Below are 143,250 nucleotides of genomic sequence, written 5' to 3' on the forward strand. Positions count from 1 at the left end.
ATGAAGAGTGGATAACCAAGGTGATGGACTATGCTGAAATGGCAAAGATGACCGTGAAGATCAGATACCAAGATGATTAAAAAAATCAGTAAAGAGTGTAAAATTTTTTTAGAATATCTCAAAGACCACCACTGCAGATATCTTAAAATGTTAGCAAGATTGTTATAACACTTATAATGTAACAGAATTTAAGTTTTAAAAAGGATATAAAATGAATTTGAAAAATGTAATTAGATGCAATAGAAAGAACAGACAAAAATTGGAAACCGGGGGGAGGGGGGGAGTCTGGGGATTCAAGTGATCTCAGGTGTGTAAAAATTGAAAATGATCCAAATGTATAAGAACATTGTTTTTAAAAAATGAAAATAAATTTTTAAAAGAAAAAAAGAAAAATGGATTCCACATTCCTTTTCAACCAGGCCTTGGCCTGACTTGATCTACATCCTATACCCTTTTTAAAAATGCTGGCTCTTTGTGGGGGTTTTTATTGGGTTGTTGGTTTTGTTTTGATTTTATGTATTTGATATTTTAGGAGGTGAACCGCCCTGAGACCTTCGGGTATAGGGCGGTATAGGGCACCAAAGCAAGCAGGATACTACTACCAGAGCACTTCCATGTCTTCTTTAATTCAACATAATTCTCCATAAAAACATACTGAAGTTAGGGTAACAAGAATCTTGAGCAGAAATAGGGAGAATGCATTGCACAGAGCTGCGGGAATCAAATCAAGCACATCAGCACGATCAGATTTCTTTCTTTTCTCTTTTTAAAAAAAGAATGATTAAAAAAAAATGCGAGATGAAAGAGGGCAAGGGAAGAAACAAAGCAGCGAAGTTGCTTCAAACTACCAGCCGGGATCCAGGGATGTATTTGCTGTCCACCAAAACATTTGCTTCTCCACAGTTGCTCATGCGCCTCTTGCACTGGTAGCAGCGGCGATACCTCGCGCACTGGTCGAGCAGCATGAGCTTGTCGCCAGCGCTGTAATGGAAAGGGGAGAGAGTTTAGCAAAAGCAACGGGCTCCCCGAACGAGAAACGCCAGCCAGCCCCTTGTCCTCAAACCCTGCTGCACCTCATCAGAAATAAAAAAAATTCCTTCCGGTAGCACCTTAGAGACCAACTAAGTCTGTCATTGGTATGAGCTTTTGTGTGCATGCACACTTCTTCAGATACGCTGAAACAAAGTCACCAGACCCTTATATTCTGTTTCAGTGTATCTGAAGAAGTGTGCATGAAAGCTCATACCAATGACAAACTTAGTTGGTCTCTACTGGAAGGAATTCTTTTTATTTTGTTTCGACTACGGCAGACCAACGCGGCTACCTACCTGTAACTCATCAGAAATGTTTCCTGTTTATAGAAGGGGTTTGCCAATGGGGGCACCTACAGAGACCTCCCACCCTGAAATGATGCCTGAAAGCCAAACGAGGAGGTTGCACTGTGTGCTTGGTTTGTGGTGTGTGAACCCCGCAGCAGTTGCTCTGGTTTGCACATGTGGTGCAAAGGTGGGTGTTCCCCAATTCTGAGCAAGGACAGAGAATCTGCAGCTCTCAAGATGCTGTTGGACTGCATCCCTCTTCCTGCATCACACGGAGTTGGACTATATGATCCCTGCGCTTCCTTCCAACTCTATGATTCTACGATCGCTGTGAACTGTCTGTGTTGTCTGGGGCTACTGGGAATTACAGACCAAGCACATCTGGAGGGCCACAGGTTCCCCATCCCTAGTTTACATAATGGAGACTCGTCCGTCACGTGATCACTTGTTCTAAGTATGCATTCCAGGTTTCGTCATCAGCACCTGCACCTCATCAATTTCAGCATGAAACTGTCCTCCCATCATATACCTTGAGAGGTGCTGATATTCACCATAGACCAGTGATGGCCAAACTTGGCCCTCCAGCTGTTTGGGGACTACAATTCCTATCATCCCCGACCACTGGTCCTGTTAGCTAGGGATAATGGGAGCTGTAGTCCCAAAACAGCTGGAGGGGCAAGTTTGGCCATCACTGGCATAGACCATCGTAAGCTAAATGAGCCAACACCTGTCTCAGTATAAGGCGGCTCAGAATAGCAATGATGCTCTGCTACGATTTTTCTCCAGGGTGGCTAAACTGTGGACTCCAACTCCCAGCAGCATGGTCAGGAATGATGGGAGCTGCAGTCCCAACAACATCTGGAGTGCCACAGGCTAGCCACCCATTTTACGTACAGTGGTACCTCTACTTACGAATTTAATGCGTTCCGAACGCACATTTGTAAGTCGGAAAAAATTGTAAGTCGAATCCCATAGGAATGCATTGGGAGAAAAAAATCGTAAGTAGAAGCAACCCTATCTAAAAATTCATAAGTAGAAAAAATCCTATCTAAACTGCATCCAAGATGGCGGACAGAGCGCCATTCGTAAGTAGAAACATTCGTAAGTAGAGTTATTCGTAAGTAGAGGTACCACTGTATTGTAAACTACCATTCTGAAGACTCTTCTGAACCACGTTGGAACATAAATAACAACAATTTTTATTGCGTGTGTTTATCTTCGTCAGAGGATGCTCACAAGCAAGGCATCAACTTTCCCCCAACTTCTGGGAATGTCAGGGATACGTTGCCTGTGACTTCAAATTGGTTAGTGCTGTGCCAATTTTTTGTTTGTTCCAATCTTAAGCAAAAAAACCGCACCCTTTCAAATATCTTTCCATTTTGCAAAATTAATGGTGGTGGTGGTGGTAACAACAACAACAACAACAACAACAACAACAACAACAATAATCTGGGGTGCCCCAGCCACTCTGAATGGCCACAGAAGTCTCCAGGGCTGGGGTGGACCTTCTGGAAGTAAAAATGGGATGTTATGCCACCAGCTGGGAATTAGCATGCACTGCTGACACAACATAGTCATAACATTGACAGGTGATGAATAAAAATCATGTGGGTCAAGACAGCACTTCAGGAAGGCAACAGGCAATTTTAATAATGCATTTTTAACCTTTTAATGTATTGTTAACCTTCTGTTGGAAGCCGCCCAGAGTGGCTGGGGAAACCTAGCCAGATGGGCGGAGTAGAAATAGTAAATTATGTTGTTGTTGTTGTTGTTGTTGTTGTTGTTGTTGTTGTTGTTGTTGTTATCAGCTGCAAGTGATGCCACGAGACTTTACAGCAAGGTTGCATGCCCCCATTTCAAACACAGAGCTGATGTTTTCTAGAACATCATCTCCCCTCGATGGGACTCGATACGTATATTTGCAACTGGGAAAGATGAATGTGAAGGGGAATAATTTTGCCTGGGCCCTAATAATGTCTAATCACAGCTGACATCCTTCCACATCCTCCTACAGCAGGCCAAGACACACGAACAGATTTTCAGTTACAGCAGTGGTGCCTACGCATTCTTCCACCAAGGCTTCCACCACTGTCCTCCTATCCCCATGGAAAGCAATTTTGATGGGCAGGGGCAAGGAGAGTTGCTGTGCCATCACCCAGGATTCCCAGCCCTGTGTGATGCAATGGGACTGTCTTTTCTTGGATGAAACTGAGCCTGGTCATTTTGGGAGGATGACCAATGCCAGGAAGAGAGAGCCTAGCACCAGGGGGATGCTGGGACTCAGCTACTCCCCATTCTGCGCCCACAGAGTGCCATGACGCCACTGCCATTCGGATGGCAGCTTAGCGGCAGCACCCTGGCCCAGCCAAGAGAGAGGCAAGGAAGGGGCTGGCGAGTTTGGTTGGCTGTCAGCTGAACTTTACCGTCTAAAGATCTGCTCTTCGTAATCCCGCTGCCTCTTCAGTCCAGCACTCTTCTTCCAGTCCTCCTGCACAGCTAAGTTCATCTGGAAGATCTTCTCTAGCCGCTCTCCTTTTTCAGCCATCAACCTAGAAAAGGCAGCCCCGGGGGGGGGGGAGAGTCAGATCCTGGCTCCTTTCAGATCATTGCTCTGTCGTGCCCCCCCCCACTAGAATAAATAGTGCATAACCAGAAAACTGTCCATGCACATTTGCAATGGGTTGCAATAAGAGCACACACAGGCTTCCCCCCAAAAAAACAAACAATATAGCTCAATATTATCTAGATTCTAGACCATTGTTCTTCAGCTATGGGTCCCCAGATATTGTTGGACTGCAATTTCCATCATCCTCAGCAAGATTCAGCTGAGGAGCAAGACTGGAAGGAGCAAGACTGGGCGGCATTGCAAAGGAATGTCGATTTGGCAGTGGACTTGAGACCTGATCCAGTCCACCCAAATCAAATAAGGCAAGTACAATTAGGAATCTGAGTTTGCAGGATTCCTCCCCCATCCCTAAGCAAAGTACCATATTTTTTGCTCATAAGACACACTTTTTTCCTCCTAAAAAGTAAGAGGAAATGTCTATGTGTCTTATGGAGTGAATGTGCGGTCGAACGCTGGCTCCCTTTCTGGCCCACCCCCCTTGCCCAGGCCTCCATTGTTGAATGTTCTGCAGACGGAGGCTGTTTGTTTCCCCAGCAACATGTGACTGGCTGATTGGATTATCTGTCTGGAAACTGTAGAAACGGCTCCCTTTCCTTTCCTAAAGAAGCTGCAGAACTGTGAGTTGAACCCCATAAAAATAGGATTTTTTCCCTTTGCAAAGGAAGCTCAACAACTTTGAGCTGATCCTCAAAAAAAGGGGGCTTTCCCCCTTTTGCAAAAGAAGCTGCACAACTGTGAGCTGATCCCCCCCCCAAAATGGGGCTTTCCCCCTTTCCTCCTCTAAAAACTAGGTGCATCTTATGGAGTGAAAAATACGGTGCATGGTACCCAAGGCTAGCCAAGTTATTGCATCGCCCAATGCAGAAAATTCCACAAGAACATTAACTGGGGAGCAAAAATGATGATGATGATGATATATACGGTATATTTTTAAGCAACTTGTTGACCTTTCAGGAAACCCAGAAGTCTGCTGCCTGAAGCAGTCACCCTCTCACCGCCTAATTACAATAACTTTGCAGCTAAGAAATAATGCCTGAGTTTGCATCCCCCCCCCCGCAGCCCACTTCCTTCCCAACCGCTTTTCCTTTTGTGCCGTGTCCTTTAGACTTTAAGCCCGAGGGTAGAAACTTTCTTATTACTGATTCCTGGGAGCCTTTTGGGGCAGGATAAAAATGCTCTGGAAAATCATTACAACAGTAAGACTGGCCCAATTCTGCATATCTCGGTTTAAGTACGCCTCGATTTGAGTACTTTCAGTTTAAGTACTCCACGGACCGCCTGGAACGGATTAATCCACTTTCCATTACTTTCAATGGGAAAGTTCGCTTCATGTTAAGTACGCTTCAGGTTAAGTACAGACTTCCGGAACCAATTGTGTACTTAAACCAAGGTACCACTGTACTGGAAAAACCGTAGCACAACCATTTTCTGTTCTTACTGTTCCTTCGCTCTCTGAAGCATCTCTGCTGCTCTCCTCTGATCAATCAGCTCTCTGAGGATGGCCGCCCGCTTCCGTTCTGCAGCTGCCTGCAGCTGGTATTTGGAATATTCCTGGCAGCGCTTCTTTCCTTCTCCCATTTTCTCGTTAGTCATGTCGTTCTTCCCAAAGATGACCCCAGCCGAATCAGGCTCGTACTCCGGCAACGGAGCTGGCCTCATCTTTATCTGGGTACAAATTCAGGAGGGTGAAAAATGAGCCTTACTCCTTCCTCTTACACAGGCACCCCCAAATTGTGGCCCTCCAGATGTTTTGGCCTACAACTCCCATGATCCCTAGCTAACAGGACCAGTGGTCAGGGAAGATGGGAATTGTAGCCCAAAACATCTGGAGGCCCGAAGTTTGGGGGGTGCCTGCTCTTACGCCTGCTTCTTTCGTAAGGAAGCAAAACAGGTCTAGGGAAACTATGGAGCCATGTAAACCACGTGTGAAGACAGAACGTGTGGATAAGGCAAACCAAGCCTTATGAGGAACGGTTGAGAGAGGGCGGGATGTTTAGCCTGGCAAAGAGGAGACTGAGAGGAGATATGACAGCCATCTTCAAATATCTCAAGGGCTGTCACATGGAAGGTGGATGGAGCAAGCTTGTTTTCTCCTGCTCTGGAGGGTAGGACCCAAACCAATGACTTCAAGCTCCAAGGAAGGAGATTTCGACTAAACACAGGAACCTTCTGAGAGCAAGAGCTGTTCAACAGTGGAACGGTCTCTCTCGGGAGGTTGTGGACTCTGCTTCGTTGGAGGTTTCTAAGGAGGGGTTGGATGGTCATCCGTCATGGATGCTTTAGTTCAGATTCCTGCATTGTAGGACTAGATTGAGAGTCCCATGGACTGCAAGAAGATCAAACCTATCCATTCTTAAGAAAATCAGCCCTGAGTGCTCCCTGGAAGGACAGATCGTGAAGCTGAGGCTCCAATACTTTGGCCACCTCATGAGAAGAGAAGAATCCTTGGAAAAGACCCTGATGTTGGGAAAGATTGAGGGCACTAGGAGAAGGGGACGACAGAGGACAAGATGGTTGGACAGTGTTCTCGAAGCTACGAACATGAGTTTGACCAAACGGCGGGAGGCAGTGCAAGACAGGAGTGCCTGGCGTGCTATGGTCCATGGGGTCACGAAGAGTCGGACACGACTAAACGACTAAACAACAACAACAATATATGGAACTTCCTGGACATGTCTGGGATTTAACCGGCAAAAGTGTCGCCCATGGGGAATTTTGGAAAATCGGCAAAATGTCCAGGTAGTTAGTTGCCCATGGGGTCCCTTCCAACTCTACAATTATCTGATTCTAAAACAGGCCTCTGCTATGGGTATTTTGCTTTGTTTTGCTTTTAAATTTCTTCTGCTGTTATTCTGCGTGCTGTTTTTAAATGCTTATATTATCTCGTGTACACGGTCTTGACAAATATACGTGGAAGGTGAAATAATAAATACCGTAAATAAATAATTTGCTATTTGTATGCATAATACAGAATAAAAGGGGAGATAAAAGACTGTCTATGTATGCATGATCAAGTACTATACCAAAAGGACTGGAGTAAATTTATACGATATTTGAAAGATTACTGTAAGAAATTAACATCACTACGGTAGCAGGGTTGTCCGAAGACTTGTAATGAGAAATTTTCTACCTTTCTATATTTATTTAAATTTTGAGCCATTTTGTAATGAGTGTAATTAGAATTGGAAAACGTACGGAAATGCAATGATATAAAGGTGAATTTTGATAGCCATGGGGCGGGAGGGAAGGAAGTTGATAGGCTCTAAAGAGCCTGGGCAGTAAAGTGGATAAAGATGATGTGAATGTATATAACTAAATGGAACAGGGTGTCTGTCCTTGCCACTTACAAACACAGTAAAACAGATCCGTGCATCCAATTTATGTCCGAGTTTAGACAAGCTGCATGACGTGTGAAATGGCCCTTTGAATGAATGAAATTCTGCGCAAATTACAAAATATAGGAGGGGGGCCTAGGAGGAATTTTTAAACTATGAGCCAGATTTAATTGAAAGGTTTAGGTGTTTTTTTCCCCTGTTTGTTTTTTGTTGACAAATAATGTACCTGAAATCTTGCTAATAAAAGTTTTCAGGCAACGAAGCATTGTTAAATTCAACACCTCAAAGGCTGTGGGCAGTATCCAGCCAAACAGTTCCTCCGGCACAAGGAGTTTAGCTGCGCGATGGAGATTCCCCCATTAGATTCTCTCCCTGTGCAATCCTTGTGTGTCCCCCTAAATCTTTTCTGGGTACCTCCCACCCCCAACCCTACGGAGCAGATTCACAAGACGGCTTTAAAAGATGATTAGACAAATTCGTGGGAGGATAAGGCTATCAATAGCTTCTGAATTCCAGTTCCTGGGAATTGCAGGTGGGAAACATAGAATCATAGAGATGGAAAGTACCCTGAGGGTCATCTAGTCCAACCCCCTGCAATTCAGGAATCTTTTTAGCCCAGGCATCCCCAAACTGCGGCCCTCCAGATGTTTTGGCCTACAACTCCCATGATCCCTAGCTAACAGGACCAGTGGTCAGGGAAGATGGGAATTGTAGTCCAAAACATCTGGAGGCCCGAAGTTTGGGGGGTGCCTGCTCTTACGCCTGCTTCTTTCGTAAGGAAGCAAAACAGGTCTAGGGAAACTACGGAGCCATGTAAACCACGTGTGAAGACAGAACGTGTGGATAAGGCAAACCAAGCCTTATGAGGAACGGTTGAGAGAGGGCGGGATGTTTAGCCTGGCAAAGAGGAGACTGAGAGGAGATATGACAGCCATCTTCAAATATCTCAAGGGCTGTCACATGGAAGGTGGATGGAGCAAGCTTGTTTTCTCCTGCTCTGGAGGGTAGGACCCAAACCAATGACTTCAAGCTCCAAGGAAGGAGATTGGGGATGCCTGTTTTAGCCCAACATGGGGCTCGAACCGGCAACCTTGAGATTAGAGAAGCCAAGCATCCTTTTCATAATGCTTTTTTGAAAGGAGGCAATCAGTCAGCTCCTCTATGTAGCTCCACAGCTTAAAATTCACCCTGATTTTATAATAATAATAATAATAATAATAATAATAATAATAATAATAATAATAATAATAGGGCTTTGGTTCATTCTATGAGGCTGCAGCACCATATCCACTTATCTTGGAGTAAGACCCACTGAACTCAACAAGATTCCCTTCTGAATAAACACACCTGGGGGGGGGGGGTTGAACTGTTAACTTGCATCCCTCATTTTTACCTGGGTGTCCAGTGCTCTCTTATAACACTTTGTTTCTTCCATCTTGTCCTTCAGGTATCTTGCTCTTTGGGCAGCTAACCTAGAAAGAGAAAGAGGAACATGTGTAGCATTCAGCCAACCACATCTCAGTAGGCTTTATTTTTTATTCCCTCTTTAAAAACATACCAACCACCATCATATTTTCTTTTTCGTTAACATACAAAACATACATAATCTATTCACTCTTCTATCCAGTCTCCTTTCACAAATACAATAGCTGACTTCCTCCTACCTCTATTACAGCGGTCTCATTTCTTTTAATTTCCTTATTTTTGTACTGTGTTCTAACATACTGTCAACCTTTCCTTTATATAATACAGTGGTCCCTCGACTTAGGAATTTAATCCGTTCCGAATGCACATTCGTAGGTCGAAAAGTCTGTAAGTCAAAAAAAGTGGTTTCCCATCGGAATGAAATGGAAAAATTCGTAAGTCGAGTAAACCGCATCTAAAATTCGTAAGTCGAGAAAACGCCATCTAAACTGCAACGGTTTTCCTTTCGGATGTCGAAAAAACGTAAGCGTGCGGCCATTTTTTTCATAACTCGAAATTTCATAAGTCGAGTACTTCATAAGTCGAGGGACTACTGTATAGTTATTTTATTTTTTTCCTTTTCCATTTTGTGAAAATTAATCTAGGCACATCCAAGTGTTACTTTGGGAACCATATTTACCCAGATAATTTTTAAAACAATCTGTGTTGTTTTTATATATTTTAGCCAATTTGCATGGGGTTATATACCACCGGTATATCATCTTCATGAAACATTTCAGTAGGATTTACTCCTGTCCAGTGGTTGACAATGTAGGAATTATTTCAGGCCACTTTACAACAGGGTTGCCAATTTTTGATTTACAGTATTTACTTATTTTTTTTTAAAAAAATCTGATACTTGGTCAGGGTCCAAAGTCCAAAGGCTCTGAAGTTTACCTGAAGTTTACAGAGGCGCTGTTCTGACAACTTGCTCAAAGCCATAATAGTCCACTGAATATTATCCCACTCCTGACATCGTTAGTCTTCTCTTCTTCGTTTATTAAAATATTTAGTTCAAATATATGCCCATTAGCTTTTAAAACATGAAAAAGGCGCTGTGGGTTAAACCACAGAACCTAGGGCTTGCTGATCAGAAGGTCGGCGGTTCGAATCCCTGCGACGGGGTGAGCTCCCGTTGCTCGGTCCCAGCTCCTGCCAACCTAGCAGTTCGAAAGCACGTCAAAGTGCAAGTAGATGAATAGGTACCGCTCCAGTGGGAAGGTAAACGGCATTTCCGTGTGCTGCTCTGGTTCGCCAGAAGCGGCTTAGTCATGCTGGCCACATGACCTGAAAGCCAGGGCCGGCCCTACGGCCAGGCTGGGTGACACAGGGCACCAGGGTGCCTGCCGACCCGGGGGACGCCGCGGAGCTGCGCCCGCCCGCTGGGAAACGGGGCAGGGTGGGGGCGCTGGAGGGATCCGTCGCACCACGCCGCCAGGGTGCCAAATATACTTAAGACGGCCCTGCTGGAAGCTGTACACCGGCTCCCTCGGCCAATAACGTGAGATGAGCGCCGCAACCCCAAAGTCAGTCACGACTGGACCTAATGGTCAGGGGTCCCTTTACCTTTACCTATAAAAGTAGAAACTATACCCAACAGCAATTTGGAAAGGAGGGAGAGGAAACAAATTGCAGTCTTGCCCTGGAAAGCCATTCAGAGTTCTGAATGACTTGATTATACACCTTGATTATAGCCAGCACATTATGTTTAAACAATTTTGTTCCTATTCCGATTTAGGAAGACAATTCTTTTGGCCCTTTTTTTGGAAAATGTGAAATCTCCCTGCAGCTTTTAAAGCAGCCCATAAAGCAGATATGAAAATACCTGATGTCACCTGCAGCTCACCAACCTAGTTCCTTCCAGAGGTTTCGGACTACAACTCCCGGCAGCCTGTTACTGCGGCCAATGCTCAGGTATGGCAGGCATTGTAGTCTGCCAACATATGCAGGGCACCAGGTTAGGGCAGGCTGCTTCACACCTCACAGTGGAAAACACCTTGAGAAAGGAACGTCTACAGCAGTGTTTTCTTGGTGTCCGGCTGTCCTTGGACTACAACTCGCATCATCACCAGTTAGCAGGACCAGCGGTCAGGGATGATGGGAATTGCAGTCCAAAAACAGCTGGGTGGAATCCACACACTTATGAAAAAACGCTGTGAAAATGCTTTTTAAAAAAAAAAGTTTTGAAAAATACATAGAATTTCGCTTAGCTCACTGTCGCCAAATAGTGTCACATTTGTATATTGCACTTTACAACGCATTTGAAACGTTTCATTTGCAGCTGTGTAGCTGAGTCCCTGGAGACCCAAGTTTGAGAAACTCTGGCCTACAGGGACAACTCGTCCCAGAAGACTTACTCTTCTGCCATCTGCACTTGCTCCAGGCGGTCAATGAGGTCCTGATCCTGCTTCAGCTTCAACTCTCTGGCCATCTTGTCATCCACTTGCTTCCCCAGCTGTTGTGCGTACACCTCTTGCTTTTGATGAAAGGTGGCACTGGTTGGCCTCTTCTCAAAGATGTACGATTTCTGTTCAGGAGAGAGGCGCCCGTCGGTTGAGAAGACCTCACCCAATCTTGTGCATTGAGGGAATTCCCAACCATCACAGAAACACGGGAAACTGCCTTATACTGAGCCAGGCCATCAGGTCCTTGTAGCTCAGCATTGTCAACACTGACTGGCAGCAACTCTCCAGTCCCACTAGAGTAGACTAGACTAGTCCCACTGGAGATGCCGAGGGCTGAACCCAGGCCCTTCTGCATGCAAAGCATATGCTCTTGCTTCTAGTCACGGCCTGAAATGTCACTTCCCCCATGACAAAATCGCATCTGTTAAAAACCCCAAAGAGATGAGAGCCAGCGCAGTACAGCAGTTAGAGCAGGCATCCCTAAACTTCAGCCCTCCAGATGTTTTGGACTACAATTCCCATCTTCCCCAAACACTGGTCCTGTTAGCTAGGGATCATGGGAGTTGTAGGCCAAAACATCTGGAGGGCCGCAGTTTGGGGTGCCTGAGTTAGAGGTTAAACCAGGACCTGAGAGACAGGGTTCAAATCCCCAGTACACCACTTTGCACCACTGGGTGGCTTTGGGACAGTCACCACCTTCTGGCCTTGCCTACCTCACAGGGTTGGTGTGAAGAGAGCAAGGACCAAGTGTGCCACCTTGAGCTCCTCGGAGGAAAGCTGGGCTATTGATGTAATAAATAAATCAATGTCATTAGTGGCAATCCCAGAGTAAAGTCCTGGTGGGGGGGGGGAGGAACCCTTCTGCTATTGCTAAGGTTGAGGGACTGGCCAGATTCTGAACACTACAGTGGTACCTTGGTTCTCAAACGCCTTGGTTCTCAAACGCCAAAAACCCGGAAGTGTTCCGGTTTTCAAGCGTTTTTTGGAAGCCGAACGTCCAATACAGCTATCGGCTATTGTTTCTGGGGCACCTACACCAATCAGAAGCTGCGTCTTGGTTTTTGAACATTTCGGAAGTCAAACGGACTTCCGGAATGGATTAAGTTTGGCACTTTTGTTTTTGCTATTTATTTTGCGTTTTTGTTTTTAAGGCTTTTTCGGTTAATTTGTTTTTGTGACTGTATGGAACCCAGTTCAGCAACTGACTGAAGAGGAAAGAAGAAAAGTTTGGATTTTATATCCCGCTTTATCACTACCCGAAGGAGTCTCAAAGCAGCTAACATTCTCCTTTCCCTTCCTCCCCCACAACAAACACTCGGTGAGGTGAGTGAGGCTGAGAGACTTCAAAGAAGTGTGACTAGCCCAAGGTCACCCAGAAGCTGCATGTGGAGGAACGGAGACGCGAACCCGGTCCCCCAGATTACAAGTCTACCGCTCTTAAACACTATACCACACTAGCTGATTGACTGATTGACTGTGTGGCTGTGGAAATGGATAAAAGCCCCCCATCCAAACAATGACTCTCATCAGCGCAGGTAAGAAAAAATTTTTTTTTTATTTTTATCATCTACAGTACTGTCTTATTTATTTCATAGTACAGTACATTATTGCATTCATTTTATGGATCAATGGTCTCATTAGATAGTAAAATTCATATTAAATTGCTATTTTGGGGGTTGTTTTCAAAAGTCTAGAATGGATCAATCTGTTTTGCATGCCTTTCTATGGGAAAGCGCGCCTTGGTTTTTGGAACGCTTTGGTTTTGGAACGCACGTCCGGAACGGATTAAGTTTGAGAACCAAGGTACCACTGTATTACGAATGTATTCATGGATTGTTTTCATTTATATTATCGCACTCTGCCCCGGTATTGCCCTGGTATTCGGAGAAAACAAATAAGTACTGAACTATGGTGCTGGAGGAGACTCTTGAGAGTCCCGTGGACTGCAAGAAGATCAAACCTATCCATTCTTAAGGAAATCAGCCCTGAGTGCTCACTGGAAGGACAGATCCTGAAGCTGAGGCTCCAATACTTTGGCCACCTCATGAGAAGAGAAGAATCCTTGGAAAAGACCCTGATGTTGGGAAAGATTGAGGGCACTAGGAGAAGGGGACGACAGAGGACGAGATGGTTGGACAGTGTTCTCGAAGCTACGAACATGAGTTTGACCAAACTGCGGGAGGCAGTGCAAGACAGGAGTGCCTGGCGTGCTCTGGTCCATGGGGTCACGAAGAGTCGGACACGACTAAACGACTAAACAACAACAACATTTCAGAGCACCTCCCTGTCTTGAGTGGGAAAAGATGAACCCACTTTGACCAGAGATGCCAGGGAAGTTAGACTATCGCAGAGGGCATGAACTCACGTAGCTGTCCAAAGCTTTATCGTTCTTGTGGTTCCTGGTGGCTTCGGCAACCCCGAGGTTAAAAGCCGCAACTTTCTGGTTCTCTTCTCGATTTGTCATCGCTCGCATCTGTGGTGGAGGAGATTTTCCAGAGATGCATTCAAAGTGAAAAAAGAGCAGGGGCAGAATAAAAGGGGGTGAGAAACCAACAGCTTGCAATAATGCATCGCCATCAACATGCAATGCAATCTCTCCCTCTCAGCATCCTTATAGATGCCTTTGAGGCAAAGGGTGGCAGAGCAGGGGGATTATTTATTTATTCGTTGTTATTTTTATTTATTAAGTTTGTTAGTCGCTTTTCCTTCCCCAAGGCAACCCAAAGCGACTTACAAACAACCATGTTCTCTAGAAAGGCAATGCAACGCAACACTTTCTCTTACCCTCTCAGTCTAATTCTTCCCCTAGATATATTAGCTTTGCACCTGCAAGGAGACTTTAACCCAGGAGATGTTCTCGAACAAGCAACCTCTACACACCGGTAGCAGTGAACATAAGATGCTGCCTTGTTCAGAGACCAGGAACAAACAAATTTGTCGGTTTCTCATTTCCCCAATGTTAAATTCATTTCTCCACATTTCCTCAACAACGGGCAACTTTTAATTTTCATGAAAATTCATCAGCATCTTAGAGGGGTCCTCTCCGACAGCAAACAGGTGTGCTTGCAGTTTTGACAAATATGCACATTTCTGCAAGCCATTCTCCCTAATACAATGCATTTTCATATGCTACTGTCACTAATTTTTGCATTTTCATGCCTGATTTCCTCTTAATACAGGCATTTCTGCACGTTTGAAACCATCCTCAGCAGAGCAAGTACAGTGGTACCTCGCTAGACGAATGCCCTGCTAGACGAATTTTTCGCTAGACGAATGGGTTTTGCGATCGGAGGTTGCCTCGCAAGACGAATTCATTTTGTGAAAAATTCGTATAGTGAATCGCGGTTTCCCATAGGAATGCATTGAAATTCAATTAATGCGTTCCTATGGGGGGGGGAATTTCAATGCATTCCTATGGGATTCTCAAGACAAATTTTTCGCAAAACGAATTGACTCACAGAACGAATTAAATTCGTCTTGCGAGGCACCACTGTATCCCTTTTCTTGTTCAAAAGATCTGCCCCCCCTTTTTAATTAGAAGAAGAAGAAAAGGATGTTGCTTTTATTTTTGTGCCACCTTACCAGCTGCCTCTGAAAGGCTTCATGATCCTTTAGGGCCTGATACTGTGCCAACATCCTGTCTTCTTCCTTCTCTTTCTTCCTCTTGTCTTCACCCGTGTAAAAAGGCATGCTCCTCTGAGCACGCTGCATGCACAAGTAGCACATTTCCTGGGAATGCATATAGTACAAGGCACAGAGGCATTATTGATTTGAAGGCTTGATTTGGCCACATTTAGCTTGTCGACTCCAATGTTCAGAAAGTACCAGACCATAATTTGGCATGATGAGAATAAGCCGCAGCAAGCCTTGGGCTCTCACTCTCTCCTTTCCCTCCTCCTCCTCCAGTGTGGCTGTGGAAGAGGAGTTTAGAAGCTTTTGCTTCCGGTTTCCATTAACCGCAGTTTAGTGTGTTGATTAAACCAGCAAACTGTGGTCACCTTTAACTATGAGTCCTTTTAAACAATGAAAGCAGGAAGATCATTTACCTATTCTCTGAAGGGGCTAAATATCCTTAAACCTGTGGTTTTCAACCAGTATGCCATGGAACTCTGGGGTGCCTTGAATGAGGGTCAGGGTTGCCACGGGCAACACTGGCCTCTGTCCCTCTTTCCTTCCCTCTCTTCCTCTGATGCCGTCTTGTGTCTCTGCCTCCCAAAGGCTTGCACAACTGTTTGTTGCAGCAGCAGACCTGGCTACAAGCTCTCCTCTGGAGATGGACAGGGGGTGCTTCCCAGGCCCCTGGGGGGCAGTGCAAAGAGGCACCTCTCTTTGGGGTTGGGAGGCAGCTCAGAGACCAAGGGCAGTAGCTGTGGCTGCCCAGAGGACTCCTAAGGAGAGGGGAGAAGAGAGGAGGCTGAGGGACCACTCCACAACAGAGGGTGTCCAAAAAGGGGTGAGGGGCTGCCGGCTCTGCAGGCAAGGAGTGACAAAACTGGGTTCCTGAACCCCACAGGGGTGCCACAGAAAGAATGTCATTAGTCAAGGGAGCCATGGACCCAAAAAGTATGAAAACCTCTGCTTTAAAAACCTAATGCTCCTCTGTTTGCCTCTGACTTGAGTTCGTCAGAAATGTAGGCAGAAAGAGAGTTTCAAAAATTAAAATTTATAAATGCCAGTGGCTTTCAGTAGATCCAACCTGACCTGGCACAACTACACCTTGTCCATTATGGAGAGAAGGGTGTCTCTGGTGGCAGATTTGAGGGTAACGTTAGAGGGCCTGCAAATGCTCAATTATTATATTTTCATCAGAGTAAACCACACAAATAATAAAACAGAAAGGGTTGTGGAGGAGTGTTGTTGGGCTGTTTCTAGCACTGGAACAGCTATAGGGAAAACTTTACAGCCTGAGGGCCGCGCTTTCTTTCTGGGCAGACTTCTAGGGGCTACAAGAGGTCTTCAGAGACAACCCCAGGTTTAACACATTGCAGTAGTCCAGTCCAGTCGTTCTTGCAGCAAAAAGGAAATGCCACAACAAGTGCATACCACAAGAAATGCAGTAGTGTCTGAGTTGCCCAAAGATGCACACAATCGTATTCAAAATATGCACCCTGGGGCGGTGGTTTTGGAAATGCAGGGCTGGAACACCTCTCAGCCACAACCTTGCTAAATCCACACTTCCCCAGTAGGTACAAAAGCGCCAAGGTGGGCTCTTTGGCCTTGCGCATGCTTTGTACGCAACCGTGCGCATCACCCCTCATGCCCCCACCAAAGCACCACCAGAGATGTTAGGAACTAGGACAAAACAGGATTGCATCCCCGACATCCCGCCCTCCCAAATCTATCTAGGAAAAACAAGCATAAATTTTGCTCCAGGCAATTTTGCACAGGCAAAAGCTATTGTATGTTCAGCATTTAAACACAGATCTGCTCCTTGCTTGTGTAAAAAGGCTCTTTTCAGGTAGATTCAATGACTAGAGCATGCCCAGAAAGGCAAAAGAAATGGCATATGTAAGAAATGTGCATTACAGGGTCCTCGGACTGCAGGCATGGCTAATCTGTGGACCTCCATATGTTGCAGGGCTATAATTCCTATGCCAGTGTGTATATATAAGCAATGGGACAATATGGATCACAGGCTGCCGGCTGCCAACTTCCATCCCCTACCAAAAGCCATGCCTATTTGGCCCTGCACAGATATAGATGAAAAAGGAGGAAAAGCTACGTATTATACCTGGCCTGCCCTACCATGATCTTGACAAACGGGGGATGGAGTCCGGGGTCTGAGGGCAGGAATTTTGGCGGGGCTGGCTTCTTGCTCTGTCTTCGGGGCTTCGTGAATGGGCGTTGTTGTCGGTCCTTGCCTGGAGAACACAAAAACATGGCCAGCAGGAGTTTTATGCATGCCAAACACAGGACTGTGTCTCTGGAGAAGACGAGAGTGTCTGTCCTGTCTCCCGCCTTGACAGTGGGGTCGGAAGTTGGACGAACTTAACTTGAATGTGGCTCAATCCCAAGCAAACTCGGGGGCATTGAGTAAGGATTTTGGCTCCCATTGTGCTAACACGCTGCCCTCACTATCCTTAGAGGGATCTGCTCATTTTAGGAGCTTTGGACTGTGCCAGACGGAGGGGGGGGGGCTCCCTTTAAGTCCCAACAGGATTATAATCACCCGTTCCATTATACATACAGTGGTACCTTGGGTTGCAGACGCTTCAGGTTACAGACGCTTCAGATTACAGACTCCGCTAACCCAGAAATAGTACCTCAGGTTAAGAACTTTTCTTCAAGATGAGAACAGAAATCGTACGGCGGCGGCAGCAGCAGCGGGAGGCCCCATTAGCTAAAGTGGTACCTCAGGTTAAGAACAGTTTCAGGTTAAGAACGGACTTCCAGAATGAATTAAGTTCTTAACCTGAGGTACCACTGTAATGGCAGTACCCCCGAGTGGGGTGAGCTGTTGAGGTGGAACTTAAGGTCACCTCTGGAAGGGGAATATTGCATAGCCAAGAATCATGGGAATGTGAGCGTGGGGAATAGCATCCGCAAATGGACTTTTGCACGGGTCCAAGACTGTGCCACTTGTGAACCGATCAGTTGTGCTAGATATCAGGACAAGTGGAACAGCACAGCAGTTAGGCTCCCTAACAACACATGGATCAAATGTACCCCTAACAGACCCACAGGTGCAAGCATCATCTATCTTGACCTGCCAATCCCACAATTCCAGGGGAGCTGCAAAGTCTCGAGGGAGAAGCCTCAGGTTCACCTGAAGCAAGTGTCATGGGTTTGTTTGTTTTTAGGGCATATTCTGAAGCAAGGAACTTGTTTGCCACCTTTGATATGCCCAGCCTGAGTTCTCAAAGGTCCTGAGAGCATTCTTAGGACTTGCTGGGATTCTGCAAGGATTGGATACCAGAAATGAGGGGGAAAGCAAAACCCCTTTACAACACATTAACCAAAAATGGTTACCGGGTTGAAAATGGACTATAGAAATGAAGAAGAAGAAAAAGCCTTTGAAGAGCGAAGAAGAAGAAGAAGAAGAAGAAGAAGAAGAAGAAGAAGAAGAAGAAGAAGAAGAAGAAGAAGAAGAAGAAGAAGAAGAAGAGGAGGAGGAGGAGGAGGAGGAGGAGGAGGAGGAGGAGGAGGAGGAGGAGGAGGAGGAGTTTGGATTTGATACCCCGCTTTATCACTACCCGAAGGAGTCTCAAAGCGGCTAACATTCTCCTTTCCCTTCCTCTCCCACAACAAACACTCTGTGAGGTGAGTGGGGCTGAGAGACTTCAAAGAAGTGTGACTAGCCCAAGGTCACCCAGCAGCTGCATGTGGAGGAATCATAGAATCATAGAATCATAGAGTTGGAAGAGACCACAAGGGCCATCCAGTCCAACCCCCTGCCAAGCAGGAAACACCATCAAAGCAGGAGTGGAGACACGAACCGGGTTCCCCAGATTACGAGTCTACCCCTCTTAACCACTACACCACACTGACATCCCTAGCTGAACCATCAGCGTTGGCACTGCCCAGTCCCTTCAAGAGCAGTCTATGCCTGGGACCTCCTTCCCCTGAAGAGAAGGGTAGGATCACAACAGCAGGCGTGCTAAACACCATTATCTAAATAAACAGAATGCAAAGCGGGCAAGTTGAAATTCTATCGGCCTCCTCATCTTTGGTGCCATCTGTTGTGTGCAACATTATAATCAGCTTCCCTTGCGAAGAAGATGCCTCTATGTTAACCCACAAATAATGGAAGAGGTCTCTGGTTTATCTCCTCCAATTTCCCTCGGCCCTGAACAAAGGATCTCTTCCAGTTAAGGACAAAAGTTCTCCTACATCTTTAATTGCTGGCTAATCCATTTTTCAGTGGCTTCGGAGAGCAACTGTTGGCCTCTCACACAATGCCTCAGACGAGCCCTTAAAACATTTTAAAAGCCTTTCAGCGCAAAGGACTTTGACCTTGTCGAAACCAAAACAGTGTCTTGTCATCAAGAGGAAGGATAGAATTTGTCCCCGGTGGAGAAAGAAGATCCTGAGTCTCTTCCAATTATACTATGTTGTTCAGCTGCACAATAGCTGCTGCAGAGAGCATATGGGGAGGGAAGAGCAAAGTCAGGAGAAAACCAGAGCAGACTATGGTTGCATTGAGAGGGTGAACTGCACCCCACAGAACATCTTGCACAATATGGAAGGTTTTTGTGACTTGGTGAGGAGATGCAAACTCCTCGTCTGAATCAACAATAGCAGTAGACTGAATCCCTGTGGGCCAAACTAGATAGGAGTGCAAATGGGGCTCCAACCCTGCATTTCTGTATTTTGGAGACTGCTGCGGGGAGGGAAGCACTTGTAGGCTGAAATCACTGGGCAGGAGGCAGCTGCTTAACCCTTTCTGCATCTCTCAATTCTCTCCTGCAAATGAAACCCTGGCAGCTAAACAAAAAGCAACCAAGGTGCAGAATCATAAACGGTCCCAGCAATATAAATGGGGCGGATTTGCAGGGGAGAACCAGTGGGCGTTGCAGGGTTTAAGAACCCGTTCCAGTTCAAACTTTGCCACCAAATCCCAGTTCTGGAGGCAGATTGCTTTGAGCCAACTTTCTGACTCGATTGTATATTAAAATTGCTAGAGATTCCATGGACTCCACTGCCACTCTTCTTTTAAAAAAGTATTGCAACATGCATGGCAGGGAGAGGGAGAGGGCAAGGGCAAAACATTTGAAGACACTGTCCATCTGAGCTGGGCCACTATCTCAGACAGAAAACCAACCAAACACCTCTTGACCCTGAAGATTATCTTATTTAAAGTGCACAGGAAAATGAAGAGATGGGACAATTCCAGCCAAACATTCAGGCCACCCTGAATGTTGAAATCTTACAGCAGGCTTTCCCTACCTGCTCTCCAGGTATTTTTGGCTACAACTCCCATCAGTGCCAGTCAGGATGGCCATGGGTCCCTGGAGATGGAGCTGCAGTTCAACAACATCTGGAGGGCACACAGTTGTGGCAGTTGTGATACAGGCAGGGATTCCATCAATGGGGTTTCCGAAAAGAATTACACATCACTTGGGAAGACAGGCGAATGAATGCCAGTGTGCCGGAAGAAGCAAAGATCCCCAGTGTTGAAGTAATGGCTCTTCAACATCAACTTTGTTGGTCTGGTCATGTTGTGCCTGATGATCATCTTCCAAAGCAACTACTCTACTCCGAACTTAACAATGGAAAGCATAATGCTGGTGGTCAACAAAAGAGGTTCAAAGACTCTCTCAAGGCAAATCTTTAAAAATGTAGTATAAACACCGACAACTGGGAAACACTGGCCTGCAAGCGCTCCAATTGGAGAACAGCCTTTACCAAAGGGTGTCATGGGCTTTGAAGATGCTTGAACTCAGGATGAAAGGGAGAAACGCGCTAAGAGGAAGGCACACTTGGCAAACCCTCACCATGATCAACTCCAGCCCAGAAACCTATGTCCCCACTGTGGAAGGACGTGTGGATCCAGAACTGGCCTCCACAGTCACCTACGGATGTACTGTTAAAGCTGTATTTATGGAAGACAATCTTACTTGGCTACGTAAAGGTAAAGGTAAAGGGACCCCTGACCATTAGGTCCAGTCGTGACCGACTCTGGGGTTGCGCACTCATCTCGCATTATTGGCCGAGGGAGCCGGCGTATAGCTTCCAGGTCATGTGGCCAGCATGACAAAGCCGCTTCTGGCAAACCAGAGCAGCACATGGAAACGCCGTTTACCTTCCCGCTGTAGCAGTTCCTATTTATCTACTTGCATTTTGACGTGCTTTCGAAGTGCTAGGTTGGCAGGAGCTTGGACCAAGCAACGGGAGCTCACCCCGTCACAGGGATTTGAACCGCCGACCTTCTGATCAGCAAGCCCTAGGCCCAGTGGTTTAACCACAGCGCCACCTGGGTCCCTTACTTGGCTACGAGTGATCGCCAAAGAAGAAAGAAGACAGGCAGGGAAGAGCAAGTGCAAGAACTGACAACCTGGACCCATATGGCCAATATGTCCTAGTTGTTTTCCCCAAAGCCTTGCTCTCTAAAGCCTGGGGCACTAGAGAGATGCAACCAATCAGAGCAAGCCAAAGGGGTAGATTGACAAGTGGTCTGAGTCCATCCTAGGCAGCTTCTTATCTTCACAGGACCAGAGAGTATGAAACCTCCCTGCTGCCTTCAGAATCAAGATCTTACCTTTGCGGAGGCAGCTTGGGCTTCAAGTTCTTCTCGTACTCTTCGGTCAAACAGACCCCTGAGACTTTGGCCGGAGAAATCAGCTGGCGAGACAGAAGGCGCTTGGGCGAGAGATTTTCTACAGGAAGGAGAGAAGCAGAAGGTTGCGTATGAATTCTGCAGAGTGAACGGAAGCAGCTTGTGAAAAATTAGCTGTGAAAAGTGCACATTGGGGGGGGGGAGAGAAGAGATTAAGGGAATGCTCCATTCTATCGCATTCATGTGAAAACCCTGCTCAACCATGGATGAAAAATGCAAACATGCACACACATAGGACAAGCATCGTGTGCAGTTTTACTTTCCCCGCAAATGTCCCGTTTAAAAACCAACCAAGTTCTGTAAGCTCTTCGGTTTATCTTGCTTACTGGTGAATAAAATTTGAAAAAGGGGGGGAAACCTAAGGGGAAAATATTTTCTCTCTTGACAAGGGAGGAGATTCGGTTGCAGAACGACGTTTGTTGGAGCATCTGACAACAAGGGGAGGCAGGGGGACGTAGACACATCTTTGCCCTTCTGTAGTGACTGCCGCTGTAAAGTATTTTTGAAAGCTGCCTCAAAAACTTTGGTTAGTAGGCTGGGTATAAATATTCCTGGAGAAATAGATAAATAGAGGGGAATGGCGTCGTCTCCCCGCAGCCCTGCAAGATGTCAAAATTTCCAGAGCTTTCCCATCTCTGCTTGAGGTCATGTCTGAGATATGCTACCCAGCCTGTTTCCAGGACAATTTTGGACATGTCCTGGTGTGGTGCAGGAGGACAGCTGCTGTAAAGACATATCCTTGCTACCCAGGAAATAAATGAAAATAAAACGGCTTACGAAAGCGAAAGCTCTTGCCCAACCTTTTTTGCTGTTTTCTTTCTCTGCCTGCCCCTTTTCCTTCCTGGTCTTCTCACCTTCTTCGGGGATGGTTCCCATCTCAACCTTACGGTGGCTGTGAGGGTGTAGACAGGGGGAACCAATCAAAACAAATGGCTTTGGGTGCCCTCTTCCACACACCCAAAAGGGGAATTGTGGGGAATTTATCATGGACTTGTAGAGCTGGAAGGGGCCCAAGAGACCTTCTAGTCCAAACCCCTGCAAAATAGGAACAGTAACGAAAGACTCCCCAGCAGGTGGCTATTCAAGATCTGCTTAAAGGAGAGTCCACCACCTCTGGGTGAGATTTAAGGTGGTGGCACCCACCAGAGGGCCCTTTGCCAAGGGCTACCTCAAACCTGGAAGCATCCCTGATACAAAGAGATGGGCTAAGGCTGAAGGGGACAGAGTTAAAAGGTTCTCAAGCAACAGGTCTGGGGCCCTCACCTGAGACTCTGGAGAGCTGCTGCCAGCCAGAGCAGACAATATTGAGCTAGATGGTCCAATAGTTTAGCAATGTGGAACTAAGCAAGCGGTAGGGTAGCAGACTTAGTAACACAGAAGGAAGATGCAGATTGGAATAATGGAATTGTAGAGTGGAAAGGGACCCCCAGCGGTCATCTAGTCCAACCCCCTTCAATGCAGGAATCTCAAGTGCCCCGTCCAATTTGAAACCATACCAGACCCTGCTTAGCTTTGCAAATGTGCTAGCAGATTGTCCTGTTCTAACCATTCATCCTATGTTATAAATCGTTCTAGTCGCTACCTCCCTTGCATTCATGTACCTGTGGTTTATTTTGTTTTAGTTCCTATTCTATGTCTGCATCTGTTCGGCATTCGTCAAATCTGCTCTAATTGAAAAGTAAAATGATACAGCCCAAGGCAGCCGGAGGGGCTTGCAATCATTATTCACCCTACAATTATTCAACTGCAATTCTCAGAAAACTGGTATTCAGAGGAATAACGTTTCTGGTGGCAGAGGCAGAACACAGCTATCATCGCTTGCAGCAACTCTTCCCCAGAAGCCAGATCATCTAGTAGTCTGGCGGCGGCGGCAGCAGCAGCAGCAGAATTTTGAACTACTTGCAATTTCCATCCCATCTCAAAAAGATCAAAACTGTTTCACAGTCACCTTAGGAGAGAGACAGGTGAAATCTACGTGCGGATCAGGTGAGTCTACCCACCTTGGAAACAAAACCACGTTACCGGTGCATGAATGTGGAAGGGTGGTTTCTTTGGCTGACAACACCGAGTCCCCTGTGCCCGGCCTCTATAACGAAAAAAAGGGGGGGGTAATTTTATTATTATTATTTCCTAAGATTTATACACTGCTTGACTGTAAAAGAAAAACAAGGAAACTCAAAGAGAATAAAACAAAACGATTGTCAGTAAAAGAGCAGAAAGCAACTTTTAAAAACCTTTTTGAAAATTAAATCGGCAAAACTAAAAACAGGTTAGAACGCACATCAACATTCGGCTCATCTGGGTAGCCTTGTCTAAACAAAAATGTTTTTAGTGGGTGCTGGAAAACAGGCAGGGAGTTCTGACGTCTAGGTGCTGCTACACTAAAAGATTGGTTTCTTACAAATGTGGAACAGGTATTGTGTGGTACCTGTAGCAGGGCCAGTTCCGCAGATCAAAGCACTCAGGTGAGCACATTTGGGGCAAGATGATCTTGCAAGTAAACTGGTCCCAAGTTGTTAAGGGCTTTGTATACTAATAGCAACACCTTGAATTTGGCTTGGTGGCAAATTGGCAACCAGTGTAGACCTCTGAGCACAGGTGTCCTATGCTGGCAAGGCCTCGTTCCTATCAGCAATTATGCTGCAGCATCCTACCCTGTCTGTAGCTTCTGGATCAAGTGGAAGGGAAGCCCCACATAGAGCACATTGCAGCCACTGAGTCTTGAAGGAACCATGAGCAGCACATCTTTAAACTATGGAACCTGATCCTACAGAAGGTGGTGATGGCCACCGAATTGGACAGCTTTCGAGGAGGATTAGACAAATTTATGGAGGGGGGGTTATCAATGGCTTCTAGCCCTGATGGCTGAGCTGTGCTTCCACAGTCGGAGGCAGCAATGCTTCTGAATACCAGCTGCTGGAAACTATAGGAAGGCAGAGGGCTCTGGTGCTCGAATCCTGCCTGCAGATTACCCAGGGGATTACCCAGTTGGCCACTGTGAGAACTGGATGCTGGACTAGATGGGCCATTGGCCTGATCCACCAGGCTCTCTTAGGAGGAACGGGTGACTCGTCTCACTTTCAGGCCGAGGGAGCTGGTGTTTGTCCACAGACAGTTTTCTGGGTCATGTGGCCAGCATGACTAAACCGCTTCTGGCGCAACAGAACACCACGACGGAAACCAGAGTGCACAGAAACACCGTTCACCTTCCTGCGGCAGCAGTACCTATTTATCTGTTTGCACTGGTGTGCTTTCGAACTGCTAGGTTGGCAGGAGTTGGGACAGAGCAATGGGAGCTCAATCCGTTGTGGGGTTTCAAACCGCCGACCTTCCGATCGGCAAGCCCAAGAGGCTCAGTGGTTTAGACCACAGCACTACTTTCGCCCCCTTGCATTATCAGCACCACACTCTAAACAATGAAACTGCCTCAAATGCAATAATTATTTATTATTACGAAAAGGTGAAATATGAGACCGGAACGACGTCCAGGCCCAGAAGGAAACGATGACCAACGTACGTTTGTAAGCGCCTTCAGGAGATTCCCACTCCCATCCATGGCGCGAAGGAAGTCTTTGTAAAACTTCATTTTCACCCTGTTGTCCCGGATCACCAGGACACCAATCCCTTTGAAGGTGAACTCAACCGTCTGCTTGGTGGCGATGGACCGCGAGAAAGACAGCAGTGTCTCTCGGACACATCCTTCCACGGTCTCCCTGTTGAAAGGGCCCTCCAGGGATAACACTATGAAATTTAGCGGAACAATTGGGATATCACCTAGAGGAGGGCAGCAGGAAAAGAATCAGTGAAAAGAGAAATCATCTGAACAGGAAGCAAGATTATGTCCATCCTAAGGGCCATTTGCCAGTGGTGGGCGGGGTGACAGGCAAAAGTAGGCGGAGCAACAAATGTAAATGTTACCTTTGTACAAGAGGCTAGTTTTTTATATATACTTCTCTATCCTCTGTTCAGACAAGCGAGAGGCACTCTACCCAGGAAGAGACACTCAAAGTGTGAAACAAGGGCCAGTGAGGAGACTGTGGGGCCTGGGGATAGTTCTGAGGGCCAAACAGAAAGGCCTGAAGGACTACAGTTGAACCCCCAATTCTGCAATGCATCATATGAGTAAAATGTTAGAACACTAATAGCTTGTTCACACATTTCTCTCAGTCAAAATCTTTTTTTCTCCCTCATCTTGGCCCATTGGTGGAGAAGAGAGATGTGGCCCCCAAGCCTCTCCACCTGGCCCGTTTGATTCATAGACCAGGCTCCCTTCACAGGCCACACCTCTCACTGGCCTTGCCCCGAACCTTCCTGAAGTACCTTTCCCTTGCTGGAATGTGTCCCTGAACCGCAATGGCGGTGCCTCTTCCTTACCTGAAACATAAAGCCCAATATTTTTGCAGCCTACTGTACAAAGGTAAGAGTCATACCTCTTACCATCTCCACTTTTGCCCCTGGCACCAATCACCACTGGTATATGCTGACCCTTCACTCTACTCTCCCCATCCCATATCAAAAATCTAATTGTAAAACTGCTCTGGGTACTGTGCTCACCTGTGTTGGTGATGGCACTAGTGCTAGCCAATAGGTGCTCACCACAACCAGCTTTTCCCTGGCTCAGACCATTAACTATGAAATACAACTGCCCTGTGTTCCGAGGGCAAAAACTAGTTTCTGCTTCCCATTCTTTCCACAACTCTGCTGGCATCCTCAGCGCTGCTGCATTTTCGCTCCATAATATTATGTGTTATGTTGGTTGCACACCTCAAAATGTACACTGCACACATGGGCATGGAGGAAAGCACACACCGCAACCCCATTTCTTACCGGGAGTGTGTATTTTGGTAAACTTCAGCCCATGGATCTGCGCAAGTTTCTCAGACAGAAGGAACACAGGCCGCTGTATGAGGATGTATTTGTTATTTCCGACTTCAAGCTTCTGTCTCAAGAAGGAGAATGTCCCCAACCCTGGTATTAAGACACCCTGAAAAAAGAAGGCACAGCTGAACTACTGTAATGGTTTAGAACATGAGCTATGAACTGGACGTCCCCAGTTCAAATCTTAGATTGGATCAAACATTAGGCAAGCCATACCCCACACCCACAAATTTGGAAGAAGACCTTATCTGATTGGGAGACCTGCTTAGCATTCAGAAGGTTATTGGTTCAATCCTGGGCATTTCTAGGTAGGGCTGGCAACTTCGAGAGTAGTTGCGAGACAGTGTAGATAGCGCTGAGAACTAGATGGGTTCACCTTATAGGATTGTTGGAAGGGCTCTGGACATGAAAGCCCAATTTGCACCATCAAATCACAATATGCATGGGCTTTGTACACCTGACTGCAACCCTTCTGCTCCTCCACTTGCAAGAGTATTAACCATAACTTCCCATTAGGTGAGAACCAGGAAACTATGGTTAGCGGCTTCCAAACAAGCCAGGATATGAAGCCATGTTTTCGAGTGCGTTTCTGAACCCAACAAGATTGAAAGCCATTTGTTCAGTTCTGGCACCTCTCAGATGGCCGCCATTGCTCTTCTAAGAGAATGAGGGAGGTACTCTTTGTGACTTCCCACGCCTCTTTTCCCAGAAAATAGCACTGCCTCCAACAGGGATTCACCTTCTGTGAGCATGTTCACACCAAACATCAGCAAAAAAGGAGAATTTATCTGCACGCACTCTGCCTGCTTTGACCAGAATGCAGAAATGCACAAATCATTCAAAACAAGCATTTAAGCAAAAGAACAAACAGGAAGTCCCACCTTATTCATGGAAAGTTGCTTTTCAACGAATTCCGAAACAGTGCCCCAAATACCGAGGATATCTGAAATGCAAAGAAATACAGAGTTATCCTGCGTCTTGTTGTTGTTTTAATCATTTTTATTGGGTGTTTCTTCCCTCTTATAACAATATCTGCAATCATCACATTACATTCAAATTTCGATTTCCCCCTTCCCTACTGACTTCCCTCAACTTCCACCCCTGGTTTATTACATCTCATATTACAATCTGCTATTTGTATATACTTCCATATTGTCATACTATTATAGTTCTTGCTGTTTATAAATAAAATTGCAAATGTTTATTTAAATCCTGCCAATGACTCTTAAGTTTTTTTGTTGTTTCTGCAAGTATGATGTAAAGGGTTCCCATTTTTTTTCAAAGTCACTATTATCTTTTTCATGTAATCTGTTGTCTGGGCACCACAGTTCAAGAAGGAAACTGACAAGCTGGAACGTGTCCAGAGGAGGGCAACCAAAATGGTCAAAGGCCTGGAAACGATGCCTTATGAGGAACGGCTTAGGGAGCTGGGTATGTTTAGCTTGGAGAAGAGAAGGTTAAGGGGTGATATGATAGCCATGTTCAAATATATAAAAGGATGTCATATAGAGGAGGGAGAAAGATTGTTTTCTGCTGCTCCAGAGAAGCGGACACGGAGCAATGGATTCAAACTACAAGAAAGAAGATTCCACCTAAACATTAGGAAGAACTTCCTGACAGTAAGAGCTGTTCGGCAGTGGAATTTGCTACCAAGGAGTGTGGTGGAGTCTCCTCCTTTGGAGGTCTTTAAGCAGAGGCTTGACAGCCACCTGTCAGGGATGTTTTGATGGTGTTTCCTGCTTGGCAGGGGGTTGGACTGGATGGCCCTTGTAGTCTCTTCCAACTCTATGATTCTATGATTCAATGATTCTATGGTCTGTTAACTTTGCCAACTCTGCATAGTTCATCAGTTTCTTTTGCCATTGTTCCTTTGATGATATTTCTCCAGTCTTCCAGTTCTGTGCTATCAAAATTCTTGCTGCTGTCATCGCATACATAAACAATGTTCATTTTTCTTTCAGTAATTGTCCCAAAATTCCTATCATCAAAGCTTCTGGTTGTTGTTGTTGTTGTTGTTTGTAAAGGTCATTTTAAACATTTTTTTCAATTCATTATATATCATTTCCCAAAAGATTTGGACATTCCTACACTCTTACCACATATGATAAAAGGTACCTTCCCCTATCCTGCGTCGTGTTAATGCCCTTGTCCCATAAAGGGAAAGCAAAGGAAGGAAGAAACCACAGGCTATTAGGCATTTGCATCTGGAATAGCCAACGTGGTGCCCACGGGTGTCAAACACAAGGCCCGGGGGCCTAATCCGGCCCGCCAGACCTCGTCATGTGGCCCGCGTAGCCGCCGCCAATAGCCACTGACAGTAGTTCTGGAGCCTGCGATTGGCCGAGGATAAAAACCGGGGGCGGGGCTGCAGGCGGAGGCCGGGGCGCTGGAGCCGCGCTGACGGCCTTGGCCAGCGAATTTCAATTTCGAATGAGGCTGAGGGAGGCGGTGGCACAGCGGCCAGACGGGGAAGTGAGATGCAGGAGGAGGAGGAGGAAGCCCGTTGAGGAGGTAGGAAAGCCCTACAGGCGCCGCCGGCAAAGTTTGTGCCAGGACGGAGCAGCGCTGGATTTTTTTTTTTGCGGGCTTTGCTGTTGTCTCCGAGAGCGAGTGAGGTGGCACTGGGGAGCTGCCGCCCGCCGCTTCCCTTCCTCTCCTCGGCTGCATCCGGGAGGTGGGCGAGCGAGCGGGCGAAAGGGACGCGGAGTGAGCCTGAGGGGGAAATAGGTGAAGCGAAACAGCCGCTCTCTTGATGGAGCTGGGTTTCTCTTCCCTCTTCCCCCGTTTTCTCCTCATAGACACTCGGGAGGGTGCCTGGCTTTTGCTCTGCCCCCCACCCCCGAGCTGCCCTTTGGCTTCTCAGTTCCAGCGGAGCTGCTCCCGGGGGGCGGCCGGGAGGGAGGCGGCGATGACGGCACGGGTTCCTGCTCTTCCCGCTCTGCCGCCGCCTCCTCTCAGCCCCTCATGATGTAGGGCTCCAGATGGAGTTGCCTCGCGGTTTGAGTAGGTGGGAGGGGAAATTTTTTTTGGGGGGGGGGAGGTTTTCAAGCCTCCTCTGCCTGCAGTCCCGGTAGGGAGAGGCGGCGGCGAAGACAACAACAGTGCGGGTGGGGGGAAGAGCAGCTCTGAGGCGAAGATGCACGTCCGCTGGGGCTGCCGCCGCCTTCCTCCTTGGGAAATCCGCTGCCCTCCCTCAGCACGAGGGGAAGGGACTCTGGCACTGAGGAGGGAGGATGGAAAAGCAAAGCAGGGAGTTGGCGCTGCACCGCATGTTCCTGCCCCTCTCCAAAGCATGGGGTGGGTTGTAGCGTGTGGCTTCCTGCCTAGCGGGGTTTGGGTGTGCGCAGGGCGGGAGAGGGAAGCCCTCTTTCCATCTGCAGGTTTTTAATCCCAGCAGTGGCTTTCTCCTTCCTGCCGAAGGTTTAGTTGAGCCCCCCCCCCCTGGAAGCCGTCGATCCCCACCTTTTGTTCAAATTTCCCTCGTTTACATCCCCTCCCACACACGTGCCACGACGCAGGAATGTGATCTGCGTGGGGGCGGGAATGAGCTTACATTATTACAAAAAACAGTAATAATTGAATGCAGTGACAATAATTTATGATAATAAAGAGTGGACACATAGTCCTACAGACATAACCGGCCCTTTGAGGGTGACCAAACTGCTGATGCGGCCCCCGATGAATTTGAGTTTGACACCCCTGCCTCAAGGGATGTTTGGCCTATAAGTCCCATCACTCCTTACTGTAGTGGCTCCTCACTTTTCCAGACAGTGAGAAGCCATTTCCACTTCCCTTTTCCAACTAATATTAGACTGATATGTCAGCAATAGAACAGAACACTGTGTTACCTCAACAACTCTCTTGCCTTGAATGGAGTCAGCAATTTTGCAGTGGAATACTTTACATGCAGTGCTGCAAAAGGCCCTTACTGAGATTTTGCAAACCATGTTATAGGCAACTGAATTCAGGGCACTACATCAATGTCGAGGGCCCACTCCCTATATGTCATTTCAGTCGGGGTAAATGTATAGAAGGCAGTCAGAGATTTTATTTTCTTGGACTCCATGATCACTGCAGATGGTGACAACAGTCATGAAATTAAAAGACGCCTGATTCTTGGGAGAAAAGCAATGACAAAGCTAGACAGCATCTTAAAAAGCAGAGACATCACCTTGCCGACAAAGGTCCGTATAGTTAAAAAGCTATGGTTTCCCCAGTAATGATGTATGGAAGTGAGAAGGCCATAAAGAAGGCTGATCGCCGAAGAATTTATGCTTTTGAATTATGTTGCTGGAGGAGACTCTTGAGAGTCCCTTGGACTGCAAGAAGATCAAACCTATCCATTCTTAAGGAAATCAGCCCTGAGTGCTCACTGGAAGGACAGATCCTGAAGCTGAGGCTCCAATACCTTGGCCACCTAATGAGAAGAGAAGACTCCCTGGAAAAGACCTTGATGTTGGGAAAGATGGAGGGCACAAGAAGAAGGGGATGACAGAGGATGAGATGGTTGGACAGTGTTCTTGAAGCTACAAACATGAGTGTGACCAAACTGCGGGAGGCAGTGGAAGACACGAGTGCCTGGCGTGCTCTGGTCCATGGGGTCACGAAGAGTCGGACATGACTAAACGACTAAACAAGAAAATGTATAGGGGAACAGTACAAAGCTGTCGGATGACACCTGGAAACCAATGTGGGCCAAGGGATGGGGCCAGACCCACACATAAACATGCCTGCTCAATACATACACAAGCTGCACACACACCATTCATTTAAAGCGCATTAATTCCCCCCAAGGAATCCTGAGAACTGTAGTTTGTTAAGGTTTGTTTAGCATGCAAAAGGTCTCAGGTTCAATCCCCAGCATCTCCACCTAGCACTGGGCGAGTTCCCTTCCTTGAAACCCTGGTGAGCTGCTGCGAGTCAGTGCATGCAATACTGAGCTAGATGGGCCAGTGGTCTAACTCAGCATAAAGCAGCTTCCTGTCTTCCTAGCTAAGTTCAATTATTATGGGGAAACGGATGTTGTGAAGCGGGGGGGGGGGAGGCGGGTAATATAAGGACATAGCATTAAATGGAGTCAAACAATTGGTCCCTCTAGCTTAGTACTGTTTACAGGGTAGACTCTGGCTGGCAGCCATTCTGCAGGGTTTCAGGCAGGAGACATTTCCAGCCCCCGGGGATTGAATCTGGAGATTGAATCTGGTAGACCTGTAAAGGGGTAAAAGAGTATTGGGAAATACGTAATCCATAATGAATTGAAAAAAATGTTTAAAGGTACTCCCCCCCCCCCAAAAAAAACAGAGTCCTTTTTGTTGGGGATAATCTGATGGAAATTCCCAGATGTCAAGAAAGGTTACTTATGTATGCTACAACTGTGCCCCGCATTTTGTTAACCCAAAAATGGAAAATGAGCGAGGTCCCAACTAAAGAATGGCAACTTAAACTGATGGAATATGCGCAGCTAAACATAAAAGAACAAGAACAACATGCATTTAGAGAAGATTGGAAAATGTCTTTTGAATATATGGGGGGGAAATTGTGTACACTTGAAAACACTGGCAGCATTAAGATAAGTTCGACATAAATTTTGATGGATGCAATGATGGAATACTGAATGGTTCAGTTTATATAAAATATGTAGGGATACTTTGGCCACCTCATGAGAAGAGAAGAATCCTTGGAAAAGACCCTGATGTTGGGAAAGATTGAGGGCACAAGGAGAAGGGGACGACAGAGGACAAGATGGTTGGACAGTGTTCTCGAAGCTACGAACATGAGTTTGACCAAACTGCGGGAGGCAGTGCAAGACAGGAGTGCCTGGCGTGCTATGGTCCATGGGGTCACGAAGAGTCGGACACGACTAAACAACAACAACAACATGTATGGTATGCAAAATGAACCATGGATATAGATGTTTTAAGGATATTTAAATGAGTATTCAAAATTGTAAAAGAGAAAATGTGTGTGTGTCTATACACACACACACACACACACATTCATTCATAAAAGCAATTTGCACTGTGCAGCATATTAGCCTTGTGGTTCATTCTGAAGGCTGAACTGTGAAAACCCAGTGGAGAAACAGCTTACCTTCTGTAGTGAGCTTGGGAAGTGTAAGGAAGACGTTCCTCCCGCCCTCCAAGATCGTGGCATGGATGGTGTCCAGCATTTTCGAATCCTCTTTCCCACCTTTCTGCCTTTACCAAAGGAGGAGAGAGAGAGAGAGAGAAAGACCAAGCAGAAAGCCAGGTAGACTGGGCTGGTTTTTGGAGGTTTTCCTTGGGTGTGGGGGCGGCGGCCGTCACATAGCTCCTTCTCACTCCCTTTTATGCGCCTCTAGCCTTCAAAGCGCTGCCCATTTTCCCTCCTCTCCCGCTTTCCACCTCCGCATCAGTGCAGAAGCAAACCGATTTCTTGAGAGCGCGGAGGCGATGGCAGAAAAGGGGAAATTCGCCTGGGCGCACTGCGGCGCCTCCACAATGCAAGATGGAGGGGGCGGGGCCATGAATGGGAGGGGCGGGGCCGTCGCTAGGACGCGGGTTCCGCTCCCGGTTGCTAAGGGAGACGTCACAATAAAGGCTCTCCGCCCCGGGCGAGAGCAGCAAATTAGACACCAGGTCCTTGCAAGCTATGATGGTGCAACAAAATTACTGGTTGTTTTAGTACGGCACTATCTATTTTATTTTATTTTACTTTATATTATAAAACTCACACACCGCTTGATGGTTTTTAAAAAGGAAAAAAAACACTCATAGTGGTTTACAGAAATATAAAAATTAAATGGAGAAAAATTCACGACCATGCTTTTAAAACATGCAAAAGTTAAACTAAAAGTTAAACTGATTAAAATTTCCTCAACTTTCTAAGCACCTGGGTAGGCAAGAATGTTTTTAGCAGGTGCTGAAAAGAGTACACAGGAGGTGCTTGGCTTGATCTCAATAGGCAGAGTTCCAAAGACTTCTTGGAATTACATTTTCCAGATGTTGCAGTAGGATAACTTTTGTGTAGATTTAAAAACAATAAGTATTAGATGCTCACATAGACTAAAATTGGTTCGCAATGTAATCTCATGTCTATTATATTAGCCTTTTTGGCTTGCTCAGTGCCACTGGTTTCTTCTTTCCAGCCATATCCATGTACTATGAATGGTGTGTATTTGTATTTTAAGTACATTTTTAATAGATTGGATCAGTTGTTAAGGTTTAATATTTATATGAAAATAATGCTCAAAGCAGCTGACAAATATTTTGATTTTACAAATGAAATGCATGTTTAAAATGAAAGCAAAAAGAATCCATTGTTGCCAAGTTCATTCCAGAGTAACAGACTTGGCAGTTCTTACTGAATTAACCTCTGCTGGTGCAAGGTATGGATGCTTTTGAGTAACAGTGTATTGCATCTATGGAAAAAACTTTGTTATTAATCTGTATTCCTCAAATGTCCATAATGCTACATCAGTATAAATAGGGTCACTTTAAAAATAAAACATGCTTGACTATCTTTATTCACTCGTTTATGTTTCCTCTATGAAGTTGGAATGTCTGAAGTGGTAATAACGCGATATTTGTTTCTTTTTAAAAACACTTTATGGAAAATATTTGTTTTTCCTAGCAGTGTACATACTGGAGAAGGTAAAGAGAAAAACGCAAAATGAACCAGACCACTGCATTGCTTTAGAAAGGCAAGAGAAACAAATTACGCCCAGTTTGAAATCCTACATCAGAAATCACATCCTAACATTATAAATAATATAAACCTGCCTTACGGCTGATGGTTATTTAATAATGAAATATAGAAAAGGCATCAACAGCAATTTCTTCAGAAAATGAAGTATTGGACCCTGGGTTAAAATCACTGACAACTGGGAAACACTGGCCTGCGAGCGCTCCAGTTGGAGAACAGCCTTTAACAAAGGTGTCATGGGCTTTGAAGACACTCAAACTCAGGATGCAAGGGAGAAACGTGCTAAGAGGAAGGCACGCTTGGCAAATCCACACCGTGATCAACTCCCACTCGGAAACCAATGTCCCCACTGTGGAAGTGTGGAATTCTGGACGTGTCACTTACGGACTCATTGTTAAAACCGTGTTTATGGAAGACAATCTTACTCGGCTATGAGTGATCACCAAAGAATAAGAAAGAAGAAGTAATATTAAAATTAATTCATTTTACTCAGTCCCTTTTGGCTAAACCATCATGAGAGCAAAAATAAGTCTTCTTCTTAAAGCAACACCCTATGACTGAAAGCATGGATTTGAGAGATGCGTTAAATATTTGATACAAACACATATGTAAAGCCTGGAGGCAGTTGGAACTCCCAAGTAACACTCGACATCTAAAAAAACATTTTAGGCAGACTTATCCAGAGTAAAAAAAAATATAGATGGAAATGTGTGCAAAACAAGCTAGGGAGGATGGCTGAAAAGTCAGACTGGAACAGAAACAATGCAAGAATGCAAGGTCCATGAATGAGAAAGTACCACTTGAAAAACGATGAGACAGATCATTCTGCCTGTTGTAGCAATCATACTGTGCTGTGCTAGATGCTGCATGATTTTTAACTGTATTTATATTGCTTCTTTTATTTCTTATATAATGTATTTTAAATACACCCTGTGGAAGATACACAAGAAATGAAAGCGGCAGCAGCACATTGGATTAAAAATCAATACGGATCTTCAATGTGCCACCTGTCTTCTTCAACCACAAATCTGCAGACACTCCGTGGACTACTGGAATGAAGCTCATGGATCAGAGTTTGGCAACCCACTGGGTGACAGGTTCAGCAGGATCTGCAATGGCAACTCCTTGCAACAGCTGTTTCAGCAACCCTCCTTAAACAGGAAATTGTACCACTGACAGATCCTCTTCTCACCAGACAACCTTGAAAAAAAAAGAACCAAGATAGGTCACCAGTAGCTATGTGACCGGTTTCTCAGACAACTGTGTTTGGATGAACTCTGGGCATAGAGAAGTTATTAGTTGTAGACTCCAACAGGCAAATACATACAGACCAAGATGTTACACAGAAAGAAATTAAGTACAGAGTTCAGACACAGGCAGGGGGTTGGACTGGATGGCCCTTGTGGTCTCTTCCAACTCTATGATTCTACAATACACCAGGAGCTAATCAGATCTACTGGATAGCTCAGCTGGCTGAGCAAGGTTGCAGATTCAATCCCCATATTGGACCACTGTATATTTGGGTTGGATTAGATTATCCTCAGGGACCCTTCCAACCCTATGATTGTATGAATTTGTGAACTGTTCTATCTGAACTAAGAAAGAATTGCACAGGAAACTGTTAACAGCGTGTTTTCAAAGAGGCACAGGCGTCAGACCAAATTTTATTTGCAATTTGATGCGCACAACAGTGCCCGAGCCTAAAGCGTTAAAGAACCACCAAACAAGGACCTATTTGCTCGTTAACACGATGGAAAGAGTTTTCCGTACAATTCATAATGAGGAGCTCCTTTTGTGGTTCCACATTTTTAACTTTAAAAAAAGAAAAACGGCAATGACTTCTTTTTAGAGCTTTAATTTGTAACAAATGCCCCATAAATATTACAAAAGCTGCCCTCCCCCAATTATGCTCAGACTTTTAATTGACCCATCCAGATTTATTTTGCAGGCTCCATCTTTTGCATCTTTTAAGTTGTGACCAGTTGCCAAAGCACGCATTTGCAAGAACTTGGCTCCAGATTATGTTTTCCAAAACAAAGGATTCTGAGTTAATCTTCTTTGGAAATTCTCGTACCTAGGAGAAGAAAAAAGATAAGCACAAATAAAGTCACATAAAAACCACATTCTAGCTAATTTGCTGAGCATTATGCAATCCTTCTCCTTTGCATGCAAAGGGAAGATCACCAGGATTTTCACTGAGTCCTCTCCTCTCCAACACCTCTGGCTCTTTAACAGTTATGCTGGGTGCAATGCAATTCATTCAGGAATCCTAATTTGCATTTATCAAAAATAATTTCTAAAACATTGTGTCTGCTTTTTGTTAAATTCCTGGTCTTGCTTCTCTGGAAGCATATCACCTACTGCTATACGAAAAAGGTAACTCTTACAGTTAGAGATAATGTTACTACCGCACCATTAATTCAGTCCTACCAAGACCTTGTGTTGGTAAAGGCAGTCCTCCCCCTGCAATCTCCTTACCATTTCAAAACTACATTTGCAGGAATAAAAGCTTCTGACGGGTTGGGTGTCATTTGGGCCTGGGTGACAGCGAAGGACGAAGCGAAGTTATAAAAATTGTCTAGCATCTTTTGAGTGAACTGTAATACACAACAACAAAAGCAGTTATTTTTTTAAAAAAAGGATGTACATAATCATTTCAGTCAACCCTAGCTAGGTCCTCTATTTTGGCATTTAAACAATCATTTACAGATACAATCCCAATGAAAACGTATTACTATATTATGAGGAGGGCATCTCGTTACTGTACAAGAGTGATCTGCTCATTTGACTCATGCTGCCTCAGCAAAGGCTTCAGGACAATAGACCTGCTTCTGCACATGCCAGCAGGGAAACAAATGTAACCAGTTGCAAAAGCCAGGGAGGGGAGAGAGCGCTTTGTGTTAATAGCTTGTTCCTCCCTGAGAGAAGTTTTATGGAATATTTTATCACTGCAAGTTGTTTTTAGGTTTGCAAGCCACTTTGAGTGACACGAGTTGGGATGTTTCCTACAATATTTAATATTTTGTCACCTGCTGGGAACATCCGTTTCACCAAGCTTTATAATGGAATTAATTTGATTGAGTGTTGGCCGTTGCTTCTGTGTTTTATTCTGTTCATTTAACTGTATACAGTCACAATGTTTTTCATGAGTTGGCAGTTTATTAACACTTGTATAAACAAGAAATTGAAAGAGGAGCATTAGTTGGGAAGACAGATAGCAGATGAATAGGTAACTCTCTGTTCCAAGTGTTTCTAGGGAGTTGTCTGTCAGTACACAGAGTTGCCAACCACAGTGCTATAATGTTTTTGCAAACCGCCACCAGTTCACAAAGTGGTAAGAGAAAGGGTAAGTTTATGTGTTTATTTTAATCATCATATTACAAATTATAGATTTTCTTCAGGGCTGGGGATCTCTGTATGGTCTAATTAGACCATCTAAGGATAGTCTAATCCAGGCATGTCAAACCTGCGGCCCTCCAGATGTTTTGGACTACAATTCCCATCTTCCCCAACCACTGGTCCTGCTAGCTAGGGATCATGGGAGTTGTAGGCCAAAACATCTGGAGGGCCGCAGGTTTGACATGCCTGGTCTAATCTAAGAGTTTTTATTGTAAGTGACAAGCTAAGCCAGAAATGTTTCTACTCTACATGGTATCTTTTCCTAAAATTACTCTGATTACACATTGCAGGCTCATGCCCCACTTAATATAAAACTGCTGAATTATTAACATGCCTTTAAAAAAGCTATGTACTATATAATCCTTTACTCAGAAGTAAATCTCACTGTGTTTAATGGACTTAATCCCGAATCTCTTTTTATAATAATATATCAGTGACCTAGAGAATTATCTTAGATGAAAAGCTGTTTTGGGGGCAGAATCCCAGTTTTGCCCCATTTCAGGAGAAAGGTACCTTCTGACATTCCCAAAAGGGTTTTCAGGGACAGCTGCAAGGGAGAGGAAACTTTCCTTTTAGGAACTTCCCTTCCCTTATCATAGGATCCAGGCCAATAACCGCAGAAGAATTAGACAGATGGCCTTCTAAAAAATGAGCTTCTAAATTCTTTTAGATAACCCTTTTCACACAAAGTCGACTGCCAAGGAAGATTCTGCATACCACAGAGCATTATGGGAAATTTTATGGGTCAGGGTCAGTTTATGTTGGGATCACATGGAAGAGGGAACATGCTTGTTTTCTCCTGCTCGGGAGGGTAGGACTCAAACCAATGTCTCCAAGTTGCAAGAAAGGAGGTTTCAACTAAACATCAGGAAAACCTTTCTGACAGGAAGAGCTGTTCAGCAGTGGAACAGTCTCCCTCGGGAGGTTGTGGGCTTTCCTTTGTTGGAGGTTTTTAAGCAGAGGTTGGATGGCCACCTGTCACGGATGCTTTAGCTGAGATTCCTACATTGCAAGGGGGTTGGACCAGATGACCCTTGGGTTCCCTTCAAACTCTAAGATTCTATGATTCACTATTATTGTGAAAATAGAGGCTCTGTGCTACACATCTGCAAGTGAAGATCAGTACTGAGGATCAAGCTGTCTTCCAGGGAACATTATTGCTCTTTTCACTGAGGAACTCAGAAAACAGTTTGAATGCTGCTGCTCTGACGAGTAAGGCAATTTTTGTTAATGCCTCACTCGTCTTCATGGCATTATGTCCAATGCTCTAAGACCCATTAATGAAGAGACTATTCCGGCAATAACTGCTGAAATCAAAATCACTTGCTATTCATTACCTCTGTGAATGAATTGACTGATGATACAGCGGCACTTGCTACAGGAGTTTGCTGAGCCAAGAGTTCCAGCAGCTCCACAGAAATCCCAATCTGGGCTACAGATGGCGTTTGGGGGATATTCATCGCTCCAAACGGATGATGGCTGCCTTTCCCTAAAAGAGACAACATCACAAGTGGCCTAATGCATCAGTCCTGACCTCAGGAGAAGCACAGTTCTGAAAATGGCCCAGATTTATACAAGACTTCTTAAACACAAGTAGCATCTACCACCATCAACAAGAAAGAGAGAACACAGCCCGACAATAGAAAAGCAGTGGCGTTTTAATGCTTCAAAATCATAATCTCTATGGTACTGACATCAACAACTAACTTAAGTCAATTCAGGTAGGTAGCCATATTGGTCTGACGCAGTCAAAATATATAAAAAATAAAATTAAAAATTGTCCAGTATCACCTTAGAGACCAACTAAGTTTGTTCTTGGTATAAGCTTTCATACAGTATCTGAAAAAGTGTGCATGCACATGAAAGCTTATACCAAGAACAAACTTAGTTGGTCTCTAAGGTGCTACTGGACAATTTATTTTTATTTTTTTATATATTTTAATTAAGTCAATTCATTTCAGTTGGTCTACTTGGAGGATGCTGTATCTAACTAAGATATGTTCAGAGTACAACAAGTGAAATGAATTAAGTTAGCCACTGATGTCAACACTGTAGTTCTACTTTTGAGTATCTTAGCTGCATTTACTCCAATACTTTGGCCACCTCGTGAGAAGAGAAGATTCCCTGGAAAAGACCCTGATGTTGAGGGCACAAGGAGAAGGGGACGACAGAGGACAAGATGGTTGGACAGTGTTCTTGAAGCTACCAACATGAGTCTGACCAAACAGCGGGAGGCAGTGGAAGACAGGAGTGCCTGGCGTGCTCTGGTCCATGGGGTCACGAAGAGTCAGACACGACTAAACGACTAAACAACAAGCTGCATAAAATGGTTGCTTCAAGAAAGGAACCCTCTCTGGCAACAGAGGGCACACACCACTACCCCAAAGAAGACAACTAGGAGGACAGCTTGAAGCACAGAGGGTGGTTCTGGGTTCTCTCTTCCTGCATCTTTCAGACCCAGAATACATGATTTTAGTGCCAACTCTGGCAGAGTCCCACAGAACAACTTTTGAGTAGGGTGAGGCAGCTCTGGCCAAGGAACTCTCCACCCCCTACAGGCAAACGCTTACATAGAAACAAAAACCAGTCACAAAGGCTGAAAGGTCAACAATACTGCCTCTACCCACTTCCACAGAATCTGAGGTACAAACAAAGGGATTTTTATATCTCTCTCTCTCTTCCCCTGCTGTCAGTTCTCCCGTTGAGGGCCTCAGATGATGGCTCCCATGTATGAGCCAAGGCACAAACAAGGAACATGGAGCCCATTTTGTCAATCACAACAGCTGGGCAGAGAAGAAGGGGGTTCAAGAGCCCTTTGCCTGTGCCTCAGAGAAAAGAGATGGGACTAACCACTATGCTGTGGACCACAAGGGAAAGTGAAGGCTGAAGTGTTGCTTCTGGCTACCAGTCACCTATCTCTACAGCAAACCCCTTCCCAGGCTTTAATGGTTGCGTTCAACGTTCTTACCCGATTTCAGACTGGAAATTTTGAAGATGGCACTTGGTTTTTCATTTGTGACAAAGCCCAGGAGCTGCCACACTGCCAGCCCGTTCTCATCGGGGTAGCAGAAGTAGACAGACCCACCCATTCCCTCTGGGAAGGGAACGGTCCCCAGCATGAAGACCACCACGTGGTTGATGCTGTCATAGTTGGGCAAGTCAAACACAAACTTGTCTTCTGCCACCTGCTGTGCAACCGTTTGCACCTACAAAAGAAGAGCAGGGAATGAAGCATGGATTTGAGCTACCAACATACCCACTGCCAGCCTGCAGTGGAATTAAAACTCCTTCCAGGAAAAACGAAGGATGCATTGAAATGGAGACTGTGCAGAAAAAGACAAAGCAGTGTGCCAAACAACTCTTCTACTATCTGTTCTCTGCAGGTGAGGACCTCTTGCAGATACTGTACCATCATAGCAGGAGGTCCATTCTGCACAAGATAGGAATTTCACCTTTCCGGTTATGCCACCTATCCTTTGGAATTCCCTCCTGTTAAACATTAGACAAGGCGCTGTCTCTGTTGTCTGTCTGTCACCTACTGAAGAGCTTTCTTATTCAGCAAGCTTTTTAAAGCACAGATCTTTTCCAACCTGCATCTGTACTGGAATTGTTTTTAGATGTTTCAGTTGTTTTATTGCTTGTATTTTTGCTGCTGTCCATTGAGAGTTGCCATTGTATTTATTTATTTATTAAAAATACAATTTTAAATGGGGGAAAAATATGCTGCCCGGTTAATTAGAAGCACTTTTTTCATTGACCAAAATATTTTTACTCAGTTAATGCAATCCATTAAACACTGCAGGCCTAGTTTTGTGCAACTAGTTTTAATCTGTTTTAGTCTATTGCAGTTTTAACCTGCATATTTTAAATCATGGTCTTACTTTTTCTTTTTTTTAAAAAGTGCTTTAATTGTTTTATCCCATTTGTTGACCACTGTTGAGGTTTTCCCCCTACAATCAAGTGGTATATAGATTATACCACTATATACCACCGTAGAAACCCCAAGTGCCCTCCCGTTCCCATAGCAACCCCCTTCCCCCCCTCTCCCCATCGTTTCCATAGAGACCCGGCAGCAAGGGGCCCCCGCCCACTCCGTCCTGCGCTGCCGGACGCGATCGCCACTCACCAGCCTACCCGCGACCAAGCAGCCAAACATGGCGCAGGGGGCTCCGCTCGCCGCTTCCTCGAAAGCCACGATCGGCCCAGGCGACCACCCCGGTGGGCCCTCCGCGCCACCGCCCGCCCGCCCGCCGAAGCTCATCCGGGGCAAACGGAAGGAAATGATTGGCATAGGGATAGGCTGGCATTCTTGCGCGTGTGTGGGGGATTTCAGGCATCCCGGTGGAGGACTACGTGTTCCAGTGCGCCGCGCTCGAACGTTCAGCGAAGCGGAGGACGCTGGGAAATGTAGTCTTGCAAGGAATGAGGAGGCTGGGATAGCGCAGGGAAAGAATGGGCCTTGGTTCTTTACAGGAACTTCCGGCCTAAAATCGAATTGTCTTCCTGCTCCAACAACTTCCCGGTGCCAAAACTTCTAATGTATTTTTAATCTTTTGTTGGAATCCGCCCAGAGTGGCTGGGGAAACCCAGCCAGATGGGCGGGGTATAAATAACTTTATTGTTGTTATTACATTATTGTTGTTGTTATTACAGGTAGGTTGCCGTGTTGGTCTGCAGTAGTCGAAACAAAACAAAATAAAAATCCTTCCAATAGCAGCTTAGAGACCAACTAAGTTTGTTATTGGTATCTGAAGAAGTGTGCAGGCACACAAAAGCTCATACCAATAACAGACTTCGTTGGTCTCGAAGGTGCTACTGGAAGGAATATTATTATTTTTAACATTAACATAACATAACATTAACATAGGTGCTACGACAACGACTAAACAACAAGGGGCTTTTCAGTACAGAGGTGCCACTGGCTAGTTTTTCCCCATGCCTAATGGAAAAGCTCCACAGCCAATATCTGCTGCTGTATTAAGCATGCAGGTTTTAAGGTTCAGCAGAATAATTTTTCAAGCACAACATAAAGTACCAACTGCAACTGTTTGGAGGAAGACCGAAATACAAAATTAATCCCTAAAACTATACAGAATTTTCCCACGCTGCTTCGGCATTCAATACTGCCGCGGGGCTAGGAACAGAATGTCAATGTCCTCAGCCTTTAATGTTGCTGAAGCACCTCACAGGGTTGGTGTGAGCCCTGCCGTGCACACAAACTTTGAGCTTCTTGGTGGAATATAAATGTAATAAATAAAATACGTTTTTAAAAAAGAACTGTAGGCTGCATCACTACAAAATTTGGGCATGGGAAGAGGGAGGGTTCAAGTGGCGAGTATTTTTACACACACAAATATCCCCGCAGATAGAAAACTAGATGGCAAGGAGGAAAGGGTCTACTGGAGGAAGTGTTTCAATGCTTCTCCACACAGAACATGCAGATCCTGACCTGCACCTGAGAAAAAGTAAGAGTCCAGGCAAGAATACCTCCTCAGTAAGAAATAGACCTTTGTAAAAATACAAATGTATGTTTTGGAAGAAATTATAGGTATACCATTCTGTGACTGCTTATTTTTTCTTGTGAGAAAGTGATCTGAGGAATGGGGGTTTTTTTGGGGGGGGGAGAGAATAAGTTAACACATATTTAGTTTTGTTTTTATTTCATCTTACCAAATTTAATACTTTTACATCTTGTTCCAACAGCTTCCATATATTACACATATTTCACACACACTTTATTCACATCTTGTTTTTATAAGGTTAAACACACTTTTAAAGTCTCTGAAGTTCATTTGTTCCCTTCTGTCAAAGATGAGGCAGCTGGAGAATAAAGGCCTTTTTAGTGGTAGCACCAGGGTGGTGGAGGCTCATCTTGCCTCTTCATCAACAGTTTTCAAACACTAAATGAAGCTTTATTTCGGCAGATGTTTGGGATCTACTGAACTTTGTTTTTAGTTCGTCTGCCTGTGCCTTGTCTTGCTTTTGTTAACAGTATTAAGTATTAAAAACATTTATTTTCGTAAAGCCACTATGTGGAATGAAGTGAATTTAAAAGCAATGGAAATACCCTAAATAAGTTCCAGGGCATTCTACACAAAAACAGTGGCTCCTTTTACCAACAACAGTTAGTTAACCAAGTTTTGTTATTTCATTTACTCTGCAATTCTCATTCAAAGTACAGTATGCCCATATCATATGCAGGAGTTGCATTCCATGCATTGCGCTTAGAGTCAAAATCACATACCTATAGTCAAAACACATTGAATGCAATGACAGGTAGAATTTGCCAATGTATTTTCCCCTGGATGCCCTTTTTTGCCAAGCGCTTGAAGCTGAATATGCACAAATTAAATGTTTGCAAATTGCAGGCTTACTGTAATCAGATGGGTATGAGGCAGAGAATTAATGTAAAGTAGTATAGTCTCTGGGAATTATGTGAGTAAAACTTTTGCTGGACCAAAACATTAAGGGTTGTGCGCACACACACACACACACACTGCATATATATATATATATATATATATATATATATATATATACACACACACACACACACACACACACACACACACACAGAGAGAGAGAGAGAGAGAGAGAGAGAGAGAGAGAGAGAGAGAGAATTCAAATTCTGAGCAAGAAAGCGGAAGGAAATGATTGGCACAGGGATAGGCGGGCATTCTTGCGCAACCTGTTTAATTATGCACATTTACTTAATTTTGTTTGCATAATTTACTTGCTTTTCTTCATGAAGGAGAAGGGCAGAGAGCCATATGGATAAATGTATCTGTCCCGGCCATTGAGAAATTTTATCGGTCACCCATCTTGGCTTCTGAGAGTTCCAAGTGGGCAGTGCTGCACCACTTTCATGTTTTCACTGTCATAAGGACAAAATCAAGGGCAACTTTCTCAGGAAGAATTCTGCACTCAATGTGCTTCTTGCATCCAGCAGAATTGTAGGGGACACCCATACTCATACAAGCTTATTTAACACATGGCTTAGCACAAGCAGCAAGTATATATACAGTACAAACAAACTTTACATACTACAAACACTGAATTAAAATGGGACAATAAACCAAACGTACAAAAATATTTTTATTAAAAAGCAGCAGCTTCTGAAAAAGGCAATGCTATCAAAAACCAAATGTAAACATTGCTAAGTTCAACTGATCGGGGTGGGAGGGAGGCTACTCTGAAAGCAGTTACAGTACTACCAAATCAGCTAATTATCCTTGAAACAAAAAGCAATACATAATTTTGTCATTCTCAAGTTGTAAGTAACTTATCGGAGCCTGTCCCAGCGCCAGATACTGGCATCATCACATACAGCTATAAGGATACTACTGTCTCTGCTAAAGCTGGTTTGTCGAATGGCAGCAGCACACTTTGGGTGAGTAAGAGTTGTACACCTATCAAAAGAGATAAAGCGTTATATTTATCTTCATTCACCACCATGTGAACAACAGGATATAAGACAACAGGCACAGTTCTTAACTTCATCCCTCCACCCTTTAAAAAACTTATCCAATTTCTCCCACCCCAAAATATACTAATTTACGGAAGCTTTCTGGGCTGTATCACTTTAGACTGAAGTTCGGAACTTATTTGATTGGATAAAAAGTTGATCCACATGGACAAGAAGCATGTGAAGCTTCTCAATATTCTTGTTTCCACATTCAGGGGGTGTTTTTAATGAAGGCACACATCATCTGGTGCCCTATTAAGTGGGATGACCCTGAAACAGGATTTTCTCTTCCAGACACCTATCCCAACTATAAATAAATCAAATACTGGAAAAGCTTAATCACAGATCTATGACGGGAAGTTATCATCCCCCCCCCCATCGGTCAGAAATTGGTGCATGTTCTCTTTGTTCCTATGAAATCATACACAAAGTTGTTCAGGATTCCCCACAGTCTCTTACACTGTTACCTTCCCAGAACAAAGGCAGCAAACTGTAATCCAAACTTTGAGAAGACAAACATGCTTATGGCCTGTACTTCTTTATTGCAACGTCCTAAGTTATGGTAAAGGGGTTGACTTGTCTGTTTTATTGTTGATAAGCAAGAACTGTGGTGCAAAGCTGGGGATTCAGAAACACTCACTTGGCCTTGTGAGGATCTTCTATTTCTAAGTCCCAGACGTAGAGCTTGCCAACTTGATTGCCCAATGCCAACATCTAAAAAAAGAACAGAAGATTTATGTAGCCAAATGCTGTGGTGATCAGAAAATGACTGTTTCAATATTGCACTCTACATGCAAACATAAATTTTATTTTGTTTTCTCAGCAGGTTCAAGAGTAAGTTTCCCTAGACAACTCAAGGACAGCACACCATCAGTCCCTTGAGGATTTCCAATCCCTTTGCCCACCTGGTGCACTCCAGCTCTGCTGGTCAAGACAGTTGGAAGCTGTTGTCCAAAACATGTGGTGGGCAGTGGATTGACTAAGGGTGCCCTCAGCAACTAATTAATTCATACTACAGTGGTGCCTCGCTTAACGAATGCCCTGCTTAACGAAATTTCCGCTTAACGAAAGGATTTTTCGAGTGGAGCTTGCCTCACTAGACGAATGTGTTTTACGAAAAATTCGTCTAGCGAATCGCGGTTTCCCATAGGAATGCATTGAAATTCAATTAATGCGTTCCTATGGGCAAAAAAAAATTCAAAAAAATTCAATGCATTCCTATGGGATTCGCTAGACGAATTTTTTCGCTATAAGAAAAGACCCATGGAATGAATTAATTTCGTCTAGCGAGGCACCACTGTACACATTTTGACAATTAAAGAAGCCAAAGTCAATATAGGGTATCCTTCCTTACTACACTTCTGGAGGTAATAGGCTTTGTTCCAAAAGAATGATAGACTATGGTTTAAGTGCAGCTTTCCCCAGCCTTGAATCCTCAGATGCTGTCAGACAGCATCGTCCCCAATCATCGTCTATGTTGTTTGGAGATTAGCATGGCTATAGTCCAAAGACACCTGGAGGGCTATAGTAGGGGAAAGCTGGTTTAGAGTTGCATAAACGTCTCATGCTCATGAGCTCCCCTAGGATGGCTGCAAAGAGGTCAGTAACTTTTCCTTGATCTGAACGTTCCCCTCACCTCTGCTATATTATGCAAGCCACCTTGTGAGGGCTTTGTCCTTAAAATATCTGAATGAATACAATATCCTCCTCCAGGACACCTTTAACTCCCTTATTGTCCAACAAACCTAGCTGTCTAAGATAATCTCCTGTTATTTTTAATTATTGTTTTTAACAATATGGTATTAACTTTTCTCCTTTTGCATCTCTTAATATCCACACTGTGCATGTGCACCCACACTTGCTGACCCGCTGAAGCCTCGCTTACCAGGGTCACACAGCTGTGGCTTCCAGGTTATTGCAAGAGCTCTCGTCAGAATCCGGAAGTGCCCCTTGGTTTCCACTGCCTGAGGCGACTCTCTCAGTGTGCCTCACGGATGGACCGGCCCCATAGAAGAGTATACTACCCATTATGGTTTACGCACAACAGCCATATTTTATGACATATGGCATATCCGCCTACATATATTACAAAATATGGGAGCCTCAAGCGCGCATGAGAGGCAACAGTGCCAGCTGAATTTCACCTGTGCACTGGACTAATCTTAAATAACCTTGCTTCATCTCTGCCTTGGCCCTTACCTTTTGCCAGAAATCCATTGAAAACCTCATATACCATATATCGCACTGACTGTAATCAAATCGTCCTAAAATGGTCACATTAGATTCGCTGGCCTTTATTTTATCTATGTCATCTTCCATTTTGCCTGGTTTCCAGCATACAATGGCATTTTCACACGACTGTGGACAGAAGAAAAAGAAGGCTTCAATATAACCCTCAAAACATTTCCACGCTCAGATCCTGCACATGAAAATGTGGAGTAGATAGACTGCTTTAGGCCATCAACAGTATTTTTATTGTGGGGAGAGGAGGCATGCTATTGGGATTTTTAAAAAATAGTAGGAAGATACCCTTTCAGTAAATTTTGAAATTTTCCTATTCTCATCAATTAAATAACTTTTAAATCTTCAGAAATCAAAACATAAATGTGACATTATTGAAACTGAAGCCATCCTACCTTGGAAAGTATCAGATCTCCTAGCCATCGCACACAATCTACATAATTTCTATGTATATCTCTGGTGGAGAAGTCAGGAAAGTGAATTTTTTGAGAAACAAATGGCCTGCAAAGAGAGAGTTGATGCATCTGATCATTGCAGTTGGGCAGAGGAAAGACACAACTGCAGGAGCTTGGGATGCAATGACAATAGAGGTGGAATAATTTATATTTCCATCCCACCAAAATAAAAAATATAGGTCACTGGCTGAATTCAAATGTAAGAAGCCACGTTCTTACATGTCCTCTCTTCAACTCTCACTTAACCCCCCCCCACTCAACTTCAGCAAAGCCTATATTTGTTTTTTAAATCACCATTTCCCATGCTATCAGAACTGAAAAACTATGGTTTAAGGGTTTCCACCAAAACTTTCAATGATATTTTTGCTAATATAGCTTAGTAAAGCCTTCAAACTTACAATGAATCTTAACAAACAATAAAATACATCATTTTAAACACTGCAGAGCTTGTCCTGCAAAAAAGGGGAAAGTGGAAAACTGACATTTAAACTGCAATCCTATATCCACTTAACTGGAAGTAAAGTCCCACAGAGCACTATGGGACTTTATTCTGGATACAGTGGTACCTCTACTTACGAATTTAATGCGTTCCGAACGCACATTCGTAAGTCGAAAAAAATTGTAAGTCAAATCCCATAGGAATGCATTAGGAGAAAAAATTCGTAAGTCAAAGCAACCCTATTTAAAAATTCGTAAGTAGAAAAAATCCTATCTAAACCGCATTCAAGATGGCGGACGGAGCTCCGTTCGTAAGTAGAAACATTCATAAGTAGAGTTATTCGTAAGTAGAGGTACCACTGCAGTCACATACAGTGGTACCTTCGTTCTCGAACTTAATCCATTCCGGGAGTCTGTTTGGCTCCCGAAACCGTTCAAAAACCAAGGTGCTGCTTCCAATTGGCTGCAGGAACTTCCTGCACTCAAGCGGAAGCCGCGTCAGATGTTCGGCTTCTGAAAAATGTTCACAAACCAGAACACTTACTTCCGGGTTTGCTGCATTAAGGAGCCGATTTGTTTGACAACAAAGCCATTCGGCAACCAAGGTACTACTGTATAGGTTTGCACCAGTGGCCTAATTTGCATATCACAGTTCAATACCATGAACACAACAATCTCACCTATTTTTAAAGCCACAATCGTTGGGGCTTATCACTACGTCCAAATCAGGGATCAAGGTTTCAGTCCAACCAAACCACAATCTGTAGCTAAAGTTCGTCCTTGGCTTACTGATCATGGAGAGAAATAAACTGTAACTCCTAGTTCAGACAAAATGCTACGCCAGAGGTCATGGCTTGCATACTGGTAGGGCAAAACTATGAAATAAATAAAACTGGCATGTTCACGGTAAATCATTACCTATGATTTACCACTGACATGGCAACTGGACCATACCTGACACGGGAGGGAAAAAACTTCAAGCAATTTACAGCCTCATTTCAAGATCTAACCACTTGCAAGTTTCAAAAGGTGTTGATATATAATTTCAGTGATGAGCTGAAGGATATACTGGGGTGAGGAAAACATCATATTAGGATTGGGACTGCCCTTACCTGTTGGTTTTATTGGGATTGTATTCATAGGACTCTTTGATTGCATTGATCATTCTCTTTGAATTGATTCGCCAGAGTTTCAGGGAGTGATCCATGCCACAAGACATAATTTTCTCACCAAGGAGGTCATAATCCTATACACAGAATGTAGCAACTTCAATTTTGCATACAAGATTAAAATAAAATAAACAGTGAAGCCTCCAGATTATACAAATCAGGTTATTAGTGATCCTATTAAGCAAATTTCCATTTCCTGACCTATAATTAAAATGCAAACCGTTTAGCTAAGAAGGGAAATAAACTTGGGAGCGGGGGTAGGACAGCACTGATAAATTTCAAGCTGCTCAACAGTTTTTCACTTACTGCACTTAAAACTTCATCCCTGTGTCCTTCTACTCCTCCAAATATTGCAACCAAAGTGTCTGTTTGAATGTTCCACAGTCTCAATGCATGATCTAGTAAAAAGGGGAGGGGAAACAGAAAAGTTAGACTCCATCATCTCACAATAAACGCAATAGCAGTATGTTCTGATCAACTAAGTGGTTCAACCCCAAAACTGCATACAAACTTATTGGCTTGGTTCACATGCATTGCTAAGGCAAACCATGGCTTGGCAAAGTCATGGCCTCCCCCCCCCCTTCTCCATCATTTTGCTGCTGTGCTGACTCAGCCATGGTTTGGATTAATGCCATCTGAACCTGGACTCGTTGCTTTCTTCAGACAATTAACAATGGTTTGAAAAACAATGAGCCCATATTCGGACAACATGCAAAGCCAAACCATGGCTCAGTGCAGTACTACACAGCAAGACAACCAGGGACGAGCAAATCGGCGGCAACCTCCTCTCAAGGCTTGTTCCCATAATGTAGCTGAGCCATAGTTTAGTGCAGGCACCCCCAAACTTCGGCCCTCCAGATGTTTTGGACTACAATTCCCATCTTCCCCGACCACTGGTCCTGTTAGCTAGGGATCATGGGAGTTGTAGGCCAAAACATCTGGAGGGCCGCAGTTTGGGGGATGCCTGTTTTAAACTGTTCTAACCCACCCTTGGATATAATGGATATATAATCTAAATTAATGGGGGGGGGAATATGAAGATGCTGTTATATGTACTGAAAGCTAATTTCTGAAAATGCGTTGGGTAGTTTACATTTCAAAATGCATTCTCCTTCTCACACCAATTTGAGTTTCCTATTTGGGATGTTGTGTGCATTTTTGGTATCACCCTTTCCCCCTTTTAGCTCTTACAGAACTCACTACCAGATCGTTCCTAAACATTCGAAAGGAACCTACTTCCATACCTTTGCTGACAGACAAGAGAAGATTTGGATCCCTGGGATGAAATTTCAATTCGTTGATTGCGTTACCATGGCCCACATAATGCTACAACAGAATTCAGAGGTCAGGTTATTCCCTCCACATCTCTGTATTTTTTGCATCAGAACGTTAGAACTACTTTTGAACATTAATATTTAAATATTGGACCAACTCACCTTTATGCACTGCATTGTAATGGGATTAATTATCCTAATAATGCCCCTTGACCCAGCCACAGCCAGAAGGGGGTGGCTTGTATTGCTATCATAGGTCCATGCACAAGTATAAAAGTTTTCATCTGCCTGAAGTGTGCAGTTAAGGGCTAGACATGCACCTGTGGAATGTCCTACTGCCCACCATTTATTTAACCAAAAACATTTAAACATAAACAAAGCAGCCTACAGTTCACAAAGCAGAAAGCCAAGTGCTGCCCCCTACTGGGCTTATGTGAAAGTGCAGAGAATGGTTGGAAGCAACCCATCAGTGGGAAAACTGAGAAACCACTGGCCTGGAAGGGGCCATTCTGCAATGAACTCCAAAATTTGACGTGGAAGGAAATCGTTTACTTTCACCATATTAACTGAAGTTAGTCTTGCAAAGTGTTTCTTTAACTGTATTCTCATGAAGCAGGGGAAGCTATGAAACCATTCTCAAACCAGCCCTAGAAGCACAGGCGTAGTAAAGGATACATCGGCATCCACATAAGACTGTAGCAACCGTATTTCTCCTTGCGAATGACATTCATATAAAGTAACCTGGAGGTGGATAAAGCACAAGAAATTAGAGAGTTCCCGATTCCCACAGCTGAACAACTCTACACAGTGTATAGAATTAGTCATATAATATTTAAGTTTCCATCCACTTCTAGTGAGAGCGATGGAGGCCAGTCCATTAGGACAAATGGAACACTGCTGCCCCACCAAACTCAATCTGCCCACCAACCTCATTCAGCCTGAAGCCAGCCCTCACCTGCCTGCCTTTTCTCCCTACTTGCAACCAGTCAAAGGGGTGGCCCTACTTGTGAGCTTCCCCCTCCTCAGTTTCAGTATTGCCCTTGCAGAACTCAGCAGAAGAGGCAGATGGGGACAAAAGTAGAATTAGTTGGCATGGCTTCGCATTGGCTGCACCTGTCACTGAATTGGGTTCTACCTACTGTTGGTCTCCCTACCTTCCACTCTACCAGTCCCAAAGGGCACTATCACTGATTGAGGGGGACATAATGACTTCATTTGTGTGCATTCCTAATATATCACCAGGTCAGCAATTTCCTTGTCCTCAGGCCTGTTCAAACCACAAGACCTTCTCTTTTGTCTACAGTGAATGGGTCTCAGGTTCCTATGCTACCTGTAATATATGAAGTCTAGTTACAGAACTTTTTTAAAAAAATCTTTGCTGGAAGTTATTTAGCTAAAATGAGCAGTTATTACCAATTGTGAAAACAACTACCTTTGAGAGGAGTGCTTGATTATAACGCAGCTGCAGGAAGCTAACTGTTTCAAGGCTTATGTAGTTTTTTTTCACCTACTACTTATTGACATCGCACTACTTGAGCAGATTGCAAATGTCTCTTTTGAGGTGTTTAAATATGCTGCCAGGCCCGGGGGGGGGGGTTATTTTAAAAAGCAGGATTTTGACATTTTACTTCAGCTGCACACCCAATGGACAGACAAATGATTTTTCCTTTCAAACCCAACTTTTATACGCAACTGAGTATGAGCATTGTCAACACACCTTCAACTGGAAGTGTTCCTAGCAAACCCATGTATATGCTTATCTAGGACCGTGGCCATCTGCAGCTACATTTGCACTATACTATCATACCACATCACAAAACTGTATAATTTGGCTCTTGGGATCAGAAATAATGCCTAGAGTTTGAAAAGAAAAACCCACAAGATATTTTTCAACGTTATGAAAAGGAAGCAAGATCTTGGAAAGCTGTAAATGAGTGAAATGTAAAATAAGTTTCAACATGTCACTCACTCTGTTACTGCCAACAGTAGCAAACACCAGGGGGTCGCCTTCCTTGCTGTGCCAGTTAAACTGTACCCCAAACAATGGCAGACTATGGTCTTCCTGAAAACGAAAAAGGTGTAAGAAGAATTGGCTTCAAAACAAAAGTTGTGAGAGAGAAGACAAATGCATTCAATATACTTATATTTAGGACATTTCTTTTCAGGGCAGAAGTACACATTATGTGCACTATGGGGATGCTGCTGGGAAAAAACAGCATTCCAATGATGACCTCTCTCCCTGTCATCAGTACCATTTTGGAACACTTACCCAGGTTGCAATGTTATCACTTCCATCAGCCCTAGCCAGGGTGGCCAATAATCAGGGATCATGGGAGATGTAGTCCAAACACATCTACATGGTCCTACATGGTCACAGGTTCCCCAACCCTGATGCAGAATGAGGGAGCAGAAACATACTGCATGGCATCATGGGGAAGTATTTCCAAGTGGTACAAGGAAGTTATTTTTGGTGGCAACACTATTTCACCAACACTACTAGGCTAAGGTGACTTGTCTGCATTAGCAGAATTTTTTTGAACAAACCTTAGAGATTGAGAGGAAGGAGTGTTGCCCATGGGACAACTCTATTAGTAAGCCATTCATTAAAGCAATGCCTGCCAGAATCAAATTGTGTCCAGCCTACTCCAAGAAACCTAGGTATACTAATTTGCATATGCTAATTAACCCACTGTAGGACTTGCTTGTGAAGGGTGTATAATAAATGCAATAATAAATGAATAAATGGCACAATTTTCCTTCCAAGTTTTGAGTTTTCCAACCAAAGTTATGAGCATGGACTAGGATGGAAATGGAAAAATAGGGCTCAACAATTGGTAGGAAAAGAAACTAAACAAGAGCATTGCCTTTCCAATCTCACTAGAAGTCTTATTCCAATTTATGATTCAGAACGCTAGGAACTGGGAGTGGGCAGGAGTACAGTATTAAAGAATATAACTATAAACACTGACTTTTCAAGGATTCCAAATACCGTGTTTCTCCAAAAATAAGACACCATCTTATATTTATTTTTCCTTAAAAACAACAACACTATAGCTTATTTTCAGGGGATGTCTTATTTTTTTATTAAGTATGGTACAGTTTAACCTACAAGGTTAAACTGCCTATCACTATGGCTTATTTTGGGGGTATGGCTTATATTCCTTGAATGCTTAAAAATCCTGCTATGGCTTATTTTATGGCTACGTCTTATTTTCGGAGAAACAGGGTATCATGTCAGATTTTAAATAACTCAGCAACACACACAACATACAAATTATCCAGTCTTAGTGAAAACAAGTATGTTACCCTTCTCACAATGTTTTACTGGGAGTTGTAGGGAACAGCTCTGTGCAACCTTCCCCAACCTGGCCCCCTCCAAATATTTGGACTACAGTTCCCATCATCCCTGATCACTGGCCATGATGATTGGCACAGATGGGAGCTGTGAGAGTCAAAAACATCTGGGGGGCACCAGGTTGGGGAAGGCTGCCCTGACAAAAGAACACATCTTGCATGTGTAAAGGGCTCAAGCATAAATTCCCACACCACCAATTAAAAGGATCAGAGCACATAGCAGGATATGCTGTAACAAATATAGCAATCTACAAACACCACAGACTTTTGATAATCTTTTGAAAATAAAACTTTTGATAATTTTTTTCCTGCTAAGCGCCTTCTCCCCAAGACAGACATGTGCTGTAACTGTTTTGGCATTATATTTTCAAAGGTCTCCAGGCATACACTTTTATTTCAAAAGAATTCGGCCTTCACCTTCAGTGGCTGATCTTAGCCACCCGAAAAGAGAGACTACACCCTTCAGTTTCCTGTTAGTTGTTAAAACATAGCTTGCTTTCCCGTGGTACAAACTTCAAGTAAAGGCAACAAGTGAAACATGTACAAAAACATGCAAAGAACATTTAGAATAGGAGTTTTGGACTGATCCAAGAGAAAACACTGCTTTAAGCTTTAAAGGAGTGCAATGCTGAAAAATAGCATCAACATGATAGTGATTACTATCTGCAGGATGTGTCCATGAGCTATTTTACCTGCTGCCACAGAAAGAGAAATTATTATATTACAAACAATATATGGGCAACTCTCATCTTAGGTGGGGGTTAAGTTCCAGAGATAGTGCATAAAGCCAAAATCACATATAGTCAAAACACATTGGATTCAATGGCGGGTAGGAATGCCAAAGTCTATTCCTCCGGACGCCCACCCCCTTTTTAATTTTTATAGTTTTTTTGCCAAGTGTGTAAAGCTGAATGCACACAAGTTAAATGTGTGTGTGTTGCGAGGTACCCATACTTTAAATTTCTCTAATGCTGCTTCTGATTTTCCCTCCATACGAGCACGGCCACTAGCTTACATGGAGAAGCTATTTGTCATGTAAAGTACAAGAAGCCTGTTCTGAGGCAGCATTCTCCTGAACACAAGATCCTTGTGGACTGCCCAGAACCACCACCTGAATCACTGAAGTACAGAACACTGTTATAAAGGCAGCAAGCAAAATTCTAATGAGATGTCTGCTGAAAAAATACCTTGAGGCTGTTTACACATTTGAAGGAGTATTTGCATTTCTTTGACTTCCATTTTCCTTTCCCCCAGCTTTTTCTTCCTGGAGCATTGGGGGTGTTTGTAGGGGTGTCAGGGCGTTCAGTGTTCGTACCACTCTCTATGCTAACAGCATCATCCTGAAAGCATAAAGAAGGATGGTTTTCAAAACAGATCACGATCCACATTCACAGCAAACAAGCTAACTTACTAAGTGAAGGAAGATCCTCCACCTACTTCAGAACAAGGAGAGAACCTTGTGCAGAAATAGAGGATACTGAGCAACTAAGAATAGTCAATGGCAATAGGCAAGATGATTCACACGTTCAGAATATGAGTGGGCCAAGGTGATTTGTCATTTGTGATTTGCCACAGATGGTTAAGGATTTCTGTTGCCTGTTTTAAACAAAAGCAGCAACAAAACAATTATTTCCCCCAACTGCCCCTAAATTATTCCACTGAAATAAAAAAAAGTTTGCAGAAAGCAGAAATTGATTTTTGTATTGAAGGTCTGTGAGCTCCTTTCAGTTCAGGGACTCAAAGTAAACACCTGTACTTAGACTTCTTTAAATCCAAGTGTATGACTTTTGTGCCTAGCCCTGGTTGGTGAATCCTGGGATACTAGTGAAAAACTAAGTAGATGTCACAGAAGAGGTATTGAACCTGCGTTCTTGCCATCAGCTTTACTTTCTTTTTAAAACAGAGATGACATAGGTAGAAACTTTAGATGCCATTGAAATTTATTTTCATAGAATCATAAGAGTTGGAAGAGACCACAAGGGCCATCCAGTCCAACCCCCTGCCAAGCAGGAAACACCATTTTGCCTACCCATCTCTTCCATTCAGAAACAAATTTCCTTCCACAGAGAAAGCTAGCAAGTCAGTGAGAAGAGTTATAGTCTAGCTTTATCCCTGACATGCTAGTTTTCTATATGCAGATAACTGGAGTAGATACAGAGAAGGTGGATAACACAGAAGCCTAAATATAATCAATGCAAATTATTTTAGCCCAACTCTCTTCCTAACTCATTCTGATATTCTATTTATAAAAGCAAGTGTAGCAAGATGGCAAATATAGAAGCCTAGATTCCAGGAGGAAACGGTTCTAGATTAGAATTCTTCTTGGTACCATTGCTGTCTAGGGGTCCTTCTTTGATTTGTTCTCATGACCAAGCACTCCACCCACCTGCAGCCTAAAAGCCTAGAACAAAAGCATCCCCCACACAGGTAACCACCTGCATATGAACAACATTGGTTTCCGAACAGCAGCAGTGTATAATCAAGAGAACACCCGCCAGATGCTGTGGCCTCCCAAATCCCCAATCAGCCCCAGCCAGCTGCATAGACCTTCCACCTTCCAACCTGCTTTCCCCCACCTGGCTCCTGATGCTGGTGGGCTACAGCTTCCATCCTTCCTTACCACTGGTCCGAGGGCCACTGGGAGATCACCATCAATTTCATTTACACATTGCTTCCCATGAAGCACCCCAAATAGGATAAAGGTCTAGGAAGAGGCTGCAAACCCTTCAGGGCAGCAGGTTGGAGGGGGGAGGCTGCCTTGCAGTGGGGGGGGGGTGAACCACAACTCCCAACAGCCCCAGAAACAACAGCCCCCCTCGGGAGATTGTGGACTCTCCTTCCTTGCAAGGTAAGCAGAGGCTGAGTGGCCATCTATCATGGATGCTTAAAGTTGATTATTCCTGCATTGCCGGGGGTTGGACTAGATGACCCTCGAGGTCCCTTCCACCTCTACAACTCTATGACGGGAGTTGCAGTTCAGCAATACCTGGAGGCTCCCACACACTTGCCCTAAGGGAGCCTCAATGTGGTGAACAGTGAAGAGTGCCTGGCTAGGACCTGGGTTCAAATCCCTACTCAGCTATGAAGCTGGCTGGGTGACCTTGGAGCCAGTCACCCGCTCTTAGCCTAACCTACCTTGTGAAGATAAAAAGGGGAGAGGGAGGAACCATGTGCACCACCCGGAACTCCTTGGAAGATAAAGGCGGCATATAAATATGTAAATTAATAATAAAAAATAAACAGGACAGCCATGACCTCAGACCCCCCCCTCTCAGGGGGCGGAGAGAGAAGACCACCAGCCCCCCCCCGCGTTGCTAAGAGACGCACTAGGCCCCAGGCCTGAGAGAGGGGTGTCTTCCTATCTCAGGGCCCCCCGCTCACGTTCTCGTCGCCGGACAGGTCCCCCGGGTTGCTGTTCTCGTCGCTGCTCAGCTTCTGCTTCTTCGCCGGCATCTCCGCTCCCGCCGCCTCCTCCACCCCCGCGGACGATGCTGCTGCCGCCTCCGAAGCCGCCTCTCCTCTGCCTCCGCCTCCTCTCCGCCGCTCAGACATCTTCCCCGCCCCTCATCCCCGCGGCCGTAAAGCGCGGCGGAGGCGGTGTCGCGAACGGCCAGGTTCCGAAAGCGTGAGGGTTGGTGGGGGCGGGAGAGTGGTGACGGAGACGGACGTGGGGAAAGGGGGCGGGGCGAGGAAGGCGAGAGAGAGCGTTCACTTGAGCTTAACTGCTCCGCCACAAAGCACGCCCGGCTTTCCACCCGCCCCTTGGCGTCGTAAAAAGTTTAAAAGAGAGAGAGAGAAAGAGCGCGATGCGAGGCGGCAGAAAGAGAAGGGAGTGCGGTGCGTTAGGGGAGGGAGAGGAGAGGGTGGCCGTTGGCCGTTGGAGGGCGCGCGCGCACTTCAGGGAACTGGGTGTGATTTTGATTTACAGTACAGTATTTTATTTTTTTGCGTGCTTGGTGGGTCACGTCCGCACACGACGTTCTTTTAAAGCGGCCTTGCACCCAGGGCCGGATTTAGTTTTGATGAGGCCCTAAAGCTACTGAAGGTAATGGGGCCCTTTATATATCCAGCTGTCCTTTGTCAACAACAAATTGCCGCTGTTTTTTTGTGTTGAATATACAGTATGCTATAATTTGTAGACCTAATAGGTATCTAAAGCCATTTGCGCATAACAAAATATGTATTACAGTATATCAAAGTAATTGTTTAACTGAAATACAATTAAGTATATTAATAGTGAAATAATTATTAAGCTCTAACTTAAAGTTATTTTTTATTCATAACAAACTTAATATGCAAGAGAGAGTGGGGCCCTAAACTATAGCTTGTTTAGCTTATACTAAATCCAGCACTGCTTGCACCACTTTCAAATGGCTTTCCTTAGTAATTTTTCTTTCTTTTTGGTTGCCACTCACCTAACAATCAATAAAACCGATTAAAGACATTGCCAGTTTGCCACCAAAAAAAATCCTGCCAAATTAATACAACAGTACTGTGGGTTGTTCTGGTTTTGTGAAAGGACACTCTCCCCCCCCCAGCCACAATTTTCAGCACCTTTAATAAACTACGTACAGTGTTTATCCATAATTTGCATCCCATTCATGTCAATCAAGTCCCGCTGGGGATTGTTATAAACTACAACTCCCACCAGCCCCAGCAAGCATGGCCAAATGACAGCGATGATGGGAGTTGTAGTTCAGGTACCTCTAGAGCAGGCATGTCCAACAGGTAGATCGTGATCTACCGGTAGATCACTGGACATCTGTGGTAGATCACCGGTAGATCAGTGGCTCCCCCCAAAGAAGCTTAAAAACTTTGGCTGCCCTAAAAAAAGCTCAACATCTTTGCCCTGCACCCCTAAAATGACCTGCACCACAAAAAACAGGGCTTTCCTTCCTAAAACAAAAAGCTCAACGTCGCTTTCTTCCCTAAAGAAGCTCAACAACTTTCATGTGAACCCCCCAAAACAGGGCTTTCCTTCTTAAAAAAAAGCTCAACAACTTTGACATGAACCCCAAAGGGGGGGGTAGATCACTGCCAGTTTTTAACTCTGTGAGTAGATCGTTGTCTCTTGGAAGTTGGCCACCCCTGCTCTAGAGGGCAAAGGTTCCCCACATCTGCTTTAACTAGAGCAGGATTTAGGTTTGATGAGGCCATAAGCTACTGAAGGTAAAGGGGCCCTTGATATATGCTATATGGCAATTTATAGACCTAATAGGTATCTCAAGCCATTTGCACATAACAAAATATGTATTTTATCAAGGTAATTGTTGAATTGAAATACAATTAAGAAGTATATTAATAGTGAAATGCAATTAAGAAGAAGTATTTTGGGAAATCTGGCATTGATAATCCTATGCATGTGCAGAGTTGTGCTGTAAAGCAGAGATCAGCAGGTCATTCCTTCCCCCATTTTGTGTGGAAAATGGGGATGGGAGAAGCTTCACCCCACAGCTGTAAAAGACACAGATCTTCTTTCCATAATGCTAAAAGTGCAATCTGTGACAAGGCTGCAAGCAAGGTCTTGCCTGGGAGTAAATCCCATTGAAGTGTTTGAACACAACAGGGCTGTCTTCTGAGTAGGCATGTATAAGATTGCCTTGCTTGTGGCGATTTTCACAAACAAAAAGACAATGGTTTGCTGCCCCAGTGTGGCCCCCAAAATTGGTAGCCTATCGCTTTAAGAAAATGCTAAGAAAATGCTGAAGCTGGGTGTGGCGTTTGCCATTCTTTGGGAATAAGACTGTCAGGCGGAGATAAAAGGGTTAACAAGCTGACCAATAGGAAGTCCGGAGGCAGAGCTTATTGGCTTTTAAGACTCAGCCCAAGGTGGGGGGGGGGTTAGCAGTTGGGAGGGTTGGTGTGTGGATCTTTGTGGTGGGGAGTTAGAGTGAGTTAAAGACAGACATAACACTGAGAGGATAAAGTGTAACAGTGTATTGAATATCTAATCTTGTAGGTGTTTGAAATAAACTCTTAATATTCTTTATTAACTTTAATCCTGACTGAGACTCGGTGTTCTACCAGGGGATCCTGGTTGGTGGCAGCGGAATAGTGGTGTACAGGTCAATAGTCCGTGAAACAACTGGGGGCTCTGTACAGAACACAACAGGGCTTTCTTCTGAGTAGGCATGTTTAAGATTGCCCTGTTTTCACAAACAAAAAGACAGTGGTTTGCTGCCACAGTGTGGCTCCAGCAATTTTTCGGCCTTTGCCGAAGTGAAGAATGTTAGAGTTGCTGGAGCTTTTTAGCTATGGTTAAATTTTCTTATTCTTTATTTCTATTGATAGAGTCCGTTCCTTTGAAAAAACTGGAGTCCAACCAGTGAAACGGGAAGACTTTTAGCTAGCAACCCGTCCGACAGACAAGGACAACTGAGGAACTTTGCTTTAAACATCATATCCATGAGCGTTCATTGTACAATCACCTAACACTATATAGGATTTCAAAGTGAATTTTTGCACTTTAAGAGTTGACTATACTTGGAATGTATGCCATAGGCTATAGCCATTTAAGTGATTTTTGTTAGCTCATGTTATTTTCAGTTATATTTTTGTTATAATATCACAGTTTTTGTACATTTTGTATTGGTTATTATTTCCGTGATTGTCTGCTTATTATTGCACATGGCGGGGTGAAGAGAGCTCAGAGAGCAGCGAGTCATCATCTGAGAGTGAGGATGAGGCTCCCTCAGTTCCAGTAATCCAGAAGAAATTGCAAACTCCTCAGCCTCCCGCTGGAGCCAGACAAAATCAGATTGATAAACCAGGCACCCCAGCGAAAGCCGCGTTGAGGGCTTGAAGGGGAAGGAGATGGAGAGTGAGAGCAGCAGCTCATCTGACAGTCAGGATGAAATGATTCCTCCAACACAACATAACCTGCCATCTCCTTTCGCAATCAAGGCAAACGCTGCACCTCAGGTGTTGTCTGCTGCAAAGTCCCTGCCCCCACCAGGAGGACCACTTCAGAAGGCCCAGGAGAGTGAAGACAGTAGCCAGGATTCTAGCGATGAGTCTGACTCTGAGGAAGACAAAGTGTTCACCCAAAAACCAGCTCAGGAGACTCAGAAACCCACACTCGCTCCTGCGAAAGCTCCAGCTGCAAAGATGGCAGGTGCCACATCAGGCAAAGCAGGCAACGCTCAGCCAGCAGGAAAAAGTTTGGACAGGAAGCCCAATGAAGTCTGCAGCTGCCTCTCTCTAGAAGGCTGCAGAGAGGTCAGAGACCAACAGCTCTGATTCTTCAGAGGATGAGGTGGTGGCTGCAAACCCTGTGAAACTGCCCCCCATTCACCCCTTTTTTCTGCCGAAAGCAGTAAAAACAGCTGCTCCTCCAGTGAAACATGCACAACAGGCCAGCTCCAGTACACCGAACTCTGTTTCCACCAAGTGCCAAGGACCTGCTGTAGTAAGAATGGGGAAGGTGGAGCAGAGCTCCTCCAAGAAGCCTAAACTAAGCCAGGCTCTGATAAACCCGATGGGATCCTTAAGCACAAGGAGAGTTCCTCAGATAGCACAGTTCCTCAGATAGCGAGGAGGAGACATTGACAACTGCCAAGCAGATCCCACAGCCTGCAAGGATACCACAGAAACAAGGAGTGGGGGAGAAGCCAGAGAGCTCATCTGAAGCGACCAGCAGTGCTGAAGACCAGGAGGCTTCGCAGTCCCTCTTAAAGGGCTTCATGGGCCGTATAAAGACCCCACTGCCCACTCTGCCAAAGGGTGCTGCTCCTGCGCTATCTAGACAGAGTTCCAGAAAAGCCGCCTCTGCTCTTCGTAGTCCTCCCATCAGCATGGCTTCTGGCGACAGCTCTGCCAGTGACAGTAGCGACTCAGATGTCGATGCTAAGGTAATAGTTGGGCAGAAGACAAGAGATTGGCCCGTTACCCTCTTCTGGAAAGGAAGTGGCAAGGACTAAGGGGGCCGCAGCAAGGAAAAAAGGAGCGGGAAGCATCAGCTCCAAAGCCGCCTCTGCAAAGAAAGTTGTCACAAAGGCTCAGTGTAGTGAGATTGGAAAACCTGTGTGTCCAACTTTGGTTCATGGAACGTGGGGCATTGTGGGATAAGTAAAACTGCAGCCTTCTGGGGGAAAGGATCGTTTAAAGTGAATTCCTCCTTACACCTCTGGGTCAGCTAATTGCTTTCTGACTCTCTGAGCAGGGGAGATGCTTATCTGATTTACAATACAAAAGTATGAACCCAGTGCAGTTGTGATTTAAGATGTGTATTGGGGCTGCAAAAATACGCTGGTAAAAGTACGCAGAGCTGCCAAATCTTCCAAGGCTGAGGCAAAAGAGAAGCCGCCCATGAAGCGAAAGCTGGCAGCTGGGGATGCTGGCCTGAGCGAGCCAAAGGGAAAGAAGCTGAAAGCATAGAGTGGCATAGAGGTGCCGAAAAAGCTGAAGAAGAAGAAAGCCAAGTCTTCAACCGGCAGTGAAAAACCAAAGAAAAAAGGCAGCAAACCAGTGTGCCCTATGCGAGGAGAAAGGTCATTGGAAGAACACATGCCCTGGGATTCTCAACTTGTTGGAAGCTGTATGGGCCCCGAAGGAGGTGGCAGTAATGCATTACAGAGCACATCATTAGAGTAACCCCATCATCCAAATGGGACACTTTAGAGCAGAGCAGGCCGCCAGGCAGGCCAACACGGGAGCGTGGGAAGATGAGAATGACCTGCAGATGGCTCTGAATGAACTCTGAAAACCCAGTTTGACAGGAGACTCATATGAACTAGACAGAGGCTCTTCCTATTGCCCTGTTCAGAATTCACTGTAGCCCTAAGAAAACCCTGAAATTGTCACCTTTTGAATTGGAATATGGCAGGCGCCCACCAATTTTTCCTGCGGGTCAACAGTGGGTTGGTGGTTGTCGGAGGGGCATGCATTACGTCACCAAATGCAGTCTCTCTCCTGTGTTTTGTTTCATCTCTGCAGGTGGGTCCTTGAGCCTACCTTTTAACAGCCTCTCTGAACCAGTGCACCAGTTCCAACCTGCAGTAACATCTGGCTGAAAGAGTGGAAGGACGAACCATTGACATCGCGCTGGCAAGGACCATTTGCCATTTTTGCAGACCACACGGACTGCGATTGCTGGGGTTTCTCCTTGGGGTCACCATTTTCACATTAAAAAGTCTGTAGGCACCTGGAGTGTGCTAAGGACGCAGACTCTGACTTAAGGTTCAAACTGCACCAATAGAAACCCTGTGCCTGGGCTTGCCCCAGAGTGGATTAGGCCACAGGCCATGAGACAACAGCCCTCTCTGCTGCAACTACATCCTGGAAGCTGGTTGCTCTATGCACAGGGGAAGCTTGAGGAATCATCAACCACACCCTCTAAATCCCCAAGCACACACCCCCCACGTGGCCCTGATCCAAATAGGGCAATGACAATTATGCCCAAAGCTTTTGCTGTATTAACTAGTGCCTCTAGAGCAGGCATCCCCAAACTTCGGCCCTCCAGATGTTTTGGACTACAATTCCCATCTTCCCCGACCACTGGTCCTCTTAGCTAGGGATCATGGGAGCTGTAGGCCAAAACATCTGGAGGGCCGCAGTTTGGGGGTGCCTGCTCTAGAGGGTCCAGCTAATGGTGGTGACTTCATTGCACCTGAGGGTCAAGCTAAAGGTGTGAGTTCCTTGCACCTTAAGCTTGAAAGGGGGGAATGTGGGAGAGACCCCAAAATCTGTAGCCTTTCACTTTAAGAAAATGCTAAGAATCTGCTAAAGCTTTGAAACTGCTGAGAAAAAACATTTTGCTTTGCAAGTTGCCCCCCCCCCCCGGTAGAAAGAAGCTGAAACTTTTGTTGCAATATATGCAGGTTCACAAAGCACAATATGTAACACAGGGTATTCATATGAAGACCATGCAGGCACAATGAATTAAAGCTATGTCAGCATGCCTAGCACACTTCTGGCCAGCAAGAGCTAGTTGATTTCCTGAACAAGGTAATGGGGAAATGTTTCTATGCATATGATTGGAGAAAATTGAAATTATTTGTGGGGGGGAAACTTATAAATAACCCCCCAGGGGGTTGGGAGGGTTAGTTCAGATTTCCGTGGGTTACCTGCTGAACTGGAAGTAATAAATGGCTGGTTTATCTCTTCCCGGTTCCTGAGTTTTATTGGCTAGACCCATGAGTTTACAGCCTTTCTGGCTTGCATCAATTCCATAATTGATACTGTGAGCAAACAGGATGAAGGGACCATGACACCTCCATCCAAACAGACCACTCCAACCACCAGTCTTCACAATTCAATCAGTAATTCTGTAGACACCATTAAGAGGATGCCTGAACCTAGAACAGTTACCATTGAGAAGTCCCAAGTGGAATTCAAGAATCCAGATCTGTGGTGGATGGTATTTTTGTGTCTGAGGTCCTTTGGCAGAGCTGTCATCTTCTACATAACGGGCTGGAGCTTGGAGACATGATACTTGAGTATGGATCTGTTAACATGCAGAACAAAACAGCTGAACCAAAAGTAATAAATGGCTGGATCTTATCTCCTCCCGGCTCCTGAGTTTTATTGGCTAGACCCAGGAGTTTGCATCCTTTTTGGCCTGCATCACCAATAAAGGTAAAGGTATCCCTGACCGTTAGGTCCACTCGCGGATGACAGCTAATTAACTTAGCAATGCTAGAATGACAGTGTCATTCCCAGTTCCTGCTGCTGCAATTAGTCAATTAAATTTTCACAGGTTTTACATTTTTCTTTCATTGCTATTTCATGCCACAGTTTAATTTTCTCTCTCTCTCTCTTCACACCTATGTATATATTACCTATCAACTACAGCATACCCGCCAATGTTTCTCCAATGAAAATAGGGATATCCTATTCCATAATGATGATGATGATGATAATAAAAATACAGTAATACCTCTATTTACGAACCATCCTCCATGCAAACACTTCGGGTTACGAGCTCTGCTAACCCGGAAGCAGGTGCTCCTGGTTGCGCACTTTGCCCTGGGATGCGAGCGGAAGTCGCACGCCAGGGGGAGCCCCATTAGTGAAAGTGTGCCTCAAGTTAAGAACTGTTTCAGGATAAGAACGGTCCTGTGGAACAAATTAAGTTCGTAACCAGAGGTACCACTGTACTCTGAGTGGCTTTCAACACATATGATAACGTAAAAAACTATATAGGGCTGCCTTCAGATGTCTCCTGAAGGTTGTATAGTTATCTCCTTGGCTCTGGGGTCACAAAACTCCATACCCTCCAACAGTTCTCCAATGAAAATAGGGAAGTCTTAAGGAAAAGCGGGACCTTCTGGGATCAAATAAAAAACTGGGATGGCTTCTGGAAAATAAGGACACTTGGGAGGATCTCCTACGGATGATACTTCATGCGCCTGATGAAGTGGACTTTATTCCATTAAAGTTTTGTGCCATAATATATATGTTAGTCCTTAAGGTGTTACAAGACTCCGGTTGTTTCCAGACAACCTATTTCATTAATTTTTATTCTGGTTTCTTTACAAGGAAATTCATTCTGATTTGTTTGTAGGGAGATTAGCCTTTACTGTATGGAACCATATAGAATATATGGTTTGAGGGGAAACACATCAAGCAGAAGCATTTCTCAAGAATTACAGGATATATATGAACTGTGGCTAACATTATGTACACTCTGCTTCAAACACCAGTGGTGGGAGTTCATTGGAGCTGGAGTAATGTGTACATAGCCCATGTGGCAGAGAAAAAAGCAAGAAAACCTAGAAGTCCATTGTGTTCAGTGGAGCTTACTCTCAGGTAAATGTGCATGGATCACAGACTCAATCATGATATAAATGTGGGCTCTTTGTTGACACCTACTTTTTGGAAGGCTGGAGCGTAACCCCTTCCCTTTCCCAGCCTTTTGCTTTCCAGATGTTTTGGACTGTTCAGGGCTGTCTGGAGGGCACCAGTTCTAAGCCTAAAACCCTATATGTTATTGAGGTACAAGCGACGCTTGTATTTTTAAAGGATAGCCTCAATCTGGCAGGAAGGAAACAATTGAGCTAGACAGGAAGAACAGAAGTATATGCCTTAAATGGGAATATATCCCTTAAATAGGCACTGCTTTTCCCACATCTTGAATGAGTAATTTTGGAAACATCTGGAGAACCTTTCTTTTTAAAAAATACCAAGTTCATACTTCATGTTTCCTCACCACCCCCCTCAAAGCACACTGCACGTCATAATGGGATGTAAATGCTACTGGTAGTAGCTGGTGATTTAACCATGGAGCTTTTAATTGCTGCAAGGTTCTCATGACAAGGAACGCAAGCAGCAAGAGGATGATGAAGGTTCTTAGTCTGCTTCGGGATAACAGCTCATGTGGCCTGCAGCTATCTACCTAGGCTGGCCTACTTGTTCACATTTTGGAGAATTCAGCAAGCTGGGAATTTCAGCAACTAGTATTCAAAGACCTCCAACAACGTGGCTTGTAGCCTTTGACAGCCTTATCCTCCGTGAATTTGCCTAACCCCATTTTAAAGCCCTCGAAGATGGCAGCCATCACTACAACTTGTGGGAGCAAATTCCATAGTTTGACTACGCGTTGTTAATTTACTTTTTTAAAAAAAAGAATAGCAAAGAGCTATGAAAAAGGCAGCTGTGGTTCAATATAAGCAAGTGTAGGGCAATGCACATTGGGACACCAAAAAAGATCCCAACTTCACATATAGACTGGTGGGGTCTGAACTGACAGTGACTGACCAAGAAAGGGTTATTGGGATCTTGATAAATAGATGGATGTTGACCCAGTGTGCAGCAGTTATGGAAAAAGGCTGAAAATAAAACTGCCAATATCATAATGCTATTATGTTTAACACTATGGAATTCACTTGCACAATATGCAATGTTGCTCATGAACTCGGACAGCTGTGCTACTTCCTTTCACCTGCGTTCTGCTTGCATATTTGTGAATCATCCACATATTGCAGAAATGCCCAAGTCACCAACAGAGACTTGGCTCCTCCAAAAGGAAGCCAAACCGTGGTACCACTTCCTCTTGAACGTCACACTGTTTGGGGAAGTAGGGTGTGTGGGCAACAACAAAAAGCGAAGAAGAACCATGGAGACATGAGTCCAGATTGCAGCTTCCTGTGCTGGTTTCATCAGCCACCTCTTCAAAAGCTCTTCAGGACTTGGCAATCCACATGTTTGAAGGCAACCGTGTACAGATAATAAATACAGATAATAAATACTAAATCTCATCCAGCGATGACAGCCTGATAATTTATGTACTGCCCTTTGACAATAGACAACAGAGCAGTTTAAATCAATCAAATGTTAGAGAACACAACAGACTGCAAATCAAATATCGGCAGGGAGAACAATTCCATAACCAACACACAGGGGAAAAAGAAAAAAGGAGCATTAAATTGTTCACCATGGCCCATAGCTGCCAAGTTATCCCCCTTTTTAAGGGATTTTCCCTTATGCTGAATAGGCTTCCTCGCGAGAAAAGGGAAAACTTGGCAGCTATGCCATGGCCATCAAAATTGGGCAATAAAATAATCAACTAAAATTCTTTGCCCTGTTCCTCCTCCAAAAGCTAGTAAAAAGAGGTGCTTCTTGACCTGTTTCTGAAAAGAATATAATAAAAAGCCAGTCACATCTCAGAAGGGAATTCCACAAATACGGAACCACCACCAAAAAGGCCCTCCCGTGCCTTTTGCGTTAAATCAGATTGACATGGGTATGGAAAATCAGTTTCATGCCTGAAGCTGCCCCACCAACACCTTCTTGACCACCTTGCATCCCAAAAAGAAAATGCAGCTAGGAGAGATTCATTTCAGGGGAATTCAGCCCATTTATTTAAAAATTATTAGCTACCACTTCAGATCCGAAAAACAACCATGTTCTCTAACCTCATACAAGTAAGTAAAATTATAACACTGACTAGACCTGATAGCAAGTGGCTTCTGATCTGGTTGATTTCATTCCTCAGAAAATTTACACATGCACACCAGAACAAAATGTATTTTGATGTGCTGGAGAAGACACATCTGTACTGTGGACAATGTTAACTCTATCACATCTCCTCCAAGTCTTTGAACAGTTGTATATATACATACAAATTAAGAGTATCATAGAGTACTTCCATATGCCACTTTTGCTGTGCATTCATGATGACATGCATTCGTGTTTTTATGTGGGATGCAGTCATATACAACCCTACTTTTGATGCTATTCACATCTGCAAAAGTTTTGGGGTGGGCACATTGTTTCATTACCAATCAGTGCCTACCCTCCCTGTAACTTGCTGCCAAACTCATTTTATAGCACAAATGTTCTAGGTTATTATTATTATTATTATTGAAACTTTCCATCATACAATGCAATAAAAACAAATTAATCTAAATAAAATATGACAACAAAAAGGAAAGGAAAATAGACAGATGAGGGAAAATACAATACAAAGTCCTCTCTCAAAGGTCTCACACAGAAGGGGGTGGACCCTCCCAGCTCTCACCTGGGAGCTTTCTTTTCTTTTCCCAGCCTCCCACCCTGGGAGATCTTCCCTTCTACGCCTCTCACACAGGGTCTTTCATGTTCTGGTTTATTTTTGTCCCACTTTATTGCACAACACTCCCTCTGGACAGCAATAATGTGCGGAATCCTCAAAGAACAACTGAGAAAACAGAATGAACCCACCACTAATGTTGTGTCAACAACATGTTGCAGAATACTCTGTTCTTGCTTTTACTCTCTTCTGCTCTTTTGTACTTTTTGTTGTTCTTTACTTGGGGTTAAAGGGGACGGGAGGTAAATATGCAGATAGTGATGCTTAGCTGTTGAAGGACTCTGTGAGAGGCAAGGTAGGGAATCTCTCCAAGGGTGGGAAGATGGGAAAAGAAAGGGATGTCCCCAGGTGAGAGCTGGGACCTGGGAGGGTTTACCTTTCTCTATGTGGGACAAGTTAAGATTTACCTGTGAAATAGGACTTGGTAGCCTCCCCCCCCATTTTTGTTTAGATTTTTTTATTGTGATGTATTATGAAAAATCATAATAAAATCTTATATAAAATAGAAAATGTCGCAGAATACACCCCCGAAAAGAACAGCCTGAAATTGCCCATAAAAGAGAAGAGGCTGGAATATATATTTTGAAGCAAATGGGAAAGAGGATAGTATCCTTAAACCTTTCAGAAAACAGTGCAGAGAAATCAGGAACAGAGCAGCACCTTGGCTTAAGACCCCATGCACCCTTTGGTCTCTGTGTACAGAATCACATAGTCATTTCGCGTGCATGCACACTTCTTCAGATACTTCTTCAGATGCATGCACACAAAAGCTCATACCAAGGACAAACTTAGTTGGTCTCTAAGATGCTACTGGAAGGAATTTTTTTTATTTTGTTTCAACTACGTCAGACCAACACTGTACCTGTAACTAAACATAAAGTCATTGTGAGGAAGAAATCAAAAAGGAGTTTGCTGCTCCGCCAATTCCTGTGGTTCCAAAGAATTTGGGACATTTCTGTTGTTAATAATAGAGAAGTGGCATAGCAGCAACAAAGGGATCTCTCTTGGAGTGATTTCAGACGAAGGGTTTTTCCCAAGCTCTGGACAGCCTGATTCAATATGCCAAACACATGCACACCATCTGGAGACTGTGGCAAACCCTGTCACCTGATCATTCCTAATCCCAAAGATGAGCATCATGGGAACTGCATTGCATCAAGTAGACTGGATGGCTTTCTCTCTGGGCTTTTGCATTGGTAATTGCTAGCTTAATTACCTTGGGTGGCCAGTGGCTACTAGCTATTGCACACATCCCATTATTTGCATGAAATCCAAAATAAACTGTTCAACAGTTTAAATGTAGGCAAGAAACAAACAAAATTTTATCATCCTCCCGACACCAAATGGCCCAGACACCAACAGAATTTGGTGACATGGGGGGGGGGGTAAAGTGGGCTTGGGAAGGGATTGCTGCATTCCTCCTTTCCTCTGTCCAAACTTCTGTCCTCTAGGTGGCAATGAACAATATTTTTCCTTTGAGTTTCTGCAGATTGCCTCTCAACATGGCATTTTGCCACTAGCACCCACACCCTGGGATAACTCAGTTGGTAGAGCATGAGACTGTTAATCTCAGAGTTGCAGGTTCAAGCCCCATGCTGGACAAAAGATTCCTGCTTTGCAGGGGGCTGGACTAGATGACCCTTGGGGTCCCTTACAATTCTATGATCTTGCATTGTTCATAGACTTCCAGAGCAGAAGCTATGCCTTCAGAGAGCCATGATGACTCTTGCACTTCTGTTTTTGCAGATTAAGCACTGGGTGGAGCTCATCTGAAACAAACAGATAAAATTGAGCTCAGTTTCATTAAAGGGAAAGGGCATTGCTGCATAAATCTAAAATTACCCATCAAGAAATAATTCAGTGGGGAAGGTACTACTTTAGAGAGATGCAGGAAGATGGAAGCTGTTTCCATCCTATCCTTGTAACACTATTTTACTTTCAGTGGGGTTTCCAAGTTAGTACAGTATTGCTGTAGGAGTGAGGTGTTAAGGATCCGGACAGGAAACAGAAATGCCAACAGCCTTAAGAGCCCTAGGGGAAAAACTAAGTGCCTTCCTTTGTGAGGGAGATTTTCTGATTTGCTCTCAACAACTGTCCTTCTGAATGGCTAGGAAAGACCAGCTAAGGGTGAGGTAATCTATGGGGCCCTCCAGTGTGTTTTTACAGTTGATAACATTCATAGCTGCCAAGTTATCCCTTTTTTAAAGGGATTTTCCCTTATGCTGAATAGGATTTCTCACGTGAAAAGGGAAAACTTGGCAGCTATGATAACATTGCAGGGGTTTGGTTTCCAGATCCTTGATCCTATTGGTCACCCTCCTCTGTACATGTTGTTGTTGTTTAGTCCTGTCCGACTCTTTGTGACTCCATGGACCAGAGCACGCCAGGCACTCCTGTCTTCCACTGCCTCCCGCAGTTTGGTCAGACTCATGTTGGTAGCTTCGAGAACACTGTCCAACCATCTCGTCCTCTGTCGTCCCCTTCTCCTAGTGCCCTCAATCTTTCCCAACATCAAGGTCTTTTCCAGGGAGTCTTCTCTTCTCATGAGGTGGCCAAAGTATTAGAGCCTCAGCTTCAGGATCTGTCCTTCCAGTGAGCACTCTGTACATGTTACAGCTTGTCAATATCCTTCTTAAATTGTGGTTCCCAAATTGGACACAGGACTCCAGGTGTGGTCTGTCCAAGGCTTGAATCCCTTTAAATGTTACTGCTTCTGGCAGGGGACGCCTCTTTTCTGTGACTTCTACAGGACCACCTACACTGACTGGCAGCTCCTTTCCAGGGCTTCTGCCCTCTCCCTATTGTATATTGCATCTTATTTTATTTTGTGAGCCAGCCAAAAGTGGCATTTGGGCAGCCAAACAAATACGGGGGGGGGGGGAACTGCACCTGTTGGATTTCTTTTCCCTTTTACCCAAGTGCCCAACATCTAGTAGTCCTCTCATAGCCTTGAGTTGGCACTTTGATGGGGCAATCGTCCTTTGCAATTCTCACTAACTAAAAACAGGAACCTGAGGTTATTAGTGTGCCTCTTTATGTCAAGAACATTTTGCCCAGTGCTGGAATGCAGCTGTTGCTGTGGAAGGAAGCACAGTAGACATTCTGTTTATGCCAGCACTATTGCACAACCGTTAGTTCAGAAGGGAAATGGAGAATATTTCATCTTTCCAAAATAAGCTGTGGAAGTATAGGCGGCCTCAACTAGCTCATGATGAATGTGGGGTATGTTACTAGTTAACAGAGAGGCTTATTTGCATGCTACATTAGAGAGAGGGATTATCTCAAGAAACCTCCATCCCATTTCCATCACGCTGCATTTAACATCTCATTTGCAACAGTGCTTTAAAAGTAATCAAAATCTTGTTGACCTAACTAAGCTTGTCAAGTCTTAATCCAGGGAACAGGCCTATACCAACCATAAAAAGCCCTGTAACTTGCCAGACTATGGGTAATGCCATATACACTTCTTAAAAAACAAACATGGTTAAACTGTTCATTTTTAATCTGAAGGAAAAGCAGCCATGTGGGGCCCTGGTCTGGAATAGCCAGATAGTTCCAGACTGAACGGCCTCCCCAGCCATCCTGCTATTTGCCCTCCAGGGTGGAACTAGCTCATCAGCTTATCTTCCAAGTGTGACATTATTATTTCATAGACTAATAGAGTTGGAAGGGACCCGAGGATCGTTTAGTCCAGCCCTCTGCAATGCAGGAATATGCAGCAGCCCCATACGGGGATTGAACCTGCAACGTTGGCGTTATCAGCACCACGCTCTAACCAAGCTTTATTGCATTTATATGCGACTTTTCTTCAAGGAGTTCAAGGTAGCTTATGTGGTTCTCCTGCTCCTCATTTTATCCTCAGATCAAACCCGTGAGATTAAGAGTTGGTGACTGGCCCAAAGTCCCCCAGTGAGCTTCATGGCCATGTGGGAATTTGAACCCTGGTGCCCTGGTTCCTAGTCCAGCCCTCTAACCACTGCACCATGCTAGCATGCCAGCTTTATTGCCCGTACTACTAGTTTGTTTTGCTTTTTGCCGCTCCTGTCACATCCTGTTCTCACAAACTGGGTAGCATGAGCGAGCAATAAGAGCATACCCCCTCAAGTGTCCCAGATCACAGAAGCCATTTGTCTTGCTTTTTTGGTCAGGCAATGGCATGAAGCAAATTTTTTTGTAGGGGAGCAGTTAGGCACCAGGCTGTGAGGTCAACGGGGGGGGGGGGAGAGACACCACACATGTTTGTGAGCATCATGCCTCCCTCCCTGAGTTGGGCAGAAGCTCCCTGGGCTTTGGGAAGGAGGCAACAGGGGAGCATTTAGGGGACTAGCCCAGTCCCCCTAGTCCACCAACTGCACAATGCTGCTACAGTGGGTGAAAGCTCATGTGGCAATGCCCATTCCTGGGAGCGGGGGAGTCTCCCTGCACATAGAAAACTAGCAAGTCAGGGATATGAATTCTAGCCAGGGCCTGGTGAGACTGCCACCTCAGTGTGGCAAGCTTGGGACAGCTGGGTGGGGCGGCAGATCGGGTCCACGAGGACAGCGCCACTCACTGCTTGCCACTCGCCTCCTCTGCCTGCCTCTTCCTCCTCCCTTGCCAACACTGCTGGGGTCAGCTCCACTGTTGCTGTCATCCCCTGCACCACCCTCCTTTTTGACCTCCTTCCCTCTCCCCCTTTATTGATGTGTGTGTATCACATTTTCTATTTGCAGCAAAACATCCTGGGCCAGCCCTGATTCTAGCTAAGTTGTCTCTCCATCATGCTAGTTTTCTGGGTCCAGGGAAGTCCCTCTTCCCCCACCGCAAACAAAATATAAGATTCCATTCTAGGGGCCGAGAGAATATCCAGACCATGTGAGTCTTCTGCAGGTGAAGATCAATCTTACGTCTGCAGGCTGCAGTAAGGTGCAGCATAAATTAAATAAATCATGGACTAAAGGGCTATTTATAAAACACAGAAACCTGCTGTTACCCGGTATTTTATTTATTTTTACTCCAGGTTACTGCCATGTGATTTTCTTGTGGTTCTGGGATTTTTCTAACAACTTAAAAATAAAAATTGGGAGGGAGACAGATGGAGCTAATTGCCTGCTTCTAAAGTTAGGGGAAAGCTTTGTTGGTTTTTTTTAATCCTCCTTACAGTTATGTACATGGGATACTTTCAGGTTCTGCGGACATGATGACTAATATTAGCTTCTATTGTACATTGCCCCAGTCTCTTTTATGTCAAACTGTGAGAAAGCAGTGGCATTTTTCCCTCTCAGCGAAGGAAAAATCATGTGAACCCTATTTGCTATTCCCTTCTGGGCCATTTGTCTTCCTTTTTTTAAAACTCACAAGAGCTCAAGCAAAATTAGCTGATGTTTGAATGATATATTCAATGCTTTTTTTCCCCCATAAAAAATATTTAGGGGTACTCTCATTTTCCTGCTCAAATTGAAATACTGCCCCCCAATGAGGCCAAACATAGATTCACAAAATGTTTAGGGGTATGCTTACCCCTGCGTCACCCCAGGAAAAAAAAGCACTGGATATATTTAAAAGAGCTTCCTGCAAAACTCAGCCCCAGATTGTTTGTGGGTCAAATGGTAAAGGATGAGCACGGATTTGTGCGCAATGTACGAAGTCATGATTGCAAAAGGAAGATCACAGATGGAGACACCACCTAGACTTCTACTCTCTTTACAGTGATGTGGACAGGAGTCTGGAGTTGGGGAGCCAGGGGCTATGTCATGGACTGGCTGGATGCAGAGGAATGATAGGAGGCACCAGCTGGAGAATACCCAAGGGAAGTAGGCTCAGAGCCAGGGAATTGGTGGTGGGAGGATGACAAGTGGTCAGAGGCAGAAGAGGGAGCCCACTGGGAGGAGGAGGCATCAGAAGCTGAAGAGGCAACAGGGTTTAGTAAGCAGGGAAAGGCTGTTGTAATTTTCCATTCCACCTTAAGAGAGAATGTCATGTGACTGGTGTCAGTTGGTGTCAGTTAACCTGTCTGAGGTAAATCTGTCAGTGCGCTTCTAGTAACTTCTATGGAGAAGTCGGTTCTCTTTCTTTTACTTTAGGGCATGAAGAGATTTGTATGTGTTCATCTTTTGTCCAGCTGTTTGTTAAATAAATGCTTGATAAAACGTTCACGCCAGCCTCTGTAGTGCCACTTCTGCTGTGATATGAAATCTGAAGGCGAGCCTAGCTTACTGAAGACTAGGCCCTTGATTTTTGCTGCTCCAGGGAAAGGAACTCGATCGGCAGTTATCGGCCAGTAGTGAAAGAGCTAACTGGGGGCAAGTCGGTTGCTCTGCTCTCCCTGGAAATATCACTAACAAAGGCTGTGTCAGAGAACAGTCCAGAATCAGAGACGGAAGTGGAGGCTGGAGAGGAGAGGCATTGATGAGTCAGGCTGGTGAAGAAGCCAGGGTGCCTCCCCCTACTGCTGTGACTAACTTCTCTCCCCACTGGTGTCCCAGAACCAGAAGGGGTATGAAGAAGGAGGAGCACAGACAGGCATGACGACACCCTCAGATTGCTTGGCAAGGACCCAGGGGAGAAGTCTTAGGGAACTGTGGGGAAGTGGGGACCCTCAGTCCCCACAAGTGCCTCATAGGGGCAAGATCTACTGGGAAGAGTTGCTGTGTTCACTAGGCCTGGCCTCCTGAGCTGTGTTGTTTCTTGAACAGAGAGTTAACTTCACTGACGCCGTGTGAGTTAAAACTGACCTGCTCCTGATACCTGCTTCTGATAGACTGGGAGTTCAGACCCAAGAGCAATCAGGGATCAGAAAACAAACCACAAGGTCTGCAGCACGTGAGGAGACGCGCGGCTCCGTCTGCTGTCTGCCGGCCCTCGCGAGCGCCGCGCCTGCCTCGGTGGAGACCAGCCCGCGCCCGGTCGCCCCTCTCGGTTCCCAGCAATGTCCGAAGGCGAAGCCAAGCAGGCCGGACACAACAGAGGAGGAGGCGGAGGCGGCTCCAACCCAAACCACTATGACCTATTTTTTTCCAGCTTAATCTTTATCCACAGTATTTACACAGTCAGGCAGCTGGCTTTGTGTTTGATTTTGAAACACAGCATATTCTTCTTTGGCATTCTGCTGTGTTTCACTCTCAAGATCGTCTTGGATTACAGAAGTAGGAGAAACTACCGTAATCAGAAAACAGCAGCAGACTCTAGACAGCGCAGCCATCCCACCTGAGCCTGTCACAGTCAGCGATGTTAATAAATTGGCCAAGAATTAAACAAAAAAGAAAAAGAAAACAAACCACAAGTGAAAATGTGTTCTCACTCTCATTCTCATAACAATGGCTGAACATTGGAAGATTCAGGACAGATAAAAGGGATTTTCACCTGCAGCCTATGTTTGGACTACGGAGCTGGCTCCCACAGGAGGCAGTGATGGCCACCGACTTGGGTGGCTTTCAAAGAGTGGTGGACAAATTCCGGCAGAACAAGGCTATCTATGGCTACCAGCCAAGATGGCTATGTTCTGCTTCCACAGCCAGAGGCAGTAATGCCTCTGAATACGAGTTGCTGGAAAACACAGGAGGCGAGAGGGCTGTTGAGCTTGGGTCCTGCTTGAAGGATTCCCACAGGCAGCTTGTTAGCCATTGTGAGAACAGGATGTTGAACTATATGAGCCATTGGCCTAATCCAGCAGATTCTTCTTATGTTCTTAGGAGTCAAGACCCATGAGTCAGAAATGAAAATACGAGAGTAATCAGAAACAGAGGACATACCAGAAAGCAGAATGACCAAAGAACAAGAACCCAAGAGTAAAGCCAGTTATGTCAGAGCTCAAGTAGATCATATTGTACAGTCAAAGGACACTTTCTGGGCTTTCCTTATTTTGGGGTTGGATTCAATCACATACTGGCAAATTCAAGTTGGGCAATTATCATTTCAGAGCCAGTTCTGAAAAGTTGGCATTCTTAGTTGCTGGAGATTATGTTAAAAGCACAGGCCGGGGAGACAGCAATCTTCCCCACTAATATATCTCTCAAAGGACCGACACTGAGAACATCTAGGCTTGTCTAGGAATGGGACACGAGACCCAAGACTGGATGTTCCAGCTGTTTTCCCAATGTGGAGGCCACACAGAATTCCAAGCAAAAATCTTGTCAGATGTTTGGACTGACAACAAACTCTTTTAATTAAACAAGCTGCTTCTAAGTGCTTCTTCATCTTCAGTGATGACAAACCAAACCTTACTTGTTTAGTGCTGATGGTTTCTCTCTCACACACTGTGTGTATGTGTTTAAGGGAAATTTTAGGGCAATTGTTAGGGCTCAGCCAATATCAGCACAGCTCTAAGGCAGACAGCAAGTCTCCCAAATGGATGGGTTTTTGTTTTTTACATTTTTACATGCACTAATTAGCAGGAAAAAAGACCTGCAATTCTATCCACACTTGTCTGAGAGGAAATCACACTGAACTCATAGGGGGTAATGTGTATACAAGTATGCTATAAGAGTGCAAATCTGTGCATGCTTATTTAGGAGCAAATCCTATTCAACTTCATAGGGCTTTCTTCTGAGTAAACATGTATATTAAGTTAAATGGCGGACATATCTTGTACATTCTGCTAGGGTTCTCGATTTCTGAAGTAGGCTTCTTTCCCTGTTCATTCCATATCATTATGCTCAGCTGCAGTTAGCAGGTGGTGATGTTGCTCTCTACGCCATTGCATCCAGGCTGGATCACTGTAATTAAGGGGCCCACCAATGATGATGGCACTCTTTAACCATTAATAGTTGTAGAGAATGGGGATTATCAGCAGTTATAAGTAGCTTGGAATTGCCCTGGAAGACAGTCTAGAACAGGCATCCCCCAAACTGCGGCCCTCCAGACGTTTTGGCCTACAATTCCCATGATCCCTAGCTAACAGGACCAGTGGTCGGTGAAGATGGGAATTGTAGTCCAAAACATCTGGAGGGCCGAAGTTTGGGGGTGCCTGGTCTAGAAGCTTCAATTGGTTCCAAAGGCTGTGGCCAGATTTGTGTCTGGAGCTGGTAGGATATAGACCATATAAGCCAATTTAATGGGCTTCCCATTTGTTTCCAGGTTCAGTTCAAGGTGTCAGCTTTGGCTCTTAAATCCCTAAACAGACTGGGACCAGCTGTTGGCATCCACCTGCTTCAAGAGACAATGGAGTGCACCTCAGGGGTGAAACCAAACCGCTCTGATGGCAGCACTGAAGTGACCTCTCCAGGACACAAGTGTCACGGTCCGGTCGGCGGGCGGTTAAAGCCCTGGCTGAGGACGTCAGGAACAGAGGCAAGGTGGTGGTGTAGAAGCAGGAACAGGTGCAGGGTTGAGGGTCCAGTCGCAGGGTCAAGGAGCAAGGCGTCGGCAAGGCAGAGGTCCAAGGATCGAGGATCAAGGCGTCGGCAAGGCAGAGGTCCAAAGGTCGAGGATCAAGGTGTCGGCAAAGGCGAGGGTCCAAGGAGCAAGGCGTCGGCAAGGCAAGGGTCCAAGGAGCAAGGAGCCAGATACAACCAGGCAGGGATAGCGTTGCTGTGGCAAAGAGCTGAAGGGGAATGCTGATCTTTAATCCCTCTCAGCTCCTGCCACCAGGTGCAGTGAAATATCAAGTGGTCTCACCTGAGTGGTCACTCCGTGCTTCTCCAGCACAAGCTGAGGCAGGCCCCAGTCCTGCAAAGCACTACAGGCCCCAGAACCTGACTCCTGCCCATACTCCTGACAAGCCTGGGCAGTGTGGATGGAGGTCCTGGGCTGTTCAGATGACAAGACTTCCATCCCAGCCTCACTGATGTGGTCCATAGGAAAGCAGAGCAATATGTTAGACACCAGCTTCGCTGCAGGAGTTGTCAGAAGGAGGCATACAAGGCGCCATCCAACTGTCTTAGGTACACCACTGTGGATTTGTGTAGGGTTGATTCCGCAGCGTTTTCTTTTCCTGAAGATATCCCACAAGGCAGCAGAGCTTTAGGAGCAGTTTTCCTTCCTCTAGATGGGATACCTTCCCAGGTTGACGAGCCTCATCTGCCTCTCCCTTCCCTCTACAGCACGTGCAGAAACCACCTTCTTGAACATGGGTAGGCAAATAAGGCCCAGGGCCCACTCCGGTCCAATCGCCTTCTAAATCCGACCCGCGGACGGTCCGGGAATCAGCGTGTTTTTACATTAGTAGAATGTGTGCTTTTATTTAAAATGCATCTCTGGGTTATTTGTGGGGCATAGGAATTGGTTCATTTCCTCCCCCCTCCAAAATATAGTCCGGCCCCGCCACAAGGTCTGAGGGACAGTGGACCGGTCCCCTGCTGAAAAAGTTTGCTGACCCCTGTTCTTGACTGTTGAACCCACTATTTGGGTCTCAGCAGCAGCAGGAAGAAGCTGTCAGGCAGTGCCACCCCTTGAGCTGGTTGCAAGTAGAAAGGCAGGCTGGTGGGGCCTGGTTGGGGAATGCGGAAGTGGGTGGGACAGTGCCCTCATTTACCCTAATGGACCCACCTTTCACTGGAAATGCCCGAGATTTAATTTAAACTGGGACTTTCTGTACACAAAACATGTGTTCTACCACATAGCTATGGTTCCTCTTGCCAACATATTTAGTCATCGGCTACAGGCTCCACCTGGCAAGCCCTTATTCCCCTGCTCCTTGCCTGCAGTCTGAACTAATTCAGCTATGGATAAATCTCATGGTGCTGCTGACTTTGTGTTTTGTCACTGGCCAAGGGCCAACCCTCACAATTATATTCTGTGCAACAACTGCACAGTTATTCATCTGTTGTTTTGCAGGATCCAGATGTTTTCCCTCAGGTTTGTGCCCCTGTTATGTGGAAGTTTTGTTCTCCCCAACAGCACTCAGGTTGCAATATTTTGCTGCCTGGAAAATACAGATTTCCCTGTGCATTTATACCCATGCATCAGCATATTTCTGAATTCCAGATGGTCTGCATATGTATTTTCCAGAAGCATCTGCCTGCCAATGGGAAAAAAGAATTCAAGACTAGACTGACCTCTGGTCTGATCCAGAAGGATTATCATATAATATGTTCTTATCCTTTAAAATCCCTACAATATTATGAAAGGAACTTAATGCTTCTTTCTCCATCTCATCTAACTTAACACTACACTGTTTTGTTAGAATGCTTGGCTTAAGCTTTAATAAAGCCAACATATTTAGCTATGTGTGTTCTGCTTTTAGAAAATAGTTTTGGTTAGCATTTCTTTCATCTGCCAAGTATTACATTTCTGTCCCTTTTCCCTTTCCCATAAAATTGGGACATATTGTACGTCTGCTGATGTCCAAGTCCTGGCTATCCTTTAGCTACACCAGTTAGAATAAGGAATACAGTTAACAGCTCTATTTTTTAAATCTGTTTAAAGTAAACCACAGATGCATGTCTATCAAGAAAATCTGCATTCTTCAACTGTCCCTTTTCACCAGGGACAGTCACAATTATATGTTTCCTACTTCTGGCAAAGTACTGTCCCTAGGCTGCTAGAATTCCCAGCACTCTTGACAAACTAGAGTTCCCAGGTTTATTTGGGGGAAGCCAATAAGTGGTATAAGCCAATACTGTTGAAGTATAAGTGTAGGCACCTGCTTGATATCAATAGGCAGGGAGTTCCAAAGTGTAGGTGCTGCCACACTAAATGATTAAGTTCTTACAAATGCAGAAAAGGTATTATGTCGCACCTGTAGTAATGCCAATTCTGCTGATCGAAGCATTTGAGTGGGTACCTGTGGGGTATGGCGATCTCATAGGTAAACTTGTCACCCCAGCCTCTTCTGAGGAGGAAAAAAACTTAAACACGTAGCAGAGTTCCCACATTATAGACCAGAGAAGAAGAGTTTGGATTTGATATCCCGCTTCATCACTACCCGAAGGAGTCTCAAAGCGGCTAACAATCTCCTTTCCCCTCCTCCCCCACAACAGACACCCTGTGAGGTGAGTGGGGCTGAGAGACTTCAGAGAAGTGTGACTAGCCCAAGGTCACCCAGCAGCTGCATGTGGAAGAGCAGAGACGCGAACCCGGCTTCCCAGATTACGAGTCTACCGCTCTTAACCACTACACCACACTGGCTCTCAAAGAGGCAATTGTACTTCATCCAACAGAGCTTTACTTGCTACTGAAGGCAAATGAGCATAATGGTCACAAATCTAGTACATTCAGCATCGGCACTGTCCATAAAAATCCATTTATAACAATAAAACTTATTAATGGCTTATAATAAGAGTACAGTCATACCTTGGGTTAAGTACGCTTCAGGTTGAGTACTCCGCGGACCCGTCTGGAACGGATTAATCCACTTTCCATTACTTTCAATGGGAAAGTTCGCTTCAGGTTAAGTATGCTTCAGGTTAAGTACAGACTTCCGGAACCAATTGTGTACTTAAATCGAGGTACCACTGTACGTAAACTTAACACCCTAGCATACATAACACCAGAACAAAGAGATAGAAAGAAAAAGTGAGTGAGACCCAGGCTCCTCCTGGCCTGACTATAATAGTCAGCATGACCTTGACAGAAAGGATAACAGAACCAGTTTAAAGCAGCTGTACTCAGCTTCCCAGAAGAAATAACCCAAACGAAAATGTTATGTACATACCGAGCTGAATCCTAGAACAATAGGATCCAGAATGCAGCAGTCTGATTGGTCCACAGGAGCCACCCAATCCAGCTCCAGGTGGAAGTGAATCAGCAACCTGAGTGGCCTGCAGGAGCAGCCAATCAGGCTGCTGGCAGAAGTGAATCCGCAACTTGATTGGTCTACAGGTGTAGCCCTGAAGTAGCCAATCACACACGGCCCATTGTGTACATAATGTATATAAGCAGACGTTTTGGGGAGAAAAGCCATTCTTCTCTTCGTCTCCTTTTGCTACTACAAGCTGAATAAAGAGCATGAAATTCACTCTCGACTCTGAGTATATTTCAGAAAACCTTCTGCCTGTTTCTTTCACATAGAAAGAAAACTTTCTAGAACCCTCTTGAATTAAGTAGAATAGGAAAGATCTCTACACATCAGATCAGTACTTTCTGCACTAAGAAATGCAAACTGACAAAACTGGCCCTAATATGTTAAGGGCTTTATGTACTAATAGTAACTTTGAACCTGGCCCAGGAGCAAATGGACAACCAGTACAGATCTCTGAGCCCAGGTATTATATGCAGGCTAGACCTCACTCCTGGTGGGTATGTCTGCATTACAGCTTACTCCACATCCACTACACTTCCACTGGTAATTTTTGAAGCTACATTCACACTATGTTAGCCACAGTCCATACCAATCCTGTAGTTTCTTTACAAATACTGCTCTTTGATGTGCCTGCCCCCTCAAACCAGCTTCGATCCATTAAGAAAATTGCATGCAGTATAAGTGATAATGCAAACATACCCTAAAAGTCATCATTGTGCAGGGGGGGGGGGATGACCGCACAAACACAGATGACAGATAAATGAACAGGAGTTTCAGTGCGGTTTCAGGGATGGGGAAACCAAAAAGATCATATGTGATGGATGAAGACATCCCACCGCCCTCTGATAATAATAATAATAATAATAATAATAATAATAATAATAATAATAATATTTATACCCCTCCCATCTGGCTGAGTCTCCCCAGCCACTCTGGGCGGCTCCCAGTTGAATATTAAAACAATACAACTCTGTGTAAATGAAGCTTGAAATGCACCCAAGTGGATGTGACCTTTGACACTTTGTTGGAGATCCCTGATTTCTCCTGGGCTCTTTCTCTCCTTCCTCTACTCTACTACCATTCCCATCATTCTCTAGGAAGAGATAATTAGTTTTAAACCTGCTTAAGTCCACTGAAGATGATTGAGAAGAATGCCAAGCCTGAAAGCATTAAAAAAATTTCACCTTGCATAGGTCAATGACATGGTTAGCTATAGACAATTCCAGTGCAATTTCATTTTTTCCTTTTGATCACCTCCCTTCCTAATTTATTTTATGTCACATTCTGTGAGCGTGTCCGACTTCCCAGTTAAAATTAAAGGGGGAGGGGGGAGGGGCAAAAGACTAGCAGCAAGCCTAATTTGCCAAATAAGATTGGATCACTACGAAGGAAATAAAATACTCCTTTCCATTCCAGGCTTTATAAAGCCCATCTAATAATGGAGAACGGTTTGCTAAGATTGTGAATGGCTTTTGTGTCTTCAAAATACAGTCATTAGTTTCTGGCCATTAGCAACTGTCAATAATACTTAGCATTTATATTATAGTCCATTCCAAGTGTCCCAAGTGCCTCTCATACATTATCTCCGTAATCCTTCAAACAGCCCAATGCCATTAACATCCTCCTCCTCCCCCATATTATGCTCCTCTCAGTGATGTAATTCAGGCTAACATTTTCTGGAAGAGGACAAACAGAGAACGTTGTCGTGACTTTCCTTACCCTCAGGTTTTATAGGTATTTCTGATAATGTGTTTCAATAGCCGGCTGTGTGTTGACGTATTATCTGGTCATTTGAATCACCCCAAGCCCAGACGTTATCAACTGGTCAAGACAAGAAGGCTCTGGACACATTGCCGTATCTGGACACAGCTACGTATCTCGTTCTTTTGCTCAAATTGGATTGAAGTTATAATAAATAAGATGAAAGATGAAAAAAATTCTTTTTTAATAATTCCAGTGGCACCTTTAAGATCAACTAAATATAAGCTTTCAAGGTATGAGCTTTCGTGGGTAATACACACTTCGTAAGATACTCTGAAGCAGAGGTCGCTTAAACATTATAACTGTTGATGTCTGTTATGGCAGTTGGTTCCACAGGGAATGGCAAGGGATTTTTAAAGGGACAGATGGCCAAAATTAGCTTTAGTATGTATAATAGGACATGAATCCAATATCTCTATTCAGACCAAGTCTCTTCATAGCTTTTAATTTGGTAAAGGTAAAGGACCACTGACAGTTAAGTCCAGTCGTGAATGATTCTGGGCTTGCCGCACTCATCTTGCTTTACTGGCTGAGGAAGCCGACGTTTGTCCGCAGACAGTTTATCCGGGTCATGTCGCCAGCATGACTAAGCCGCTTCTGGCAAAACCAGAGCAGTGCACGGAAACACCATTTACCTTCCCGCCAGAGTGGTACCTATTTATCTACTTGCACTATGTTATGCTTTCGAACTGCTAGGTTGGCAGGAGCTGGGACTGAACAACGGGAGCTCACCTTGTCGCGGGGATTCGAACCGCTGACCTTCTGATCGGCAAGTGCCACCCAGGTCCCATGTCATTAGTTTGGTAATGAGTTATAATTCAGCAACTTCTCTTTCAAGTGTATTTCTAAAATTATTTTGCAATAAGACAGCTACTTTAATATCTTGTATAGAATGTCCTGGGAGATTGAAGTGTTCTCCTGTTGGTTTCTGTTTTATGATTCCTGATGTCAGATTTATGCCCATTTATCCTTTGGCGTAAAGTTTGTCCTGTTTGTCCAATATAGAGAGCCGAAGGGCACTGTTAGCATTTGACAGCATATACAGTATAATGTTGGAAGATGAACAATTAAATAGGCCTGAGATGATATGTTTGATGTTATTGGTGCCAATAATGATGTTGTCCGGGTGTGGCAGCAAAGTTGGCATCTAGATTTATTGCAGGGTCTTGTGTCAGTGTCCATTTTAATTCTGGTTGTTGTATTATTGTGTGTGGAGATGTTTAAGATTGGGTGGCTTTCTGTAGGCAATGAAAGGTTTTCCTCCCCGAGCTTGGGAAAGAGAGCTATCATTATCTAAGAGATGTTGCAAATCTCTGATGATGCATTGAACTGTTCTCAGGTCTCATCAGTGCTGCACATTTTAAAATCCCAATCTATATACCGTATATAAAAATGTAAAAAGGACATGTGGGTGTGTTTCCACTTTTCACCAAAACCGCGTGACCGATTTGAGGTGAAATTTTGACACAACATCACATGCGAATGTCTGAAGGTCATAGAAAGTTTGCCAAGACAGATGTCACACCTCCGCCAGGTAAAACCTCCCAAAAGCCCTGTTCCAGAATGCACCACTCAGCCAAAAGTGCATGCTGGGAAAAGAACTAGGTTACAAACCAGCGCCCTCTAGCAGCGGCTACACTGGTACTACACCTATAAAACCTTTTCTCTCAACAGCACCTTGGGCTCCCGTTTACATACTAGGCCAAATGGAGGTACTGACTCACCTGGGTGGGGGTTGGGGGGAGAAGGGGGTGTGATACGTCATGGGTTGGGACAGGGGGGTATCACAGGAATAAGCCGGGGGTGGGGGAGGAGGAGGGAATCACAGGGATAATCTGGGGGAGGGGGCAGGATACGTCATGGATCGGCACAGGGTGGGGGAAATCACAGGGATGAGCCACAGCAACGCGTGGCAGGGCCAGCTAGTTGGGTATAAATATACTGGGAAAGGGTCCTGTCTTGCTCATACTTTAGTCTCAAGCTACACATGGACATAACTGCAAGAAGAAACCTAGTACAGAATGTATGGGGCCTGGTAGGGGAAAACAAGGAGCATAATAAGATGCAGAAGATGAGCGAGAGCCAACAAAGGCATCTGGAAATGGGCTTGGTCACGGTTAGAATAGCAGCTGAGGATGATAGATAGCAATGACAGTTCTTTGGATTGTCTGATTGCAGGCAAGTGAGTGCATGGAAGGTTCCTGAGCTTGTTACAGTAGCATTTTCTGAGGTGTTGGCCACCCATACGTTATAGCTAACAACTCTGCCAGGTATCCGGGGGGGGGGGGGGAATCTAAGTTGTTTCAGCCTTCATGCAGCTTTCTGCCTCCAGCACTGAAATTTCCTCTTTTTCAGAGTTTCAAGTTTCATAGACCTTTGCAGTTGCCCACAGAACTGTGCTGCTCAGATGCAACACACATGACCCATTTATCCCCATTAGGATGATTCATGCCCAACAAGTCTTCACTTGGATAGTTTACCACATGGAGATAATCTTTTATCATGTGGTGGATGTTTGTCATATTATGTGGTCATTCAGTTAGGGATTTTGTCCTTAGGTCATGAGTTTTGCTGTGGTGTCTACAACATGCTGGTTCAAAATCCTGGTCAAGTCCATACAGTGCCTGTAATCCTAAGTATAGAAAGGCGTAAGTTGAACTGAAATCAATGCGGCTTACTCTCAGGTAAGCAGGGCTAAGAATGGAGCCTTAGATGGGAAAGCCAGACACAGTTCAAATTCATGCTCAACCATGAAGCTCCCTTTGAAACTATAGGTTTCCACACCATATATTTAAAGCCCAGAGAATCTTGGGAATTGTATGTCTGTGAGGGATAAACTTCAATTCCCGGGATTCTTTTGGGGAAACCATGTACTGTAAATGCTCTCACAATGTAGGGTTGCCATATTTTGAAGAGCTAAAAAGAGGACACATTTGCCAACTTTATACTATGGACCTCTCTGATGACTCTCATTTTACATACCCACGAGAAAGAGGAAATGTCCTGGAAAAAGAGGACATACGGCAACCCTATGACTTAATGTATGGTATGGATGTGACCATGCTTGCCTGCATGCATACATACTGGACATGGAGACACAGGGGTCCACCTCCTCAGTCAATCTGTGTGTGATGATCCACTGGGGGGGGGCTCATTGCTCTGCCCCACTCATTAATGATCAGTCTTAAGAGCAGGTGATTTACATCCTTATTATGGGGCACTGGAGCTACCCATACACACACCCCTTTGCCACCACCAAAAATTAGTCAAATCTTGAAAGGGAGGAATTTGCTTAGAGGAGCAGGAGTTAGTCACCCATGCCATGGCATAGAGCATGGACAGGTACATATGGAAGAAGCTGTTCTGTTAGGTGGGGAAAATAGTGAGGTAAAGATGAGCTCCAGGAATCACAAACATATCCACCCAGTTGTGTTCCATATTCACTGGCTGTCCATACACATCAGGCTTTGATTCAAGGTGCTAACGCTCAACTATAAAACCTTGTGACGACTAAAGTCCCACACATCTCAGAAAATCTCTCCTTTCGCATCAACTCTAAGGCTGTATACACATTACTGACTCAAACCACTGCTAGGTTGTTCTTTTTTCCTTTTTTAAATAATGATTTTTATTGGTTTTACAATTTAGTTTTACATTCTCAAATAAGAAAAATACAGTCCAAAAGTAGAGAATTCTCTGAATTCTCAGACTTCCACTCTCCCTTTTATGGGGTCCACTAGTGATCATTATCTGTGCATATCATATTATGCTCCATACTGTATATCCATAAATCTTTATTTTCTCCCATAGTTCTTTTCACATTGCGAGCATTATATATAAAAAAATAGTTTTTAACTATTTACAGTGTTCTGTCAAATATATTACCATTTTTCCCCAGTCTTTGTTGAAGTTTTTATCATCCTGATTCCTGATTTTCCAGTCATTTTGGCCATCTCAGCATAGTCAGGTTGTTCTTTTTTTCCAACTTGGGTCAAAGCCGCTTTGCAGGGAAATGCATCAAAACATAGATGAGAGGATATGGGTTGTGTTCAGGACTTCCGGTCTACCGTCAGCGCTGATCAGCAAAGAATCCTTGCGCTCCGAGGTTCCTGGCTCAGTGAAGGGAGGGGGGAGCTGCAAGAGCAATGCGCCCCCCCAGAAGAACCCCAGATTGAGCTTTCTGGGGGCGTGAGAGCTCGGCTGCGCCCCAAAGTGACTCCTCTGCCCCCCGGTAAGCTCTTTTTAAGGGCTCCGAGAGCGAGCGGAGAGAGTCACGGGCGCCATTTTCGAGTCTATTGCTACCCTCACAGAGCGAAGCTCCGTGTCGGCAGCGGAGGAGCGGTGGATTTTATTTTATTTTTAAAGGATTTGAAGACATTGGACACCATGAGTAATAGAAAGAAATTTAAGGGGGGGGATTTTAATTGAAAAGAATCGGCTATGGGAGGAGATTTAAACAGGAAGTCGATCTCCTCCATTGAGAGAACTGTGATGCAGTTAATTTGCCTGTAGCCAGAAAGACTGATAGGAACTTATCAGTCCCCCTGGAAGCTGGAGTCGGGTCCCTGGAGGAATCAGCGAGCCGGCATTATATCACAGTAGAAATGAATTTTTTTTACCTCTTTGAAGTTGAGAACTGTATTTTGAGGAGAGCGCAAAATATAAAGCTGGGAATAAGAAGTTTGATAAATGCTATTTTCACAAATGGTCACAAGATTTTTAATATATGAAGAAGAATTAAAAATGAGAGTATAACCAATTTGGATATAAACTTGGTCCCTGATGTTTTTGGAAACAAGATCTGCGCCACTTCCTGCTCTGTTCTGTTCTCATGAAATCTGAGATGAACAGGATGTCTGTAGCCATAACATCACCTAACGGCCTGGACTTTCAGAAGGAACTTTTGGAATTGCTTTTGGACTTGAGAAATGAATTGCGGCAAAATAATATATTGTTGCGTGAAAGTAATATACAGTTGCGTGAAATGCGTGAAAGGAATCAGAATTGTGTGGACAGTGAAAAAGGATTAATTTCAACAGAGAATGAAGAGAAGCAATAATGACTTTAAAGGAGATGAGGAAGATGCATGGAATATTGTTCCCCCAGTGGGGGGGGGGGAACGGAACATATGTCTGATCCAAGGAGTCTCCGAAGAAGAACCAGCATGGAATAATGTCCTCCCAGTGAGAGAGGGAGGGTAGGATCCATACTGGGGCCAGAATTTAAAGGGGGGGGAATTGAGATAGGGCTGGAAAGTGGAAATATAATTGGATGGTTTTGTACTACAGTATTTAGAGAATTGGGGAGGCAGCAGGGGATGATCAAGGAAGAATGGGAGGTAGGCTGGGACAGGGTGGGAGTGGGGTGAGGGATAATAATGAATGTAAATTCTTGATTAATTTAGATGGTCCGAAACTGGAATGATTTATGGAACTCACTGAAGTATCTGGGAGACCCTGAGTCAGGGGAAGCGGGGCTGAATTAGTTTTAAGTCTTTAAATGTTAGCATGATAGAATAATTAATATTTAAATTTATGGAAAATTATTGGTAATAAATTTTAGGCTAAGGGGAGAAATACAAGATAGAAAGACGGAAAAATAAATCTTGATTTGGATAAATTTATTAATTATTGATGAATAGATGTTTTTAGAATAGAATATTTGAGTGATAATGATAAAATGTGTTAGAGTGATTTAAGATATAAAATGGAAATTGCTTAATTGGAATTTTAAAAAGGACTCAGTGAGGGGGGAATTGAGGAAGTCAACAATGTTAAGTAAAAAATGCAAGAATTGATACTCCCCCCCTTTTTTTAATGTTTTATTTTTGCTTTTTGTTCTTGTTTTTGTGATTTTGTAATATTGGGAAATGAATAAAAATTATTGGGGGGGAAAAGATTATTTGAAAAAATAAGGTATAAAAACTGAGTTGGTGATCTGTTTGGATTGAAATATGTAAGGGGGAATATGTATTCATATATTATAGAGTGATTAAAGTTATATTTTTATCTTTATTTGTAAGAGCAAGTTCTGTATAAGGGTTAACGGAAACGGAATACAAATGATGGGAAGTTAAATTTAAATTCTGATGTTTTTTCATGATTTGTATTTTCTCTTTTTTTCTTTTTTGTGTATGTTTGTGTGTTTAGTATTTTGTATATGTTTGTAGGAATGTATTTTAATAATCTAAATAAAGAATTATAATAAAATAAAATAAAATAAAAAGATATTGACCTTTAGTTATTTAAATCGTTTCTATCTCTGTCTTGCTTGGGAATTTCCAGGACTCAAGAGATATTTCCTTCTTCCAATATTTTATTTATTGTTTTCAATGGGGTTGCCACTATTTCTTCCATTTTAAAAAAATAATGTATAGCACTGAGACAGTCTGGTCCCGACTCCCAGCCCTTTACCTATTTCGGCTTTCACTATAGCTTCATGAATTTCCATCATGGTGAACTGAGCATTTATGTATTCTAATTTTCCTTCATCTACTTTAGGAATTTGTTTTCCTTGCAGATATTTTATTATCTCTTCCTCTGATTCATTATCTTTTTTGTATAGCTCTTTAAAGCTTTATGTATTCCAACTGGGTTGTTAATTATGTTCTCAACCACCTTAATTTGCTCTATTAACCTTTCTTTTTGCTTTCTTTTTAGTTGTCATGCCAGTAATTTACTGCATTTATTCACAAATTCAAATGTTCTTTGCTTCATCCATCTCAATTATTTTGGATTTCTACATTTAACATCGCTGAAAACTGCGTCTGTAAGAGTTTGTTTTTCGCCGCTGCTTACTTGTTCTTGGGATTCTTTGCTAATAATTTTTCAATTTCTGCTAGTTCTTCTTTTATCCATTCTAAATTCTTTTCATATAATCTCTTTTTCCTTGCATTCTGTTGTATATAAAATTACCTGGTAAATGCTTTACTAACATCCCATATGATTCCTTTATCTGTTTCCTGTGGTTTATTATTTTCAAAAAGTTCTTTTAGTAATTGCTTTCCCCTTTCAACTCTTTTTTTCATCACTTGATAAATATTCATTTAATATCCACCTTCTATTTCCCCTTTGTCTCTTTTCTAGTTCTAGAGTTACAGGATTATGATCTGATATTGTCCTTGCTGGTCTGTTTTTTTAACTTTCATTATTAAATTGTTAGAAATCCAAATTGCGTCTATTCTTCCTGATGATTTTTTTAACTTCGGAGAAATGTGTAAATTGCTTTTCTAGTGGATTTTAAAACCTCCATACATCCCTCAAGTTTAGCTTTTCCACCATTTGAAAAAATGTATATGGTAATCTTCCCTTTTTGGTTTCTTTTTGTCTTTTTGTCCTATCTACCCGTAATTGTAAAGTGCGTACTCCATTTAAGTCTCCCATGATTATAATCTCATCCTCAATATATTCTACCACGTTTTTAAAAAAAGATAAAAAAAAGAAAAGGTACCAATATGTTTCACAAACAAAAAACCCAATAAACTCAACCCCGCTTCCTCATTAATCCCTCATGTCATGAGCCACGCCATCGCTTTGAATGCGGTAATTTCTGCAGGTTCTTGTGTACTTCGCCCAGAGTCCAAAGAAAAGGGCGGGTTGCCAGCAGAATAACAATATGGGAGGCAAGCCAGGCACGTACGGCGACAGGCCCATCTTCCCCCCTTTTTGGCGGGAATATACCTAGGCCGAGATTTTTCCTCAAGCCCTGCGGCGGTTCCGCCCACTCGCTCAGACAGTTGGCGACCGTTACCGACGAAAAAGAGAACAGGGGAGGCGGGGGGCGGGGGAAGGAAAGAGCGCGACCCGCGGCAACTCCCGACTGATTTCGTCACCGCGTTCCTGCTTGTTACGCGAGAGAGGGGCGGGGGCAGGAAAGACGCATTGCCGCGGGGTGGGTGCGGGGAGGCGGGCCGGGCGGCGAGGGGGGAAGAGCGGCGGCGACGATGGAATGTCACGTGGCAGGGGCGGAGGGGGTGTGGCCCTAATTTTTTTAAAGAGCATGTCACGTGGCTAGGCGGTGCGGAGGGGGGGCGGGCGGGCGGGCGATAGAAGGGAGGGTGGGGAGAGAAAGAGTAAGAGTGTCACGTGATGCCGGAGGCCCGGAAAGCTCTGAGGAGGAGCTGAGCGTCTCCTCCGTCCGCCATTTTCCTGCGGCGACCAGCTGTGCATGTGTGCGTGAGGGAAGGAGAAGGGAGGCTTACGGTGGTGGTGGCGGCGGCGGCCGAGCGGCAGGCCGCGGTAGTGGTCGAGTCCGAGGAGGCGGGGAAGGAGGAAAGAGGAAGGAGGAGAAGCCTCTTCCCGGGTGACAGGCCCGGCCCTTCCGAAGGCGGAGCGCTGCCGGGCGTCCTAAGCGGCGGCGGCGGCGGCGTTGTTGAGTCCAGCCGGTACCGCCCTCCTTTCCTCCCTCCCTCCTTCCTTCTTCTCCTCCTCCTCCTTTCCCCGTCCCTGCTTCACCAGCCTGGTTGAGGAATAGCAGCAGCAGCGGAGTGACTCTGAATCCGGCACCGCCATGTCTGGGCAGAGCCTGACCGACCGCATCACGGCGGCGCAGCACAGCGTGACCGGCTCGGCCGTGTCCAAGACCGTCTGCAAGGCCACCACGCACGAGGTGATGGGCCCCAAGAAGAAGCACCTGGACTGTGAGTCGAGACGGACTTCTCGCTCTTTTTCTCTCTCTCCATTTCTCCCCCCCCCCCTGCCCCGACCTTCGCCATTCTCGCTGTCGCCTTCTCTGCCCTCCCCGCCAGCCTCCCCAAGCAGCTCGCTGCCCTTCCAGGCCCGGTTTTATTCGCCGGCCAAATACTGTGTACGTGGATTGCAGTTCCTGTGCCTTGCTACAATATCTCAACGTAGGACCCCCCCTTTCTACTCCCACTTTCCACCATCCCCTCTGAGACGAGGGGAGAAACGAGACGGCACCCTCTTCTGGTTTTTACTCACTTCATTTATTTAGCCTATTAGATGCTTGGTCTCCAAGCGACATACTGTACATATATACATATACAGGTACATATAGATATGTGTGTGTGTGTGTGTGTGTGTGTGTGTGTGTGTAGTACATGCACACACACACTGCTATAAGGGAATAAAAAGGAGATCATATGGTACATTAATATAACGTGTAACATGATGCTTAAGAAATGTGTTCAGTTCTGCACAGCATCACCTCCCCCCCCCAGCTTTAATTTTTACTTATTCCCCATGAAGCTTTATACCCCTCTTTTCCCAGTGTGTTTGGCACCATCTCATCTTAATTTAAGGAACCTGTTACCTCACAGTGTGATTTTGGCCAGTTTAGAATATATGTATTTGGTTTAGAAAGGAAGGGTTTATCAGTGGCTATTAGCCAAATGGTTGCTGGCACACAAAAGTGGGGAATGGTGATTGTCTTAATGCAGGTTTCCTGGACTAGATTGGATTTTGGTTGGACCCAGTAAGACACATGTTGTGTTCAACTTTGGTCCCCACTCTTTCAGTGGTTTTCTACTGTGTCATTTCTTAAAACGTTTCTTTGATCTGTTGGGAATCACTTCACTGTATTCTCTTGATACTCCAACCCCCCCCCCAAAAAAAGTAGTGTCTACTGTAACCATGCCAAACCATTGAATTGTTAGTTGATCTCCTCCAGATGTTTAACCAGTGAAACTTCAATATTAGTACCATTTTAGCCTATTGAAAGAAGCATAAGGATTAACTATTTAATTAGCAACAGCTGCTGCTTGTTTCCTGGCTATTTTATTTTTCTTCCTATTATAATGGTTTGTCAGAAACAATATAGCTGCTGCTGATAGTAACAATAACTCATTTACTGTATTGGTTAACTATTAGACTAATCTACCAATCAAACCAATTAAAGTTTCAGTACAACCATTATCCTTGGACATTTTTTTCCATAGTGACACTGAGTAGTTCACCACTTCCTTTCTGAAACTTGCCTTTGGTATTTGATATGCTACATCTTTCCCCTGGCACTGTAATCTTCCTCCTAACTGATAAATGAAGCACACCTCCTGATATTTGAAATGTCTCAAACCTGCCTTCATTCTCCTGGCAGTCTCTGTATATGTAATTTGAGCCTGTCTCCATTACCTTGTTACTTATTTCAGGGTTTCTCTTTCCATTGTACCCCTTGTCTAGTGTATAAATCAGGGATAGCGAACCTGTAGCCTTCCAGATGTTACTGGATTACACTTCCTATCATTTGTGGTCATTGGCCATGCTGACTGGGCTGATGGGAATTGATCCAACAACTTCTGGGGAGTCATTTCTTATTCCTGCTATAGAACATGACTTTGGCAGCAACCACGTACTACTACTTCTGTGGCCTAGCTGCTCATCTTCAGAAAATTCTGCTCAGAAGAGGAACTGGCTTCATCTACTTCTGCATTGTATCAAGATTTTAAATGTTGAAGTACCGTACATAAGTAGAGCAACTGTATCTTGAGCTTTGACAGCTTTCTAAGAATAAAAGTTTTCTAAGTTGCAGTTTAGAAAAATAACAACCTTCCTTCCAGGACTGCTTGCAGAAAATTCTCAGAATGTTTGAGTTTTGCAGACTGCATATGTCTAAGACTAAGTAGACATGTATGCCTCTGTACATACATGAGAGATATCACCAGTAGTTGGGAGCCTCTTAAATTGATTCTTCTGTACCCCTGATGAAGTGAGAAAGGTTTGGGGGAATGACTACTTAGAAGCTTGGAATGATATTTCTGCCATCTTGGCACCTTTTGTTAAAGCTTGAAATATGGTCATGTTAATCTATTGTGGCCAAATAAAAGCACTTGAGGATCCAGCTGTGTGATCCACTGTTCGTCCTCAAATATCTCCATACTCAAGGAGCTTAATAAGGGACTACTAGCTTGTGACCCTTCAGATGTTCTTGCACCTGAGCTTCCATCATCCCTGACCTTTGGTCATGCAGGCTAAAGGTAATAGGATCAGGAAGCCACCCCTGAAAATGTGTAGCCATCCATTTTGCGGGGTGGATTGAGGCAATGGAATTTCACTTTGAGTCTGGAACCTCACCTGTTGATAATTATGGCTGCCTCTAATGTGAGATCCCCAAGAAAAAGCTAATATGTAGTATCCCCAAAGGCATCCCTGCAAGCATCATCTTTGAATTTCTTGCCTAGCGTAGTTTCATAAAGTTGTGAATGCCGCTTTAAGGTACTTGATTCCTCTTTTGAGGGTCCTGTCATTTGTTTCATTTCCTGCTTTGTAATATGATGGAGAGGTCTATGCACTCTTTAAGTTACAAGTTTGCATAGTGGAAATAAGTTTGAAGTCGTCTGCTTCTTAATGGGTATGTGGGCTCAGTATTGAAGTAAGTGGGTTGCATGTGACTGATGGGAATCTTAACATTATGAAGCTCTTAATAGTCTGATATCACCAGGCTTTGAGCAGCACCATAATGGAAGTAATTTTTAATTCTGCTGTATTATCAGGACTGTTGTGTTTTGTATGTTTATGAAATTGACCTATGGATGTAGAATCTGATAGTGCGTGCAAAACTTGGTACCCATTTTGAATTTTTGTGCTCAAGTTGCAACCAACCACTTGGGAAACTTACTTCATATGATGTTTTATCCTATGATGCCTATTCCCTACTTCATGCATTCTCCATTACAGATAATTGACCCCAAACTCCATGTTCTTTTATTCCATTTTCCTCTGATTCCTTGTTCCTTGAGTGCTTCTGTGAAAATATATTAGTTGCACTATTTTATTTTTTGGCAGTTTAAAAATATATAATACATGGTCAGAATTACCATTGACAATAAAGGCTGATGGAACAGCTTGGAGAGGTTCCATGCATGCTCTTACATCGGGCTTGAGAAGATTTTTTAATGCACATCTGAACAGCAGGTGCATGATATGTTCTTTGAAATGTTCATCTCCTGATGGCAGATGAAAACAAACATCCTTATCTGCCTAGAAGAGTGATCTGCAGCTGTAGAGAGTTCCAGCTGGTTTCTTATCACTTGTCCTACAGATATTTCAAAGCCTGGTCTCTGCTATAAAGCTTTTGCACCAGGGGGGAGTTAGCTTGCTGCACCCTGCCAGTTTTAGAAGTAGAGGACACATTGTTGGGTTTATTCTTTTGTGTCTGACATGCAGGTAGAGTACTCAAGTTTGTGGTTCTGATTTGGAAAGATTGCACTAACACAGGCTTCCTCAAACTTGGCGCTTCAGATGTTTAGAGACTACAATTCCCATCATCCCTGACCACTGGTCCTGCTAGGTAGAGATCATGGGAGTTGTAGGCCAAAAACATCTCGGGGGCCAAGTTTGAGGAAACCTGCACTACCATAATAACGGTAGGTGTTGCATGCCATAATCTCTTTGGGAAGACTTGGTGGCTTAATCTTGTTCATATGCAGTGGCGTAACATGGAGGAGCACAGCGGTGGTTGCCCTGGGCGCAATGCCACTGGGATGCAGTGGTCCCGAAAGTGTTGCACAACTGGAAAGGAGGTGGCTTCCTTTCCAGTTACTCCACTGCTGGGATGGATCAGCAAATCAGATACACGTCCTTTGCTTACAGGTGCTGTGCACCACACGCTTCTCGCACAATTGCTGGCACTGCAGGAACACTCAGTGGGAACAAAGAGGTGGTCACATGACCCTTGATGGGCAGTGTGTTGGCTCCTGGTTTGGACTGGCGGAGCTTCTTGTGAGCGCACTATGGAGAGCTGAAGTGGCTGGTGCAGGGTGAGTTGTGGCACCTGAGGGGCTCCAGTTGAGCGGTTGGAGACCCCATCCAGCACCTCCTGGGGAAGCCTGCATCTCAGAGTTTATGCTAAATATGGGGGAGAAAGACCCACAGCAACATGCTATCTCCCTTTCCCAATTTTGCACCTTGCTCTGGGTGTTGGCAACCCACACTATGCCACTGTTCATATGTAAGGTCTGAGCACTATATGTGATATTGGAACGAAATTTTCAGCCCAATCACATTGTTATGAAATGGTGGGAGAATGGCTATGCTTTCTCCTTAGAATGTAGTTTACTGGCTCACTATTGATCCATGAATGTGATGATGTTGTACTCTGCTTGTGTGGCTATACTGTAGCTTTCATTGCTTAGAGCAGCCTTTCTCATCCTGGTGATATTGATGCTCTGGACCACAGTTACCATCTTCCTGGACCATTGGCCATACTTCCTGGAGCTGATGTGAGTCTCAGAAATCCTGGGAGGCAACAGGTTGGGGAAGGCTGGTTTATCTGGGAAGAACAGGCAGATGGTTCTGTCTTCCTTTACAGAGTTGGAAGTGGAGGAGGAAGATTTTATTTGTCTTTTTTTACACTAAAGTGTCTCATAGCAACTTCCAAAGGAAGTAGATTGCCTTTAGTCTCCTTTGGACTATCTTAGAAAACTTGTTTGCTAGTACCCATAAGTAGCACTAGTAGTTTCCCTTTAGGATAACTTTTAAGTATTACACAAATGAAGGCCTGGATTCTGAGTGAGGTATTCCATGCTAATTAATGAATATGTATTTTTGGTTTCTATATTTTAAAAGCATCTCTAGTAGTGTAACTGTATACATGTGGTGGTTGGGTCATTCTCAATAAGGTATTGATAGTATGCTGAGATAAAGCTCTGTCTAGGGTGACAAACAATACATGTCTCAGAAGTGTGTCTGACACAGGCTGCTAAACTATGCCATCTCAGAGGTAAGTCTTAGTGAATTCCTTGGGGCTTACTCCCAGGTAGCTGGGATTAGGTTTGCAGCTTTACTAGCCCAATTAAAGTACCTTGCATTTATACATGTATTACTATTACAACTACAAGGGGGTGCTCAGATATTTAATGTAAATTAGGTCCATTAGGTCCAGTCGCGGACGACTTTGGGGTTGCGACGCTCATCTTGCTCTATAGGCTGAGGGAACTGGCGTTTGTCTGCAGACAGTTTCCGGGTCATGTGGCCAGCATGACTAAGCTGCTTCTGGTGAACCAGAGCAGCACACGGAAACGCCATTTACTTTCCCACCAGAGTGGTACCTATTTATCTACTTGCACTTTGATGTGCTTTTGAACTGCTAGGTTGGCAGGAGCTGGGACAGAACAACAGGAGCTCACTCCGTCGTGGGGATTCGAATCGCCGACCTTCTGATCGGCAAGCCCTAGGCTTCTGTGGTTTAGACCACAGCGCCACCCACGTCCATAAAAAGCCCACATTGACTCAGATTGGTGATTTTAGTTTTGTAAGGTTCTCTTGGCAACTAAGTAAAAACTTTATGAAGGCTTTCAAAGCTGGAATCATGGAGTTCAAGGAGAAACATCTGGGCTTATGAATGCTTTGGACTTCAAAAGCCTGATTGCACAGTGTTCTTCCTTATTTGCTCTCTCTAAGCAGCATGTGGATACTGAATGGCTAATCCCTTAGCTGACAACATTCATTTGATACTAGAAGTATTCCAGCTTCCTAGTAATGCCTTTTACCATATGGTCTGCTGCCTCTGAAATCCTGGGATTGAAAAATTCTTCCATTGCAATCTTCCACTATACCAAGCACCTAATTTTCCTTCCTTGCTTGCTTAAAGCATCATTAGTTGAGGAAATAAAAGTATTCTTATGTGTACATTATATGTTTAGATTGTCTTGTGTCTCAGTTGTAATTGCTTTGTGGGTTGGAGTGGAAGAGGATCTACGGTAATTCTGTAGGGGAGAAAATCTCTTCTGGAGCTGGTCTGGCACATAGGTACATTCAGCCTGGCAGTGTTGTTCTCCTTTCACAGGAATTCTTGAAATTTGGGCCAAACCTGAATTGTGTAATTTGTACAGCTGCTCAAATTGGGATTGATTGTATAACTTCAGACCTCACACGCTTTAATATTTAAATTACAACATGTGGAATTATTCTATGAAGTTTTTGGAGAGCATTTTATTTGCTGGATTTCCTAGATACTTGTTTCCTAGAAGGCATGTGAAAACTCCTTCAGGTATAAAATTAGATTTATTGTTTCAAATTACCAATGCCAACATTCAGGATGGAAATTGGAAAAGCTTTGTCTTGCACCAGGATTGTAGGTATAATCAGCTCCTAACCTGCATTGCCCATCTTAATGCAAATGAATCACTGTATATTCAAGCATAAAGAGTAAAAATAACTGTTTGAAAGTGCAATCCAAAAGTTACAGCACACACTGGAGTGTAAAGTATGAGTAGACATTGTATTCCAGCAACTGAAACTACATTATTCTAGAAAAAAGTATGCTGTTTTATGAAATCACAATCAAATGACATCATGTAAAACCTTTTTTGCAGACTTTGTTATTGACAACTAAGGTACCGGTAGCTTTGGCCTCAGTTCAGCTTAGTGGGGAGCATTGTTGCTGAGATGTAATTATCCTAGTTTTAAAGATTTTTTTGTCTTAACAATATTGCTATTAGAATACTGTCACATGCTCTGTGCTATAGGGAAACCTGAGAGGTTGTATTGGTGAAAAGTTTTCTAATTCCTTTCAAATTTAAAACTGTGTTCCCTGATTTTAATATATCTCACTGTATAACAATTCTAAACTATGAATATATATGCATGTACAATACATATAGATTTGTTTCCTACTGAATCCTTCAATCACAGGGCTGTCATACATAACTGCTCTAGTCTGTTCTAGTTACAGGTAGGTAGCCATGTTGGTCTGCCGTAGTCGAAACAAAATAAAAAAATTCCATCAGTAGCACCTTAAACGTAAAAGGACCCCTGACCGACTCGGGTTGCGGCGCTCATCTCGCATTATTGGCCGAGGGAGCCGGTGTACAGCTTCCAGGTCATGTGGCCAGCATGAGTAAGCCGTTTCTGTCGAACCAGAGCAGCACACGGAAACACCGTTTACCTTCCCGCCAGAGCGGTACCAATTTATCTACTTGCATTTTGACATGCTTTCGAACTGCTAGGTTGGCAGGAGCTGGGACCGAGCAACAGGAGCTCACCCCGTCGTGGGGATTCGAACCGCCAACCTTCTGATCGGCAAGCCCTAGGCTCTGTGGTTTAACCCACAGCGCCACCCGCGTCCTTAGGCACCAACTAAGTTTGTCATTGGTATGAGTTTTCGTGTGCATGCACACTTCTTCAGATGCTCTAGTGTTCATCACGAAAAGGCAGGTTGGTCCACAGGATCTTATTTCAAATCCTGTTTGAGCTGTGGACTAATTGGCAACAGGCAAATCACAATCTGTCTCAATTTCGAATCGGGAGGAGGAAGAATGACCACCTTGTTGCTTTTTTTAGAGGGATGTGCAGCATTGTAAATCAAATGTAGCAGTACTAATTCTAAGCTCAGGCAGCTGCTCTGTTACATCAAGAGCATTCTGTACTACTTACTGTATATACACACGCCACCTGGCTCATGCATAATATGTAGATAAGGCCTCAATATTTTTGTGTTTCTGGCTGTTCCTTTTAATATTCAAAGTACAATTTCACCTCACTTTAAAAAAAGCTTTCTTCTTTGAAGGTAACTCCCTCCCTAAGCTTTCGAAAACTTCGTGATCAAGCATTCATTTCCCAATACCGAAAATGTTTTGGCACAGTATTGGGCGCAAGAGATATCATTTGAAATTCCGTCGTGTAGCAAGAGAGTGGACCCTTCTGCCAGAGAAAGCAAAATTACGTTGAAGGGACTCAGCTGGTGTAAACACATTGGAGAGGGAGTGCATGAGTCAAGACTTGCTACAGCTCATGAAACGATGATCAGAATTTGTGCTGGGTATCTGTTGTAATGTGGGTGTCAAAGTGACAAGATGTGCTTAATTCTTTGTGGAAAATGAGGATGTTAAGATGGACCTGCAAGATGCCTACTTCTAATGTGCATCTGCAAAAGAATGTTGCTTAGTATCACTGTTGACACAATTTATGTTGTCTCCCATATTTTAATCATTGGCAATTTTGAGGTTTTGCTGTGGTTTGCAGCACTGCTTTATTTTGCTTAAAATGTTGAAAATATTTGGTTCCATAAATAAAACTAACTAAAACTTCCTCTAAAATCAGTTAAGACAACTAGACAGATTTTTTTCAACATCTCCCCCCTTCACCATTTTTGAAATGTTCAATTAACCTATATTATTTTAGTCGGGGTTGAAATAGACTCAGATATCATCTCAAATATTTAATTTTGTTTGATTTTCTTGTAAACTGGTTTCTGATTTTTTAAAAAATACCAAAAAGCAGTGTATAAGTACTTGAAATAAATTGAGAAAATTAAAAAATGAGATTAGAATATTGTCTGATGCTATGTTAATCCAGGTATAGGAGATGAACTAATTATTCAGGTAGAAAACAATCTTATTCAGCTATAGATAACTTTTGTCAGTTGCCTAGCAATAAATAAAATCTAGAATCCATTGACACTTCTTATAATGAATAAATCCCTGACAGAGTTTATATTTCTTGATTAGGCGCCTGTTAACATTACTGTAATGTCTTTCATGCAGCAAGGGTGTGCAGAAAAACCTGAATCCTGGATTCCTGGTTTACAGCATCTTTCAAGCCACTTCTTCTCTACATGCTTGTTTCACTTAATACTGCATAGATAACAGACTATGTAAAGTTCCTGAGTGGCGCCCTGTGACTTGGCAAAGGGAAAACCCATTTGGCTCTGTATTCTTGGTACTTTTTGGTGGTTTAAATGGACAGTAACTAGGGCATGAAGTCAGCCAAGGTTTTAGGTTAGGTTTTAGGCTTCAGCCTGCAGCCCATATTACCCCATGGTGCTGTAGAACATAACACTTCTTTTGTACAGAGGTGCTTATTTCTGTTCTTGCATAGTATGTGTGCTGCAATTTTAATTTGAGATCTTTTTTTGGCATGGCACTCAAGGGACAAGGAATACTTAAATGTTCCCAACTTCTGAGCTACACTTTTCCATATTCAGGTCAGTGGTAGTCAAACAGGCTCATAAGTAATCTCATTTCAGCTTGATTAGATATTGATGATGAGCATAATGGATACTGTAAAACTAGCACTGAAGTATTGCATTTAAATGTCAAGTATATGCTTATTCTTTATATGAAAACTTGAGCAAAATATATGTACTGCAGTGGCAACTAGTAAAGTCTATTTCTTTTTTTAAAAAAAAGAAAAACTGGGTTAAGAAAACTAGAGCATGTTCAGGTATTTGTCTGACCATGTTAACATTTAAAGTGTGAATGCACATGCAAATGTCATCCCAATGCCCTTGTGTACCTCATGCTTCCCCGAACCCTGACCTTCACTGTATTAAACAGGGGTCTTGTATTTGAGTTCAATTAAATGTTATTAGGCATACACCCACACACACCATAGTAGGGGTGGAGATGAGGGTCTCCGTTAAAACAGGGCCGCTGATCATGCAAGGCATTTACTTGAGCTCAAGTGATAGTGTGTAAAGCCCCCCCCCCCGACAGAGTCTTTTCTGACCATTGCTCTTTCCATGATAGTTTTGTAAAGTTATGAACAACTTTATGCCACATCTGTTAGGATAATTTCTGCAGTGTTGGTTTTACTTATAATAGCTTTCTGCCTTGGTTTAAACAAGCAGTTAAGATTTGAGGGCTTCTTATTCTATGGATACGGTACTTTTTATGGGTCAGTTAAGGCATTTGCTATCTTGGGTGTATGGAACCATGTTATTTAAGACTAAAGCCTACAGATTTTTTGCTTTGACAGGTTACTGGTGGCTTTGGGTCTTCTATAATGGTGTTCTTATTGGACCTGTGACACTGTCAATACAATTATTGAAGCCCTGAGACTCAAACAAAAACAGGATTTTCCCTCTCTTAAAAGTCAACGCATTGTATGCCAATGTGTCAGTTATATTCCATATGGATGGAACTACTTTCTGACTATTACACTTTTCGTGAAAGCAAAGCAATTTCATATTCATAATGCTCTGTCATTAATTCTTTGACTTACTGGGAAATCCTTGTTGCAATTTAGATATTTCAGACTTTGTACATTGCATGCTTGGCTAGGGCATCTGGTGCAGCTACAGATTTCCCATTCCTGACTTGGATATATTTCAGATGCTGCTGCAAAGCCAAACAGTCTACTTTATGCTTGAAATGATAGTCTGATTTACCTACTTCTGACTTGGAGTTTTTACCTGTTGAGTACTGCTCCTGCTGGATAGTATTTTGATGCAATTCTGCAGTATGCTCAGCTAAATAAAATTATTGGGTTCTGTTGCAAAGAATGATGCCAAGAATGGTGCAAGGAAGGTAGCTCTCTGGGCAGAATGTGGTAGCATAACATTGGAAGCCAAGTGATGAAAGATTTGCCAATAGTATTCAGAGCAGAAGCAGCATACTGCTTGTAAAACGCTGCCTTAGATTACGTTTCTGTTATACTATGTTGCTTAATTGTAATTGGCTCCTTGAAATATGGCCACACCAAATGGCATTGTTCCAGAAACCTGCTGAATCTTGGTATGCAGAGTCGATACCATCAGGGAGGTTGTACATTGGCCTTTCTCATATCCCCATTAATCTTAGCATGAAAGTATCTGTCAATGATTATTTAGGATATCTTGTTTTAAGGCTGGTTGTTTAACCTGTTGCACACTTCAGTGCTGCTGTGCAAAGCAATGGGTTAATAATGATCTTTAGGAAGAGCGATAAGTGATTGTATTAATATTGGAGGACTCCTGAGGCCCTGACGTTAAAGATTTGTGCAACAATACCTGATTAGCATAGGAATTTTCAGGCCCTCTTTCTTTGTCAGGCAAGCCAGGGATAGACAAAATATAGATCTTGATCTGCTGATTCACTGTTTGGCTATTTGTGGTATATCAACAAGGATTTATGCCACCCAGTTGTTCAACAACAGTAACAACAACAAAATGACTCTTCCCTGGCCTAAATTTTATTGCTGAAATGATGAAAACTTGGGATAAGCAGGAGGTGGTTTGTGTGTGTGTGTGTGTGGTAATACGGTAAGTTCCATTTTTAATTTTGGTGATCAAAACAAATTCCTGGACACAAAATTTAATTCTTTAGGTGCTTTTTTGCCCCAGGCTTTGGTTCATGGACCTCATGGTTTTAGAAATCCTGATCCTGCAAGCCTGAAGTCTGACCACATCTAAGGCAAGCCACCTCAAACCTGGGTCAGTAGCTGCCTCTGGTATGATGAGATAATAAAAAGTGGGGGTAGGAGAAGCTGTACGTTTTAATGTTTGCCTAAAGGGCCTCTTAAATGGCAGCTTTATTCTGTTTGCCTTTTCCAGTTTTATTTATTGAGAGCTGATGCATAGTGCAGCATGTGGTAACTTTATCTCTGCAACAGGTTTTAATCATAGCATATACTACAGCATATACAGTACATGGATCACTGCCTTGTCGTGGCAAAGGGGCTTGAATAACTCAGAGAAGCTATGTGCTATGCCATGCAGGGCCACCCAAGATGGACAGGTCATAGTGGAGAGTTTTGACTAAATGTGATCCACCTGGAGCAGGAACTGGAAACCCACTCCAGTATCCCTGTCAAGAAAACTCCATGGACAAAGACAACAAGCATATAAAAGTTATGACACTGGAAGATGAGCCCCTCAGGTCGGAAAGCATCCGGCATGCTACTGAGGAAGAGTGGAGGGCAAGTACAAATAGATTCAGAGCTGATGAAGTGGCTGGGCCAAAGCCGAAAGGTTGCTCAGTTGCGGGTATGCCTGGAAGTGAAAGGAAAGTCCAATGCTGTAAAGAAAAATATTGCATAGGAACCTGGAAGGTAAGAACCATGAACCTTAGTAAGCTGGATGTGGTCAGAAATGAGATGTCAAGAATAAATATTGACATCCTGGGCATCAGTGAACTAAAATGGACGAGAATGGGCGAATTAAGTTCGTATCGAGATCATTCTATCATTTTTGAGATTGCATCCCAGTACAGCTTTCGCCACTCTTTTGTTGACTATGAGGGCCACTCCATTTCTTTTACGGGATTCTTGCCCACAGTAGTAGATATGATGGTCAAGCCAGAATTAAGATTGCCGGAAGAAATATCAACAACCTCAGATATGCTGATAATAATAATAATAATAATAATAATAATAATAATAATAATAATAATAATTTATTATTTATACCCCGCCCATCTGGCCGGGTTCCCCCAGCCACTCTGGGCGGCTTCCAACAAAACAGAAATTCTAAAATACAGAAATCCATCAAACATTAAAATACAGAAATCCATCAAACATTAAAAGCTTCCCTAAACAGGGCTGCCTTGAGATGCCTTCTAAAGGTCTGGTAATTGTTGTTCTCTTTGACCTCTAGTGGGAGGGCATTCCACAAGGTGGGTGCCACTACCGAGAAGGCCCTCTGCCTGGTTCCCTGTAACTTGGCTTCTCGTAGTGAGGGAACCGCCAGAAGGCCCTCGGAGCTAGACCTCAGTGTCCGGGCAGAACGATGGGGGTGGAGACGCTCCTTCAGGTATACCGGACCGAGGCCGTTTAGGGCTTTAAAGGTCAACACCAACACTTTGAATTGTGCTCGGAAACGTACTGGGAGCCAATGTAGGTCTTTCAGGACCGGTGTTATGTGGTCTCGGCGGCCGCTCCCAGTCACCAATCTAGCTGCCGCATTCTGGATTAGTTGTAGTTTCCGGGTCACCTTCAAAGGTAGCCCCACGTAGAGCGCATTGCAGTAGTCCAAGCGAGAGATAACTAGAGCATGCACCAATCTGGAGAGACAGTCAGTGGGCAGGTAGGGACTCAGCCTGCGTACCAGATGGAGCTGATAGACAGCTGCCTTGGACACAGAGTTGACCTGTGCCTCCATGGACAGCTGTGAGTCTAAAATGACTCCCAGGCTGCGCACCTGGTCTTTCAGGGGCACAGTTACCCCATTCAGGACCAGGGAGTCCTCCACACCCGCCCGCCTCCTGTCCCCCACAAACAGTACTTCTGTCTTGTCAGGATTCAATCTCAATCTGTTAGCCGCCATCCATCCTCCAACCGCCTCCAAGCACTCACACAGGACCTTCACCGCCTTCACTGGTTCTGATTTAAAGAGAGGTAGAGCTGGGTATCATCAGCATACTGATGGACACCCAGCCCAAACCCCCTGATGATCTCTCCCAACGGCTGCATATAGATGTTAAAAAGCATGGGGGAGAGGACAGAACCCTGAGGCACCCCACAAGTGAGAGCCCAGGGGTCTGAACACTCATCCCCCACCACCACTTTCTGAACACGGCCCAGGAGGAAGGAGCGGAACCACTGCATGACAGTGCCCCCAGCTCCCAACCCCTCTAGACGGTCCAGAAGGATGTTATGGTCGATGGTGTCAAAAGCCGCTGAGAGATCCAGCAGAACAAGGAAACAGCTCTTACCTTTGTCCCTAGCCCGCCGGAGATCATCGACCAGTGCGACCAAGGCAGTTTCAGTCCCATGATGAGGCCTGAATCCTGACTGGAAGGGATCCAAATGGTCCGCTTCTTCCAGGCGTGCCTGGAGTTGTTCAGCAACCACTCGCTCAATCACCTTGCCCAAGAATGGAAGATTTGAGACTGGGCGATAGTTGGCCATATTGGCCGGATCTAAAGATGGTTTTTTAAGAAGCGGTTTAATAACCGCCTCTTTCAGCGGGTCTGGGAAGGCTCCCTCATGGAGAGAAGCATTTACCAACCCGCGAAGCCCATCGCCCAGCCCTTCCTGGCTAGCTTTTATAAGTCAGGATGGGCAAGGATCAAGGAGACAGGTGGTTGGTTTCACTCATCCAAGCAGTCTGTCCACATCCTCAGAGGTAACAGATTGGAATTGATCCCACAAAACTTGACTAGACATGACTCTAGCACTCCCCCGCCCCGGCCCTGCTCCCACGGTGGAGTCTACCTCTTCCCGAATCTGAGCGACTTTATCTGCAAAAAACTTTGCAAAATCATTGCAGGAGATCATGTGGCCCGTACTGGGCCTGGATGGAGCAGGTGGTTCTGCTAAATTGCGAACCACCTGAAAGAGTCTCCTGCTGCTGTTTTCTGCAGATGCGATGGAGACGGTGAAGAAGGTCCTCTTCGCCGTCGCCATTGCCACTTGGTAGGCTCGAAGCTGAGCTCTAGCCCGTGTCCGGTCTGATTCAAAATGAGTTTTCCGCCACCGGCGCTCTAGCCGTCTCAACAACTGTTTCATCGCCCTCAGCGCCGGGGAAAACCACGGGGCTGTCCGGGCTCCATGCAATCTGAGAGGGCGCTTCGGAGCCAGACAGTCAATAGCGCTGGTTAACTCCGCATTCCAGCGGGCCACCAGGGAATCAGCTGAAAGGCCATCGACATGGGTTAAAACATCCCCTACCACTCTCTGGAAGCCAATTGGATCCATTAAGTAGCGGGGGCAGACCATCCGAATCGGTCCCACCTCCCTGCAGAGGGGAAGGGTTGCGGAGAAGTCCAGTTGCACCAGAAAGTGATCTGACCATGGCACTTCTTTTGTTTCGCTTTTACTTAATGTCAGATCACCAACATCCATAGAGGTAAACACCAAGTCCAAGGCATGTCCGCGACTATGAGTTGGGCCAGACTTATTCAGGGACAGCCCCATGGTGGCCATGCTTTCCACAAAGTCCCGAGCGGCTCCTTGTAAGGTTGTGTCGGCATGGATGTTAAAATCCCCTAAGACAACCAAGCTAGGTGTCTCCAGGAGCACATCCGACACAACCTGAAGCAGCTCGGGCAGGGAATCCTTGGTGCAGCGGGGAGGTCGGCACACCAAAAGCAATCCTGTACTGCCCCTATTGCCCAACTTCTAGAACATGCACTCAGAAAACTCAGTCTTATCAATAGGACGCCTGGTGCAAACTAATGACTTCCTAAAAATCACTGCAACCCCCCCTCCCCGCCCAGATGACCTGGGTTGCTGTGCATAAGAGAAACCTGGTGGGCAAGCAGCGCCAAGAACAGGCCCATCGGCTTCATCCAACCAGGTCTCTGTCACACATGCCAGGTCAAATCCTCCATCCACAATCAGGTCGTGAATGGCAGTGGTCTTATTCATCATCGACCTGGCATTGCACAGCAGCACCTTCAGGTCATGTGGGTATCCCTTGCTGATTCCAATATCCGTCCGGTCAGGACCAGACCCGGAGGCAGGGATAGTCCCTGATGACACAACCTTGATGGCAGAAAGTGAGGAAGAATTAAAGAACCTTTTAATGAGGGTGAAAGAGGAGAGTGCAAAATATGGTCTGAAGCTCAACATAAAAAAACCAAGATCATGGCCACTGGTCCCATCCTCTCCTGGCAAATAGAAGGGGAAGAAATGGAGGCAGTGAGAGATCTTACTTTCTTGGGTTCCCTGATCACTGCAGATGGTGACAGCAGTCACGAAATTAAAAGATGCCTGCTTCTTGGGAGAAAAGCAATGGCAAACCTAGACAGCATCTTAAAAAGCAGAGACATCACCTTGCCGACGAAGGTCCGTATAGTTAAAGCTATGGTTTTCCCAGTAGTGGTGTATGGAAGTGAGAGCTGGACCGTAAAGATGGCTGATCGCCAAAGAATTGATGCTTTTGAATTATGGTGCTGGAGGAGACTCTTGAGAGTCCCATGGACTGCAAGAAGATCAAACCTATCCATTCTGAAGGAAATCGGCTCTGGGTGCTCACTGGAAGGACAGATCCTGAAGCTGAGGCTCCAATACTTTGGCCACCTCATGAGAAGAGAAGACTCCCTGGAAAAGACCCTGATGCTGGGAAAGATGGAGGGCACAAGGAGAAAGGGGCTATGGAGGATGAAATGGTTGAACAGTGTTCTTGAAGCCACCAACATGAGTCTGACCAAACTACAGGAGGCAGTGGAAGACAGGAGTGCCTGGCGTGCTCTGGTCCATGGGGTCACGAAGAGTCGGACATGACTAAAAGACTAAACAACATATACTACAGCACAAAGTATTGGCTGTCTACCAGCTGATCCCTTATTTAAACCCATAAAATGATAAATCTCCCTAGCGCAATTTATAGCTTGAGATAAAAAGAATACAGCAAAGAATATTGTTTAAGCCAGAAAAGATAAAAGCAGTTGGACGTTTTTTGATATTAATGTTGAAAAAGACAATAAAATGGCTCATCAATGTTAAAAAACAGAAATGTTTTTGAAAGGTAGACCAATGTGTGTGATGCTTCAAAATACTAATGGGAGACTTTGTGTTGTGACAGTGGAGTAGTACCGTAGACAGTGCAGAAGAGCCTAATAATAATAAAAATTAGCTGAAAAAGACACATCTAGTGCAGCTTCCTCTTCCCGCAATGGCTAACTATGGGAAGTCCATAAGCAGAACCAAGAGCAGCAGCACTCCCTCATTCATTTTCTGATAGTGGAGGTTATAAATAGCCATCATAAGTAGGAAACATTGAGAACCTTTTTTTCTTGTTCCCCGCTTTATGTAACATGGTATCTGATAAATTGTCCAACTATGGATTTGGAGTTTACCTAACTCAAGATACTCCTTTGGCCTGCATTTGTACTCAGACATTTGAACAAGGGAAGAAAGCTGGGTTTACTTAGGGGTGCCCCATTTTGAATAAAAGTAAGTTGTCTGGTTTTTCATTCCATTTTTTGTAGTCTCTCATGGAAGTCTAACCATGTACTGGAAAAACCGATTATGGTAACAGTATATCATACCAGCAGCAAAATTACAATAGACCACAAACACGTTTGGACTAATCTTACCTTAGGCACATAAGTCAGCTTTTGTCAATAATTAAAAACCTTTTGGGAAGATATTTAGTGTTTGGAAGACCCCTCATAACATCTGGGCAAGAGGATAAGTAATCATTTGCCACCTTTCGTCTTCCTTTTCTTTGTAGCATCTATTAGCTAGCTGCAGAGTACGGCTGCTACCCATTTTACCATCTCTGAATGGGACATTAAAAATAATGGCCAATGAGGCTCACTGTTGTCTCTAGAACTGTTTTGAGTGCCTAAGACAGAATGCAGTCAAAATCTCTGCAATACATTTCCTGTATCTCTGCACCACATAATAGTTGGTTACATTTTGAATTTCAAAACATTTAAGATGGATATAAGCTGTGCTTTTCTCAAATTTCAGAATGACACCAACAGAAAGCCTAGATAAAAATGTTTGGATTGTTCTGTCCTACATCATCCAGTATGTCAAGTATAGAGTTATGTTTATGGCTAAATACAAGGTTTCGATGCCGTATGCATAAGATAGTACGGTAGTGATGTTTTCTCAGATAAGTATGAATTCTACTTCTATGTGTGATCCTAATATGTTGTGTAAGCAGCGATGTGTAAGGCATATCTCATGCAGCCTTGGTGTAATCATTGAGTTGTCTTTGAAAACTCTGGTAATTTGATATAGTTATCCAGGGAATGCTATGCATACACTCATATCATGAAACCCAAATCCTTGTTTGTCACCTAAAGCATTGCCCAATCTATCCATTATGCTCCACCTGTATGCTGTGCTAAATGCAACCTGTACAAACTTGTTTTTTGATTAACTGTTGATGTTCATGTGCCTTGATTTTGTGTTCATTGAATCATAGAATTGTAGAGTCGGAAGGGTCTTGGAGGATCATCTGTTGTTGTTGTTGTTTAGTCGTGTCCGACTCTTCGTGACCCCATGGACCATAGCACGCCAGGCACTCCTGTCTTCCACTGCCTCCCGCAGTTTGGTCAGACTCATGTTTGTAGCTTCGAGAACACTGTCCAACCATAATAATTAATAATAATAATTTATTATTTATACCCCGCCCATCTGGCCAGGTTCCCCCAGCCACTCTGGGCGGCTTCCAAAAAAAAAACACAGAAATTCTAAAATACAGAAATCCATCTCGTCCTCTGTCGTCCCCTTCTCCTAGTGCCCTCCATCTTTCCCAACATCAAGGTCTTTTCCAAGGATTCTTCTCTTCTCATGAGGTGGCCAAAGTATTGGAGCCTCAGCTTCACGATCTGTCCTTCCAGTGAGCACCCAGAGCTGATTTCCTTCAGAATGGATAGGTTTGATCTTCTTGCAGTCCATGGGACTCTCAAGAGTCTCCTCCAGCACCATAATTCAAAAGCATCAATTCTTCGGCGATCAGCCATCTTTATGGTCCAGCTCTCACTTCCATACATCACTACTGGGAAAACCATAGCTTTAACCATACAGACCTTTGTAGGCAAGGTGATGTCTCTGCTTTTTAAGATGCTGTCTAGGTTTGTCATTGCTTTTCTCCCAAGGAGCAGGAGGATCATCTAGTGCACAGTTAATCACAGTTGTGGTGGCCAAGCAGCTTTATTTGTGAAGCTGGTGGTTAGGGTCCATGCAGTTCAATCCATTTCATGTTTACTCAGAGGTACATATACTGTATTTCTAATATTCATTGCTGGTATGTTTGCATAGTTGACATTAATAATGGACTTTGATTTGATTCTCAATACTGCTTTCTTAGATAATTGGGTATATTTTTTACTGTTCACATACCTTCTGTATTATCATACTAAGTTGTTTCAGCAGATATGCCTGGGAATATATGTAACATTTGAACTTTGGCATGGTTTTTCATCAACAAGAGGCCATACACCCCAAACTACTTAGCTGTGTTAAGTAGTTCTTCAGTGAGAGCCTAGCTAATATGCTTTCACCATTGACCCTTGGCTCTGGGGGAATATATGAAAGCTTGAATGGAATTTGTTCTCTTTAGAAAAAGGCATGAGCCTGAAGAACAGCAGTAGTTAACTTTAGATCAGTAACCTACATGGCATATTTTAAGTCTTGTCACAGTTTAACTTTCTCAGCAGCCACATCAGTTTCCTGAGGCCTTAACGCTTCATCGTTTTGAAGTCTGTATTTTTTATGGTCATGTTGTTGGGAAACATTACTGTAGCCTGTACAATGCTACAATTCAAGTGCTATTCATTCTTTTTATGACGTCAGAGGCTCTTCAAAGAAAGGAAGTGGTTCTCATGATATTTTTGGACGCCTTATGTTCAGATCTTATGGGTTTCAATAAACTTGATCAAATGCAATGATCTCATGATTAAGTGGACATTAATCCATGAGAGCTTATGCCATAATACATTTGTTGGTCTTTAATGTGGCATAGGACTTCTAGTTTTAGCTACCACAGAGTTAAGATGGCTATTCCTCTGCAAAGTAATACAGTGGAACCTCTACTTACAAATTTAATCCGTTCCGAATGCACATTCGTAAGTAGAAACATTCGTAAGTCGAAACGATGTTTCCCATAGGAATGCATTGGGAATGGATTAATTCGTTCCGGAGCCTAGGAAAAAGACCCTTTAAAAGAGACTTTAAAGGCATGCACCCCACATTATCTTTCAGTGCAGGGAGCGGGTGGTGGCGAGGCGGCAGGTTAGTGGTGGCGGCAGGGGCCTGATCCGGCCGTGGGCCGAGCGCCCGAAGCAGCGGGAGGCCATTAGTGGCGGCAGCGGGGGCCCGATCCAGCCTTCGGATGTCGAAAAAATTTGTAAGTGGGCCAAAATTTGTATCCTTCGTAAGTAGAATTTTTCGTAAGTAGGGTTATTCGTTAGTCGAGGTACCACTGTACATTGGATGTTTTAAATCTAATTAAATGGCTTACTGTTGGTGGAATAGGGTTGAAGAGGGAATTCCTGGCCATATTGTGATACAGATTTGGAGGACAAGTAACCTATAGCATGTTGAAGCCTATATTGCTGGGAAATGCTCTTATTTGAAAACCTGGAGAGCTGTTGTCCATAAGTATAGACAGTTTGAAGCTGTCTTGCCAATCATTGCAAGAACTAGATTTTTTTTTAAAAAAAAAAGTCCATATAAATGTAAATTGGCCCACATCTGTGTACCTCAGTTCCACAGAGCTGCAAAGCTGAGGAATAGCCACTGAGGTGTCCTTTGTGTGATCATACTGTAGAGCAGGGGTGCCCAAACTTTTTCCAAAGAGGGCCAGATTTGATGAAGTGAACATGCGTGAGGGCCGACCAAAATTGTTGACTTTTTTAAGGATTGAAGTTGTTGAGCTTTTTTTTAAACAAATTTACCCCAAAGTTGTTGAGCTTTTGGGGGGATTTTACCCCAGGAAATAAACTGCCACAGGGGCCGGATTAAAGTGACCGGCAGGCCGGATTAGGCCCCCCAAACTTTGCCCAAGCATTTTGATCTTAATTGAAAATTGCTTTTATTGGGGTATGCTATAGTCGCCCACTGTATCTGATTTGTGATTCTGTGGTTTTAACTATGGCTCTCGTTATAATGTGTCTTGTTTCCCCTAGTTGATCTTTTTTTGCCAGCTCTGGATTGGAGGAAGGGTGGGATATAAACATAAATCATAATCTTTAACCTGGTTTCCCCTATTTTATCCCTAAGTGGCCCTGTGAGAGAATTCGGGGAGAAGGAGAAACTGACTGGCCCGAGGTCACACTGCAAATTTCATGGCTGAGTGGGAGTTTGCATCAGGATTTCCCTGCTTCCTGTCAAACACACTAACCGTTGTGTCATGGGGTTTTGTTTTTGTTTTTCCCCCCAAATTTTGTGAAAGTTACCGAATGTATCCCAACCCCCCCCAACCCCACCCTGCCGATTGTTTGCATGCTTTGAAACAAACTTGCTGCTAAAGCAGCTTTCCTTAGCTGGTGCCCTCCAGATGTTTTGGACTTCAGCTCCCATCAGCCCCAGTCAGCTGGACAGCATGTTTTAAAGAACAGTGTGGCAAGGAGGGCAACTTTAGGCAAACCTTGAATGTTGTTATTTGTAGACTGAACGAGTGCAGCTACCTGCTAGTACGGTGAAGGATGCTAGATGACGACTACCAAAAGGCTTATAATTAACACGAAGACCTACATTCCTTTTGCTTTAATAACAGGAAGAGAAGTGAACTTTGATTAGGTGCATAGTTGTCTAAATCTTCCTGGTATTTGGATTTAAGACTTTTGATGTCAAAGTCTGTCTTGCCTCTGCTTCTTTAGCCCCTAGGAATGTCTTTTGTCTTCCTCATACAAAAGATATTTCCAAGTGATAAGCCTCTTAGCTAATGTTGCACTCATACCCTTTCAGGATTGTCTTGTCATTAAACTGTATGGATTCCTGCATTTCCTGTAAAAGTATTATTGGATTTGTTTGAGATACCTGCAAAGATCTGACGGGTTTTAAGATAAATAATTGTGTGTATAATTGTTTATGACTCAATATGTAAACTTGAATTGACCTTTACTTTCAAACCAAAATTGAAAGCAGCCAAATTCTAGCGCTGCATCTCTCTCTCCCCCCCACCCCGCCCTCTGTCTAGTCTAATGCCAGTCAGTTTGAGTAGTTGATTCTTGATTAGCTGCTTTTGAGCTGCAAGGTACAACCAGAAGGCACATAACATATATTGCAGCTATTTTTTGCTTTGGAATTGGCTGCTCTCCTTTGGTGAGTTGTGATTACCCCAAGAGTAGAAATGTGCAAGTATCCCTATTGGCTCATGAAGCTCCTGGCAGCTGCCATAGTACTGGGTTATCTTTCCCCAGCTAGCAAAATATTTATGAATGTCCCGGGAGCGGCTCTCTTCCATTTTTTCTCTACCTCGAACAGTGAAAAGGAATATCCATGGAATCTGGTTCTGTACACAGTTATTTTCCATATATTCAATAAACGTTTTCCAGTCTTCTTTAAATGTATGTTCTTCATCTTCTCAATATGTTAAGCCTGCAAGTTGTGCATATTCTGTCAACTTAAGTTGCCAATGTTCTTTGGTTGGGACCTCACTCATTTTCCATTTTAGGGCTAACAAAAAACAGGCGGCAGTTGTTGCATACATAGATAGCCTTTCCTGACACCTGGGGGTTTCAGTCTGAATTATCCCCAACAGAAGGGACTGGTTTTTTTCGGGGGGGGGGGGAAGAGTAATTTTAAAACTTTTTTTCAATTCATTATAAATCATTTCCCAATATTCTTTTACCCTTTTACATGTCCACCACATATGAAAGAACATTCCCTCCACCTCTTTACACTTCCAGCACTTATCTGATTCTATCTTGTAAATCTTAGCAAGCCTACTTGGAGTAAAATACCATCTGTGAATTATTTTCAGTTAGTTTTCCTTCAAAGAATAACATGCTGTAAATAAAGTCGCTTTTCCAAAGTTTCTCCCAGAGATTAAAATCTATATTGTGTCCTATATCTATCAGAACTGTGACAAATTCCTGTCCTACTCTCACTGGCTAATACACAAGGATACTACTTTATTTAAAGAAAAACAGTCTGGTGTAGGATAATTGTATGATAATTCCTTGCCCTAGACTCTGTCTTGTACCAAATAAAATTAAACACACAAGCTCTAGGCAGAGCACATATTTTACGACAAACCAATCCGAATTCTTTGTTAGGTTGGCAGTATGCACCCGCTCTTGTAAGAACAAGTTTTTGTTCCAAGAAGTACATGTTATAACAACTGTCTTGTTCTAGTTAGGATCTTGGGCATTTCCATTTATTTTTAAAATGGGATGGCAGAAAAGGTTAAAGAACTATAAATAGCATCTAAATTCACCACTTTGTAGCTCTTATGGTTTCTGTAGCTGTAAGGTAGACTGAGGATATATCTTGTGTTCCCTGTCAAAAGGAGGTAGACAAGGTTTATTTTGATTTCGATTTTAAACTAACACATGTGAAATTTGCAATGTAAGGTTCAAGCCAGCTTGCTCCCACCTCATTCTGCAGGGTGTCTAGCTCATTTGCTTGAGTAAGAATATAGTGAAAGCTCAGATTAGAACTCCTTAGGTATATCCCAGATGCACCCAGGATATAGGAAAAGGTAAAGGTATGTAGACATATTTATAATAAACTGGAAGAGAACAATATTTTTCTCTTGGTGCTTATCTGTAAGAATGTGAAGTCCTACTGCATCGACAAAGTCCATCTAGCTTGACGTTCTGCTTCCAACAGTGACTAATAGGATGCCTCCAGGAAGCTCAAGTGGAGCATGCCGTCAAAAGCTGTCCCTCAGTGCTCTCTCTTCCTTCCTCTGAATGTGGAAGGTTCCATTTAGCCATCATGGCAATATCGGTGGATATTTAGTATACAGTGGTACCTCTACTTACATAAAGCCGCCTTCAATAATGTCAGCATTATAGATACATAATGCTTGATGTGTTCATGGCATGCTGTGCTGATGAAGTCCTGGGTTGTGTTTAGAGTGCTGTAGCCCAGCTATCCATGTGTCATTAAAGCATTAACGGCATCTGGCTCAGAACCAGATATTTATCCATCCCACACACCCATGGGCCAACAACTTTGGCAGGTGATGAGGCCACCCACCTGTTCTATCATCTTGACATCATGATAGCATCAAGTAGCTGATAGATGGGAAGTCCTACCCACCTGTCAAAGTTGATCTGCGGGGGAGTGGTGTCTGCTTCACCAGCACATTCCCCAGGGGCAAAGCCTCATGAAGCAGCACCCATCAGGATTGAACTCTCACTCACTGGCAGATGAATTAAGAGTTCAGACCTGCTGGCTACAGGGATCTGCTTTGCCAGTGTCTTTCCTGCAAGGATTGAATTAGCAAAGCAGACACCACTAGCAAGATTATAGTTTGTTCACAAACTGGTGACAGAGAGGGATCAGTCATGTTGGTTACAGGGGTCTGTGTCACCGGTGCCTTCCCCACAAGGAATGCATTGGTGAAGCAACACCCAGCAGGATTGAATTCTGCCATTAGCTAATGTCTCCCACTGGTTGTGGTTTCGGGAAAGTGGCCTCCCACACCTACATTAAAATACTATAGCAAACTGTCAGTTGCATACGAAATAAAAGTAAAAGTGTACAGTAGCACCTTAGAGACCAACTATTTTTGTTCTGGGCATAAGCTTTCGTGTGCATGCACACTTCTTCAGATATGGTACGTTGGAAAGTGTCGATCACTTCTCCTAGCTTGGCAATTACCTTTCCACATTGATGCCAAAAATCACCATCGTCTGAGCTCTGTGAGTGCAGCTTTCTCCCAATTGAAGTGCAGAGTGTTTGAGAACCAGAACATTTGCAGGGAAAACAAAATGCTTGTTTACAAAGCTATTGTACTACCAACCTTACTGTATGCATGTAAAACATGGACCACTTATAAACACTATTTCCAGCTTCTCGAAAGATTTCTTCAACGGTGTCTCCAAAATATTTTACATATCACTTGGGAAGAAAGGCAAACTAATGCCAGTGTACTGGAAGAAGCAAAGATCACCAGTGCCAAAGCAATGATTCTTTAACATCAATTTCTTTGGACTGGTCATGTTGTGCGGATGCCTGTTCATAGTCTTCCAAAGCAACTACTCTATTCCAAACTTAAAAATGGAAAGTGTAATGCTGGTAGTCAACAAGAGGCTTATATACTCTCTCAAGGCAAATCCTTAAAAATGTACAGTAATATAAACACTGGCCTGTGAGTGCTCCAATTGGAGAATAGTCTTTACCAAAGGTATCATGGACTTTAAAGATGCTCAAACTCGGGACGAAAGGGAGAAATGTGGTAAGAGGAAGACACGTTTGGCAAAGCCTCACCATGTTCAGCTGCCGCCTGGAAACCTATGTCCCCACTGTGGAAGGACGTGTGGATCCAGAATTGGCCTCCACAGTCACTTACAGGCTCACTGTTCATGGTGACAATCTTACTCTGCTACGAGGGATCACGGAAGAAGTCCCTTAAACTGGTCCACAGTGCTTGTGTCTGCAGCTGAATACCTTTAGTGAAAGATGTTGCTATTTAATATTTACAGTATATTCCTGCGTATAAGACTACTTTTTAACCCAGGAAAATCTTTTCAAAAGTCAGGGGTCGTCTTATACGCTGGGACGTATTTCTTCTATGGCGAGTATATCCCAAACTCTATATTTTAACTGGAAAAGTTGGGGGTCGTCTTATACGCCCAGTCTTATACGCCGGAATATACGGTAGATAAGCATGTGTTTGCTTCATATGTATTTCCTGAGACTTTCCACGTCTTACAGCAGAGCTCAGGGACCTACCTTAACCTTCAGGGCGGTAACAGTGCGGTATAAGTTTTCCCCTTCATGGGTTTGAAGCAGAATGGTATTGGGGCATGAAATTTAAAAAAAAATAAAATTTCCCTCATCAGCACTCCCAATTAGGTCCTGTGCAAGACATGCTAAGGAAACTTGGAAATAAACAGAAAGGGGGGCTTTCATAACTCCCAGGAAATTCCCTAGATGATCCTTGCTTGTCTCCTTTTAGAAAAAGTACACAAAGAAGGCAACTCCAGTCTTGCTCAAAATAGTCAAGTAAGTTTTTGTTTCACAAAATTATAGTGAAAAGGCTTTGAAGGAAGGCTGTTCTACACTTGTCTTGTTCTACACTGTTCTACACTTTGCTTGGTGAGGAGGCAGAAACGTGTTTTTTGTTTCTACCAGTCTAGTGTAGGTGTTGCCCTTTGGACAGTTGCATCTCTTAAATTACTTATGTGGCTAATTATCCCCCACAGAGATGAAATAATGGCCTGATAAAGATCAAGGTGAAACCAATTTGATAACACTATAAAGTTCAAAGGGCCACATAAAAAGGTAGACAGGTATGGACTATGTCTCACTGTTCCCCACCCTTTTTATGATATTAATGTGCCTTTACCTTGCAGTATGTAAAGTTATGCATAGGGCTTATTCCCTCCTGATAATTTCAGGTCAGTTGTCAAATGAAGTAAAATGTGAAGTTAAACATCAAATTCTCTAATTCTTGTCGCGTCCCTCCCCTTAATTTGTGTGTGCTTATGTTTCTGTCTGCAGCTTTAGGGACTAGAAACATGATTTTTAATTGAAGTTGTGAGACTCAGAAGTCTGAATTCAGCAGAAGAGAGTCAGGAAGTTGGCTTTGTAAAGGAGAGTTTAGGGATGCTGGACTAGATAGGGCTCTGGTCTGATCTAGCATAGCTCTTACATTCTTAGAGCCCCAGAAGTTGTTTTTTTTTGTGGTGGGGAAGGCGAGTCAGTGAGTGAGGAACTTTACAAGCTGGAGGAAAGTGGAGCTCAGTTGCTGCCCTTTGGGTCAGTCCCTAGAGCTGTTGTGCAGATCTTGCCATCAGTTTTTGAGATACACTAACTAAATGCATGTGACATGCTGCAGTGTCTATTAAAACAGGGCATCTTGGTTTTACTGGGTTTAAGGCTGCTTGTACCACAGTTTATCTGCAAAATATTACAGGTCTTCGTATCACCTTAACTATAAAAATAGGATATGATTAAAATTTGAATACTTTTTGTATATCCTGTGAAAATACCTCCAAGCAGCAAACTTGGCATGGGCCATTTGTTCAAAGGGATCCAAATTTCTCCTCTTCCTTTTGTACTTAAATATCCTGGTCTTTTAAAAGCATTCTTTTGCCAGTGCTAGCTTAAGGGTTTTGACAGGAAATGAAGCTACTCCTTATCTTAGTGTTTTGCTCTTTGAATAGCTTATTACTTAAGCATGATACATTTTCTGTTATATGTTAATTGTGTTTGAACTGAAGCTTGAACTTCATATTATGTTTGATTCTACTTCCAAAAACTTGCATCCCTGTATCAAATTCCTCCTGTGGAACATTGCATAACTTATCTGTATATCAGGATATTGTGCATCTGTATCAGGATATTGTGTTGTGCATTTTCCTGCCCAGTATATCATTGGCTGAGGTAAACCTTTGAGATATCACTTACAACACTGCTAGGTGTGCTGAATCATTGCAGGGTAGAAGCGCAAAAAGAACCTCACATGGATATGTCATTTTAGGCAGCAGCCCTGTACTGAACTTATCTTGAAAACTGCTTTTAGTCTTTGTACTAGCCCTTCAGCATTGTAGAGTTTCTTCATGTTCAGAAGTCATTGAATCCTTTCTGAACAGGTGTGGAAGACCAAATGCTATGTGTGCTCTTTTTAGTTAAATTTCCACAATGCCCATCAAACCTTATGAGCTCTTGACATGTCCAGATGTGGTGTGGGGAGGGGGGCTTCTTTCCCAGAGAATAGTAGATTGGAGACTTTAAAATGCTTCCAGATTATTGGATATGAATGAGAACATTGTATGAAGTGAAACTTGGAGGCGGCAATGAAAACACAGAAAATATGCAGACACTGGGCACAAAACTAATAGTTTTGGCATGTGTTTGGTCTGCAGCTTGCTTTTGTAGGTGTGAATGATGTAAGCCCCAACCAAAAGTTGAATCCAGAGAGCTTTGTGTTTCCTTTCCTATTTTACAAACCCTCATCTTGAACCAGCACATAAGTAACACTCTCCATATGGCCAAAATTTTAAAGGTTTTTGGAAGCTAGGTGTTTATAGCCCCTTGAGTCTTGAACAAAACCCATAGAATAGTGCATCTTTATATAAAGCTGAACAGTGGTTGGATTTGTTACAAGTTACTTCAGTTGACAGCAACTGGAAGCTAACATTTTAGTCATGAAAGTTGGAGGCAGGAAACTATTTGGGCTGGTTAAGGAAACAGTGAACACTACATCAATGAGTATTTTAAAGTCTTTATTTCTATGACTCCATTTACAGAAGCTTCAGACAAGAAGAAAACCAAGGGTTGGCTTCTGTGTCCCCCCGTCCCCCCCCCCCCCGTAGACTGTTTTGCTGTCTTCTGCCCTTGCCTCCTCCGTTCCTTCTTCTTGGGCTCTCTAACATTAAAACCATTAAACTAAATCTTGGCAGCCTGGCTAGGTTAGATGGCTGTAATGCTGCTTTAACATTTTTAATCTGCTAAATCGCTTAAGTATTTCTATGGCTGCCAAAGATAAGTCTCTAACTTTGAAGAAAGTATTGGTGTTGAACTTTATTCTTGCTAATGGTCAAAGCCTTTAGCTGGCTTTTGTTTTCCTTGTTTCTGTTTTATTTTGAAGGGAGAAAAGTTGGGTTCTCACATGATTCCAGCACCCATGAGTAAATTTAAGCCACTTCTCACATTAGGCATGTGTTAATATTTGGAACATAGTATTGCATTCAGTGCTTACATATGGAAGAGTTTAGTTTGAAGTGGCCCTAGCAGTATACAGGGTTCCAAACATGACTCATTTTATGCAGCACTTCAGTGGGGAACTAGAATTGCTTTTCTTTTTAAAGGAAAGTTGTTGCTTGTGGAACTGTTGGAAAAGCTACTTTGGTGCCATTCAAATGTTACTTTCCCCCTTAGGGTGAAATTTGCAGTGGCTTTGGGTCCACAAAGAATGGTTAGTCATGCAAAATTGGATAAGGTTTTTACCATTTTCTGCTGTGGGAAAGGAAGCATGAGCATCAAAGGCAACTTCCCAATCTTTCTGTTGGTACAATCTGTCTGAAAATAAACAAACACTCTTGATAGAGATGACCTGCTTGCTGTGTTTCTAGCCTGTTGAATCTGCTTTGTCTTCTTATTCCTCCTTCAAGTCCTTTAACATGGCTAAATTCCTCTTGAGTTGCATGCTTGTGGCTTGGAGCATTTGGCCTTGCTATCGCTCGGTCTCCAGAAATCAAGTCTCTGGGATGAACAGAGCATTGTGCCTCCTAAGAGGATGATTTTTGGAAAAACAACTAGTAAAGATTTGGCAGTGCAGCTGATGCTTCTTTCAGATCTCTCTCTCTCTCTCTCTCTCTCTCTCTCTCTCTCTCTCTCTCTCTCTCTCTCTCTCTCTCTCTGTGTGTGTGTGTGTGTGTGTGTGTGTGTGTGTGTGCATATTGATATAGTCAACCAGCCTACTTGGGTTGTTCTAACAGAACTATTGGAGTAGCATATTGTAGGAGAAGTAGGACTAGTACAAACTGGCTTTCACAAAATAACAATTTTGATTTTCAAACTGCTGTGACTTCATGCATAGAAGACAATCTTACTTGGCTACAAGTGATTGCCAAAGAAGAATGTAAAGCTTCCCATGTACAGCTGTCTTTTGGACCTGGGACGCAGGTGGCGCTGTGGATTAAACCACAGAGCCTAGGGCTTGCTGATCAGAAGGTCGGCGGTTCGAATCCCTGCGACGGGGTGAGCTCCCGTTGCTCGGTCCCAGCTGCTGCCAACCTAGCAGTTCGAAAGCACGTCAAAGTGCAAGTAGATAAATAGTAACCGCTCTAAGCGGGAAGGTAAACGGCGTTTACGTGCACTGTTCTGGTTCGCCAGAAGCGGCTTTGTCATGCTGGCCACATGACCTAGAAGCTGTACGCTGGCTCCCTCGGCCAATAACTCGAGATGAGCGCCGCAACCCCAGAGTTGTCCAAAACTGGACCTAATGGTCAGGGGTCCCTTTACCTTTTAGTTCAGTAACATGTGTTGACTACTACTGTGTATACTACAGGCTTTGCTTGAAATGTGTTTAGGAACTGAAGCTGGTGCCAAATGTTGCTGCCCTGTTCTATTAACATGGTCAGATTGTAAAGTTAAGTACGCTGGTTTTGGTTTAGATATCTGATTACTACATGTAAAGCTCTAGATGGTCTAAGTCAGGGGTCCCCAGACTTACCGCGCAGTGGGCCGGTGCCCGCTGCGCCGACCGCGCGGCGGGCCGGAGGGCAGGGGAGTGCGCGCGCAGCGGGCCGGAGGGCGGAGGAGTGCGCGCCCGTGCGCACACACACACGCACACGGGCGGGGAAAAAATCACCGAAAATCGCTTGTGCGCATGCGTATGGGCCTCCCCCGACCCGGAAGTGCATCGGAAATGACCTCTTCTGGGTCGGGAGAGGCCCATACGCATGTGCAAAAAGGATTTCCGCCGTTTTTTTGCCGATTTTTCTGATCGCCGCCGCGCCGCGTGCTGTAAGAGCGGGCAGCGGGCGGCGGGCGGCGGGGGGCGTCGCGGGCCGGATTGGGAGGCCGATTGGGCCGCATCTGGCCCGGGGGCCGTAGTTTGGGGACCCCTGGTCTAAGTACAGTAAACTTGAGTCTTCACTCATACGAAATCCCATGATTAAAGTCTTAAGAACCTTTACTTGGGGTTCTGTATAACCATGAAAATAGATCTGTGGGTGCATGGAACAGCCCCTCTTTATGGCATGCATTTGATAAACTTTTTCAGGCTACATCACTGTGCAGTTAAGACATCAGTAAGAACTTTTCTTGTTGGCTATATTGGGGGCAGGTCTGGGTGGATTATTGTGTGAGAAGAACGAACTGTAGTTCATTGCCACCTCTAGAAGTGACAGTGTGGGTCTTCTGCATTTTATACTCTATTTTCATGAATGTCATGTGCTATTTCTGTTGGCATAAGTTTAAAAAACTATTTCAATAGTGATGTTAATGAATTTCATATGTTAATTTTGCACTGTATGAAGAGTGATTACTTTTTGCTGTATCTACCACCCATCAGTTTCACTGAATTTTTGTTTGGTGATGATGAATAGAAACTGTTCTGCATGCTGTTCATAAGTTTTATTAAACTTTTGTCTCCACACCATCTTCTTCTGAACAAAAAGCTTCCAGTGCATACCTCATTCTAAAGTCTTAGTTACCTGCTTCATTTTCTCCCCCCCCCCCCAACTGTTATCCTTCAGGGAATCTTCGGAACCCTGAGCATTTGCCATGGGATCTTTGCATTGCACAGAGGATACTGGGGCATATACTCCAGAGTGAACTGTTACACTTGGGTCTCAGTCTCCCTGCATCATCTGAAGGTGCCCTGGAAATCCCACACCAAATGAGCAGCTGTGTTCACATGTCATAGAAAGCCATAAACTGTGACTTACTACGACATAGCAGCTTGCTAGTGCACACTGCTGAATCACTCCTGTTGCGTTATTCCCTTTGAGCTGGGAACAAGAAACTGCACATCCTGGTTTAGTGTGACTATTGGAACCCAGTCCTTTTTTTTCTTTCTCACCAAACAAACCACAATGTTAAGCCAAGATTTGTTACTGACTTAGCAGTTCTGGTTTGTTTGCGAGAACAAACATGGTTTGGTTGTATGCTATATTTTGTAAGTTGCTTTAAGTTTTCATAAAAAGACTAATCAGTTCAGTAAATAATAATGTAATAATAATGAGCATTGGTTGACACATCACTCTAAGCTCATGGTTTATGGCTCCCAGCTTGATGAAGGGAGTAGTTCAGCAGTGTGTAGTAGGCTTCTGCTCCATAGCAAATCAGTTTATGACTTAACGTGATGTGCAAATGCAGCCAGTAGTCCATAGAATTCTCTCCTCTCTCATTGAATGGAACCTGTTGCTGTTTTAAATATCAATGAGAATTTCTTTGTGTTGCAGATTTAATACAGTGCACAAATGAGATGAACGTAAATATCCCACAGTTGGCGGACAGCTTGTTCGAAAGGACAATGAACAGTAGCTGGGTGGTGGTATTCAAGTCACTCATCACAACACACCATCTAATGGTGTACGGAAATGAGGTAACTTACTGTATTACTGCAGATCACTCATACATTAGAGAATTGGCTTATTCAGTGCAACCTGGCTTTTTGCCCTGCATTGGGGATAATGAATGGTATTTAAAAACAGCCCGAGGCTTAACTAATGCATGTTCCCTGGCAAAAATTGTGAAAGCGTATTTGGATGATCTTGATCACTTACATGCCATAAATAAGTTTGTAAGTGTCTCTAAAATAGGGATTGGTAACCTGTATTCCTGAGGACTTCAGCTCACATTAATTGCATCCAGCATGACCAGTGGTTAGGGATCTGGTCAAAAGGCATTGAGGATATTGGTCAAGTTTAAACAACTTGATCTGTAGTATTTGTGAAAATTGTTAGTGTTAATTTTGTCTACAGCTATAGAATTGAACTATAGAAAATCCAGAAAGGGTGGGAACAAATAATAGGGGCAGTTTAGAAATAATCAGCTTGCAATAACTTCTGAGGAGTAATGTTATTTTTGCATTCCACAGTCTTCCTTAGGTTCCACATCTCAAAACAGGTTTTTTGTTTTGTTTTGGTTAAATATATATCACCCCTTCAGTAAAACTATAACACATTTGTTCAGTTGTGTTTCCATAATGCATGTGATCAGTCATAACTTGGGAGAATGCAGAGGATAGTGTTTGAACATGAATGATTATTATTTTATTTTTCTGGCTACATATTGCCTGAATTAATTTATATCACAGAAACATAATCTTTCCTGTTGAAAGGGAGGGGAAAAGAAGTAGGGCATTTTGCAGAACAATGGTGCCACATCACCATGTGAAATAAATTCAGGATCTCATTCTTAAAACACTTCCTTACCTCATACTATGCTATTACAAAAGTTTTATTTATACTGCTCAGTTCATGTATTTGGCATTGATGAGGGTATTATCAGAGAAGGAAAAGGCACTTGTGGGCTGGCTGAGGAATGAATGGGACTAATATGAGTCATTTGAAGTCTGCATCATTTACCATATGGTTAAATTGTTTACTGGCTAAATGTCACCAATGCATGTAAGTTCATTCACTGTTCAGAGTAGGTCATAGTTGTAGTGATCCAGTCTTCTTGTCCAAATGGGATTCAATGTGTTCTAGAATACATATTTATCTTAATATAGTCTTTTGCTGCTTTTTACATCAGTGCTTCCAAGTGACTTATAGGACAAAAAATTATAATACAACAAGAAGAAAAATATAAAAACAGCAGTAAAACAAGACCTAAAATGCTTATCCAGTATATACTGGGGGCTGTGTTCCTACTTGCATTGCTCACCAAACTCCGCACTCCCCTTTAAATCTTACCAATCCCCAGGCTGAATGAAGGGTTGCAGGCGTGAGAAAGATGGATGGTCTTCCTTTGTTCACCTTGGGTGTTTCTTTGTGTCTGTGTAGTCAGTCACTATAGGGCTCAGGCAAAGGAACAAGGGGGCGGGGTGTGTGCATTAAGGGCAGGCTTGGAACTGGGGATGTTGCTTTTGGCCCAGTTGCTTCTCCTGAGGGGTGCTCCTGTATCCTGCATGCTGCTGACTTATCTGCAATGCCTGGTATGTGGTGTAGGTGATAGCAGTGGATCCACATGCTGGCTGGCTGCCACTTCTGGCCACTTTCCGCATTGCCATGGTGCTCTTACTGCATCCTGATCAGCTGCTTGGGATGTGGAAGCAGCAGATGATCTCCAGGCTGGTTGGGGATGAAGATTGCCAGTAGCAGTGACAGATAGCCTTGGACTGTGGATACTTTGGGTAGACACCACAGGGCTGGCAGACATTGGAGCCAACAGAGCAGGGTGGTTGCTGCATCCTGTTCTGGCTGTTTGTCTGCAGCTCACCTTGGCTGCCCACTTATTGCCTCTCATCACTCTATACTTCATATTGCCACTTGCTGTGGCCAAGCAAACTGCAGCATGATGACACTGTTACAAGTTAAATATAAGAAAATGAAAGAGAACATACTATGCCCACCCCAATTAAAAGGATGAGCACAAAAATATTTGTATTCAGAACCTGCCTTACATTTCTTGAGACTGCGTGCACTGTGGTACGACTTACAAGGTAAATACCTTTTTTTTTTACTTCCAGGATGGTATTCCTGTCTAAATAGCTCTAGCTCAGGCATCCCCAAACTTCGGCCCTCCAGATGTTTTGGACTACAATTCCCATCTTCCCCGACCACTGGTCCTGTTAGCTAGGAATCATGGGAGTTGTAGGCTAAAACATCTGGAGGGCCGCAGTTTGGGGATGCCTGCTCTAGCTCATCAACTCGGATAGTTCAGTTTAAAAAGCAGGCATTTGAAATGCCTTTGGATCCGTGTGTGAGAGGCCAGCATGGGAACTGCTCTGGTTTGCTTATTTGGATTGGACAATTTGAGAAGATTTTTCTGTAATCACATCACAGCTGAATCAATTCAGACATTACACCAAACTGTAGTTTGAGATCCAAACTGTGCTTTCTGGGCTAATGAAAGCTGTAGTTCCGAAACCTGGAGGGTACCAGATTGGGGAAGCCTGGCTTATAGGCATTCTGACCTAGGTCACTCTGCATTAATGATAAGATACACACAAAGAGCTATGTACAATTCCAGTCAAATAATCCAATGCCTTTTTATCCCTTCTAGCGTTTTATCCAGTATCTGGCTTCCAGGAACACATTGTTTAACTTGAGCAATTTCTTGGACAAAAGTGGATTGCAAGGTAAATCATTTGGTTTGTTTCAAGTGAGTCATGACATCCTTGAAGGTGTCTTTATAGCAGCATCATTGCTTCAGGACTCAGTTATCATTCTGAAAAGTGTAACCCTTCTGGTGGAGACCTCTCCCAAGTGCTTAAACTTCTCTGTATTCTACAATAGTCTGTAGTTCAATAGTAAAAAGTCCACACACACACCCCAAAAATGGAACCATTAACATTCATAAGGAAATAACAGAGACATCATCTTTAGTATACAGCTAATGAAGCTGGCCCATAAAATGATTTCTACAGTTAGAGAGGGAGATGTACAAGTTCTAATTTAGTTAAACAAGAAATGTGGGAGAAGAGGAAGCTCAGGGCATGTCTTTGTGTGAAATCACTTGTATATGGAAATCTGTGCTTTTAATTTCTTTGATTTTCACAGTAATTTAGATATATTTGTCCATAGGATCCAAATGATGATCCTGTGAATTTAAATTGTAACTTTCTTAATGTTTAGTCATAAGTGTTCATACAAAACAGGGAGCTAATTTGTTTTGTCTTTCTCTTCTTTAGGGTATGATATGTCCACATTTATCAGAAGATATAGCAGGTATTTGAATGAAAAAGCAGTTTCCTACAGACAAGTAGCTTTTGATTTCACAAAAGTAAAAAGAGGGTAAGGATTACATTGTCTGAAATAAATTCATTTTAATGTGTAATTAGCTTCTGTTCTAATTACTCATATGTTTCCTTAAATGTAAAAATGCAACTTCAAACGAATAATTGACTCCTAGAAGGTTAAGTCTTGCTAGAAGGTTAAGTCTTGCTACCAATGGAACCAAGATCTGTTTTTACACCACTGTGTTTTGTGCTCCAGCTAGGTAATTATTTGGTTCCCAGGTGTTTTTTATTTGTATGTTTTTTAATTAGAAGGCTGTGTGTATGTGTGTGTGCTTTTAGGAAAGGAAGAACTTTGCAGATCAGAGGGTTGATGTAGTGCTGATCTAAATAGCTGCAGTGAGTTCTGCAGCCTCTACAAAACACATTTTGTCAAAACAGTCATATTAAATTTGACAAATAAAAGTGACGAGCAAGTTTAATTAATAATTCTGGACTTGAAGTTGGAAGCTCAGTATTTATTATTATTATTTAAGCTGGCAGCAAGGGCTTTTAAGTTGATGAAGGCTGAGTAAGGAAGGCATTCCTCGAAAAGAATTTTGGATATAAAATTCTGAAAACTCAAAAGTATGTACTAGAGGGAATCAGCACTATGGAGCATATTTGAGTGAGCTTTTAAATGCTGGTGTTTTGTCAAGTAGTCTGGGAGAAGAGACATTCCAAAAGCTCTTCACCAGTAGCAACTGCATTTCCATAGAAGTCCAGCCCTTTGCTCCCATCCCTGTGCCTTGTGCTGTCAGGCTTTTATCCTGTCTCTGCCAGCCCTGGGTCTGTAATCACTTGGGATTGCAGTCAACTATGTGACTAGTTCTACACGCCCAAGGAAGCTTTAGATTTGTGTTATTTGATAATGAACGTAAGAGCCTTGCTGTGTCAGACCAGATGTCAATCTAGTCCATCATACTGCTTTAACAGTGACTATTCATTGCTTTATAGGAAGTTCATAAGCATTATTACATAAGGGCAGAGTAGATTTGAGGGGGACAGGAGAAGAAGTTCCTTTGCACAAGTAGAACAACTCACATAGTGATTTCATTGGACACCAGCTGGTACAACTTGTACTGAAAGTAGTTCAAAGGTCTTGTGACTTCTGTGTTCTTGAAAATTTGAAATGACTGACATTAAGAGTATTAAAAAATAGAAAGATGAGTAGAATTCTGCTTTGCCATTTCTGTTCCTTTAATTGAGTCTGAAATGTTTAATAGTCATGACACACCTTTAAAACTTGGCTGAGACATTTAGGAACTTGGATAGCTCTTGAGTTACTCTCAACTTAGTAATGTTTCTCTTGCTGTTGATCTTCTTGCTTGCTTTTGCAGCAAGTAGAATAATAAAATCATAGAGCTGGAAGGGACACCAAGGGTCATTTAGTCCAACCCCCCCCAAAATGCAATACCTTTGAGTTTTAAGAATCTCAGCTAAAGCATTCGTGACAGATGGTCATCCAACCCCTGCTTAAAAACCTAGAGTAGGAGAGAGTTAAGTAGTTTAACTCACAAATACAATCACTGTAGCATAAAACTACACAATGATTTAAAATATTATAAAATGCCTTACATATCTAAACATGAAGTTACCAATATACAATAACATCCAAATGAAACCACAAAGCTTGCCAGCGTTAGCACTAAGCACTTCTTTCCCCAAATTATTTACACCTAGAGTCAAAAGGCCAGAAATCCCATGGGAGTTCTCCTTGCAGGACCACTCCCCCAACTCCTGGGGCTGGAAGTTGGGGCAAGACATCCAGTTTTCCCTGTTGTAGCCAGACAAATTCCATGGACTGGGCAGAGAGCAAGAGCTGGACACAGGACTCCTATTATCCTTAGCGGTCTGGCATATTGCTTTTCTGCATGCACATGGGTTGCAGGGGTAGGGAAAAGGGGAGAGAGAAGAGCGGAATGCCCTATGTCAGCCATCTCTGTGTGCATCATGCCAAATATGTTTTGCTTACTGATTTGTTTCTCACTTCCCCATTCTCTTAGTGCTGACGGAGTCATGAGGACTATGAATACTGAGAAACTCCTAAAAACAGTACCAATAATACAAAACCAGATGGATGCACTTCTTGATTTCAATGTAAGTGCTTTACTTATGGCATGGATAAAGGCTAGACTACCTACTCCTGGTTTCATAAAACACTACCTCTTAATGTCTTATAAATGCCCTGTTTATATTTCTGCCCTTTCTGGCTAAAGGTAGTAAAAAAAAAATGTTCAAATTTAGTCTCCTATGCGGAAGAAAATGTTTGGTTCTAATACGTGTTGGTGATGCAAGCAGTAATTTCTCTGAGTTGGCAAATGCTAACTATCTTAAACTATATGTTCTCTTGGTAGCGATAGACAGCTGTTCCGATAGGAACTGAGAGCACCAACCACGGTAGCAACTTGCCCCAGCATTTGCATGGTAGTTGGAGGTCACTGGCACACCCCCTTGTCGCTTGGAAAGCCGCTTGCGTGCAACTGCTGCAGAGTTCCCAAAGCCAACGAGTGCCTTTATTTCACCAGGTTGTCATGTCACAAATTTATAGTGCACAATGTCAAAAGGCAAGACCGATCTTTCTCCTGCATACTGAAGACAGGATATAGCTGTGGATGTTTGTTTGTTTTTCAAATTGAACTAACTTCTTTCTTCTCACTGGCAGGTCAACAGCAATGAACTTACAAATGGCGTAATTAATGCTGCTTTCATGCTTCTCTTCAAAGATGCCATTAGACTCTTTGCAGCATATAATGAAGGGATTATTAACCTGTTGGGTAAATACTACTTTTTTTTTACATCTCTTCATTGTACTTAGTAGGCAAGACAGTGATCTTTGTTTTGACTTCCTGGAAGACAATTTTAAACTGCCTTAAAGAGCTGCTTCTCTTTACATGTAAACAGAAATATGTAGGTGCCTAAGCTAGTCTGGAGTATTTTTGGCATGAAAAATGACTTGCTTGAACTATAATTTTCTTGTCCGGCTACCACACAACCAACCTGCAAAGCTGACAATTTTCTCTTTGGATCTTAGGGAAGGTGACAATTTTGTTAGCTAATTTAGCTTTTGGCACTCTCTCTTTAGGGCGGCTTTCATAAGTGGAATTTGTGGGTTGGAATACTTTACACTTCCTCATGGAGAGCTGCCATACCTCCAGAGGAGAGAGGAGTAGGCTAGGGATTCCTTTGTGCTTCTGAATAGGGTTTGTCCCACATACAATGTGAAGAGGAAATGCTGGAGTTGATAACGGGAAAGTTAGTGTGCGGCATTCATCTATGCATTTGTACAAATAAACAATGAATCCTGTTAGGCATGGGTAGGCAACTCTTTTTGTATGCTCCTGCTTCTCTTTAATAGCATCCAAAGCAGCAGAAATATAGCAGCTGGAGCATTTAATCTTTGGAGGTAAAAATGTTTCACCTGAAGTATTTCCAGCTTTCAGGCTGCAGTTGAAAGGGACTGGGGCAGTCAACAAGAGCAACAATGGGAAAGAGCTATTTTCTTCATGCTATAATTTGTAGGCTTCTCAGAGACAGTTGTTTAGCTGCTGTTGGCAATAGGATGCTAGGCTAGATGGACCTTTGGTTTGATTTGGCAGGGCAGTTCTTAGATTCTTCATGCAATATGTCTGCAACAAGATTAGTGCATGGTACGGTATGGCCCAGTTGTGCCATTATGATTATTATATTTACTTTGGTATACAGTCTGTACCTACCTGCTGAATCTTTATGCATTGGGTTGTCCATACAGGAATGAAAGTTGAGCCAGTAAAAAAGTTGAAACTATTTACTTACTAGTACTTGGTAGCCCACTGTGGTTCTCCTGGATTGCTTATAATGTGAATGGTTGCTGTAAAGTAAAATGGAGATTGTGGTGCAGCATGCAGCAAAGCATGCTCATTCACAACTTTAGAATAACTTTGGGATTTTGTTTTGGGTTATATTTTGTTGAGGAAAATGTTCCTAGTTTGCCTTTCCCTTCTACACCATGTTGGATATTTAATTTCTATCTGAAATCATAATCATTGTGAGAGGGGGTGGTTATTGTTTAGTTTTAGTTTTATGTACTCTGTGGGGTTTTTCCACATTTTTATGCTGTGAATCACCCTGAGATATTGGGATAAAGCTTGCTATACTACTACTATACAACAAATGCTGACAAACTCCTGCCAAATAGGTGAAAGTAAAAGTAAATAAATCCCAAAGTGTGTGGATGTAAATAAATAAACTTGATTGAGTTTAGTCTGTGAACACTGAAAATTTCATTCAGTAACTCAGTGACACTTAATAGTCAAGATTAATACCATTCCCTTCTGGCTGTTGACACTCTCTATTTTGTGCATTCACTGTAAAATAGATCTCTGGACTGAAGGAGTCACATTGCAATCACTTTTGGGTGTCTGGTTTTCTGCCTGCTCCAGGGGAAATGGTCACCCTTAACAAAATCAGGCTTGAGTAAGAGGAGTTGTTCTTTAGTGCAAATTCTTAACATGTTGCTGTTCATCAGTAATACTAGAGTGACTTAAATACGGCCTTTGCAAATGCAGGGTTTTACTTTCTAACTATAACCATAGACTTGCGATTCTAACTTTTACTTCGGTCTGAGAACTTGAGGCTTCCTACTATGTCTTACAGTACTTTGAAATTGCTGTTCCTGCACCTAATCTCCAGCTCTTGAGCCTAAACAAAAACGCATGATAGAGTGAAGAAGAGCTTGGTGAAGGGTGAAGGTTATCCATTTGCTTGGCAAACACCTCTGATCTTTGTAAATGGTTTACTCATTTGGCTGGTTTGGATATAATGGTGAGCCATAGCTGAGGTTGGCAAAAATGAACTTAGCCCAGGCTTACACACACACACACACACACACACACACACACACACACACACACCCTCACTCCGCCCCCCCAAAAAGCTTGGCTGCACTGAGAACTTTAGAAGGTTTTGCTTCAATTTCAGATTAGCTGCAGTTTGTCATGCTGTCCAAGCTGGGGGGTTTTCACTAACCATAGTTAAGATTAACAACAGATGAGGGTTTTGGGTGACACACCAAACTGCAGTTGATAAAAAAAATTAAGCAAGCTTCAAATCTTCTTGTGGCTGCACCAGAGAAGGGGGGTAATGTGCAAACCAAGGAGGTGGCTAGGGTAATTCTTGTAATGGTTTAGCATTTTGTTTAAATGACATCAACGCTATTAAACTGTAAACAAACACATTGATGACTCTTATTTTTAAAATTCTCTTATTTTGTAGAAAAATACTTTGACATGAAAAAGAATCAATGCAAAGAAGGCCTTGACATATATAAGAAGTTTCTGACTAGAATGACAAGGATTTCTGAGTTTCTCAAAGTTGCAGAGGTAAAAATTACTGGTCCATCCAGTTCTGTCATCATTCATAATGACTAAATGCTATTAATGAGAGTTTTATGGAGAATAAAAATCAAAATGGTGATAAATATTTTTGAGCTAGAATGCTTAGATTAAAGTGAGCTAAAGACCCGTCCACACTAAGTTAGGGCGCAGGGAGAATATTGGTTCATTCAAAGCTGCCTAGGAGATCGATCATATGACACCAAGTAATGTGTGGGAATGAATCAGCTTTGTGGTGGTGTACACTCAAGTATTTTGAGCTGTTACATATTGAATGGAAAGATGGCAGTCCTGCACAAGTTTCATCCCTGCATGCCTTTCTTAGATAATTAATTCCTCACATGGAAAGAAGTATACTCATATTTTGGGGTGGAGAATTGTTCCATCTTACATTAATATGTGTAATGCTATTTCTAAGCTTTAGTGACAATGAATGGGTTTTGAAGGGACACATGGGATAGTTAGGGGAGAATTAGGTCTATGTCAGGTGTTATAAGCCCATAGTCCACCTCAGGCCCACAAAGCTGCTTGAAATGCTAGCCCACAGCATATTTGGTGGTAACTTTTCTCCTCCTGTGCCACCACTGTTAGCATGTCAAAGCACTCTAGAAAGAGGAGGGAATGCTCCTTCCTGTTTCTGCAGTGCTTTGACCGACTAGCAGTGGTGACATGCAAAAGGATGAAACTTTGCCATTCCCAATTTTTGTTTTGGCTGTGCCCACTGCTGGCTTGCAGCCCTTTGGAGGGTTGCCAACAATGAATGCTGCCCTCAGACCAAAGAAGGCTAGCCATTCCTGGACTAAATCTGTTGTGATATCCAGCTCTCCCCACCCCCTAAAAAAACTCAAAAGCATTGGCTGGCAAGGGTTGTGTATGTGTCCTCACACCACCTGGGACAAGAAGTTGAGCTTGGAGCTTTCTCCCCTCCCCCGTAACAACACTGCAGATGGGGATAAAATGACCTTTCCACTTGTTTTTTTCCTGAGCCCCCCTGCCTCCCGTTGCCACAGCTGTAGCAGAAGCCTCAGTCTATTTCTGCAACTAAGGTGCAGTGAGTTGGGTCACAGAGAATGTTTGTTCTGAGCTCAGCCACACAGGCACCCTCCGACGCATACATTCAGCTCATTGCATTGGGGAAAGAATGAGTGGCAAAGGTTCTCATAAGTTCTCTGCCTTGCTCCCTGTTTTCTTCTGCAGTTCTTTGTAGGTTGCTCCTTAATGTAAAGGTGCAGTCTTGATGGCAGCAGCAAAGGGGTGTGCACAAGCTTGCAATTTGACCAGGATTGTAGTTGCAAGGATACAAACAGCCGTCAGGAGTCCAACAGGAAACCTGTTTTATTAGCATTAACTTTGCTTATTCCATTGTTGAAATAAATTATATTGTAAACCAAAGGCCATTCCTAGTAACTCTGGTCAGGATAGATTTTGATCACTTATTCTTCAGAAAAGAGGCTCTTCATCCCCTTCTATAGCATATGACACAAAAAGAGAAGGACTGCAGAGCTGGTAAAATCTCTATGTACGTGTTTTTGGCAAAATCATTAAAAATGACCTTGGCTGCGTTGGGCGTTATTGATATATACCGTTGACACACTAAAGTAAGCAAGTTTATATTTTTCTTTACAGGTTGTTTTTTTCTTGAGTGATATGTTCCTTCATAGTGTGTAGAACAGCTTTTTTCCCTTTCATTTTACCTTCATTGTGTTTTCTTCATCCTGTCTTTAGCCAAACATGGTTAAGGCCTATTTCTTATTAAATCTATTTGTTGTTACAGCAAGTGGGGATAGACAGAGGAGACATACCAGATCTTTCTCAGGTAGATGATTTTATGCATTTGTTGTGCACGTCCGTTTGGCCTTTCATAATCAGAAGACCTTGGTGTAATCACTACTGCTTTAATTGGTCGTTACCATGTTCTTAAATTGGAGGGTTTGTTTTAAAGGGGGGGGGTTGAATCTGTTGCTTGTTCCATTGTTAGACTTCAGAACGTTTCTCAGTTGCTCTGTTTCAAAGCTAATGATCTTTGCTAAACTACTATACTTCGAAGCAGTAGATTGCTAAATTTTAAATCAGCTTAAATTCTGTAATAGAGATGCATGCTTATATAAATATAAGCATTTGCACCCAAAATACTAATTCATGTTGGTAAAGATTAATAGTGCATTAACATGTTTATGTGGCTTAGTAGCTGCTTTCAAGTTTTACCCTTGGAACATAGTGACTACTCATTCATGAATGTGCCATTTTTTCCTTGTGCCGTCCTTTTCTATTTCTCTTCAATACACGGATGAGTTGTTTTTTTAAAAAAATGAGCAATCTAGGGTCATATGTACCATGCAGCAGTTTAAATAAAATTTTGGTGATGGTGCCGTTAAGAGCTGCTGCCTGCTTATTTACCTGCTTATTGTTGAATTCTTTGCGACTGGAGGACCTGACATTTTTAGCCTTTAATTTCTCAAAGACCACTGATTTTCTTTTGTAGGCACCAAGCAGCCTTCTTGATGCATTGGAACAGCACTTAGCCTCCTTAGAAGGAAAGAAAATCAAAGACTCTACTGCTGCAAGCAGGCATGTTTTAAATTCTCCTTGTAGTTGGCACCATATGTTGGGCAATGCTTGAAGATTCCTCAAATATACTTCACACGTTTTGATCATAAGACAATTAGTGGAATCTGTTTATATGTCCAAAAGAGTTAAGTGTTAACTATTTTTCTAGATTGTGCCACTTTGGGCAGCAGGTGGGCAATTGCAAGTGGGGAAATTTCCTCCATGGTGGTTCAATTTACTGCACATGAGATCACATATCAAATAGAAGGATTTGGTGAGTCTTTCTGCTTTCTTGCATAAAGGTCTGAGGAAGCATAACCCCAGTGCCCACACCTAAACCTAAAGTGGTACAGTCCAGAGTATTGACTATTAGCTTGACTATTTGGTTGTGCTATAAACTGATTGCAAATGGCACATGAAGAAGTGCCATTCTGAAGAAGTATGCATGCACACGAAAGCTCATACTAATGACAAACTTAGTTGGTCTATAAGGTGCTACTGGAAGGAATATCTTTATTGTGTTTCGACTACGGCAGACCAACACTGCTACCTACCTGTAACTTGACCAGTCAGTCTTTCAGCCAAACCTACCTCACTGGGTTTCTAGTATAAGAAGAGGGAGGGGAAACCATGCATGCCCCCTTGAGTTCATTGGAATGCAGGGCAGGATATGCTGCATGACTTGGGTGGATGCAGCCCACAACTGCTAGAAGAACTCAACCTGCTTATCTCCGCACACCAACCACTACAGCAGTGCAGAAGGTTGTGGTAGCAGCTTTCTCTTGCCTTTGTCACCAATATAGCATTGGCCACACACTTTGAAATGAACTGATATAGCTTCTAGATTTCAGGACCTATGAAGGCAAACTAAAACAAGATGAAATAAGAACAGTAAGGAAAATGCATGTGATCTAGACTAGACTGAAGTGGTGTCTAACAGTGCTATGTCATTTTATCTCTCGGAAGTCCTAGAGATTGTGTGCTGCTTTGACTTTGTAAAACCAGGCCGAGTGGGGCACATTCCATTGTGAATATGTACTGTAAACTGAATCCTGAAATAGATGGAGCATGGCTGACTTCAATTGTTTCCATCAAATTGCCCTTCCATCAAATGTGTACAATCTGTACAGAAACATGGGCAAAATCTGCTTCCCAGGTTAAGTCTACAAAAGAAAAAGAAAAAAAGAGTGTTGTATGTTTATAGGTTGGAATAAAGCAAAGTGAAACTCTGCTGAGCATCTTTCTCTGTTGTGTCATCTGTATAACTGCCAGGTTTCCTTCTGTCAACTTTTCCTAGGGCTACCACTCTTTCCAATGCAGTCTCCTCCCTCGCAAGCACCGGCCTGTCGCTCACCAAAGTAGATGAAAGGGAAAAACAAGCCGCACTAGAGGAAGAGCAGGCACGTTTAAAAGCTTTAAAGGTGGGCATGATTTTTCCTTTGTACTGGGTGTGGTATATAGGCTGCCTAACGGTTGCACAGCAAGTATGAGGGACCTCAAAGCTCTCTGTCTAGCTCTGAACTCTGCCAACCCCTCCAGGCCACACCCTTCACTTGCCCTGCTCTGCATCCTCCCCTATTGCTTGTGCTTTTGAGCTATGATAATACCTCTTCTTTGCCTGGATAGAGGGAAGTGTGTGTCTTAGCACAGTCACCACTGGATGGAAAAAGATTTCCCACCCTTAGTATATACAGTGTTCAAAGATGAAAAAGCAGGCTGTGTATATAAGACATTGGGTCACAGTTGACAAGGGTGGCTTGTTCACATTCATTTAAAAGCTGCCTATGAATACTTGGGTGGTTTCTGTCTCCCAAAAGTCGAATGAAATTAGGAGTAGAATATAGGTATTTTCAAAGCCTTTAGCCTGAATTTTTGTGGTAGTGGACTACTGGGTCACACAGAGAACCATTTATAAGAAAATGTAAAACCACAACAATGTACGCTGTTGCTCATTTGTAGTTTCCTGCCCCCTTTCAGAGGTCTTAATAGAGCTATTTGAGGGCTTTGTTCTGCTTAACCTTATCAACTGCCTAAGCAAAAACATGTTCGTTTTTTAAAATGGTCTTTATTTCCCATCAGGAACAGCGTCTAAAAGAACTTGCAAAGAAACCTCACAACTCCTTAACAACAGCCTCCTCTCCTGTGTCTAATGCAGCAGGAAGCATAATGACTACACCAGCCGTTGACATTTTTTCCACACCTAGTTCTTCAAACAGGTATGCCCTTGATGTATGTCAGAACTGCTCATAATTGGGGGGAAATGCTTCTAGCCAGAGTACATCCTTAAAATGAGACCCGTTCTGTAGATTTATTTATTGTGTAGCTCTTTGGCTTTGACATAAGCTAACTGTAAGGTTCGTTTATCTAGTGCCAAGGGAGAATAAGCCAAACATCCTGGTTAAATGTATAAGAAAGGCAGTGATTCTTGAATGCTTAAGTATGCAACTGCTCAGGACACTCTTGCCTCACCAGGAAAGAGTAGAACTATCCTGTAATTTGTAGGGTTTTTTTTCAGTAGACCAGAACTACATCTTTTTAACAGTGTCACAACCTGCATACAATACCTGGGCCTGTCAGTATAAACTGTCCATTGCAGTTAAAGATGCTTAGGGTTTTGGATTTTTTTTGTTTTTGTATTAAACAGGTTATGGGCAGGGGTTAACAATATTCAGTGCACCTGCTGATCCAGCATTGATGATCTACAAAGTATGAGACGTTCCATTGTGCAAACACACATGTATTCTCTAGATCAGGCACCCCAAAACTTTGGCCCTCCAGATGTTTTGGACTACAATTCCCATCTTCCCTGACCACTGGTCCTGTTAGCTAGGGATCATGGGAGTTGTAGGCCAAAACATCTGGAGGGCCGCAGTTTGGGGATGCCTGCTCTAGATCAGTGCTTCTCAAGCTATCTGATGTGGTGGACCACCTCCAATTCACCAGGGACTGGTACATATTTGGTCCCTTAAGCTTCCCATCTAACCTGGGCTGTGGTGGTCACTGGGGATTGGCAGCTGAAGGGTCATGGACTGGCACCAGTCCGTGGACCACCACTTTGAGTAGCACTGCTATAAGCTCTATAAAGCCTCTCAAAAAGATGTAAAACTGGAGTTTTAATATGAAATTGATTGCAGTGAAAAAGCACTGTGTGTTCTGGTGCCACATGGATACCATCACCAGCAATTGTGGACTTGACCTATGAGCACTACTTTGTTATAGAAGTGCTGGAGAAGAACAGTACAACAGTCAGTGTACTGTTGATGCAGTCTGATACCCGGAGTGGTTTGTGTGGCGGGACCTCACAATATGACTGTGTGCACTGTTGCTTTGACTGTAAGCAGCAAAAATAAACATGAGTTTAGCCCAACCAAATGAATGCTTCATTACATCTGCATTTCTGCAAACTGCAAAACTTGCAGCACAGCCTTTAAAAACAGAAGAATTATTGGCAAATGAAACCTCATAAGTATCTGTGTGAATCTCCCATTTGTGCTATATATTTGATGCAACTAGTAGGAGCAATAAACCTGTGCCAGCATGTGAAGAACCACACAACTAATTTGATGAACCCAGGGAGTCATTGTGCTTTTGTCACTCCAATGGTATGCCTCCCTCCTTCCAAATAATACCTTACAGCAAGCTGCCTTTGATACTGGAAGGAGGTGGGGGTGGCTGCAGTTCCAAAAGGAAAAAGTCAATCCCTCTGGGCATGTTGAAGCCTTCTTTTGATCCTGGCCTTGAATATCCAGTCAGCCAAATTCTGCCACATTTCATGCATGCACACACATTCTATTTAGGAAAACACTATGATAGTTTGAATAGCTTTGCTAAGTTTTATGAAAGAAAGGCAATGTTGCTCAAGTCTTTGATAGTTGCCCTCATCTGTTTCCATAGTACATCAAAGCTGCCAAATGACCTCCTTGATTTGCAGCCAACCTTTCATCCGTCTGTGCATCCTATAGCCTCTGCGCCACAAGTAGGAGGGACCTGGGGAGGTAAGAAACTCACAGTTAAATCCCAGTTTTGGTTCTTCATAGTCACTCATAACCATCAGTAATATTTCATAGACTCTTAAGCTTTCCTGCTTATTTTTTTTTAAATGCTTGGGACAGATAATTCTTCACACCGTATTTTGAAGGATTGAAACAAATCATGGTGTATCATAGCACAACATAGCTTAACTTTGTTTCTTGTTTAGCCCCAATCATAGTTGTATCTTTGTAGTCACTGCGAGTTATTGTGAGCCTTGAATTCAGGTAAGCCGACTATGGAGCGAAGTCCAGAGTATCAGAATGATTCACCTTTACCCTGCAAACACTAATTTGTAATGCTTGCAGGGCTGTCTGATTTCCTGTAAAATCTTATATGAACATCCCAGAGCTGGTGCATTGCACAGGCCTTGCCTCCAAAGGTGGACAGCTTAGAAGCTCCTTACATGCTGGGCAACCCCTGACACTAAAGAGCTCTCCACCTTCCTTGGATTTAACTTGCACAGTTTCAACAAGCCTGCCTTCATGTGTATGGCTAAAATCATACAAGTCAAACGTGCAGAAGATGTGACCTACCGTGTTGCACTTTTCAGTTGCTTAAGCCATTCAGATGTATTTAATACGTTGGGTAATACCTCAACACCCACCCACCCCCAGTGTAATATCAATCAATCAGTTTATTTGTATGCTGCCTTTCCAAAGTTAAAACCATGGTCAAGGCATCTGTGTGCTAGTCAAAGTTGCTCATGCTGGGGCTTCATTCCCTCAACTGAGCTTTCTTGTAGCAATGCACATTCTATCATGTCCTCTGCGGCCCCCCCCCCCCCCGGAAGTATATGCAGTAATTTGGCCAAGTTGCCTTTAATACTTGTCCTTCCTTGTTCATAGCTTTGACAGCTTTGCGCTCTCTTTCTCTGGCCCCAAAATATTTAGTGGAATAGTGGAGGGCCAGGCAAGATGGTAGACATGTTTTTCTGGTAGCTTTGTTCATGTTTGTGGTTGCTGAAGTAGAATAAGCATATTCTGTCTTTGTGGACAAATCCTTGCTGAAGATGTTAACTAGAATGATTTAGAAATGGGTAGAATTTTCTGTATGAAGAATGTAAGCCTGTTTTTCAGGGTTTTTCTTTCAGAAGATGGTAGACCATGTTCAGGCCTCCCCACCACCACCACCACCACCACCTTTTTTTAATCACTTGATAAATAAGTTCTACGTAAATGTAATCCATACAGCAGGAGTGGGGAATCTTTTGAGCCCAAGGGCCATATTCCGTCATGGACAACCTTTGAGGGGTCAGAAGCAGCAGTGGGTGGGCTGACAAATGTGGCTCTTGCCATTGTGCAGTCAGCTGCAAGAGCCACAAAAAGGTTTCTTCATGTATGCACACATCTCTTCATCTCAGCAAACGTCATCACAGTTCATGGCCACTTTCCAACCAGGCAAAAGTATTTGAGGAGGGTGCAGCAGATGATTGCACAGCATGGACAGAGTCCTGAGGGCTGAGGAGAGAGGCCCAGAGCGCTACATTTGTCCTCCAGGCCTGAGGTTTCGCACCCCTGTCCTATAGCTGTGATTGGCAATTTGTTTTTCATTGCCATTGTGCAGGAAGTAAACTTCTCAGCTGTTTTACATCTTGTTTTGGGGGGGGTGTCATAAAATGGTTTTGAGAGGTGGTTCTGACCTGGAAGTTAAAGTGCAGCCCAGGAAACAGAAATGTGAGGGAGGAAAGAAACTTAACAAATTATGGGAAACAGAAATTTAAACGAAACTCTACTGCCCTTATGATTGGCCACAGGGCCGTCTTAAGCGGGTCAGGCGCCATGGTGCGCGGATCGCTCCGGCGCCCCCGCCCCGTTTCTTCCCGCGGCTGGTGGGCAGGCGCAGCGTGGTTTCCGCGCGGCTTCGCTGTGCAGCGCCACCCTGCCGACCTGGCACCCCGCGCCACCCAGCCTACCCCTAGAGCCGGCCCTGATTGGCCAAGAGTTTGAAGGAGATTGGGAGCAAATTTGAGTGGGTTGGTTGGTTAGAGTTGGAGCACGCTTGGCAAATTTAATGCTTCAGTCAGAAATAAGACAAAGTGGAGAAGGCTGCAGTAGACTCCAGAAACTGAACAGAGCAGGCTGGAAACAGCTTTACTGCTACACACTGAACAGGGAAATAGTTTAGACAAGGTTTAGCTGGATGAATTTGCTTATAAGTTTATTTGGTCTTCTGGTTGACTGATTAGGAAAAAAACCCTCTAAATTACTGCCTTACAGAAAACCTTTAGTACAAACTGCGTTTGTTTTGGTCTGATGTTTTGTCTGCAGTCTTGTTCATCCCACACCCAATTTCCTCACCATCCTATCTGATAAAGAGAGCTGGTTGGGCCACTAAATACTGTTCCAGAGGTTAAAGAGGCAATCGGGGATAAAAACAAACAAACACCATACGTTTAATAAAAGCAGTGAAGACCAAAGGAGAGGTTGGGTTAGCCGAGTTCCTCTCCTTTTCATAGTGTAGGCTGCAGCCTGTGCCATCACATGTGTTTTGAACTGAGTGAGGGCTGCATGACTTTAGCCTAAATATTAATTCTCTAGCAGCTTTATCACACCATGTTAAACCATAGTTAATAGTTTAATCATGAATGTGCAGGTGGCTTCTGCTTTGCCCTTCCCCCAGTGCATGCGGGAGTAGCAAACCATGACCCCTTAGTGTTGCTTCCATACCAGAGAGGGTGGCTTGCTTTGCGCCAAACCACAATGTTAAATCAAGGTTTGTTCTTGACTTGCCAGTTGTGTTTTGTTTAAGTGAAACATGCCACAATCCCCAGTTGGTTGAGCCAGGGATCATGGATAGTTTGTTGCTTCTGCAAGGGGGGGGGTGAAGTCAGAGTGATCTGTGCATAACTGTTAACTATGGTGTGTGAACTGAGTCCAGAAGTCAAAATTTAACAGCAAGGTGTTTTTTTTAAGAACTTGAGAGATAAAAAGGCATTTAGGAAAGGAAATTGTTTGGGCATAATGAGGAGTAATGGCAAGTCTTGGGGAAAAGCCCACAGGTTGGGGGTAGATGATCCAAGTTAGAGGTGCTGCACTGAAGGGGTTCTTCTATATCAGGCATCCCCAAACTTCGGCCCTCCAGATGTTTTGGACTACAATTCCCATCATCCCTGACCATTGGTCCTGTTAGCTAGGGATCATGGGAGTTGTAGGCCAAAACATCTGGAGGGCCACAGTTTGGGGATGCCTGTTCTATATCAAAAGTGTTGTGCAGTATGTTGTAAGCGGATTCTGATTTCCAGAGACCAGAGTATTAAGACATTGTCCTTTTCAGGAAATAGCTGAATCAAGATAACTTAGAGAATGTCTGTTACCTCTTGCCAGTAAGCCCATTTATGTAGGTGTTGGGGGGAAATGCAAACTGATACTCTTAAAGCAAAACTGACTTACAGAACTGCTTATGCTGCTCCTGATTACTAATGCACAGCTAACCTGGTCCCCCCCCCTTCCTCTTCTTCTCCTTCTTGCTCTGCTTGGGCTGCACAGATCCTTTCACTTCTACTGCTGACGCTGTTGATGATGCCGTTCCAAGCCTAAATCCTTTCCTCACAAAATCTAGCGATCACCTCTCTGTCTCTTCTGACGTACTACCCACTTTCACTTCTAGGACACCAACTCATGAGATGTTCGTTGGTAATGTACCATCTGACTGGCTTTTCCCTTTCTCTTAACTATCAGACTATTCTGGGCAAATTTAGGGTTTTCAAAAGAGAGAAAATAAAAATAAAATGAATGAGCTATTACCTAATGACAGTTTGAGTTCCCTTCCCAGTTGTAAATATATGACCTACAGAATGTAGTGCAGTGGTAGCTGTGTAAATTCAGATGGGCAACTACTTAGGGATTGAGGGCGGAAAGAGGATACTTTATATTCCTTCCCAGCCTTATTGTTTTATCTAATATTTGTAAAAACAACAACAACACCCAAAGGTTACTGAATTGGAGACAGTACCCCCCCCCTAAAAGCAGGCAAGGCTTTGCTACAGGCATATCAGCTATAGTGTTGCTCATCTAAATGAGCCACATATAGAGTAGCGCTACCTGCTGTGTGCAGTATGCAGTCCATGAAGTAATCTCTGTGTCCAGCTATGTGCCCTTGGCCACATGGAGTTTCCATTCCAAGCTAGATGTGGCACAATTTGACCTCCAGAAGCATAAATTCCAAGATTACCATGTCGTCTTATGACTATCGGTTTAACTCTTTCTGGTTCTCTAGATCGCTTCAATCCATTTACTGAATCAAACCCTTTTGTGGAAACCAAATACGCATCCACTTTTCAGCTCTGTCACTTTACTTCAGGTATAATATAAATGCCTTAAGGGTTTTACACTTGCTTGTTTTCAGAGGTGTAAAACATGGCATTTGATGATGTTTCCCCCCCTGTCTTTAGATAGTGTAAAATCTTCCTTTTTTTAGAATTTGTTGCTAGATTGCTTGTGTGTGTGTTATAGGCCACGTAGTTGTTGTCTTAACTTAGTGTCCAAACAATTGGTTAAGCAGATAAGTGTCCTGTTCCTTTCTTTCTGTAACTGTTCCTTCTTTGCTCTTCTGCTTCCTGTGCCTTTATCAGATTCTTTTTGTGGTCCTCAAGCTTATCCTAACGCTTCCCATTTCCGCAGTGAGCCCTCAACTGTAGCTGGCCTATTTGGAGGTAGGTAAAAGGCTTTTAAAGCCCAGGAACTTGGATTAATTATGTAAACGGGTAAAATTATGCAGACATGCCCATTTTAGTTTGTAAGCAAGCTGGAGAGTTGTATGCATTTCATCAACTGATCAAAAATAACTCTGAAACTGAAGCATCAAAATGGGTCCAGCTTGTTTGTAAAAATAACTTAGCCTGTCCTTGCTGAAAAGGTTGCAAATCTAAAGACTGCTTTAATCAGTTTTTCCACTGTATCACTTTTTGGTCATGGAAAATCACAGATTGAAACGAGTGGCAATTGACAGCGATTTGGCGGGTGCGCTTCTAAAGCACCCAGCATGACATTATTACCTTGGTCAAGTAACTTAAAGCCGCT

At 43.7% G+C, this 143,250-nt stretch overlaps 4 protein-coding genes and 1 long non-coding RNA gene across 9 annotated transcripts in view; 2 read left to right on the top strand and 3 right to left on the bottom strand.

Annotated features, from left to right (window-relative positions):
- Positions 1-606: 606 nt before the first annotated feature.
- Positions 607-32,994, bottom strand: CCDC81 (coiled-coil domain containing 81). Its single transcript, XM_035115908.2, has 15 exons — positions 32,394-32,994; positions 27,185-27,246; positions 26,253-26,409; positions 24,943-25,199; positions 23,426-23,511; positions 22,226-22,317; positions 21,348-21,465; positions 16,881-17,010; positions 14,732-14,878; positions 13,515-13,622; positions 11,102-11,271; positions 8,674-8,752; positions 5,384-5,610; positions 3,743-3,868; positions 607-981 (listed from the first exon to the last, which is right to left on the bottom strand). Exons 1-15 carry the CDS (start codon positions 32,470-32,472, stop codon positions 840-842), a joined length of 1,980 nt encoding a protein of 659 aa, XP_034971799.2. The 5' UTR covers positions 32,473-32,994; the 3' UTR covers positions 607-839.
- A 2,622-nt stretch (positions 32,995-35,616) lies between these two features.
- Positions 35,617-41,711, bottom strand: HIKESHI (heat shock protein nuclear import factor hikeshi). The gene is made up of 5 exons (XM_035115909.2): positions 41,512-41,711; positions 40,354-40,591; positions 38,723-38,874; positions 36,465-36,583; positions 35,617-36,060 (listed from the first exon to the last, which is right to left on the bottom strand). The coding sequence occupies exons 1-5, from the start codon at positions 41,674-41,676 to the stop codon at positions 36,006-36,008; spliced, it is 729 nt and encodes a 242-aa protein (XP_034971800.2). The 5' UTR covers positions 41,677-41,711; the 3' UTR covers positions 35,617-36,005.
- A 1,292-nt stretch (positions 41,712-43,003) lies between these two features.
- Positions 43,004-57,333, bottom strand: EED (embryonic ectoderm development). Its single transcript, XM_035116155.2, has 12 exons — positions 57,163-57,333; positions 54,969-55,121; positions 52,397-52,489; positions 51,103-51,168; positions 50,590-50,715; positions 50,398-50,479; positions 49,460-49,551; positions 49,097-49,230; positions 47,487-47,592; positions 47,050-47,208; positions 45,491-45,564; positions 43,004-44,794 (listed from the first exon to the last, which is right to left on the bottom strand). The coding sequence occupies exons 1-12, from the start codon at positions 57,331-57,333 to the stop codon at positions 44,668-44,670; spliced, it is 1,383 nt and encodes a 460-aa protein (XP_034972046.2). The 3' UTR covers positions 43,004-44,667.
- Positions 57,334-57,671: 338 nt separating this feature from the next.
- On the top strand, positions 57,672-61,367 carry LOC132592019 (uncharacterized). The gene is made up of 2 exons (XR_009557518.1): positions 57,672-57,826; positions 60,073-61,367. It is a non-coding gene; the product is annotated as an uncharacterized LOC132592019 (long non-coding RNA).
- A 29,444-nt stretch (positions 61,368-90,811) lies between these two features.
- The window catches only part of PICALM (phosphatidylinositol binding clathrin assembly protein), a 73,847-nt gene continuing 21,408 nt past the window's right edge, over positions 90,812-143,250 (top strand). For 2 of the 5 annotated variants that reach the window (XM_035114310.2, XM_035114313.2), the window contains exons 1-14: positions 90,812-91,347; positions 122,800-122,942; positions 125,570-125,645; positions 126,198-126,300; positions 128,288-128,381; positions 128,947-129,058; positions 131,535-131,641; positions 133,428-133,469; positions 134,136-134,221; positions 135,498-135,621; positions 136,280-136,416; positions 138,095-138,195; positions 141,718-141,864; positions 142,803-142,883. In XM_035114310.2, the coding sequence (XP_034970201.1) occupies positions 91,218-91,347; positions 122,800-122,942; positions 125,570-125,645; positions 126,198-126,300; positions 128,288-128,381; positions 128,947-129,058; positions 131,535-131,641; positions 133,428-133,469; positions 134,136-134,221; positions 135,498-135,621; positions 136,280-136,416; positions 138,095-138,195; positions 141,718-141,864; positions 142,803-142,883 (1,483 nt within the window). In that variant the 5' untranslated portion in view covers positions 90,812-91,217. The remainder of the gene's footprint in view (positions 91,348-122,799; positions 122,943-125,569; positions 125,646-126,197; positions 126,301-128,287; positions 128,382-128,946; positions 129,059-131,534; positions 131,642-133,427; positions 133,470-134,135; positions 134,222-135,497; positions 135,622-136,279; positions 136,417-138,094; positions 138,196-141,717; positions 141,865-142,802; positions 142,884-143,250) is intronic. The other 3 variants (XM_035114316.2, XM_035114317.2, XM_035114314.2) reach the window with 2 other exon arrangements.

Source organism: Zootoca vivipara, chromosome 4 (assembly GCF_963506605.1).
Source record: "Zootoca vivipara chromosome 4, rZooViv1.1, whole genome shotgun sequence".
Classification (NCBI taxonomy): domain Eukaryota; kingdom Metazoa; phylum Chordata; class Lepidosauria; order Squamata; family Lacertidae; genus Zootoca; species Zootoca vivipara.

What these genes read in the sequence shown, in the direction of transcription:
- CCDC81 (XM_035115908.2), bottom strand. Translation starts at nt 32,472, where the DNA reads ATGCTGGACACCATCCATGCCACGATCTTGGAGGGCGGGAGGAACGTC. An exon ending in AGCAACTTTCCATGAATAAG is followed by an intron (nt 26,410 to 27,184) that starts GTGGGACTTCCT and finishes TTCTTTTTTCAG; the next exon opens with GGTGTCTTAATACCAGGGTT. An exon ending in GAAGAGCAGATCTTTAGACG is followed by an intron (nt 982 to 3,742) that starts GTAAAGTTCAGC and finishes TTTCCATTACAG; the next exon opens with CGCTGGCGACAAGCTCATGC.
- HIKESHI (XM_035115909.2), bottom strand. Translation starts at nt 41,676, where the DNA reads ATGCCAATCATTTCCTTCCGTTTGCCCCGGATGAGCTTCGGCGGGCGG. An exon ending in GCTTGGTCGCGGGTAGGCTG is followed by an intron (nt 40,592 to 41,511) that starts GTGAGTGGCGAT and finishes CTTCTTTTGTAG; the next exon opens with GTGCAAACGGTTGCACAGCA. An exon ending in GCAAATGTAGTTTTGAAATG is followed by an intron (nt 36,061 to 36,464) that starts GTAAGGAGATTG and finishes TTCTTCTCCTAG; the next exon opens with GTACGAGAATTTCCAAAGAA.
- EED (XM_035116155.2), bottom strand. Translation starts at nt 57,333, where the DNA reads ATGTCTGAGCGGCGGAGAGGAGGCGGAGGCAGAGGAGAGGCGGCTTCG. An exon ending in TCTCTTGTCTGTCAGCAAAG is followed by an intron (nt 49,552 to 50,397) that starts GTATGGAAGTAG and finishes CCTTTTTACTAG; the next exon opens with ATCATGCATTGAGACTGTGG. An exon ending in AATCCCAATAAAACCAACAG is followed by an intron (nt 47,593 to 49,096) that starts GTAAGGGCAGTC and finishes CTCTCTTTGCAG; the next exon opens with GCCATTTGTTTCTCAAAAAA.